Source organism: Enoplosus armatus, chromosome 2 (genome assembly GCF_043641665.1).
Source record: "Enoplosus armatus isolate fEnoArm2 chromosome 2, fEnoArm2.hap1, whole genome shotgun sequence".
In the NCBI taxonomy this organism is placed as follows: domain Eukaryota; kingdom Metazoa; phylum Chordata; class Actinopteri; order Centrarchiformes; family Enoplosidae; genus Enoplosus; species Enoplosus armatus.
In genome coordinates, this window is record NC_092181.1 from 1,592,848 (window position 1) to 1,713,420 (window position 120,573).

The window sequence follows — 120,573 nt, forward strand, 5'->3', positions numbered from 1 at the left end:
CGTTCAAGTCACATGTCAGCAACCGTCGTGACAGTGTCTTCTGTTAAAACCGTCACCACTGATGCTTTCTGTCTGAATTTCGCTGCTACTGTAAATGATCATCACACCCAAGAAGCACTAGTGAGTCAACCGATTATTAATAATTACTCTGACAACCACAGGCCAGATGTGGAGCTGTGCTGCCATGACAGTCACAGAAGCTCTGATAAACATGGTTTGTTTTTGAATTTGTTTAAAATATAATTCCGTGAAGCTGTGTCTAGTATACACTTGTGTACTCACTAGTAGAGGCAATACTCTTTCAAGTAACCTGCTGTCTAAAACTTGAAATAAACTCTATTTTTAAGGTAATAGTTCATACATGTCAGTCTTTCCTATTTGCTGTAATGCAGCATCACAATACACTGGAAGGGGCATGTTTATTAGCTAAACTTTGGTGTATTAACATTAACGAACCTGTACCAGACCTTTCAGCAGTACGGACCGGCTAGTTTGATATAACTGCCTCCAATAAATATAGGTTTGGCCTAAAGCAGTGAAGCAGGGCAATATGACATCACATGACCTGAATTACTCAAAAAAGTTCATTGTTAATGTATGCCATTTTCAAAATATATGAAAAGTAATCCTTTACTCCACTTGCTGTTTCACCTGTTGTGATTACACCTCCCAAAATTGGCAAATGATACTACAACGTAGCTCAGTTTGTCTGTCTGTGCCTAACTGAGGGAAGCAAATGTTGTTACCTACATCTGTCTTGCATTGAAGCATCAACAAAATATCAAGTATGCAGCTGAGGTGTGTTTTGTTTGGGTCTTAATTTGTTTTTCTGAGGTGATCTGGATGAGAGTGTTGAAGCTGTGCATGCGATCCATATCCATACCCTTGAGATGTAGACCAGTCTGATATGTAGGAAAAATATGGACTCTAATACAGTACTTTTTATTTGCATGTCTAATATTTCTGGAAGTGAGACTATTTTTAATTGTATTAGTTACCAGTGAAAGTGCTCTAAGTGTATTTGCCATGGGGTCAGGTTTGGTGGAAAATCTGTTGTAATTCTTTATCTCATACCAAAAGACAGATGGAAAAAACACTTGCAACCAGGGAACAAATGTCATATGAAAGGAACTTGTCAGTTTGGAAAAAGTTTAATCTCCAAGGCAAAGTATAGTGGAGAAGGAAATACCATGACAAAGAAAGGGGGAGGGTTTACTCTGCTGTGACCTGTTACACAACAAGAATTATCCAGCGCAAATCGTGCAGAGGAAACACGAAAGTATTGTTATTTACTTCTAAGGTATGTTGACTATCAAATATCTAAGGTGATATATGCCTAATGGACCAGTATAGCACCGGCGTTTCTATGGCCCACATCGTATTTTTAGCTGGAGACAGTGAAATGATTGTGATTGTGAACGACGGGTGAATAGCAAGAAGATAAAGAAGGTAACACAGAGTCATAGTGCTGAATCAGTATGTGTGTGTGTGTGTGTCGTCCTCCTTTAAAGAGGCAATAATGTTTAAACTTTGAATGCAATAAACCAAGAGAGTGTGTGTGTGTGTGTGTGTGTGCACATGGTATGTGGGTGGCGTGTGCATGTGTACGTGCTTATGTTCGAGAGCTTACAAGAGAGGCCTGTTTGTGTAGTTGATAAAGCTGCACTGATAACTGTGTTAACATTGTGCCTAAAACTGTCAGCTCAGCAAACACAGATTATACACAGAATATGAGCGTGCAGCATTTATTACATATGCACAGGTGCGTTCATGCCGTGCGGCGCCTGAGTGTTTGTGTCATCCTGGTGTGGTTGATGTGATATTTTACTGACCGCCGTGGTCGTACTTTTGAAAGCCCCTGTGCAATATTAGCATTTTTTTAGCTCTACGAATGGCAATATTTTTTTTTAAATGTATGTTTTTCAGAATATATTCATAATGTACATATGGATGTTTTTTTAAAGCAAAGTTTGAATTACTGTTCATTTTATTACTGATTTCAATATCTTATTGATCCCTTTCAAAGCAGTGAGAGGCTTGGCTACTACTTGCTCTATACATGCTTGTTAATCAGACTGAATTGCCATTTTTGTTTCACTGTATTGATCTCATTGAAATCTTAGAGGTCTGGAATCAGACTACCTGTATACCACTGAACCTTCATCCCCATGTGATCACACGTGGTTTTACATCAGCGGAAATATTTTAACTGTGTAAATCGGAAGGCTGGAATGAATTGAGCGCAGTTAAAGCAAAACATATATACAGATACATTTGTTTTAATATACATTGTAAAACCTAACAGTATGACATTGTAATCATATCAATACACAATCCAGTACATTTACTTCATTTGATACTTTAAAGTAGTGGGTCCTTGTCTCTGTTGAGTTGACACATTGGTGGGTATCTGATTTCTATGGGATCAGTCCAAAGAGTGTTTATGTTGTTCATGTGCAATGCCAAACTAACTTGAGACGGACCACCGCTGTCAAATACTGTTGGGTTTCACACACACACACACACATACACTCCTCTTGGCAAACAAAAGGAATTAATTGAATGAATTCACACCAAAATTACTGATACAGAGATTATAACAAGATTGAATCATGACATGAAGAATATTCTTATGCTATGTGAAGGGACTGTGGCCCTTTTTTGATAAAATACGAGTTTAAAAGTATGGATTGGTATAGATAGATAAAACTGTTTTCTCCTTTTGTCTGTATTAAAAGTGAAACTTTGGCAGCTGATATGAAGAAATAAAGTTTCTTTCTACCATGCACTCTGCCATTTAGTCAGTCTGATAAACACATTGAATGGAGGCGCCTCCTGGTGGCTGTTTTTAGTCACTGCAGGAGATAATTAACCACCAGCTATAAAACAAAAACAGCACTTTTATTTGATTGTTAATGGGGTTTTGGGCTGATGTGTGCTCACCCAGCTGTCACACATTTAATCACGTTTGGAGTCCATACAATGCTGTTATGTATGAAAAAGTTAGCCTGCTCTATTATACTCTGAAGGTGCGGTTTCTCCAAGCCAGAGCTGTGTGTCGTGAGGAAGAGAGCTGGTGCTTGTAGCTAGTGTTTGGCCCACATTTCCCTGCATTTTGCAGCTAAACAACCAAATGATATGAATTATGTATTGTTTCAGTGGAAGAGATTTCATCTGTAGTGTCTTTGTAGCCGTACAAAGGAAACCAAGCCTGCAGATTTTCTTTTTTTTTGTTTACTCAAAAGAAATCACTCAAAAGAATGACAATTACAAACAGACCTAAAAGAACAGATTACATTTGTAAAAGAAATGCCCATGTGGTATGCAGCCGTGTTGAGGTAAAACTAGCAACTGTTCAGAGGGCTGAAAAGGCCACGCTGGCATTAAATACAAGCTTATATGAACAGAAAGCTATAATTAAATGATGGAGTTTTGGGGAGAATACAACAGTTGCATTCAGTTAATTCAGTCTCAGTGCAGCACTGAGAAATGTTAAAATAAGAATTGTTGCTATAGTGAACGTATCGTTCAATACAGACAAAAAATGGCCGTACAGTATACAGTATACAGTATACAGTATGCAGTACAGTGACTAAACATGGTTGAATCACTGCTAAATAAAACACTACGAGAGCACCCTTGTTTCTATTTTATTGTCCCACCATTGAAAATATGCGCCCTGATAACGACCTACACTGCTTTAACCGTAAAAACACAGCACTGCAGTTTGACTGAATCTTTTCTCATTCCTCATTCACTGCATCACTGGAGGTGTACATTCACTGCCAGCATCTCTCTCTGAAGAAACAAAAAACTTGAATAAATAAAATGTACAAACTTGAAAACAGTGAGAAACAAGAAAACAGTCATTCTCAGATTTCATTAACATGAAAGGTTAGATAGGAAGTCTGTTTCTCCTGCGGACATTCATCACATTTTGCAGACGTAAATGGCTTCAGATGGAGTTGACTACAAGCCTCTTTTTCTATGTTTTTTACTCTTTAGTAAAAACCTTAGTCCAAAATGTTCACTTGTCATTGTTTGTTTCGACCTACCTACATACCAGAAGGGTGTCAGACAGGACAGTACCAGAGATTTGTTATACAGCCATAGAAAACTATTTGTAAATTACAACAATGTGAACTGTCCCAGTGTAGTAGAGGACACCCTTTTGGTACGCTATGCAGGTAAAAACAAGCACTAAGAAGTATTCTGACCCAGGTCAGTTTGGTACATCTTTTGCACATAGCCAGTCCTGAAGGTCACAGCAGTTGGGGATTATTTCAGGAAACCCATCTGCCTCCTCTGTTCCTCCTCCTGCACCCCTCTCCTCTGTCTCACTGCCTCCTCCAGCGATTCTTGGGTTTCTCCTCACACCCGGGACCCTCACAGGTGCCAGGGAGTGGAGGCGGAGGAGTTGGTGCAGCCTTCGCCGGGGCAGGCGTGTCCGCGGCCTTGCTGACGCTGCTGAGCAGAGCCGGGAGCTCGTGCGAGATGGCCCTCTCCATCTTCTCCAGCAGGCAGCCGCCTGTCCAGCTGCAGTGGTAGGAGAGCTGCTTGAAGCTGGAAACCGGGTTCACGCCGAAGAAATCCTGGTAGGCCTCCTTGTTGGGCAGGTCGAACTTGCTGACGTTGGTTTTGGCCAGAATAGATTTGAAGATGTAGTATTTGTCCGGGTCGTTGACGATGTCCTGGAACACCTCGTAGGGGTCGCTAAACCAGCCCAGCTTGTCATGGTAGGTCTGGAGGTAGCGGTCCACCAGCAGGGCGTGGATGCGCACACGGATGCCATGCTGGCGGATGAACGCGATCTTGTTCTCTATCTGATTCTCAATCACCTGCAGGGGAGAAGAGACAGAGAGAGAAAAGATGAACAGACAGACACATAGAGAGGACTGGTGTTTCCACGACACTGAAAAGGCCACAATTACGAGGGACTTGAGAACCATCTTCACATCAAGTGCTACTTACACAAAGATAAATCTCAGAGATGTGTACTGCATGAGTTTTAGCCACAATTAGGCCTCTGTTTAGTATCTAAAAAAACCCCATTATTGTCAATCTGAATGTAGCTGATCTTTAAACAAGACAAGAGGTCACACCTGGTTGAGGTCCTCCAGGAGAGAGGTCTCCTCCTTCATGAAGAGCCCTCGGCTGGTGTCTGCAGTATATTCCTGAGGCCAGAAGGAACTGACGTACACCCGGGGAGGCTCTGTGGCGTTGATCAGGGGCGCCATGCTCCAGAACAGGGCTCCGTAGACCCTCATCAGGTCCTGGGTGGAAAGACTGTCGGCCTTGTTGAGGATGAGGCGAATCTGGGACTCGCGGCCCTTCATCTGCTTGAAGAGCATCTCCAGCTCTCCACCCACGTCCAGCTTAGTGGGGTCGAACACCAGGAAGATAAGATCGGCTCGATCGATGAACCACTGGCACACCTCATTGTAGGGGTAACCTGACGGACAGGAGGCAGGAGACACAATACATGACAGGACTAACGCTTTAGCTCGGGGAGACGTCCCGAAGCAGCCGGATCGCCGCATTGTTATTTGAACATTTCACATTATTGTGGTTGTGGTGTGTGTTTGTGTGTGTTTACAAGTGACTACAGGCTTATTAGACTGCCTGCCTGCCTGTGTGTGTGTGTGTATACTGTGTGTTGTGGTAGTCTAATGATACTGATGTCTGTTTGATGCTGCTGATCTCAGTCATTGATTGATTGATTGATCTTCCAGCTGCATACTGTCTGCATAAGCCTGGATTTAATGGGAGTGAATCATCCTGCCAGAAAGAGCAGCTATTGCATTTTCATTTTGTGGGTTTAAATGGAGAATCTTAGTGTCACAGATAATGAATACAGCCAGTATTCATTATCTGTGACACTAAGATTCTCCATTTAAGCTTTGATGTAAAAACGGTCACCTCTCTCCTGCTGCTTGCGGTTTTCGATGATGCCGGGCGTGTCGACGAAGGTGACCCTCTCCAGCAGCTTGTGAGGCATCTCGATGCCCACCAGACGCTCCAGGAAGCCTTGGCCGAACTTCTCCAGGGGCGAGAAGGACCGTGAGCTGTCGGCTGCCATGACGATGCCCTCTATGGTCCGAGACTTCTCACCGTGCATTATGACTGTGTACTCTGAGGTGGTGGGCTCAGCACCTGATGGAGGGACATATTAATTCAGCTTATAATTAACTACCTAACACGTAGATGTAATAGATCATTATTTGTATTGATTCTAGATTAAAAAGCACGATGTTTCTTGCTCATTCAGTCCAATAAGCCTTTAAAGCGACACTGTGTGTTACTTTGGAAACATATTATGTCTCTTACAAATGCCAAAGTTGAATTAATTAACAATAAAACACACCTGTGTTCAATTACGCCTTGTCTGGTATGACCTGGAACTTATGGTGGCTAATACGAGCTAATGTTAGCGAACTAACTAGATAGATATTGCTGTGTAACTGACATTACTGCATCACTTTGTTGACTTCAAGACTCTCAGACCTGAAGACATGTTTATTATTTCCTATGTGTGGTCCATCGCTTTCAGTCAGCTCACCACATGACAATGTCTTTAAAGTCATGGAAATATTGGGAAAAAAGGGAAATTTAATAATTTTGCGAAAGTTACATTTAAGTGAAAGCACAGTACGTGGTGAGTCTCGTGGTGAATAAACATGAAATGGGAGATAGTGAGCAACCTTATACTATATTTGTAATATATGAATATAATCATGAATCTTCATCACTACTCTGGTGATCAAGCTGTGTCACAAACAAACAGGTTTTATGGGAGCGAACCTGTGTAGAGTCCCTGTGAGGTGCCGTGAAGACCCAGCAGGTAGTTGATCATGGAGGACTTGCCGACACTCCACGGTCCCAGGAACAAAACCATGGGCTTAGAGGTGACCTCACCGTCTGCACAGTTTGTGACAAAGACAGACAGAGAAGGAGATGGCTTGAGAGAGAAACAGAAAATTAGCTTGAGAGCCACGTTGAGCTGCAATATCACCTTGTATCATACTGTTGAATACAAGCCTCCTAATTCATTACACTTAAATATATACTTAGAACAGCTCACGCGTGCCATGTGAATACAGCACAGGTGATGTTTGTGAGCCTCTGTAGATCTCTAGATGGCCCAGAGCAACTTATCTCAACCAGGGCTGGCCACAATACTGTAATACTTTCCCCTGACACTCCATGCATCCTGATTGTGCACACGTCCTTCCATTCTGCACCACAAGGGGTCCCAGAGTCACATGGCACAGTTTGAAGAATCTTGATCCTGCTCCTTAGCACATAAATAATCCTCCCTGCCCTCAAGTGCGATGGAACAAAGTTGTAGGGAGTCTGGCCCACACAACGTTCCCTTTAATTTACAGCAGACAGAGTCCTCATTGTGCTTCTCTGTGTGCCTGGTTTGAATAATGTCAGGTCCTGGCTCTACTTCTTCTTAATTATGACTTTGTTTGTACTTCACTCTTTCTGTGCAGCTCCAGTTTATTAAACCATGTGCTGTGTAGTGTGGTGAACTGATAAAGGTGGTTAAGAGCTGTGAGGTGACGTGTTTTTGGTGGATAGTGATGTTGGCTACATTATGGTTTCTTACATGACATTTAAATGTTGGAAAATTAAAATGGTAAACAAATATCAGCTTACCTATATACTTACCATTACACAGAATAATAATAATAATCTTTATTGGACTTGGTGCTAGGTCATGGGAAAGGACTTGGAATACAAATTATCACAGTGTTTTTTTTGATTATCAATTTTATGTCACAGCATCTCACCTGAGCCACAGTGATAAACACACACACACAACTGTTGCTGATGTTGGCCTGCGAAGCCTGAGACACTGATATTTGCCTTTACAAACAAACCACTGAGAATTCTTCTGTGCATGCTGCTTTATCCAGGCGTGGTCCCCAACAGGAAGCTGATTTACCTGTGACTTCATGCTGCCTGAGCTCATTGTACTTGTAGGCTTCCTCCATTGGCTTGATGGCAGTGTGGTAGATGTTCAACAGCTTCTTCATGGCAGCTAGAGAGAGAGAGAGAGACAGAAAGTAGAGTGTGATAATTGGGATGTAATCGTGAGAAAATATTTTGGAAAAGAGTATTATTAATGTTCTTGCTACCATTACTGATTACAACAATTGCTTTGGCAGCACATGATGAATCGCCCTCATAAAGTTTATTGAATCGAGCTGAGGTGATTAGGAGACTGGCTCTGCGGTGCCACTTTGTCCTCTCTGAAATGAATCCGGTTTAAGAGAACAGAGAGGCTTTCATGCGTTACACTTTTGCACTGATTAATCACCTGCCTCAAGTCTGCACGCTCACACACACACACACACACACACACACACACAGTACACACACTCACGCAGAACAGCCCCAGGACCTGGACATCATGAAGCAATTTTCAGAATGGTTTCGGCAGAAAAAAAAGCCCCCAAAATTGTCTCAAACTTCCTTTCATTCACACGCAAACACATCTGTTTTTCTTTTCCATTGACAAAGTAGCTGTAAACATTCTGCTGCGTTTTCATTTCAATGCAGAACTTCAGGCATTTCCTCAGCAAAGGTCTGAGAGACATTTGAAACGGTGTGCAGCACAGCAATGTTATCATTGAACATCCAATTTTTGATTAGTAGGATGTGGGTTTCACGAGTTGAATGTTTTTGGGGTGTATATACAGTGTATACTGTATGTGCTGGTGGGGGCGAGGATAGTCTTTCACATGCATTATGCCCTGTCCTGAAAAATTCGGATCAACACCTTTTCTTTCATTCGTTCCTTACCTGTGAACTCTGCTGAGGGTTCAGCAGCAGCCAATCGCAGCGTGTCCTCGATGTGGGAGCGGTCCCTCAGTGCCGGGCCTGCTGACACTTTTTCCTCATGTTCTGATTGGAGGATCAGACAGTCAGTCAACTGTTGAGGTCAAAAGCTCTGACATGCAGTTGTGCAGTTTTTTATGGCATACACTGACAATTAATGGCAATGTTGCATCTGGAAAATGAAGCACATTCTTTTATCAACGGAAGCTGTCAAAGACAATTAGTAAAAAGTCAGCTGACATGGTTACAACATATCTGTGCTCCCTGAGGTAAATGGTTTCCTGAGCTGTGAGTGACCAGACCATCTGGGCTCAGTAGAGGCCCAACTGTTATATCATGCTGTTGTCCATCTATCTGTCTATTCCTTTCCTCTGCTATTTTGGTTTGTTTATTTCTGTACCAGAGGTTGTTGCTAATTCCCCTTTAGCTACACACAGTGTCATATTCTGGGGGTTCGGCATGTCCGAGAGAGAGAGAGAGACAGAGAGAGAGAGACAGAGAGAGAGAGAGAGAGAGACAGAGAGAGAGAGAGAGAGAGAGAGAGAGAGAGACCTTTGCTGTCATTTCATGACCCATCAAAGTTAAATTCCCAGTGAAACTAGAATTATGAATTTTTATCAGTTACAACTTAGAAACAACTGATGAAGTATGCCTTATTAGAGAGTAGTTAGCGATCCTTAAACAACACCTATGTTGATGTAAAGTTTCCAAATTCTTCCAGAATTCATGAATTTTGTATGTTTTCTTTTTAATCGTTTTTTTTTCCTTGTCTCGTTTTCTGTTGTTTTTGTGCTCCGCTGTTTCTCTCCTTCCTGTACTGCTTTTTTTAAAGGACAGTTTGCATTAGCATTGAAATGTGTCTTACTCGCCTCTTTAGGATTAAGATTGCTTTTGTTTTCATCTCTTTTTGTTGGAAAACCGTTGTGTCTCTGTGTACATGATTTCTTGATATGTATGTTCTTCTTTCAGAATATAATAAATAATTCATGACAGAACACTTTCTACGATGTTTCGTTTTGTCATCTCAAACTCTGTTGTTATGTGTAGTTGATAAAATAAATAAATAAAAAATGTTTTGACAACCGATATTGGAGCAGTTCAGAGATCACACAATAACAATGACATGTCTCGTGATCACAAAACAATATGACCTAAACAACAGAATAATTTCATGCCAAGGTAACAAAGAAGCTTCTACCAGAAATATAACAATAATCCTTCCATATGTTACAAAGTCAGAGGTATGAGAAATGAATGTTGGGGGTAAAGCAACAAAAACTACTGTGGATATCCAACGCACTTTCAACAACCCATTGAGAAACAGATGGGACACATTAGATAAAACAACCTCCAATGACACTCACACTAATGAATGAAGTAATGACGTGGGATCAGAGGAAGCCATGGGGAACTGTTTTAAGACTCAGCCATCATCTTTTATAGACACCAGATAATGGCATGCTTCCTTAATTACAGAGGCACCAACTGGATGGGGACAGACTGACTGTAACAGGATCCCTCCAGCTCTGCTTGTCGCTGCCTGGACTGTCGGACAGAATGAAGGCGAGACATTAACCTCTGGTGTTAAGTTACCTTCTGCTACAGCTTTACTGGTGAGGAGACAGGAGATAAACTACGGAAAAGTTAGACTTAAGAATAAACCCTAGATGACATCATCATTTTGTACCTTTGGTTTGAGACTGTGCGGGCTCCTCTGCAGTCACCACCTCCACTGTCGCTTCGACATCAACAGGTGCCTCCTCCACGGTGGTTTCCACTGGTTCCTCTTCCACAGCCACATCCTCTACAGATTCTGGTGTGGCCTCTTCTACAACAGGCTCTGGCTCCACTTGAGGAATGACTTCTGGTTCTGGTTCAGGCTCTGAAATGACCTCTGGCTCTGCAACCACTTCGATCTCAGGCTCTGCAGTCACCTCTGGTTCTGAAATGACTTCAGGCTCTGGTTCTGAAATGACTTCAGGCTCTGGTTCTGAAATGACTTCAGGCTCTGGTTCTGAAATAACTTCAGGCTCTGGTTCTGAAATTACTTCAGGTTCAGGCTCTGAAATGACCTCTGGCTCTGCAACCACTTCGATCTCAGGCTCTGCAGTCACTTCTGGTTCTGAAATGACTTCAGGTTCTGGCTCTGCAGTCGCTTCTGGTTCTGAAATGACTTCAGGTTCTGGCTCTGCTGTCCCCTCTGGCTCAGCCTCAGATTCCTCTCTCCCCTCTGGCTGTGTTTCCACTGGTTCAGAGTCTGTTTGTGGAAGTTCCGCTGGTTCTGCTTCTGGTCCAGATTCTGCCACCGCAGCCTCCTCCTCAGCTGCAGCCTCTGTATCCTCCTGGGTGTCTTCACCCTCTGGTTCCTCAGCTACTTCTTCAACTTCAGCAGCAGGTTCTTCCTCTTCTGCAACTTCTTCTTGAGGTTCATTCACTTCCTCTTCCTCATGAGACAACTCCTCCTCTGCTTCTTCCTCTCCTTCCTCTGTTTTCTCCTCCTCTTCCTCAACCTCAGCTACCGTCTCTTCCTCTTCAGAGGACGCAACCTCCTCCGCTACTTCCTCCTCCTCTTCAGCCTCTGCCTCAGCCTCCTCCTCAGATGTCACCTCCTCTTCTTCTCCCTCCTCCTGGGGAGCTGCCTCCTCCTGCTCTTCTTCTTCTCCATCACTGGTCCCCTCCTCAGTGGAAGCATCCTCCTCCACAGGAGCTGCTTCCTCCTCCTCCTCTTCATGCTCTGAGGTGGAAGCTGGCTCTTCTTCGGTGTCTAAAGCTGCTGGGGGTTTGCAGGGCTGACACATGGCCCTTTCCGGGGCCGGGGTGTCATTGGAAGAGCTCTGGCTGGCGTGCTCCTCTGTTGAGTCACATCCACAGGAGAAGAGGTCTCCCTCTGGCTGCTGGAGCTGCAGATGCACCAGGGGCTCCTCATCATGAATGGAGGACCCTGCCAGGAGATCTAAGACAAGAGGAGAGGAGGAAACGTGATTAGACAGAGATCACCTTCTGTGCTGGCGTCCAACATTTCAGGTTATAAAAACATTGTGAATGTAGTCTTTGATCAGCATTGTTTCACACCAAGACAAATAAGATCTTGGTGTAAAAATGCAGAATTCATCCCTGATCAGAACACTGATCATCACAGGCTTTTTAAAGGAAAAAGAAATCAGAAATAAACTTTAATTCACTAGAAGCCTGTTATATTCTAAGTGTAAACTAATGAAGTCTGGGGGGAAAGTTAAGAACTGTGTATTGAAGTAAGGATGTGGTTGAAATGTTCCTTCAACAATACAACAACAATAATACAACAATATACATCCATGAGGCTGAAAAACATGAGACAAAACAAATGCATTCCTGACCAATCAGACTGCACGGTGTAAACCAGCTGGACATCTGCAGGCCAGTCACCTTTGTTTGTTACGTCAGTGCTCAGTCGCAGATCAGATGTTCAGCACCTCCCAGATTTAAGACTCGGATTTCAGCTCCTTGAATGGTGACACTAGCACGGACTATTTGAGGCCGACGCGCAGTGGACAGTTGTGTTGAGAATCTAAAAGAAGACAGCTGAGTGGACAGAGTGGCTTGGAATAGAATAACGTATTTATATTGATTGTGTACATTTATATTATTGTTGTCATGATTTAATCTAATTAATCTAAAAGAAGCCATTTCTGGGTTCGTACCGCATAAACAGGTCACATTGCTGCTTTCTTACTTATACTTTTTGAATGTCTGTATATCTTTTTAACATGTTATTTTACAATTTATATTAAAATTTGATTGAGGACTTCCATTGACAATCATAGTCAGTGCAATGTTCAACAGGCACAGTGAATTTTCTCTTTGTGGGACATGCGCTTCTCTTATTTGTGTCTTGCAGAAAATATCAATAGTGCATTTATATTTTACGAAGTTGGTGGAAGGTGGATTATATGTGCAGTTAAGTACTTGGTATTATGTTCACAGCAAAGCCAAAGATGGTTTCATTCTTTCTCGCAAGCTGCTCGCACACACAGTCCAGATCACATCCAGGTAAACAGACATCACCATCACTCAGCATCGTGTAGTAGATTATAGTTACTATGGCTTCATAACAAACACAGCTAAAACCGGGGGACTCCCTCTTCATCACACCACATGCGTACATGTACATTAGATACTCTTCACAACCACAGTGTACAAAGAGCACAAGGCCATGACCTCTATTTAATTATAACTTTAACTAACTAATTATATGCCTGTGAGGTCTTAAGACTGAGGAACGCATGGTACACAGTGTGATATGAGGCAGCTAAGTGCATGTCTGCAGTTCACGTTACAAGATGGGGTCAGCGTGTGGGATGAAGACTCGGAGCTGTAGGCAGCTGTCACGGGTTTTTCACGCTCGTAAGGCTTCTGGATCAACGCCCATCATGAGCAAACAGGCTAAGGAAGAAGCTAACACGTGCTCATAGCTTTAGATATTATTACACTGTTAAATCTGCAATAACTGATTTTTGTTGGCCACCTGGGGGCAGCAGACACTATATTTGTTTTCTATTATTTGTAACGGGTATGGGCATCACCAACAGCAACAGATCTTTTGAGAAACATGTTGCCTTGTTTTAGCAGAAAAGCACGTCATCATTCATCAAGAGCCCTCGTTCCAGAGCGTCATTGGTTCCACCTGTGCCTTTCCTGCTACCACAAAATGTCAAATTAAAAATGTCTGCTGTGAAAAAGGCATACAGCAATGGCATAAAAACTGTGAGAATCGTGCCATCAGCTGAGCAACACATCCTTTGGGTGGCCTGCCATAGCCTGGTGCCAGACCTCTGAGTCACACAGCTCCGATTAGTTCAGCAGAGTGAAACCAAACGCTAATTCATTTCTAATTATCAGGTTCGTCTCATGACAGGTTTAGAAGGGGACCCGTCTTTGATTTTGAGGGATGTACACCAAAATGTGAAACTTTAAATGGCTCAAAAAATAGCTGCCAAATAGCCAATAAACTCCACTGTTTCTAATAATATGCTTACATAACATGACAAGGTGCATCACCAGATGGTTGTGTGTATGGAAGTTGCACAAACAATAGTATGGCTATCCGTTTTAAATGTGGATGTGAGACTACTAGTGTAAAGCTTTGAAGTTCCATCAAACCAAGATCAGCTGCTTCTGAGTCAAAATACATTTATATTTTGGGCTGCGTGGAAGGCTTAGTGCTCATCTAGCTATCCTAAATGATGCTAGCTGGACTCCGCGTACTCCCCTTTCACCGTACCATCCTCCATGACGACTTCTTTGCCCTATTTTAAGGCCCTGAATCAGACATCAAACAATTTTGCTCTCATGATATCGCTTGTCACCTCCTGTATCTGGAAGCTTTGTTAGCTTAACACCTCCTGAGGGGATTGTCAGCGTTAGTGACCAGAGAATATCACGTTTATATTCCCAAAGCATCGACACTCTGCAAACTGTGAAGATGAAGACGTTTTGTTTCATAATGTTTCCTGCATAGTGATGATAGTTTCGCTCTTGGCTTTTACCAAAAAGTGACATTTGTGTAGTCTTATTCCAAGTCTAAGCAAAGGCCAAGGTAAGACTCTGGTTATGGCAGGTCACTGTTTTCTGTAATATGAACCAATGGACATCCAATGCTTGGCCAGGCCTTCACTGATCACAGTGGTGATGCATTCAAATTGGCCAAAGAGTCCAAGCCTCAAATCAAAATCATCCAAGAGATAAAGAATAAAATCCAGCACACAAATCACCCCTACAGAAACGTGGAGGTTTAAAGGTCTACTGGTCTTTATCACGTCAGATCTGTTCTTTTAAGTGGCATTTTGACAGCTTCAGAGAGAGTTGATGTGACGTGATGATGTGAACTCCCTCGCTGTCACTGGCAGAAGCAGAGGCAGGAGGCTGTCCGGCCTCTGGCATTCATGAGGAAGGAGCTCGGTAATGCTGTTGTGATCGAGCCATGAGGGAGGTTTGGACGCTGTCCAAAGACATAGTGCTACAGCATCGTCTGCGTTGTAACATGAACAGCAGCAGCAGCCAAGATCCTGAAGCGAGTTGATGAGGATGGGTTGCCAAAGTTAAGTGTCATTACATAACAAGGTCAGACCTAGTGACTATTTCCTGGTTTGTTTATGTTATATTTAATAAGGTAAATGTGCTAAAGGTTGTGTGATTTTGTTCCACATGAAATGTGTGCACCTGGAGAGGGTGTTAAATATGCACATGACACGAAATGTATAACAACTGATAAATAACGGAACCACAAGGCTTCTGCAATCATACAGGCTGAATTTAGTCTTGTGGTTTTCTCCACACTGCATGTCTCGAGATAGTTATGAAGACAAAGTGGAGGGATCGTTTTCTGCTGTGGTAACGGCTAAATTAAATTAAAGTTAACATAGTTAGGAAGATGAGAAAGATGTGGCAGTGGGGGAGGAACATATGAAAGACAGAATATAGGATCTTTGAGACATATTCTGTTCAGATTAATATTATAAAGAGGGAAAGTTTTAGCAGCACAAAATTACACATTATTTGTGAAAAACAAATGAGCCTTTTCCCAAGTAGATTTTCTGTTTTTAATCACAATAGTAACATGGCTGTCGGGAGGCATTTTGGTTCTGTTGGTTGGCCGGTCCATCGCCTTGGTTCGGACTGAAATATCTAAAAAAAACTACTGACCAATGAACTTTGGTACAGACATTCAAATGAGAATGAATCCTGGCAATTTTGGTGATCCCCTGACTTTTCCTCTATCCACCATGAAGTTGACATTTATGGCGTGGGGTGAAATGTCTCAACATCCACTGGAAGGACTGGCACAAACATTTGGTTCAGACATATTTCATCCCTGGTCAATTTGTCCAATACTTTGGTTTATGACCAAAAACATGGTTGATGAGAGCCGTGAGACTGAGCCAAAACAATAAAGTTCCAAAACAATGAGCTAAAAGACACTAAAATGCTCTGTAGAGCAGAGGGAAACTGCAGTCATAATTTCTTAGTCATTTAATCCATTGTTAATATAAAAATATTGATTAGTGCAGCTTTAAAATGTGATATTTGATAGTGTTTTCTCACATTTCTTTGCAATACCACTGTTAAAATTGTCTCAAGCTTAAATAAAATACACGTCTATCTGACTTTTCTGGAAACTAAAAGTATGCTGTGTAATTATTTATGTGCAACTAACTTGAACATTGTGGGAATATCAAAGTATAGTCAGAGTGTGCACATCCAAAAACAGCATCGGGAGTTATTAGTGTAGTGCGCAGTCTTAAAGTTTGGTGTAATGTGCCTCTCTGGTGGTTCCTCACCCTGATGTTGCGGCAGTGAAGCCTGAGCAGAGCACCGTGATGTGGGGATAGAGTGAGACAGGTGCCTGGGTGCTGGATGGTACATCTCTGGGACAGAAATAGTCCCACAATGAGTCAGAGGGTGAAAAGAAGGAGGGATAATTCCATTCCTATTTTCAGGAAGTGTGGCGCTCTCCTCCTCCCTGCGATTGTCATGAGGCTGGCCTGCAATGCCGCTGCACTATTGCTCCCATTCCCTGCAACAGTGTGCAGCTGTGCGTGACTCAGTATCTCTTTAAAGACCAAGAACAATAAATGCATCAGCACAAATGCTGACGACAAGCGTACAATGGCCTCGATGAATGATGAGTTCTTCTTCTTTTTAGAAATCAGACAAAACAAAAGTGCACAGGAACACAAACGTGCAGCCAGCAGCGGGTTTGCATTCCTGGCTCATTTAAAAAGAACAAATCAGCATCCATACTAATTAATTAAGGCTATTTAGCCAAAGGTTAAGTGGTGCACTTTCTAATTTCTTAATCTACACAACCAGTTTGATCTCTGCTTAGCACTGTAGTTATCACTATAGCTGCAGCACCAGTTTGCAGGCACATACACAGACAGTCGTTCTCTGTTGCTAATAAACCTGTAACGCTCACCTTTTCATGTCATCATTGCGCATGCAGTTTTTGTCATATCTCGCACTTTTTGAGATATGCCCACGCTCACACAAATCTGAATGGGGGTGTGTGTCGTCACTTCAGTTCTATAACTACTTAATTTTAATCCCATTTACCTCAACTTTTATTTGTATTTGATTTGTCTATAATGTAACTTTAAACTGTGTTTGGCTGCTGGACTCTGGTCCTACATGCCCTCTGCTGAGCTCTCTCATGCCTGTTTTAGCTGGGACATCCCCCCTTCACATGGACCCTGCTGACTGGAATGACAGATTAGCAGCTCTGCAGACAGAGCAGAGCGGGAGTGATGAGGCTTTATCGAGACATTTAACGCAGCACCGAGTTTAGCTTGGGACATGGAGCGTATTTCTATGACTTTATGATCGTCATTTCAAGCATTTGCTCCTTAGTACGTCTTTGTATGCGCATATGTACATGATGTCGATGTGTATGTGTATGTATCATTCCTGAGAGTCTTAAAGAGATGTGTATCAGTGCATGGCATTGGTGACCACAATATCTGGTGACTTTGTCTGACTGATGCCTGACACGTGACTACGGCAACTTGTAGAGGCCAAAATGAACCAGTACAAGGACAGACAAGGGTATTCTCTGCCTCCACTTTAACCAGGCATGACAAGTCACTTAACAGTCTCTAAAACAAGCAGAGCAACAACTGTGATGTGTAAACCTCTATAGTTTAATCATGTATCACTCCTGGCAAAGCCGTCATTTCCGATTTGCTCACTTTAAACATGTATTCATTCATTTGACATGGAATGAAAGGTAAGCAAACATCGAGCGTCACAAAATCCCACTTGAGCACTGACTGAGTTACACACATGCACGCAACTGCTGTGAAGAGACAGTCAAACCGAAAATAGATCCAGTGGGAAAACTGATCATTTCAGCCAGCTTTTGCCTTGGCTGCAGCAGCGAGTGTGACTCTTTGTAGTGAGTCCAAGAACACTCTGTCAGTGCTGTCACTGTGTCTCTCTCCGGGGGCAGAGACAATAAGCAGCAGACAGGAAGAGTTTCCATCAGCTGGTGTCACACCTCTCAGCCCTGACTTTTTCCACAAAGATCCACACTGCATCACAATAACGTTCAGTCCACTTTGTCTGCGCAGTCGGCTGGGTTTACGCATGCTGTGGTGTGTGTAGATGTCGGTCAAAGTCTGAAGCGCATTTCAACCCAACTTTGGAATACAGGAAAGAGCCAATGGAGGCCGTATGAAACACTGCACATTTCAAAGACACAAACCTCCATCTGGCAGGAAGCAAAATAATCAATCAGGAAATAAATGGAACTCATTTAGCTGCACATTGATCGTCATTAAATCAAATGGCTCAACGACAAAAAAGATATTGATCTTTCAACCGTTCCTTGATTAATTACCTGTAAAATCATTGTCCACAGTCAACTCTCAGCAAGACATACAAAGCTCCATTTCCATTGCACACGCCACACCTGCTTAAATAAGTCCCCTAAAATGCATCCAACAGCGCTAAAACCCTACATATTTCACTCAAACCCCATCACCCTCCACCGTACCTGCAGCAGACAGGGCCAGCAGAGACAGCAAGCAGCACACAGACCACAGAGACTTCATTTTGGCTGCCAGGGGCCTTCCCCTCATCTCCCATGGCTATATATACTGTTCTGGCTGAAGGTCAGAGGGCATGCCGTTGGAGGTGGCGCCTAGCAGCTGCACCCGTATTAGCCATTGTGTGTCAGAGCAGCTGCCTGGCCCAATCGGGAATGTTGAAAACAGGGAAGAAGCAGAGTGGCCATGTTGTAGTCTTATTGTTGCAGTTTTATCACTAATTGTGTAAGAGCCATTGATTTTAAGAGATTCTAATAAGCATATCTGTGCAATTTTTAATGTCTGATTATCAATACCACCCAGTAGTGTATTCATTACTTTCTACACCGCTCAAATGATAAAAATGTATTTTTAAACTCACAGCTGGACATCTCTAGTAACTGTGCTCCTACTATAGGGATCAAAAGGAGGCCTGCGTGCCACCTGTTTACATGAAACGTGAACTCGAGGCTGCAGAGCATCTTCTCCTTGTGGCTGCCAAATGAGGAAGTTGCTCAATGTCACCACTTGGTGGACAAAATGGTTCAGATCATGCATTATTGAAGTAAACTAGGAAGCAGAGGGGTGTAATAAAAAAAGTACAAATTTTATTTTTTTTCATCTTTACAAAGGCCTGTTTACCCAAGTTTTTATAAACAAAATATAACAGCTTCTCATCGACCTGGACTGATGGGAAAAAAACAAAAATATAAATCACAAAAATATAAAAAATGCTTGTCACCAAAAATGGAAAACAGGAAGAGAAAGACAGATGAAAAGACAGAAAAGCAGAACACAATAAACAGCTGTTGAGTCGTGTCTCAGCAAAGAGTTTACAAAAAAAAGGCAAAATAATATCTTCCTCATCATTGATTCAGGCAGTACAGAACAGCAAGTGCTTCATATCAAACATCTCAAATTCCACCAAAAGACAGCAGTGCTGCAACACAATGTACAGAAACATTTGGGGGAAACTGTTTAGCTGACCAATAACAAACCTCAGGCCAGGCTGTGGATTACCATTTGCCAGTAAAACACCAAACCCTTAAACAACGTTTCACAAACTAAATATGAGAATCCCCCCCCCCCCATGTTTGGCATGAGAAATACTAGTCTAACCAGATATAAAATTGATGTCAGTGAGTGAATAATGTCGCACACAAGACAGTTTCACACTGAACGCATCAGTCATGTGTTAATGAAAAAATAATAAACAAAATGTCAAAACAAAAGCCCGCTTTAGACAAGAGAAAACAGCAATTAGTAACATGCATTCAATTGGCAACAGAACATATAAGAGATCAAAACACAGATACAAATCCAAATAAAAAGGAATGTTTACAGCATCATGTCAGCGTGTCAAATGGAGAACGACAGGAGGGAGGCTCCAAGCAGGGATTTCCAGTCAAATTCCCGAGAGAAATATAAGCAATGAAACATGAGGTGGACAGACTTGGTGCATTTTAGAGAGAGGTGGGGAAAATTGGGCAAAGATCTGCAATTCAGTTGAGTGCTTTTCATTAGAGTTTTGCACTTTTTGTGGCATTTGATGCACTGAAAAATGTACACTGATCTGTCAGCACACACTAAAGCTGCTGATCCTCTTCAGCTCCAAAATGATGCGTTTTGGGTTGGAGTTCAGTAAGATGGGACAAGCATATGTCTCGAAGGTTTACTATTCATGTGAGCAAATCGCACAGCGAGACGACACAACATATGCTGTCATTTGTACTCGGACACAACTCCTCCCTGCCCTTTAAGCAATCCCAGGATGTTGAAATGACACATTTCATTTCGCAAAGAATTCAGACACACGTAATAAACGTGATCAAGTGATGAAGTGACATGTAGGGTTCGGGCCTCAGCAGAGCACCAGGATGACAAAGAGCACCTTGCAAGTAGAGACTACATTCTTTGAAACAAGCATGTCAAGTTTCATACATATACTGTAGGTGTAATGTACACACCTATCAACGGTGCATAGACAACTTCACCTCATGTATAAATGACACCAACAAATGTACTGAAGATGGAATTGCATAAATACCAAAAAACTCTAGTGCATAGTCACTGAAATCAACAAGCCAAGACCAGAAGATGGACTGGAAGTCTTTGGAGGAAAACCGGAAGCCTTCATGCAAACTGAGCGCGTGAATCATGTTAATCTGTTTCAATGAATTCATATACAAGGACTGAGTTTGATTTAGTCAAACTGTCGGAGATTGAACGTAAACACCAGCCACTAAAAATGCTGTTTGTGTTCTGACAATTGTTTTTTTTTTAGGTAAGGGGTGCAACAACCAGTAGAAAGTCTACACTTCGGCTTGCTCACAATTAAAGTCAGACTTTTGCTAAATTCACCTCAAGGCCTCCGGTTCCCTGTGAAAACCTGACAAACCTCCAATTTTAAATTGTTAATCTCAATATAACAAAATGTTCACCTTCGACATTCAGTAACCCTGACAGAAAGAAAAAGTTAACATGAAAAAACATTGAAACCAAAAGACGATCGATGTAAATTGTTCAACAGCTTATCTTTTTAAGGGCTTATTTAGATATAAAAAAACACAACCTTTTCTTTTTCAAGTAAATCAGACATAATTTCATTCAACATCTATCCTCAAATTAGCTTTGTGATCGAGTTTGAATTTTTCCCAAACTTTTTAATTTTAGAAATGCCTTCTGTTGTAGTTTAAGTTGGGTTTTGTGGCCACTGGCACCAGAATATCACCTAGCCAACCAGGGCTCAAAGAAAAACAAACTAATTAAGACTGGGGAAGAAATATATGCAACTCCAAGTCCCTTTTCAGATTCAAGAGCTGCTTGTTTATTGTGTCATTACATTCATCTCTCCATTGTACTGACTCCATCAATTTGTAGCACAAATAATACTGTCAGCGTGCCAGTGACGACAGGTAACTGTGATACTGCGACTCTATGTAGCACACATAAACACACATGACGGACGGACTGATGCTGAGAGCTTTTTACACGAGGAGACCCTCAAGTTTTCAAGTAGCCACAGACCGCCTCTGACATTGAAAAAACAGCCGCTAGAAATCCCACTGGGCCTCCTCTGCACGCTGACCATCCTATGTTTTCAATCTTCAGAGATTTTACAGTACGAGACTGACACAGAGCTTAACCACTGGATTTAAGAGTTTGGATAATGCCAAAGAGAGTTTCTTTTTTTGTTTTTTAAAAGTAGTCAAGCTCCTGGAGGGAATCTTACAGTGAGTAGGTATTTTGTTTGTGTGTGTGTGTGTGTGTGTGTGTGTGTGTGTGTGCCAGTTCATGGGGTGGATCAGTTCATTGAGCAGTCCTCTCCCTCTGTGTCGGTGTCTGTGTCTGAGCAGGCGGTGTCCATGGCGACGTGGGCGGGGCTAACGATGACCGCTCGCCTCTGCTCCTCCTCTGCGCTCGCTCTCCTCTCCTGAGTGCGTTCGATGTGCTGGATGGCCTGAAAGCAGAGGATGAAAAACACTGAAGGCTGCAGCAAATATTCAGTCCGCCGAGAGGAAATTCTTAGGTGAAAACAAATATTTTCACTATGAAATCACAACTGAATTACTTCAAATATTAGAGGCTCAACAAGGACCCTCTATTCAAAGTAAAACAAACGCCTACCTGCACAATAGTGTCCAGGTTCTGTCTGGACGTGGACACAGTGCTGCTGTGGACAGACGGGCTCATGGTCACCACGGTGACGTGATGGTGGGGGTGCTGGGTTAGTGTTGGGGCCGGGACGATGACTGTGGGGTGGTGGGTTGGGGCAGGGGGAGTGGGGGGAGCCAGCACCTGAAAAACAAAATGTTTTATTACATCTGTGTGTATTTACATGTAACTGTTACTGTTGAACTCTGCGTCATTTACAGGCCAGTGCTTTAAAAAGGCCACAACACCTCACTGCAAACCGCAGTGTGTTCACGTTTGGAAATTGCAACCTGTCAACTACTTTTTAAGCGTGTGTGTGTTTCTGACCTGTGGACTGTGTGTTTGTCTGTCAGCGGCGGAGTGGATCTGCTGCAGCCGTAACAGCGTCTGGCTCTGGAGGAGCGCCTGCTCCTCCTCCACCTGCTGAGTGATCACCTTCAGACGCTCTGGGTGCAGCTGGGTGTCCAGAGATCGCACCTGCACACAAACATAGGGATGTGTTTATTACATGAATTCATTACAATTTAAGGGCAGCTCAAAACATATACACGGCCTCTAAATTATTGCGTAAATATTCAAACAAAATGAATGAACTAAGAGTTATTTCTACACCAATGGTAGCAATGAACGCTAATTTGTACAATTCACATTAATCAATAAAAACGATACACAGGTACAATTGAAGATTGGTTGATAAATAACAATGAATGGTAATAAAAGTTTTATGCAGTATTTGCTTTACTATTGTGACTTCAGACAAAGTGCATCATGTGTATGAATTACTGCTCAGCTCATCTGTGAGAAATATCTCAACCCTGCATCTCCTCTACTGTTTACTTTCCTCTTTCACTACCTGTTTAAAGTTTCTGTTTGTCTTCACCACCTGTTCAGTCCCCTTTGTCTTAACCTGCTGTTCAGGTATATCCAGGATGTCAGCTTATCAGCAACTGGCTGGTGTACTGGTGAATCTGTCAACACCACCAGGCAGCTACCACCTTGTTGAGGTGACTGATCATGTATCATGTAGCGGACACATATACTGATTAGAAGCTGAAATGGCTGGTCAGGAACGAGAAATGAAACAGTAAATAACAGGGAAAAGGACACGGACCATGAAGAACCGTGGTTCCTCCTTCTGTCTCACCTGCTCCTCCATCTGCATACGAGCCGAGCGCTCCTTGTCCAGTTGCTGTCGCAGCTCTAACATCTCCCTCCTCAGCTCCTCGACTTTCTCCTCCTCCAGCGTGTCTGGGGACCCGATCCCCTCATCCTTCTCCTCTGCTCGCCTCCTCTTAGGTGATGAGCCGCTAAACTCCTGGAGTGACATGGAGGATTAAATGTAAAAACAGACAACGAGCATATTCACATATTTAAAACTTGGCATGTTGATGGGGGGTGCTCCAAAACACAACCGTTTGTACACGATCTAAGGAGTTTCCACTCTATTTAAAAATGCCAAAGCTGCTTGTACTGAGTTGAACAAATGGCCAAGAAAAATGGGCAAGAAAATAAAACACCAGGTGAACCAACAGCGTGGTAAACTAATGAGACTGGCAAACAGACATGGCTTGGTACTGTACTGTCTTTGCCAACACTTGCAAGCTGTGCAAATATGAAATTAAAGTTTGGCTGCAACGATACTTGCATAGGTCAATAATCACTAAGATGATTAATAAATTGCCCTACCTGATATTTACGTGCTTCAATAAGAACGAAGCCTCACCATAGCCTCTAACACACTACCTGATGCTGCCACCTGCACCACATATCAACCTTACCCTGCATTACATGCCACACTCGAGCCAGACAGGGAAACGTTGTCCTCTGAAAGACCATATCTCTTTCAAGATTAAAAGTGCTTATGACAGACCCATCACAATACAGACGTCATTGTTGGGTAGTAATCCATTTGAAAGAATACATTTACCAGACAACAATTATTGAACTAAAGGCAGCATAATGTTAGGTGTGATGCAGCTTCAACTCTTTCTACTGTGCTTAAAAGGAGTGAACATGGTATAGTATGGTATACAAGAGTCACTGCTTGACACAATTATGACAAAAAACAATGGCACAGGCTGTTACCTGGATGAAACGTTTGAGCTGGTTGTTCTGTGCCAGGAGCTGTGTCTTTTCCTGCTCCAAGGCGAAGATGTAGTCGGACGTCTGCTGCAAGATGGCCGCCTAGCAGGGACGAACCAATAAGAAGTGAATAGGAGATCAGCGCATGGACATATAACTTGACAGTCTCACAAAACAATTCAACAATTGTGCCCAATCATTTAAAGCTTTGTCATGAGAGTGATCCTTTCTGTGCGTTGTCTGTGTTTTGCATGTTTTCTGCACCTTGCTGAGCTTCTCTCCGTCTGTGTGGGGCAGGAGCGTTTTGAGGGACTGGAAGCCTGCGTTGATGCTCTGCATGCGCCGGCGTTCGTTGCTGTTGGCAATCTCTCTGCGTATTCGTCTCTCCTGGTCCTGGGCCGTCTCTGGACTGAGAGGGATGTTGGCCAGGCTAAGGGAGGAAGGTCAAAGGAGAGAGGAGGTCATTACTCTGTCCATGAAGGCTATGTGTCCATTGAGACGATATAAGCTCCCCTAAATCAGCTAACAACACACACCTCTGAAGCGAATCTGCTATTCTTTGCGAAATAAATAATAACAATAAAATTTGCAATGAGCTGATCTCTGACATGGACTCCATAAACCTTTAACCTGGAACTTAACAGGCTGTAGTCCTGACCTCTATACATTCCTCAGTCAAGCTGCCAGGAGGTCTTTGAGTTTGGTTGAACTCAGTGGCCCCTCACACACCTCCTCCACATGAGTTTGGATGCTATGGAGGCAAAACCTCCTTTGTCTTATTTACTCAGGGGGAGAAATACGTGAACCATTAAGCCTTAAAATGACCATCGTGCCAGGAAGACAACAAACCTGGAGAACCAGATCTGGGATGTTTACGAAAATGAAAAAGGTCAGACGGAGGACACAGCTCACATGGCTCTAAATAGTTATTTCATACAAAAGATGAGTGTGTGGGTGTGCAGCCATGCTCTAATGTTCAGAGCTAAATTTAAACAGTCTGATTTGATTACAAACGGTGTGTTTACAAGCCAGTAAAGTCAGCTTAACTAAAAGCTAAAAAGCAGAAAAACACACCTTAAAAAAGGAACATAAAAAAGACCTTCATCATCATCATCCGTGTCTCAATTTCACCTAACTTTGAGAGCCTTTGGTGCAGTTCTCTGAAATACATTTTAATCTACTGGTTATACCCCATTATAATGAACATACAAACAGACTGAGGAGCATAAGCAGTACTTAGGCTTACTATGGTCATTTCATCCCTCAAAAGATATCTATTGTACACATGCTCACTTAATGTGAGATGATCAAGGGGTCTAATGAAACCATGTGTGACAAGTATGGCGAAACAATTAAATGTGTGCTTGTTACATCCAACTATGTGTGTATATAGACAATCATGTTACACATATTAAAATATGTCTTATACTATTGCATGCTGACACAAATCTGTCAGATCTTGGACCAGAAACCGCACAGAAAAACAAGCACATCTATCTCACACCGGTAAAAGGTGTCGGGGTTTTTAAAGTTTACAGATGAAATCAGCTGTTGTCAGCAGTAGCTGCCAGGAGCTGCGGACCTCCAACATGGCCGCCGGGGGGCGCGTCAGACAGTCTGGACGCTAGCAGCAGTGAAATGTGACTCCGCCAGCAGCAGCAGGCCCCCTGGCATCATGGAGAACAATGCTTCCTACCGTTAGCACTAAGCTAGCCAACACTCATTGACCTGCTACTAGCGGATGCAGCTTTGTGTTCACCGTTACACTCATAAGACGGCGTGTTTCGGTTGAACAAGCTCGTACATACGAGTGAAAACCAGTCAGTACATACACAACAGGGTTAGACAACGAGTGCGCTGTGGTGGCTAACTAGCTAGCCAAGCTAAGCTAATTGTAGCACACGACACAGCCATGGCTGCTGCGCGGACCATTATTTAACTACGCATATGGCATAGTCGAAACCCCATTTTGCGCACACGTATTTAACACACATAGAAATAAATCACACACACAAGTTAGTCGGTGAAAACACGAAGGAGTGTCGTTATAAACATGTGATTTGGTGTATAGCAGCCAGGCGGCGGGGAACACGTTAACTACCACGTGGTTGGTGTTCAACTGGACGCAAATGTATCGATTTCACCTCGCTGATTTACATATTTCTAAGCTGAATGGCTGCAAACATGCCTTGTGGGCTCCTACATGTAATTCGGCCAGCAAATGTGATAACACAAGTTAAAGTATCCTCTATTTCCCCGCCGCCAACAACAGCAGCTGGCCAACAAGCTGCTAATTTCTACAACCACGCTCCTGCTGCCAACATAACGCAGCGAAGCTAAGAGCTAGCATGCTAACTGAAGTCAGACTGCATCACACACACATACACACACTACAGCCACATGAGGCATTATTTGTGCGAGCAGTTTCGTATCAACAACGAAAAATAGCTAGCTACACACCTGCAGAGACCTCCAATAACATCCTTCTCCGTCTTCTTGAAGTGCTGTAAAGAGGGTATCTTGTCTGTCGGCATCATGAAATATTCCATGCTTTCAAAGCCACCTTCTGTAGTCCGTGTTTTCTGTTTTTTTCCTTCCTCCACTGCTGTCCTTGTTAAAATATAGTGATGTGTGTTTTTAGCGCAGAGCTCTCTCTCTGTACTCCTCAATGGCACATATCTCAAATACAGCCTCAAAATCTGGCAATCTGAAGAATAGAGTTAGAAAAATAAAAGTAAGTTCAAGCTGTGTTGCTTCCCACAGCTGATGGGGTTCCCTCCAATGTGTGTGTGTGGCTTCTTGCCTCCGCCTACTACGTGTCTGTCTGTGTGTGTGCGTGTGTGTGTGCGTGTGTGTGTGTGTGTGTGCGCGTCTGCTGCCTCCGCCTACTATGTGTGTGTGTGTGTGTGTGTGTGTGTGTGTGTGTGTGTGTGTGTGCAGCTGGTCTGTGTGAGGCGGGAAACAGCTGGTTGGAATCAGAGCCCGTTTTCCGGAGAGCAGAACAAACAGACCCGCAAGAGTCACTGCAGAGCTGGAAAGCAAATCCTCATAGAGAAAATGAAAGCTAGCAGTGAACAAAAACTGCGTATCAACAAGGAGGGAAAAACTAGAGCTAACAGACATTAGAGGATGGGATAACATTATGTTTGATGGATAATTATAAAATAAAAAAAACACTACTATAGTTTACTGTAGCCACAGTCAGTCATGTGCATAGTCCACTTAAATTATTCACATAATAGTTTTTTTCTTGTCAAGGCTGGATTACCAGCAGGTAAAAGTGGTGCTAACCAGCATGTCCCTATTAGTTTAATTAATTTAATTGCAAATGTGTTTGCTAATACTGTAGGCATCACTAAATCACATTGAAATGTATAATTATTACCTAATTTCAATAGAGGCCCACAGCTCCTTTTTCATTTCAAGTTCACGTTAAAGTTTATGTTTGTTTGTCATTTCAGCTGTAACATACAAAAAAGGGGGGAAAAAAACAAGTTTCTTTTTGACCATAATATAAAACTGAGAATATGTGTGACAGAAGCATCAAGACAAACACATAAAACATCCACCTGTAAGGATATAACACCATGATATAATATAATACTAAGCACCACCAACAGTTACGCTTCACAATTACATTCTGCACATGAGTGAAGAGTGAATTTGAATACACAGTAGTGCTGCAATATTTAGTTGATTAATAATGTAGGTAAATGGCCATAAACCATGTGAGAAGTAAACAGTCCATTAAAGCTACTTATCATGCAAAACTATCGATCATTTTCTGGATACACCACATGTCAAGTCACTGGTTTCCTGCTTTTCTCCATTTTATATCAGTATAAATATATCTGAGTGTTGGTCATTTTAAGGCATCACTTTGGAGTTTGGCAAATTGTGATTCATTTGTCATAAAAAAGACTAAACAAATAATCGATTAATTGAAAATAATTACAATACATTTTGTGCAGATGCAATTTTTTTTTTCCATTTTACACTTTCATCACAAATGTTGGAAACTGAAAAATACATAATTTACAAACAATATGAAAGATTTCAGCTGCCAGTTTGCATAACAGCTGCTATGCAGGGAGAATGTGTACATAAGGTATCCAACATAAACAGTCCAGTATGGTGCAGCAGGTGGCAGTAACGTGCCATGAAAGCAAAAGCGGAAAATATTAGTCAAAAAAAGAGCTGAAAACGTGTAGAACTGTAGGAGTAAAGTTGCATATGCAGAGATGCATAATAACCTGAGGGTGGAATAAAGGTTGGAGTACATTTTGTGTGTAAAGGAAGTGATGAAGATAATGGATCCAGAATTGACAATAAAATCATTATTGTCAGTTGTTTACCCTGACTTGACAAAACATAAATGGCGAATCCTTTTCAGACCTGTTTCAGAATGACGAGACTCAGTCAGTAATGCCAAGTTAATTTAAATCTAAATTTAGAAATTCTTCATACTTGAAAGTTTGTACCTCTTGCATGCAAACTCCAAGTGAGAGCAGACTAACAGACCTGGAAATTAATCATCACCACCACCTTTTAATTAACCACAAATTATCCCACACTGACTTTCAGATTCACTAAAGCTTTGATCTGTTTGGTGCTCACTTAGTAGTTTGGTCATTAATTCACTTCCGCAGAGGCTGTGGTTTACAACTTAGGTTAAGTTAAGACACGGCTGATTTCAAGAATGGCACGGAAAATGAATGTATGAATGAAAATTATCCTTAATATGATACCGTGGTTGTTCTCTGTTAACTCCAATGTGAAGTGTGTACAGTAACTGGTGCAAGGCATTCCTAAGAAACTTCATACATGCTCAATCAACTTCGTCTAAATAAATAGGTCAAGACATGTTTTTCTTTGTCCATATGCTCTCCCATTTGGACTACTTACTGCTCAGGTTACGCCACAATGAAAATACCTCTCAGACCACGAATACTGCACACTTGTCTTTTCCCACCGCTTGTTACTGTATTGTACACAAATTACATTCACAAGCTGGATTTCAAACAGACTTTCGGATTTTCTTGTTTGTTCTATAAGTATGTATGTAAAACCAACACACCTGAAGTAGTGTTTCTTAGGTTTTTATTTTTTCCATGCAATAAAAGTTTGCTATACAGACCATAAAAACAAAACTTCCTATATTATACAATGATAGGGAGTACAATATAAATATTTATATATAAAGATAAATATTTGGCCCTTATTCTACCTGACAGTTAGAACAAACTGATTCTCTCCCCCTTTTCCCACATATCTTGTTTAAGTATGACTAACACACAGAGAAAATATAAAACCTTCCTCCATACACCTTGAAATAGAAATAATACAAACCTGATAGTAATCTATTCTTCTTACCCTATAAACTACATTTAGATATTTTAGTGTATCTAGTGTGTACAGTTAAAAATCTGCAGCAGAGTTCAGCCACCAATATTACATTACTACAGCTGAGCTTTAGAATTTCTTAATGATTCGAATTAAAGATGCGTAGCATTCAAGGATATCAGCTGCAGAGACAGTAGCACACATCTTCAATGGCAATCTTCATGATATAATGAAGCTTTTTTTTTTTTTTAAGCAATTAGTATAAATGTTAGCAGTGGGCTTAATGCTGCAGATGAGTAGCCTCAAACATCAGATACTCTACAGATTAGATTCATTACATCTTTAATCCTGTAAAGCCTTAATGGCTGTATTCTTAAAAACAGTCCGGTTAAGACAATATAATTGCAAGCCAGGCCCTTCCTTTGGCAAATAGAAACTCGGAATGCTTGAAGATGGTAATGGAGTATAGACATAACATGATAAATAAAGGGGAATGCAAGGGATAAGTGTGGCATGACAACCAAACAGTCAAACCATCTGAACGGCAGTTAAGTATGATTGTCAGGAGGGTAGTGCCCATAGATGGCGATAAAACCTTTCTACTTGAAGCTTAATATCATAGGCCTACAGTGTAGGCATTGTCATCCTTCATCTGTACCATAATGTGAGATGCTAAACGCCTTTGGACAGAGTTAAACGCACAAGTCTGATATTTTTGCTTTGTCAAAGTTCAAAGGTCACTGAGCTGACGGGGGGCCTCCGGTTGGCACTGATGGTCTGGTCCTCTTGGCTGCAGATTCCTCCACTACAAAAGTGTAGTTATACTGAAAACAAACAAAACAAAGTGGGTATATTCTTTGTTAGAAAAAGTTTATGTTCCTAATCTAAGAATCACAGAGCTGAAATTGAGAGTCAGATGTGACCCTACCTCATTTTCAATGTCTTGGAGAGACTTTATGCGAATGTTGTTTAATTGAGAGTTCAGTTGAGCCTGAGAGTGAGAGAGAGAGAGCGAGATAAGACAAAGAGAAACAAATACATGCTTATATCAGAGGCTCAGTGTGATTGTATTGTTGAAAATGTCAAAACGTACCGTGCCGTTTGCATGGATATCAAACTTTGGGTGAAGGCTAAAGGGAACTCCATCCAGGGCTGCAGAGAGTGGAGGTAGGTAATATTTGAGAGGGCTGCTTGCAGTGAGAAATAGTAATATGTTTCCTGTGCATGAGGAAGAAACTCTTAGAGTACCTGTGTTTCCCTGGATACTGCTGTCAGCAGGTTTGTCCAAGTTGTCCTTGGTGTGGAGGCTGTAGCGTCTCTGGCTCAGTTTATGATGTGGCAGTGGAGGAGGAGGGTTGCTGCGGGGACAAACTGATAAATATTAACACCAAGAGCTAAACATCTCCAAGACACAAACTGTGCTATACTGTAGGGTTATATAACTGCATTCTTTCTTATTTTGACCTTTATTAAGGGAAACATAAAATGATGATGTTTTTGTCTTATTGGTCAAACTGTGATACTAATTTTGTGAATTATTAAAATGCACTATTAGACATTAAATACCGGTACTGTACCTGGGTCTGAGGGGCAGAGGAGCAGATGGCTGCTCCAGTGAGAGTCTGCGGATGTCCAGGCTGACACTGCGGGGCTTGGCTTGGGGCATGGGGCTAGAAAAATATCCCTTTCTGCACCACAACACGTAGCCATGGATGTCTCTGGGAAAAAGGCACATTTAATGATACATTCAGAACCGCATAACTACCAATTAAGTACTGAGTGCACAGTTGAAAGCAAGGGGTCTTTAAATAACTCATTTCTGAATACAGACCACTGTGTTTAGGTTGTGGGATTTAAGATATTCCTTGATAAACATTGCTACCAACCCCACATATGTGTAGTGCTGCAACATCATTTTGCTTTTGGCTGTAAGTTTGATATCCAACACAGCTGTGTCCACACTGCCCACTGGGACGACGCGCACACACACGCGCTTCTTCTTCGAAACAGAGGTCTCTGGACACACAAACACACACACACACACGGAAATACAGATAACGTCCATCAGACTGCACATTAAAATAGCAGTGAGTAAATAAGACATCAAATATCAGGAATGTGTAAACAATTGTACGTGTGTGGCTTGTGTTGCTATATTTGTGAGGACCAATTTTAGCTTTAAACTATCGTAGTGAGGACATTTCTGCACTGTGAGGATATTTTGTACTCACTTGGTTCAAGGTGTTCTGCTATATAGCAATAACCGTGAGGAATAGAGTCCTTATCTGAAATAAGCTGAATGTCTGACACTACCATACCGCCTGCCAAGTCCTATAGAGAGAGAGATACAGTTTGTTTATGGAAGACAGTGCAGAGAACAAAGGGCTGGTGGGAAACATACATGATGTATTGTGGTACTGCAAAGACACAAGTAATATGGTTATTAAAAGTACGGAAGTGTCTCTCTGATGCGACATCTGTCTGCTACCTTGCTGTAACAAAGGTAATATCCAGACTTCATGGCAAAGCTGCGTGTAAAGTTCGCTGTTGCGCCGTCTTCTGTGATGCTGATCTGCAGAAGGGCAGAGAGATTAAGAGGAAGAGGGGTACACTTAGATATACCACATGCGACATCACAAACATGTCTGAGAAATAGGCAAGTAATGTGGCAAACTGAGGCATAAAGAGAGTGCCTGATGTTAGAGGTGGCCTAAATGTTGGGCTTTTGACTTGAGGGCGACGCTTCACTTCACTTAACTATTTTCCTTCACATTCTCTTTAGCCACTTGATGGCAAAATGACTGGGTCAAACACTGAGTTTAAATTCAGAACCAGCGGGTACAATTATGATTATAATTATTATTAAATAGCTTGTCATGATCGTGTTCAAGTGAGTCACACACATTGATTCAGTGGCTACACAACATCTTTTTTTTTGTGTGCAAATCTTTAGAGACGGTTGACGTCACTTTTAAACAACCACTTTGTTTCTTAAGGTCAAATTTTCAGCTAATCAAAACACTAAACCTGACCTACTTAATATTTCCAACAAGATCTGATTGAACTTTGATTCTGGAGGTTGTTCCCATTTTCTTAGTATTTGACCCCGCTGACATACTGCATATTATAACTGTCTGTCTACATAAACTGAGAGAATATGGCTGGTCAAATTTTGGCCCCATCCATACATGATACTGTATTTCCACTGTGAGGTTGCATCAAGGATACAAGTTAAATTGTCAAGGCAAAAAATATCAATTCCCCTTCATTTTAATCTTAAAGTGCAAACGTCAGACCTTTTCTCTGTGTGCAATATATTGTACACATCTTTGTTACAAGCAGATAAGACTAACGCAACATTCTTAGCCAATATACCCTTTAGCCTTCAGAAAGAATTTAAGTTTTCTGTCATTTCAAGACTTTATGCACGCTGCTTGTGGTCACTGTGGAGTGTGTGGAAACACTTGGTGCCTGGTTGGTAGGTTTAACATTTAACATTGTTAGTCCGGTGTCGGCAATGTGTTATTGTACATTGACAGTTGTATAAACCTCTATATCTCTGTTCGTACCAGGTTAAAATCTTTGGGGCAGGTGCTGGTGTTGGAGGTCCATGCCACTGCTGTAATTGGCCGGACTCCCCCACGCTCCATCAAAGACATCTGAGGAAGAGAAAAATGTACAGTGAACAAGGTACAGGGTGTCTGGAAAGGACAACAATATAGCAGGATGTGTTTTAATGGTGGAGGCAAACATAAATGATGGATCCCAACATTTATAAAATCTTGTCAGTCTTCTCATTGCCAGGGGAGGTTTTTATACAGATAACTCTCTCATTGTCTGTCATTTCTTGTGTGTACGAACATGCTTTCTCTGGGACTTCTTGGCATTGTGAGAGCCAACTTGTTGACGGAAAGTGAGGACTCACAAAAGTAAATAGGCTCCCATTCAGCGCAAGAATTCATGTCATTCCTCAGCTATATATCGTCTAGGACAGAAAGATCCTATTCATTCTAAACAGTCATGTTATCTCTATATTTTCAAGGACAGAAATTATTCAGTGCGAGAGTGCATCCCAACTACAGCAGTGAAGTGGCAGTTCCTCCTGGGGAGTTCTGCATTTCCTTTTTTATGATATGTTTTTACATTTAACAGTTATTTTGCCAAGCACCCCTGTTCTGGTATAAAGTAGGGTTGGTTGTTATGGATAAAATCCTCTATCAAGGTATGTGTTGATTACATACCTGACAAATCAAAGCACTACATTAAATTAATGTGAAAATCATAAAAAAATGTCAGTATGGCAAAATCACTTATGGTAGACAAATGGTATATATTATTATATTACATATCCCTAGTAGAAACCATCACCACAGAAGTGGCCCTGAACCCTTTTTGGTTTGTGACTCCTATAAAAACAACGTATTTCTACTGGTGACCCCTGTTAAAGGTTTCAAAAATGAAAAATATTTCCCATTTAAATGTTTGAAATTTGATTAATTACCAAATTCCTGGACTGACAACTGCCTTCAGTTTTCACAAGACATAGTGGTTAAAAAACAGAGATGTAGATAGATTGATAGACAGTATGACAGAAACATTTTGAATGAACAAATGCCATAAGTGAGGGTTGATTTGTTTATTTACTTACATAACTATACTTACTTACATAATACCTATTGTTGTTGTGTGAACTCCATGTAGGCACCAGGGTGGAAAATCAATACCAGGCAGATGCAGGTAGCTTAAATCAATCCTGGCTGAGCTTTGACAGTTTAATTGCTTTACCAGCAACTTTGACATAATCATTACCACACTTCTGTCCTTCCTAAGTCGCAAGTATTGTAATAGTGATATTCATAAGTATAACTTGAGTAAGTCACTGATAAAGACTGGTTTGGGGTCCTTTTCCATGTACTTATACAACCCGAGCATACCTTACAATTGTAACATTAGCGACCTTTCTATTGCCAAAACTTCGCTGCTCAAAATGTACTTAATTCCTTGTTTCACAAGTCGACTAATAAAATCACAGCAACACATACTTACTCTGTCTCTGTATTCACTTCTGTCTCTTCGAGGTGAAACTGTTTGGCAGGCGAACAACTTTTTAGTTAACAGCCGAAATTTCTTGGTCTTCCTTGTCAAAGCAGGAAGTACCGAATCCATTCTGACTCCAACTCCCATCAAACCACGGGGCAAGACGTCAGGATTAAACAGTCGCGTCAACGCCGACTCAAGTCTGAACACAAGATGGCGGCAGAACAACAGTCAGCGAAGCACAGTCGTTGTTGTCCTGTTTCACAGCTTCCATTAAAAATGCGTCTGCGTTGCTAATTGTTTACACGAACTGTTATTTTTCATCATTTGTTCCCCCCCCCCCCTCCTTGTTTGCATTGTTAATGTACTCAAATAACGAAGGAAGAAATAAACATCTGCCTGTTTTAGCTCGTTCACATACATATAGGCTACTGCATAGGTGCGGACAGAGGGGTGCAGAGAGAAGGATCGATTCTCATTTACATAACAATGAGGGTGAGCAGGGCAGGCTGAGGTGGGGGAAAACGAGAGTGAGAGGACGATGATGAAAAAGGGTGACAAGAGGTGGGCAAGATGGGGAGCAAATGGAGACAACAGGGAATGAGAAAGAATGGATGAATTGTAGGGAACAGTGGGCTTTTAAAAGGGCAAGATGTGAGGAAAGACTGGCAGTGTAAACTGTGCCCACACACACTTCTGCTTAAAGAATAATGCTGGTCATATTATTTATTTTTCTTACTAATAACAAATCCAATGAAAGGACCAAAACCAACAATGAATTGATAACAAGTATGGTATTGCGTAGCCAGAGACCGATGTGGTTTATTCCTATGTGCTATCCTCCATTGTTGTTCAACTAAAAACACATCAGTGAGCCACAGCATTGCACTGGCATGGTATGTGGCATGCAGGCTCGCTCCATATAAATACTTAAGTTCAATATGTCATTAGGAATAAGGCCCTTTGATAGAGACAACGCACACTCGTAACAGACACCCCTCTTAATCAGCTTTAATGTTGTGTGTACATGTGTGAAATTGAGAAAAAGACACTTGATTGGAACATCCAGAGGTGCTCGGGTCCCTGTTGGCATGGCAACATGCAGAGCAGACCACAGGGGATGGATGTGTGTGGGGGGGGGGGGCTGGAGCGGGTGGACTGTTCCATCTCTGTGAAAATGGAAATCAGTGTTTATTCAGAGCATTTAACTTTATTGGCTGATTGGCCAATTAATGAGAATGAGCCAGCTGTAATCTGCTGAGACTGAAGCAAAAGGGAGAAGAGGCAAATTGCCAGTGAGTGCTTCTGTGCGTGTCTGGATGCCTGCACATCTGCGTGTCTGCTCGATGGGGGAGCATGCAACTGCCTGTGTGTGAATGGTGGTAGTAAATATGAGAGTGATAGACTGAGTGAGAGAGCAGGTTCAAATGCTCTGGTGCTTCCTACTATGCTGGGGGAATTCATTCATCTTTTCCATCAAGTCAGCCTCCTGTCTAGAGTGACAGCAGTAGACACACATGCATTGAGCTCATGTACACACACTTCTCAGAAGCATGAAGTCTCAGTCACATTGAATTGAGTAGAAAATGTAATCTATTTCCTGGCTATCACACACACACAGGGCTTCCCCACAACTTGTAGATATGTGTACTGAGGTACCTGAGAAGGAAGTGGTAAGCGTATGGCGTATAGTTTGGGAACTAATTGTATAAAAGTTATTCTGATTGAACACAGTATTATAAAGCTGACATAACATCATTATTGACGTCTGTATTAAAAGAAAAGACAGTTTGTATGATGACCTGCTGGCTTGATGCAGATAAAACCGAACTTGATGAAACGTAACTTCCTGTAGAAATATATATATATGTTTCCATATAGACAATACTATACAGTAGGGGTGGTCACCATAAACTCAATAGTGTGCATCAGATATGTAGTCTCTAGGAACAGGGCACCTTTAGGTATTCTAGGACGTCTTAACACACAATAACACACACAATTAGCATTAGTATTGGTAGCATCATCATCATCATCAACAACAACAACAACAACAACAACAACATTGTGTCCATGGTGAAATTTCAAATCAAACTGCAGCATTTCCCGGAGCCCGCCGACATACTGATGGAGAGCTGCGCCAAAGCAGCCAAAAACATCCAGAACAAGGCCGGAATATAATCAGGGTTGCTTTCAAAATAAAAGCACTAAACGCACAACTTCTCAACTGTGTCTGTGTAGGTTTATGCAAGGTAGCAAACATCATTGTAAATTCCGTGGAGCACTCCACAAACCGCCTGTCCTCTAGTGGCTCTGCTCTATCAGACACATAACCCATTTTTATAACGTATCATCTTCACAATAAAGATGAGTAGGCTAGTGAATTAGAGCAAATATGCAATTGAAATGTCCCTGCAACACATAGGTCATGGGTGTCTGGTCCAGGGTGTACCTGCTGCTTGCCCAGTCGTGTGTATGTGTGCCCACAGTGCAGGCGACCCTGCACAAGATAAGGAGTTTAAATGGATCGATTGATGATGTTCAGAATCAGAATCAGAATCAGAAATACTTTATTGATCCCCGGGGGGAAATTGTACAGTACCGGTGCTCCCATTCCAGAGTAGAAAAATAGCATAATTTAGAACTAAAGGTATGTACGAAATATAAAAATAAGAAATAGAAAATAAAAAATATACACATTTACAGTATTTAAGTGAAGTGAGGTAAAAATATATATATATATATATACAGTAACAATGTATATATATGTATGGATGTGTTGCACTGTAGTGTATGACTATATATGTATTGCACTATACATGTATTGCACTTAACATTCACAATAAATAGTGAGGTAGTGTATGACAGGTGAAGTAGATACAGATACAGATTTCCAATGTTAATGTAGTAGGCTAATTCTGCCATTGCCAGGTGCTGACATGTAGAAAAACGACCCCCTTCAGAAGGACAAACTGGACTATGGAACAATAAAAATGGCAGTATTAGTAATAATAGTAGTAGTAACAGTATTTTCACAACACAGCCACAAGCTTATTATATCTGTCTTCTGACACAGAATTACCATTACTTGGACTGATATGACCATTTGTGTGTTTTGGCATTGTATTGAGGCAGGCCTACATGCTGTCAAATCAACCTTTGGGTGAATATAAAACAGGCTTGTCCACTGATTTAGGCCAAGTCATCGCACATACGTTTGTGTAGGCTTTTATTTTGAAATGCTTGAGCGGAAGTAGCATTTTCTCATCCTGTGTAACTTGACAGTGGGCGGCATTGCTCTATGGTGTTTTTCTGGGAGGAGTGTGGCAGGGAGAGAAAACAGCAATAACTAACCTGGCAGTTTGAGACGTGGACGGAACCAGATAGATGAAGTTCCTCAGGAATACCTCTCCTAGACCGTGTTTTAGCTGACCCTGTCGGTTCACACTCTGAATAACCGAGGACTCGTGAATAAAAAGAGAGAGCAGGCGGAGACGGCGACATCAAAGGGAGCAGATATCGCTGTAGCAGCGTTCAGACCTTTATTGAACTCACACGAGCCGAACAGCCTCTCAAAGCACGAGCGAGTTAGCTTTGTACCAAGCCAGTTTTGGTAATTGTTGGCGTTTTGTTGCTCATATTAAGCCCTCTCCCCGTAAATGCCGTTTGCATGTCTGACCGCTGAGATAGTCTACGAGTGCGTCTGGTTTTCTTTTGAAGCTTTTCTCCCCCTCGGAGCCTCCTGGTTTTGTCTTTTCAGGGGAAGAAAAGACTTGCGCACGCGCGTCGCGTACCGCTACTCATAAAAACAACAGTATCTTACCATAGGCTAATATTTGGTGAACCGTGCCCCCCCATGCCAAAGAAGAACCACAGTTTGAAGAGTTCTGGCGGAGTAGCGTTTTGTCGTTTTCTTCAGATAAGTAGATAGTAAGGCTGCTGCACTTCGGTTTTTTCCCCTTTGTTAATCAGACCGAGACAGGCAGATCGCCCCAGCTGAGGAAACACGGCTCTCAGTTTTGAGACCTGTATGTTTTTTTGGAAAACTTTCCAACCTCTCGGTATTCTTTGCGCTGAAAGTTGGAGAAGGAGCCCCCTTTGTACTCACCCTCCTCCCATCTCTCCCTCCACAATAAGTGGCACATTGGAGGTATGGATGACCAGGCCCGCATGATGTTGGGTCATATTGGACTAAATGGACTGTCTCAGGAGGATGTGGGTGATCCTGACAACATAAGGAAACATCACAACCTCGGTCAGCCGCAGCAGGACATTGGTGACATCCTCCAGCAGATCATGGCCATCACAGATGAGAGTCTGGATGAGGCCCAGGCCAGGTAATAACATAGGACCAGTGAGGGCCTGATAGAAGACAGCACATGTTTAAGAGTTGGATTTGGGTCTGCACAGGGGTACATCATCATCACAGCACCCCCTCGAGCTTGCATGGTCTTACACACACATCACACACTGTAATACATTGTAATAACACCCCCCTCATCCTCAATTTTTGTGCCCCCTTTTTTTGTGATGGCCTTGGTGTAACCTCCATTACATCCCTGTCTCACTCACAAACACGCATACATTATCGTGCTGTCCTGTGTGCACGGTGTTTAGGCCTACTTTCATGACCACCAGAGATGGGAGGGGGGGGTGGGCTTTCCTCTTCTTTCCACATTTAAAATGTAGCTAGCCATTTGGGAGTTTGACCGCAGGGAGGGGGCTGAGTGAGGTGTTAGGAGTTGGTGTGAAGCTGCTTATCAGTTACATGATGAGAGGATCGATTATCACTCCATTTGAGCCAGTATCTGCTGAAAATAGCCCCTGTGACCCATCCCCTCCCTTCAACACACTACCACATTGGATTGTTCATAGATCTTTACTGTGGGGGCTCTTTTTTTTATAGCATAACATTTACCAAGCCATGCACATTACAGTAAAATCTGACTTGTGATCCCTGTGACACTGTGTCCTGGCCAGACCTGTGGGTCAGTGCTCTGTGGTGTTGAGCGCATTAGTTAGCATATGAGGGCTTGAAATCACAGGGTAACTCATGGGGCTGCGTAATGATTCACTATTAATTCAGTATTTTATCATGTTATCGTCCTACAAATTATATATGAAGACTTTGGTCTCAAGTTGCGGCTTGAACATCACTGATTTTGAAAACATTTGCAATATTGTGATGCACACTGATAAGAGAAAATCATTATATATATATATTATCACAATATTGTGATAATACAGTACAAAAAACTATAACAATAGTTCTTATAGCTCACCATAGTATCTCAACACAGGCAATATTGCAAGACGCCATGTATAAATATAGTCATCTACTGCATGATACATCACAGTATCTGTAAGTAAAAATGACAATATACTCCTAAAAAGGAAAAAAAAAAAAGGTTTTATTTTAGTTTATTTAATTGATTTAATATTACTTACTATCACTCTAATGCATAATCTGTCTTTCTCCATCTGCTGATGTTGTCCTCATTGTTTCACACTTTTTTAATGTAACATTTCAAATTCTTTCACCTGCCTTGATGATTTCAGTGAGTCTTTTTTACAAAGCAGGAGTCAAACCTGTTCTGTATTTACCCACTGCCTTAAGAATCTTGGCCTCAACTATTATGGAGTTTAATAGCAAGTTGAGATAAAACATCATCTACAAAGCTTAACAGAGTGTGAGCATTTATAAATAGCCATAAACTGGCAAAAAAAAACAGCTGGAAAACAGCAAACTTCAGATCAAGTTGTGTGCAGGAGAAGAATGAAACATCTGTGCCTCAAGTAATGTAACAGAAAGTGTCCCAATACTGGTACCTGAGTGTCAAACAGTATGACATTATATTGCAGTATTGATTATTTGGTCCCACCCCTACTGCATGTGGACACAGACTTGTTCCCTCTAAAAGTTTTCAAAGTGTTTCTTCATGATTGTGCATTCAGTCTCTCCCTTTCTCTTTCCTCGCTAAGGTGAGTAGGTCCAGGTGAATTCGGCAGCTATGTGCTCAGGCCTGTTTTCAGTCAAAGGCTAAAACGCGTCTGGTTACACACTCATCTGATCGCAGTCGGTTCAGCACTGACTTGTCTACATGATCTATTGTTGATGGATGTCAGTGCCTGTAACCAATAGAATATAAAGTCTACCAAAGAGTGGTGTGTAATTCCCAACATCTGTCTCTCTGTCTTTCATTTTCCATAAAAGGAAACACGCTTTAAACTGCCACAGAATGAAGCCCGCCCTCTTCAGTGTCCTGTGCGACATCAAAGAAAGGACAGGTAAGTTGTCCATTTTATTCCTGGTCTTGACATCAGCCAATGAAGAAAAAGGTTGCATGTTGATGAGGATAAGCCTTTTTACTCTTTCAGTGCATCCATGATTGTAGTTCCTACATGTAACAATATGCAACAATTTACATGTGTTAATCACTTTCTGTTGCCAATGTGTGGACGGAGTGTAACGTCACTTAAAAAATTAGACCCTCTCTTCAGCTCCATGTTCAGCTCCCCTACAGCACAATGTGCGACACGAGCTAACGCTAGCTTAGAAATGGAGGTTTTTAAGGGGAAAAAGATGTGTATTCATTTTTCATATATATTTTTAATAGTGAACCTTATGACGACACATCTGTGACAGAGAGACAGATAAGCATATTGTATATCAGTCCAGCTACATCTTTCCAGCCTTAATTCATCTACTTGTTATTAATGCATTGTCTCTCTTGCTTTTATACTCAGTGTGTCGCACTCTCACACTTTCAGTGAGACTTCAAGAATTTGTGCCAGCAGTGAAGATGATGTAATGTTGAAGTAGTCAATACATAATCCTGCTTCATACGCAGTAGCAGGATGGTTGTTACAAAGATTGTATACCTAAATATTAGATCCTGACTTAGTTGTCCTCATTCACTCCCACCCCAGTGATTTTGATTTGTGTTTTACCTGAAAGGAAATCATCTTTATTTCGCTTTTGAGCAGAGAACTCCCTCCACTCAAAGCAGAGAAAAGTGTGAGCTACATAGCAGCCCCTGTTATTACCTAATTTCATTCACTTAACTTGGAAATGGGAAGCACGAGGCTGGCCACAGGAGGGATACAGAGTTTCCAAGGCAACTAGTTGTCTCACCTAGTCACTGTCATTCAGCTTTTTCACACTCTTAACAGCCTGAATTTACAGAATCGGTCACAAGGGAAAAAGAGAAAGGTGACAAAGAGGGAAGATGTATTAGTTTGGAGGAATGAAAGTCAGAAAAGGGAAAATCTTGTCATGATGGAAGAGTGATCAGATGATTCTTTCACTAAAAAAGTTGCTTGTGCCTGCCTGTTCAGCTCCGTTGTATATTCTCACCCCACAGCATTGACACAGAGAGAGCCGATCTTTGCCTTTTGGTGTGAATGGTTCAACATGGGTTATCTGCTCTGATCTGGGTTTTATGCATTTCAGTCAGTGCTTAGCTTTGTTAGGAAAGTGGGAACATTGACTGCTACTCCTCTGAGCCATAAACTCCCTCTCTTAATTGTGAAGATGATCTAAGGATAAGGCTGGTGTTGTTCTACATCTTTTTATTGTCGACAAAAACCATGAAAACTTCAAAACCAGCAATGTGTTAGTCCATCTCTCAGTACTTTGTGATTCCCCCTCCCTGTCTGTGGCAATCAAACACAAGCACAATTGCTCCTACTGAAGATGTAAATCTTTTAAAGCAGCTGGAAGTGAATAGTGTATTTGTTGGGCACCATTTTCAGCAGTGGATTAATAAACATTTGGAGCTCAATGGCACAGAAGAATATACAGTATGTCAGGCTGTGGCTTCACAGACAATACCTTTTGGTAGGATCCATTCACTGTTGGATTTGGTCTTGGCAATATCTTGAACCATATCCTTTTAACATAATTGAGTGTTAAGTTATTGCATTAACTTCTAATAACTGAGCAATTAAACAAAGAAATCCTACGAAGTCAAGGATTGCCTGGCCACACCATCATCTTCCTTACTTAACCTGCAGGGTGAAACTCAACATCTAGGGACCACTTTTAACAATAAGCCATTATTACAAATATCAAAACTAAGTTTTTACATTGACACAGACAGTTACATATAACTATATATAGCTATAATTATATATAGAAACCATGATTGTGTGAATGGTGATGACCAATATTTACCCTTTAGCACTACTCTGGTATGAATGAAACCTTCGTCAGTATTTGGTTTTTCACACAGCATTTGGATGTGACAAAGGTGACAGACAGTTGTTGTTTCACTGTACTTTCCATTGATGTGTTGTTGTTCCTTCATACTGATTTGACTGGAAGTTTAGAACATATATTACTCCTTTCTCCCTTTGTCTCAGCCGAGCTTGTGCCACCTCCCTATTTCTACTGTCATTGTCTTGTTCTCTTCCTCTCTGTCCCAAGTTAGAACCATTAAAAATAACTCCTCACATGACAGCGACAGTCCAAAAACACTGCTGGATATATCTGCCCACTTCCCTGTCATCCTAGATCTGCCTCTCTTTTTCCCTCCTTCCTGACTCCTTCGTCATGCTATTCCCGATACAACTCTCTATTTTTAATCATCCATATGTTCTGGGAGTTTTGGAGAGCATTACAGCGCACAGAAAAGGACAGAGGCAAAGTAAGAAGTAAGAAAACAGAACAAATGACGAGAGAGGCCATGGGACACATAGCTGCAAACATGGGATGTGCAGACGGGAAAATAAATGAAAATAAAAAGGAAAGAGATAGAGGGAGAAAAACATAGCGAGGGAGGGACAGGTTGATGGATGAGTTTGAGGGAGAGGCAGTGTGTTTCATGGATTGGCAGACAGTTGATAATCTCCAGACCCCGGAGTCCTGTCAGCCTTCACTACAAACAGATTCTCAGCGGGGGGACAGTTTGCCACCCACGACCCCAAACTGGATTTCCTCAGTCAGAGCGCTCTGTTCCACTAGGCATCATGGACTGCCGTTCATCTCTTTATGATGTGCACTGTGTGTGAGCGTGTATGTGTGTTTGTACTCTCATCAGAGTCACTGGGCAATCTGGAAGGCTGGCACCAACTCTGCACTAATTATGAATTAATTAAGGGTAATGGGACCTGGCCCCCCTCGAATATAGTTTGTCTTTCCTTTTCTTTCATCCGCTCTGTCACTGTCCTCTCTTTCCCGCTTTTCTTATACACCCAGTTGCCAGTTTATCAGTTACACCTCGCCAAAAGTAATGCAGTTTAATACAACAGCCGTGCAATAACTCTTACCCTCATGAAGGTTTTGATATTCAGTTTTTGTTGAAACTATTTTTGGAGGTGTTGATTCAACTAAATGGTCATTTTGTCGGCTGTAGTTTGGTGCATTTTTATTGCATTATGCTAAGGGGTGTTTCCAATATTTAATCTACCCTATACCTTGATATAAATGGAGTGGACAAAAGAATCACCTCTCAGTATAACACAAGTATACCCAATAACCTGAATGTATATTTTACTTTACTTGTTTCTCATGTATCAAGCTGTTTCTTTCAAGCCGCCTTTTTTCCAACTTTAATGTTCCATACATTTTCTCTCTTTTCCACTTTACACAAATAGTTGAACTCAGAAAATGTTGACTTACCAGAAAAGTGATGGGAAAGAGAGAAACTGAAATGAAGGAATGATGAGATGGGGAAAAGAGAGAGGCTGGGATGTTGGAAAGTATGGACGTGTAAATGGAGGAAGAAGGGAAAAGGGGGATGTAGAGCTCTACAAAGTGGTTTCTGAGAGACAGGTGGATTTTCTTTACAGTCTGATCTGTAGCCAAGGAAGGCACTCCTGCCATACACATTAGCTTTGTGTGTGTGTGTGTGTGTGTGTGTGTGTGTGTGTGTGTCTGTGTGTGTGTGAGAGAGTGAGTGAGTCAGGTGAGTAGTTGGATTATACTGTAGTCGGGTTAATCTGGCACATCAGTGTGTGAGGTGCAGTATACTCACACCCAGATGGAATAGTGCATCCATATTATACATATTAACCATATTACTGTACAGCAAATGTACTGTACTGTAATATGTTTTGGGAAACCATTAGTGTGTGTGATAGGCTGCCGATGGCCGAGTGTTAGTGTCTATATGTGTGTGTGTCAGTGTGGATGCTACTAGCCAGATGCGGAGGCTGTCATTGCCCTCGTTGCGGGATTATGAATGTGAGACGATCTCTGGAACTACCTTGTAATTGGCACCTAATTTGCATAACTGTGCAAATTAACGACCTCTCAAATGAGCTTTCATTTTTCACTGGGTCTTTAGTCGCTCCTTAAGAGCTGGCGTTAATTAACAGCTGTGTGTGCGTGCGCAAGGATGCTTGTGTATGTGTGTCTGTTTTTTTGGGGGGGCTTGAGGATGCCAAAGGAAAGCTGGCATCACTACCATAGCAACAGCTACCGTTTCTTCTTGATGTGAACCTCCCTCTTGTCAGTGTTTTCCATCATCTCTGTGTCTCTCTCGGCCCCTGCCTCTTCTTTTTCTCTCTCACTCCAGTTGCCCCGGTGTACAGACACCACTTATCTCCTCACTGCCTCCAACAAACAGAGCTGTAACTGAGGTTTCTTATGTCATCCAGTATTTATAGTCTCTGAAGTTCAGCTGTTCTGTCTGTACAGAGTGTATATTTTATGTAGAGTTGTTCTAATAGTATTACTCGGGTGTGTGGGGGGAAAAGCTTAATTCCTTTTGTAGGTTATTCTAATGTTTCACTATGTTTTCTATCATTACCATCTTATGGCTGTTGTCTGGGAAGAGACTGGGCTTGTTTCACGAGTGCCTAGCAGATAACAATTTATGATACTTTTATGGAAAGTTTTCAACTTTGTGTTTGAGGAAATTCTATTGAGGGACATTTGGAAAAAAGTGGGAGGAAGAAACAAAATGGAAGAATCTGAATATAATGTGGAAGTACTGAATGTGTTGTGGGTCTTGCATTTTGAGATAGCGCTCTCTGCTGGCTGTTAAGGGAACCCTAGTTGTACTCAAAAACACACACAATTCCATCAGGTCCCTCAGTTTGTACACAATTTGGTGTTGCACAAAAAGTACGTTTGTTACTAATTGTGCTGTATACTGTTAGGAAAATGTTTTACATAATAGAAAAGAGGAAATATTTAATGATTCTGGTGATTCTTTCATTTCTTTATCACAGATTGGGTTGAACTCTGAATGGCCCAAGTAGTTTTCAATTCCTCCTTGCAGTACATCCAAAACTAGCAGTAGATGAGTAAGTCAGCAGGGTGTTGTGGTAAACAAACAAACATCTGGCTTTAACCATCTGCCCTGCTAACATGTCCTTAACATCTCCACAGCCCTGGGTATCCGAGGTGTCCAAGAAGAGGACGGTCCAGACCCTCAGATCATGCGACTGGACAACATGCTGTTAGCAGAGGGGGTCACGGGCCCGGAGAGGGGGGCCTCTGCAGCGGCGGCAGCAGCAGCAGCAGCTGCGGCAGCCGGAGGGTCACCTAATGATGGCTTACAACACTCTGAGTACAGAGAGAAGCTCGCTCAGATACGAAAGATGTACCACGCTGAGCTGGAGAAATATGAACAGGTGTGACATTTGAGCAAAAAGAATCACAAGAGGTTTTACTCTGATTTTACAACAGGAAAAGAGCAAAGCTACCGTGACACGTCATAATAACAAATATACAGTTGTTTATTGTAATAATTACATAACAATTCCTGATTGCAGTTAATATTACAATTAAAATGATACTTGATACTTCACTCCATGTCCATTATCCATAACTGCTTATCCTTAGAGGGTCGTGGGGGGCTGGAGCTGATCCCAGCTGACATTGGGCGAGGGGCAGGGAACATCCTGGACAGGTCGCCAGTCAATCACAGGGCTGACACACAGAGACAGACAACCAGTCACGCTCACAGTCGGACTGATCATTCGTTATTTTAGGACAGCTCACCATATGACTGACCACTCACAACTGAGAACCAGAAACATGTTTTTTTCTGAATGTAGTATTTTGGTTTTGGGATGCCAGGGAAGCAAAATGATGGATCCCACCAGGGTTTTGGGTGCAGTTTGTGGCTCTTAAAAGTGGAAGGTTGGGTTTAGGCTTAAGTTGATTTGATTAAAACAAAAAAACAAAAATCATCTAATGCTTGAGTTTGTTTGAATTCTTTCTTTGACCTACTCACCCCTCCTCCCACGCAGGCATGCAATGAATTCACCGACCACGTGATGAACCTGCTGAGGGAACAGTCCCGTACGCGGCCCGTCTCACCCAAAGAGATCGAGCGAATGGTGGGAATCATCCATCGCAAGTTCAGCACTATCCAGATGCAGTTAAAGCAGAGCACGTGTGAAGCTGTCATGATCCTACGCTCCAGGTTCCTGGATGCCAGGTTGGTTTATTTTCCTGCCTTCGGTCTTCCAGCGTGGGGCAGTGTACCTACAACATTGTGAAGAAAGAGTGTTTGCTGGTTTTCTGACATCTCATTGTTGAAATCTTCCTTTTGTGTCAGGCGAAAACGAAGAAACTTCAGCAAGCAGGCGGCAGAGGTTTTAAATGAATATTTTTACTCCCATCTGGCAAACCCCTACCCCAGCGAGGAGGCCAAGGAGGAGCTGGCCAGGAAGTGTTCCATCACTGTTTCTCAGGTCAGGACGTCAAAGGCACACTGGGGAAAAAGGGGACTTTGGAACATAAAGAAATTGCTAACACACATATAGTAATTTCCTGGCTTGCTTTTGACTTTCTTTTTACCTCTCTTAACTATCTGAAGGTTGCCAATTGGTTTGGAAACAAGAGGATTCGGTACAAGAAGAACGTTGCAAAGCTCCAGGACGAAGCTAACCTGTATACTAGGAAGTCAACTGCCAGTGTATCTTCACAGGCAAGCCAAGCCAACTCCCCAGCCACACCAAACTCAGGTATACACGAGGCACGTCAGCCTGGGTTTGACCTTAACCAATGGGAAGAGGTTATTTCTCAACCCATCAGTGCAGTCAGGTAGGACTGCAGACAGATGTGTTCCTTGCTTTGAGCCTCGTATCCCATATTCCCCGATCCCTCAGTCACTGTGATGGTCTTTAGTTGTACCACTTCCCCCCCGGGTCCTCCTCCCTGCACTCCTCCTTCCAGTTTAGTCAGTGCTGACTTCATATGACCCCATGAACCATATCTAACTGCTAGTCAGACATGATTTAGAAGGCAGTAAGATGTCCTCACAGATTGAACATGAACAACACTCAGTGGAACACTTTGGGAATGATGGGATGAAGTTATCGTGGTGGGGCACCCTTTGGAGGCAATTTGTTAACGTGTGGAGGTTCACTCAAACTACTGGCTGCGGCTTCTTCACTTCGAGCCGCTGACTTGCTCTCAGCGGTGCGTTCAGTGTTTTAACGGAGTGCAAGTGGGCGTTTTTTGACAGCTGTCATTCCAGAAGCAAACATCTGGCTTTGCAGCTGATACCAAGACTGTATTAATCAAAAACGCCTGGACTGGACCCATATGTCAGGAAATCCTCAGTTACACTTTAATTTCGGAGTATAGATCATAACAAATATTACCATTATATCTTTTGTTTCGCTTCTAAACTCCTTAATGACTCGCGCCCTAGTTGACCACCTGGCTTGTTTATGCCAGACAGCCCTGTCTGGAAGGGCAGTATGTTGGTTAAAGTTGGGGTATTTGAATGTGTCCTTGATGTGTCCTTGATGTGTCCTTGATGTGTCCCTGATGTGTCCCGTGTATGCCGACAGGAGGATACCCAGCCCCGTGTTACACTCCTGATGGGAGGTAATGAGGACCTGCCTGGAGGAACTCTCTTCCCTCCTCACGGTCTCCATGTGAGTAGCTATGGTTACACACTGTTGCTATAGTTACACACTCTCCAACTGAGTAGTCATGGTATCCGCCTTTCCCTGTGATAGCATGTGGTGTGGTTTGACACGTTTTGTAGACCCTGTTGATGTAGTTCCTTTACATACTGTATCCTGCACTACATCAACAGCTGAACCTGAACTCTAGATTGTTGTTGAGCATTAAAGGAAACAGTCACACTAGGGATGCTAATTTAGAATTTTTTTCTGACCAACAGCCGACGCTCGTTAACCGTCAAGATTAAAATGTATTATTTAGGATGAGCCATTAACAAAATTACCATTGGGCCTATTTGAAATGGGTTTTTTTTTTTCATAAGAAAGGGTTTATTTTTACACAACCTCGGTCCTGACTCACGGACAGCTTGTCTACTGACTTTAATTTAGAAATAGCAACATGTCGACATGCTGTGGGGTTAGTCTGGTGCGTGCCGGAGAATACCCGCTTAGATGGTACCGGCGTAATATTTATTTAAATATATTACTGATAGTTAACGGTTAAATGGTTAATTATTAACACTGAAAGTGAATTCTGCCAAAAGGTATCGACTTCGCATCTTCCTTTGTACTTGTAGTTTGGTGCGTTTTTAGTTATTGTTGTGGAGAAGTGGCCAGAATTAGAAGAACCATCTACAACTGTAGTCAAATACGGGGAGAAATTTAGACCAAACCACAGATACAAAGAATCAGTCGACTTCAACAACATGTTTTCTGTCTTCAGTGAATATATTAGTAGGTAATAGCTTGCTAATATGCATTATTATATTATAGTTTTATATATGGTGGATTTTTCTCATTTACATTACATTAACAATTCAGAAGTCCGGATACTGTGGAATTCTGGGAATAATGAGGTTATCTAAGCAAGCGTGAATTTGGTCAATAACAAAATAATTCTGCGCTGAACTTCACAAATTGATATATTAGCACGGTCAGTGAATGTGAGGGTGTTTTCCTTCACAGCTAACGTCGTGTCCCACTCTGAACGTCTGTCTGTGCAGGTTGATGATGGCTGGCAGGACAGCGGTGATCCCCCCTCCCGTCTCCACCAACCCAGAGCACCAGGCAGCACGCACGCCGTCACCTCCAGCTGATGCTCCACCTTCCCTCCCCACTCCCGATCCTGCTCCTCAGACTAATACAACTCTGACAACAGACTGTAGGCTGACCTCCAGCCGAGCCACAAACAGACTCTACAGCATTTCCAAACCTCTGCAACGTTTTTCTTTAGTTTTGCTTTGTGATGCTGATCCTTTCCCCACATCTCTCCCACAAGTTTTTTTTTTTTTAAACCCCTCCACTTTACAAATGTGTTGATACCTCTATTTTTTGGTTTCTTTTAACAATTACTCACCACATGTTTTTTCCATTTAAAAAAAAAAAAAGAAAAGAAAAAAAAAAAAAAAGATAGGTAAATGATGAAAATAATTTGTTTTTTTAAATGTACTGCTTCACCTGTGAAGGTTTAGGGCCTGAATGTGGCGTTGAACCCGATGTGGATTCATCATTTTATTTAAGAATATAGGAATTATAATTATTCTTAATTATAAGAATTAAAAGAAGAAATAGTTAGATTAGAAAAAAACAGGAAAAAAAGGACAAAAAGAAAGCATGTAGTTATTTTTAGATGTTAAACTACGATTTCATTATTCCTTTTTTCTTTTACGTTTTTTTAAGAAAAAGGTTGTCACTGAGAAAATGCATTGAAAGACTACAACAAACACATCTAAATGGCAGAAATGACCAAAAATGAATAAACACATCTTATTACTTATTACATTTTTGTATCCTGTGGTGTTGCTTCGGACAAGAACTGGGTTTAAGTTTATTTGTATTTCTATGATTGTAAATACAATATTGCTTTAACAGGTAATTACGTTTCTTAAAAGCAACCAAACCAAAGAGGCTTTAACCCAGGAGATCAGGCTCAGTATGTTGTGCCCATATGCACACTTCAGATCTGACAGTACAGATGGGACCATGTGTGTTTTTAGTCATCTGTGCCCTCTAGTGTTGAGCAGTGCCACTGCATCTAATTGGCTTCTGGATATTTTTGAAACAACTGTGTTTTTTGTGCCAAACCCAGTTTACCGAGGAATGTTTCCTCCATAAACTGTCGATGCCTTTCTTTGTTTTCACTCTTTTCTTTTTCTAGTTAATCTTAAATGGCGATTGTCAACAAATCCTGAGACCTGATTAACAGAGAACAGGCTTTATATCTAACTCTTATTAGTCATTTATCTGCTGGAGGAGCTGCTGAGGTGGACAACTGCCAGGAGTATCTGATAATGTAGTGAGTGCCACACAATGTAATAGCTTGTTAGTGTGATACAATTATAAAATGCCCCTCAATTGGTCAAAAATGTAAAAAAAAACAAAACAAAAAAAAACTGCAAATGTAATTATTGCAATAAATTGTGATTATGACTTGACAGGATACAATGTACCTATAGGATGATGATGTAATAATAATTACATAATATCCTGAGTCTTAGAAGGCTATTATTTAATTAGTTAAAACTACACTCCTGAGTCATAATAACTGCTCTATGTAAACCTGTAATGTTACATTATCCAGAAATGTGTTGTATTAACAGATTTCATTACTCGTTAAGATGGACTTTTTATTGCATTTTGTTATTCTGCAAACATTAAAGTCAACTGCTACGTATCCTTTTAAATGTCCTTGTCCTTCCCTGGAATGAGCATAATGATGATTCTGTGAGGACTGACGACTATTTCATAGTTCATATAATCGAGTTCTCCACATGTTTATTTGATATTTTAAAGCATTATTTCTGAATATTCTCCAGCTTTACTTCAGGTGACTCACTAACATCCCAAATTCAGTGACAGAAAAAACAGGACAAAAAGGGCTGAGTTAACGTCCACACATTAACAAAGGACGATTGTCCTTTGAGATTGTCCCGCCCTCTGAATTCTGTTTCTGTTTCTTATCACTGTCAGGGATGAAATCAATGTGTCCATGTACTGTACTTTGAGTCCAGCTTTTGTATCCTGTAATATCGGTGACATGAGTTATTTGTTACGTCATCCAGTCATCCATTAGCTCAAAAAAAAAGAAAAGAAAAAATCCAAATAAGAATACGGCAGTGAAACGCTTCATACGTAACCAGCACTTGTGGACAATGTTTGAATAGAAGGGGTAAATGGTCAGTTGGGGGTGAAAGGTTGAAAGTGATTGTATGAAAGAGAGACAGACGCAGTGAAAGAGAAGGGAGAACGTGAGGCTGTTCTCTGCTCATCATGGATTTCTCACCTGGGCTTCTGGTCCTTTGCTCTCTATTATGTTCAGGTAATGAATCTGATTTACTTTGAACAGAGTAGCGTCTGTCATTTTTGACAGCTTTTCTGTTTATTTGCTTGGATGTCTGTAGAGATGTAGCCTATATTATTTTTGTACTTGAAAGGGTCACACAGACTGCTGCTCACATGCAAACCCTTTTTACTCTGGATAATCCACAGAGTTCACTGTCAACTGTTTTCAGTGGAGCTCATTTCTACGTAAGAAATAGTCCCTATTAAAGCAGTTGAAAGCGTGTTCTCTGGGTTATGAAGAGTAATGAGGACATTTCTGGAAAAATTGCTGTTGATTTATTTTTCAAATGTAATTTTTCAACGCTGTGAACTCCATAAACAAGGTAGAAATCTCAAAATCTAGGCAAATCATACCAAGACAATCTGCATGGCTACCATTTTTTTTGTAATTTCTGTAAAGGAATATAGTAATATAAAGTTTTAGTAAAGTGAAAATATTTAAATATTCCCCCTGACTCGTCTTTGAGAGCATTTTATTAGATTTTTGTGCTTTCTTGCTTTGACATCAAAAGCACTTCAGTTCAATCTGTGTATTTGCTCAGGCTGTTTGTTTTGGGGCTGCTGTTCGTTTACACAAAGGTTCACAGAGTTGTGTTGTACATGCGTGGTGTCACCAGCTCTCTCTTCCTGTGCAGTGGCTGGTCAGGCTCCTGTCGTCTCAGTGGAGCCCCGGGCTGCTACTGTGCGCCAAGGGGAGTCTGTCAGCTTCAGGTGCCAAGTGGGGAGCGGTGCACAGCCAATCCAACTGGAGTGGAGGAAAACCAATAATCAAGCATTACCAGGTCAGGAGTCATAGCATGGAAGCATAAGAATTGTTCATGCAATATCACCATCTGTGAAGTTTCACTGAATTCTGCTTTTTCCTTCTAGACAATGCTAAGATCGGCCCTGATGGCTCCGTGCTGACCGTTGCTAACGCCCGCCCTGTTAACCAGGGCCAGTACCGCTGCATCGCAGGCAACTCTGCAGGCCGCAGCACTGCCACAGCTGTGCTGAACGTCAAATGTGAGCTTGTCAATTCAGTTCGAAACTGTGGGCCTCCTAAAGGAATATTTTATCTGGGCTCCCATTTATCAAAAACAAAATAATCATAGCAGAATGTTTTTGTATTGCTCCCTACAAACACCACCTGAGGTCACCACCCACTAGTTACCCACTGGTGATGGCACTGTGTGTGTTTAAGTGCATCAGGTGTTATTTTAGAGTTGGTTTGTGTTTAGTTTATCTGTGTGTGACCTAAATCAGCTATAATCGATGTTTTGAGTGTGACAATGTGAAAACAACATGACAAAGTGACACGCTTTGTAGTGATGAACCTACAGTGAATTGCCACCTGAATCTGACACTCCCCTCAGAGCTAGGTATTGGAAGAAGAAGTAGGTAGTGACCAAAAACAGAGCTAAAAGAGAGTGAATATTGGACTTGCATTTGCCAGGTGGACACAAACACGACACAAGTGAATGATAATGTTGCTCCTGGATGTGTAAATAAGCAACTGTTTTCTAACAAGTTCACCATATCATCTTAAAAGGTGATGACATGTCAGCGTTGTGTTCACAACTTGTTTCTGCTGCCCTCAAGTGGCCAATAAAATCAGTTATTGCAGGTTAAATGTGTCCTCTCTGTCAGTTGCTCCCAAAGTGCGGCTGACGCCAGCAGGGCCCCTGCGGGTCCGGATGGGTGACCCTGTGTCAGTGGAGTGTCATGCCACAGGCAGGCCACGCCCCAAGCTGACCTGGAAACGCCAAGGCTCCACCCTGCAGCTGGTTACCAGGGAGACAAATGATGTCAACACCATACAGGTGAAATATGAACACACGCACCAGTAATACCTTCAGTTGTTTTTTTAAAGATGACAGAACATAATAACTTGCCCTCTCTTTTCTTAGTGGCCTGCAGTGCACCCAGAGGACTCAGGAGTTTATATTTGCCAGGCTGAAAACAACGAAGGCGTGACAGAGGTCAAAGTTGATGTCATTGTTGAGGGGGGGCTGGGAGCACCAGTGGCTTCAGTGGGCGCTACAGAGATGATGGTGGTGGAGGGACATACAGTCACAGTGGAGTGTCAGGCCAGTGGTAAGATGTTTGTGTGCTTGTGTGGGTAAATATCACTCAGCTCTGCTCTCACTTCTCATTTTTCCTTCTTTCTCTTCTTCCTTCCAGGTTCCCCTCCTCCTGTCATCACCTGGTCCAAGCTACGAGCACCGTTGCCATGGAAACACACAATGGTTGGTGGAGTTTTGACGCTGACCAGCGTGGGGCGCCAAGACTCAGGACAATACATCTGTAATGCAACCAACATACATGGCTACAGTGAGGTGTACACGCAGATAGAGGTGGAAAGTGAGTCGACAACACAGATAATAAACACAGATACTGTACGTCCAGATCCTTTGTCACTGCTCATTGAGAGAGTCTTGTCTTCTCTTCCATGCAGGTCCTCCGCACGCCACCTGCCTGCCTGACCAGGTGAGGCTCCGGCCTGGAGATGCCCTGCGCGTGCAGTGCCTTGCCCACGGCTCTCATCCCATTCAGTTCGAGTGGAGCCGGGTGGGCAGGGCGAGCCTGCCTCCAGGAGCAGAGACCACAAAGGATGGAGCGCTGCTCATAGCCCACGTTAAACTGAGTGACAGCGGGACGTACAAGTGTGTGGCCACCAACCACATCGGCTCCAGTGAGACACTGGTCAAAGTCATCATAAAAGGTGAGCTGGTGTTTTGGTTGAGGCGATTCAAAGTCCATCACAATAACTGATCTGACTTTCTCCTTCTTTGCATATTTTTTACAGCTTAATCCGTTGTTGTCACACTGTGTCTGATTGACAAACCATCTCTGCAAGCCTGGTTTGTAGCCATCAAGACGGTCTAATGGTTAATACTGACAAAACAGAGAAAATGATATTCAATAGATTCATATGTTTTGACGTATTAAAGTGAAAGGTATCAATGCTGTTTAAACCTTTGGTTTTATTGTGCATATGAGGTTAATTTTGTACTTTTATAGAAAACTGATACTATTGCTATTGTTGCTCCTGTCTCATATGTGGCATTGGAAAGCTTTTCTCTGTGTGGACTGACATCTTACGCAATGTATGTGGGAGTTTCTTCTGCTGGAATGTCTCTCAGCCTGTCTTCCTCCCTTCATGTCATCTGCTAGTCAAGTCTACACTGTTTGCGCTTTCGAAATTGAAAGGAGGGCACAAAACAAACAAAACCCTGATCTAATATAAAAGCCTTTATTATGCCATTAAATATAAAAAGAATAAATGTTCAATGAAAAATTATGTTGTCATGATAATGGTTTACAAAATTGTATGTAGTGTATCCGAATAAGGGACTGTACACAAATTATTAGGGGTTGTTGTACTTTTTCTTTTGGATGAAGGAAAGATAGTTTTCCTTTTTTGGAGGAGCGAGGGGGGAGGGTCTTTTTTTAAAATTTACCCTGGATTTACAGTATATTCTATTTCTGCCTTCCCTTGCAATATAGTTAATAGTTACATAAATAGTTAAATTGAAATAATTCTACCAAAAATATAGCTTTCGCGCAGCAGTCTATCATAAATAGTTTGTAAAAAAGGATCAAAATCAATGCAACAGAACCAGAGATATTGTTTTTATTCAACAGCCCACACCCCCGGATTTTTTTCATTTTCAAACTTGTAGTCTTCAGCCCCAACCGACGCTGAGCTGGAATGAAAAATTCCCTTTTAACCCTTTTAGATCCCATCCCATTCATTAGTTAGCTAGCTAGCAACAGCATGGTAACAATAATACACTTGGTTCTTTTTAGCTATTAGTGATTGAATGTTTCCTTCCAAAAAGTGGTGGCTATTTTTCCATGAAGATATTTAGATTTAGTCCAGGGGAGGTTAAGCACGCCTCCACACTAGTAATTTCCGTACAGTCCCTTAATGTTTAAATTGTCGTTGTCATTTTTCCATGTGAATGCCTTTATATCTGAGAGATTATACAACTGGTATCAAATCTGAGCATTACCAAAATCCTTTCTTTAACCACATGGTGGCAACATGTAGCTTTAAGGCACACACACACACACACACACACACACACACACACACGTTGCCTCCAGGCCAAAGAAGAGCAATTTGAGCCCTCACACCCTTAACAACTGGCGGGACAGATGGAGTGCACAGTCAAGCTATTGTTTTCCAAATTAATACATGTCATCCCTAAGTTTAAAAAAAGCAAAAGCTCTTGGCTGATCGCTGCAGCTCTCTGTGTAAATATGGACTGTAAACTCCTCTTGAACAGGCAAAGTTCAGTTTGATCAGACAAACGTGTTGCAAAACGGAGCGCTGATGGTCGTGTTGTTGGAGAAAATTTAAAGCAGCTTTGACTAAATGAGGTGTTAGCTCGACATTTACGGTTTGTGGCTGCAGCAGAAGGTTTGGAAAGAGAGCTACCATTTCCAAAGCTGCTGCCAGAACGGAGCCTATATCTGCTGCCTGTGATTGTGGCCTCCCTCGTAAAAAACGCCCAGCCTCCACGGAGAAACAGGCTTTACCCTTTAACACTATTCCTCCCTCCATCTTTACAACCATCTTCAGAGCTGGGGAGGAAACATCTGCCCTCTGTCACCTCACTCCACCCCCTCACTTCAGAGACAGACTGAGGGAGGGACGATGAGGGAGACAAAATAAACGCACAACTGAGGATATTAGAGGAGGCAAATCTACACATATTTTTAAATTAGAACGATAAAGATCAATTGAGCTGGAACAGAGGGAAAAACAGTGAGGCAACTCTAATTCATTAAATCTGATCCCTCTCTCTCTGTGTATGCCTTTGTATACATGGACATATGGCCTCTAATGGAGTCTGATATAAACAGTGAGGTTCATGGAGTCCAGATGACATCCCAGAAAAGGGACGTGCGCACACACTCACACAGACAGTTTGTCACAATTTCAGAAGCATTACATTCGTTTATATTACAGTAGGAGTACACAACAGTGTCACATTTACTTTGGACCACACGTTGCTTATGTTAGCCTTAAGAGGTGAGGAAAGAAAAAAGAAACAGGCAATCAGTCTTATAGCTGTATCAGCACACAGGGAGAGGAAAATACTCCCAAATATACATTTTCCTCTGCGCCACATATTCCAGGGATAATTAAAAACTGTTGCTGTGTTTGGATGACGACCAGCATGATGCCCCTGCTGTAATAATGTGGGGAAACCACATCATACAGGAACCAACGAGGTGAGAGCTTCCTCAGGACGTGATAGGTGGAAGGAGGGCGCCTGACAAGTCTGTTGCTATGATTTCCACCTGGTGAACTTGGATAAACTGTGGCGGGGCAGCGGTTTGTAGAAACAACAGTTTCTTCAGGACATAGGAAGGCAAGCTGGTGGGGCGATAGGGAGCCGAGTTCCTGCGTTGTGTTGGCTGCAGAGCCAGGTTGATTACCAGAGTGCATAATGACACACGCTGCCTTCAATCTGAAATCATATGAAACTTCTAAATGGTGCGGCAGGAAACCACAACAATTTCCTCCAGATGCAGATCTCAGATGGTTTCATATAAATCTGCTGAAATGTTGTAATGCACAGAGTCAGTAATGAAAAAAGAAATATATAGCCAGCACAGTACTCCATGAATCCATTTCTTGCCTCCTTTCTGATCAGGATGAATAATATATGAAGGTACTTAAAAAACATATGACACAGCAATTTCTATCTTTTTTTTCATGTAAAATACTGGATACTTTCACTTCTTTATGCCTCTCAGTGTCTTCTCTGTTTCAGCAAAAACGCTCTAATAAACCGGCTGTACACTACTTGCTCACCAACAATCAGCAGACAGACAGTTAGCGACTAGCTGGTGAACATAGCGGAGCATTTAGCAGCTAAAGAACCAGATATTTCCCTCAGTAGTTGGTGGAGACCAAAAGCAGAGGAGAGAGAATCTTGGACATTCATCAGATGGACAATAACATGACTCCACATAATATAATAATAGTATGTGTAATATGTCACTTAAAATCAATTAATGCAGGTTTAAAATGAAAAACAAAAGTGACAAGGAAGACCACTCTTTAGTCAACATGATCAGTACTCAAAGAGACAATTTCAGTTTAAATATTGAATTCTGTATTTTTTGTTGTTTCATAAACCTGAAGGTTGACTAATATAGACACCCAGAGGAAGGTTTACATAAATTTGTGTTGTAAACTCTTGGTTTTGCATCAGAGTGCGAAGTAAGAGCATCTACACTTTGCTGCTTCTGCTTTTTCGGTTCTCGGCTGTGAAGGGGTACATTTTCACACCCTTTCACAGCACAAGCAAGAGCTTCCGGCCGAATGTCTGAGTCGTGTTTTAATAGTTTTAACAGTAAAGCAACTGGCAAAGAGGGCTGTTTAAGCACGGTTTGCACATTGGTTAGTGGAATCCCAGGACCATGATGTGGTTCCAGGATGTTCCCTGAAAAAACTGAAGAATCAATCAATTACTCTATAATTCAGTTGTCTATGGCGGTTTTAATGCTAAATGTTAATGTTAATTATTGTTACTTCATTAGTTATGGAATGAAATTCTCACTTTTACCATCCTGGGACGAACTCTGTGAAACCATTTTCAGAATCCTTTCAGGATAAAGTCTTCTGAGATTCAGACTGAGGAGTTCCTCTTCCTCGGCCCCCGCCACAACCACAGACTGACTTCAGAAGATACTGCACATTAACACAGAAAACACGCTAGTCTTAGTTTGATGTGTTTTGTAAATTCATTTGGATTCTCTATGTGTCTGACAGAGGTAGGTAAGGATAACAGATAATAACAGCCCTGTTGTCAGCAGCAGTGGCTGCCATGAAAACACAGCTGCAAAGACGCTGCTGCTGTTGCTTGTTGCTGAGCATCATAAACACAAGCCAGTGGCGGTGCGGCCTGAGATCGTGGCCGACTCCTCTTCACTTGAAACTCAAACCACGTAATAGGCCATCTAAATCCCACATAGTGCACACACGCTTTCACTACCCCGCTCTTCTTCCTGCATTGCTTTGAAGCAATGGCAGATTGAAGGCAAGCAGTCGCAGTCTCAAGATTTCAACCACAATTGTGGGTGCGTACGTATGTGTGTGTGTGTGTGTGTGTGTGTGTGTGTGTGTGTGTGTGTGTGTGTGTATACATGTATACCTTGCCTCTGAAAGTATGTCACTGGTGTTTGTGGCGTCAGAAGGAAACCACTTGAGGTTCGGAAAAAGTTTGAGCAGCGCTTCTGGTTAAAAATATGCAGTATAAAAGCAGAAGAAAAAGGGAGGCGCACACAGAGTAAGTTTGGTACAGCATGTACTGTACATCACATGTTTTACTGCTTCTACTTGTTAAACCCAACAACATATAGGTTTTTGAGTGGTTTACACTGAAAACCGAAATAATACTTTTATTGTTAAGTGCTTTAAAAATACATTTATTCTGTAATTTGCGTTGATAAAACAACAGTAGACCAGTACTATTATTATTTTCTTTGCAGTTATTATCATTGCTATTATTGGGATATAAATCATTAAACAAATAGTTTCGTAGTGAGCCACCATTAATAATACCGACATATGAAAACAGATTTACTATTTGCTTGTAACATGCCATTTACAGTAATTAAACTAGAAAAGATTAAAATGAATGTGATGCTGAGTCAAGTCTGTACATTTTCATTTCTATGAGCAATAAGTTACACAACCTGCTTCCCATAACCTACAGGCAATCTACTACTTTTGGTTACACTTGTCCCTACTCTAATTTCATGAAGTTGTATTACTGTAAGGTAGGAGTTGATAAGTACGGAAAAGACATGGTGAAATAGAGTCCAATACGAAGTGATGACATACATGAAAAAAGAGAGAAGAAAAGAAGTGATCACAAAGGATGTGAGAGGGGGGGAAGAGGATGAGTTACTCTTTCTGTTGCCTCAACCTTATATTAATAAGATTATATGATCCCAGAGTTGGTGAAAAACCAGTGAAAAGCTCTTTTCCAAAGCTTGGTGTTTGTCTCTGCTCCCAACTGAGTCTCAGGATGTAAACAGCAACTGCGACTGTGTGATTATGATCCTTTACTCTTCTGTTTCCATATGGACACATCCTGTTTGTGTGTGTGAGTGTGTGCCAGCAGCTCTGGCCACTGACATTTAGTCATCCGTATTATAAAGTCTGATTCCACATTTATAACATTACACAGAAACTTTCCACCACACTACTTTGATACAACACTACTCATATGAGGGACGGATAAAGAATCTTTCTTCCAAAGTAACCCTAAATTTGTGGGCAGCTGAGGTATAGCAAGAAGTATATTTTACTGAGAAAAGTTGTCTGTAGCTGACAACAACTGATTAATATTTCTGTATATATTTATTGCCAACCCCTTGGGGATCAATCCAAACTCTCCCACGACCCATGGCTGGGTTGAGATCCTAACTTTGAAACCAATGATTTTTTACTTTGATGTAAAAGCACTTTCAGACTCTTCTAGTCTGTCAGGCTTAGCTGAGGAAACAAAACAGGCTGGTCCAGAGCACAGCTTCTAGATTGAACTTTATCAGCAATAATGAATGAAATTATAACATATATTTTGCTAAAATGTAATGATTTACGTAATGGGGACTTGTGTTTTGTCGCCCAAAAGGAGGGCAAGTCCCCACAACGTGGCTGTGTAAACAGTTTTATGTCCCCACAACAACGCTCAGATGTTGCACCACCTTCAAAACCAGATAAAACAAGATACATGCTGCAATCAGGCTTTGTTTTTCTAGAAATGTTGATGTCCTGGAGATCTTCCTGTTGCTACATCCATGTATAGTTAGTGATAACCAGTAATCTAGAAGGAGATTCAGGGCTTGACAACTGAGCAGACTCCATCCCCAGATGAAGATACTGTTGAAAGCGTCTGTAGCCTCATTGCTCAATGTTGGTTGGATATTTAATAAAAGGATTAATGCGATGTAGTATTGCACTTCCAAAAAAAAGTATTGTATAGGGATCCCACAGCGCTACTCAATGGCGTCATTCATTAGACTCCCACCCGTCCTAAATGCCCACCTCTTTCAAATCCTGCACCACCAATTTGTAATGCAGATTTCTCAAGCACAAACCGAAAAGCTTGTTTTCACAGGCTGAGTAGGACTCCTGGTAGAAAGAACTTGTGTAAAATGTCATGTTAGTACAAAGTTCCTGATTTACAGCATTAGTGAGAAGTGGAGCCCAGTGTGTCAAACTGTGTCCCTGCCTGGAGCTGTCCGTGTCCACGTGATCTCACCCATATCTCATGATCTAACACTTGAAGGCATTACAGTATAACTTATTTTGATCTCAGTGATAGACACACAAGCACAAATGTAATAATGGATCTTACAATTATGTAGTTCTTAAAGCTTAATCCGAAACAAAAGCTTGCACATACAGATTGGACATCATGGACTTAGTTTAGGTCAGGACACAAACTTTGTTGGAGGAAAGTGGAGAAAAAGCCTCCAGTTACATCATGTTTCTCAAAGTCTAACCTGCACAACATGTGCAACATGTCTGTGGTGTCGCAGGTTAGTTGCCCACAGACGGACACTGCTCAGCCACTTTGTGTACTTGCATACATACGGTACTGTGTCTGTGTGGAAAGGCGGCCAGAGAAGTGATTCAGTTCAGCTCTTTTAATCAGGTGACAATAAGTCACACACTCATGCACACGTTAGGTTCACAACTAGAAATAAACCATAACCACACATTCAGCCTCCTCATAACTGTCTAATGGTCACTGCCACGTTAGTCTTAAATAACATTAAATAACACAGTATAAATCACATTATCCCTCTGACAGATTACATTTTTCCCACACAGTTTCTCCTTTTGGATGACTGATGGTCACAATGGGCAGACATCCATTAATGTTCACTAGCTGCCAACATGAGCACATACACACAGTCACACTGACAGATCCTCCCCATGTGGAAACAATGAAGTGTATGATCGTACAGTTACAGATACAGTTGTTGTTGCTTTTCCCAGCCTGACACCCGCTGACACACAGACATAGACAAACAAAGACAGATCGATATGTACACACACACACACACACACACACACACACTAATGCTTTGTTAGCAAGATGCATCTGCTTTTATTTAGCCTTTTGTTTACTAGACAAGTTGAGAGGACATGAACTTGAATTCTCTCTTCCTCTTCCTGCCGACATGTGCGGGTGGTTTGTCTGTCTCCATGTGTTTGCTGGTTCGTCTCCCTATGTCTGGCCCTCCGTCTGCGCCAATATGATGAAAAACGATGACGGAGAGTCAAGATGATGCTTAAGAAAACCAAGACCGAGAGAAACAACGAGAGACTGAAGGGAGGAAAAAGAGATCATGTCAGCTAGCTTTTGGCTCACTGTGAGCGAGCTGAGAAGGGCTGAGAAAACACAACCAGCTTGTTAATGTTTGTGTATGTTTTGCTCACTACAAACAGAAGAGATTTGCTGACCAGTTGCTTCCTATCTACACACCACTGCATGCAGCATGCACAGATAACCTCAAATTATCACCTACCATCTGTGTCCCATGCTTAAGACTTAAAAAATTAAAGATATGTGGTAGAGGTTGTTTTTATGTGCTGCATGGCAACCATGACAACTGAGATCATTTCAAACATCTGGAAAAAGTACGAATCTGAATCTCCTACACATACATTGAGTGTGTTCATATGTTCTTACTGCGCTCTCACTACTCTCCTCTCACTCTCCAGTTGTCTAACATGTTCACACACTTTGTGTTTCTGTCCTCTCCCTCACAGCTGCTGTGTTTTGCATGTTTGTTTTATGTGTCTTCTTGCATCAGAAGTAGAGCAAAATTCAACTGACCCCCCCTGCCCTACAGCAATAACAGTAACTACGCATGGTAGGCCTGTCAAGCTTTGGGATTTCTCCACATGAAGCTGCAGTAAAAGTGATTCTCCACATTTAAAGAGTTTGGATGGTGTATGAGTTTTAGCCTTTCCAGAACCAAAAACACAAGAGCGAAAGTGTAAGAATGGATTAAACAGAAGCTGCAATCGTTAGCATGTTCAACTAACAAGCTTACATGTGTAGACACGCTATTATGTTAGCATTATCAGTTAGCTAGTCCTCATCCTAAAAGCCTTCTTCTTCTTTATCGCTGTAAACTGCACGGGTGCCTGACAGATGGAGCTACAGTAACTGAGGGAGATGGGGCCTCGTGGCTTTTCGTTTCTATGTGGTTAATACTCACCCAGCACTCACCAAAGTGTCCTCAGTAACCCACTTTTTGAGCCGTCGTGAAACCTTAACTCGATGTGGTGACAGAATATTCTTCAGTGTGTGTGGAGCTCTGCGTCATTAGATGATAGAGTTAATTTTAATGGTATCATGTTATCACTCTGATTCCTCTGAACCACATCTTTGTGTCGTGGATTTCACCAGAGAAGAGAAGTCATCCTGCATCCGTCTCCACTTTGTTTGTTTTTGCTGTCTGGGGGGTTGAGAAAACTCAGAAGGTTTGTCACTGGAAGTGGGTGAAGGGCTGAACATTTGGGAGGGAGGGAGGGGGGGGGTAGGAGGAGCTGGAGAGTAGGAGTTGGAGAGAATGGGAACGGATATAAGATTACTTACTGGCAAAACTCAAGTACGGCAGCAGCTGTTTAGACTGAGCGTTAGTCATCGCCCTCTCTTCGGTCTCTGTTCCCCCCTCCTCTCTTCTTCTGTTGTGAATAGCTCCTGAAATAGAGCCCACTGGAGCGTAAAGGGAAATGTGAAAGACGGGGGGGCTAAGCAATGTGATACGGTGCCAGTGTGAGAAATGTGTACACATGGAAAGATATGGAGTGAAAGAAAAGAGCAAGAAAGAGTGACGCGAGAGAAACACGTCCACACAGACCAGTGAAAGGGAGAGAGAGAGGGGGGGGGGGGGGTCAGGGGGAGAGCGATGCATTCTGGAGCTGAGAGTCTGAATCTGAGAGAGGAAGAAAGCTGGTGAAGGGGTGAAGAGGTGGGGTGAATTGTCCTCGACAGAAAGGATTCATCTTTTTAATGTTCACTTTTTGTTTATACTTGGTGGATTTTATTGACTTTGGACTACAGAGAAGTCAGAGAAAATACTGACATCTTTCATGAACTTTACGAGAGGATCCAAAAAGTTTTTTATCACAGGACATCAACCAGATTTACAGCTAATTCATAGTGATCTGATAAAGTGATCAGCTGTGTGGGAATATTGGTTTGCCTTTGACATGGGGTCTGGGAAGGAGCTACTTATTCTTGGTAAGTCTATCAATGAGAGCACAATGTGTGTGTGTGTGTGTGTGTGTGTGTGTGTGTGTGTGTGTGTGAGAGACTGGGTGGGAGTGTGTGACTTAAAGTGAAACAAAACGTACAGGGAAATTTAGAAAGTCACTTCAGTTTCTGTACTTTTTGTTTGTTTCAGTCAGCTTTTGGCAGCTATTGAAATATACGTACATTTCATTTCTTTATTAGAGTATTAGCTTCTATTTCTGAATTTCCCTCTTTTGAATAAGCTCAACCTTGGCAGCTATTACCACCTATTATTGGTCACAACTTGTAAATGTGTTAGTAGAAGGGGTGACATTTGTATACATAAAGTTTAGTGTCCATCTTTGTACAGATGTCATACATTATACTCGCCCTAAGTACACATATGCAAACTATGCAGGACATGCATCTAAAACATAATAGATTGTACTGAACTACCATATAACACTATACTCCAGGTTATATTACATATCCTTTATAAACTGTAAGATTATAATGTTGCCTGGAGTCTGTTATGAAAATCTTAATGTGAAACTAAATACATGAAAAATGTATGTCAATATAAAAAGTAATCTGTTTATCTGTTCATTCCCTTTATGTAATGATATCACACTTTGTTTCGTTTCCTAACCACAGCCAAACGTGTTTCTTGTTGGTTCACGTTTGCAGCAAACACAGTGAAGTAGCCAGGAAGTACCCAATATAACAACACTAGTTTTTAAAGCTGCTCTGGTCAATATTTTCAAAAGCCTGCGTATAATGTAAAAGGGGTCACTCGTAGTGACAAACCCATCAAGAATTATCACCAAACACTGCGGTGTCCCACAGCTTGATGGAGCATTTTAGCTTCTTTCAGCTCATTGTTTTGGTGTTCTGGCCACAATGTTATGGTTTTGGTTCCACTCCAAGCTCTCATAACCCACTGTGTGCTTACCCAATGCCTCAAAGACAAAGTTAACGACTATCTTGTGAATATAGTGGAACATTTAGCTGCTAAGCAGTCATAGATTTCCCTCAGAAGTGGGTGGAGACCAAAAACAGAGCTAAAAAGTTGCATGAAAAAGGACTCCAAATGAATGCTAGTGTTGCTCTGTGTCTGCTGGATGTGTAAATAGACAACATGTTTGCTAACATGTTGGCCATAACAATTTTATAAGGTGATAATATGTCAGTGTTGTGTTTACAACTTGTTGCGCTGGCTTATAGTGTTGCATAATATACTTTTGGATTTAAACAGTTTGGGTTTGGCCTATAGGAAGCCCAGTTTGAGAATACAAGAGCTGCTACTGTGTTAATAATAATGTAATGGACGAGAGATGGTCAAAAAATGCAACATAGAGCTTACAAAGAAATGTGAGACAAAGAGACATACAGAGAGGACAGTTTATGTGCCAGACAACTATTCTCATTCACCACTGTGATTACTGGTGAATGAAAGTCAGCTGCGAGCTGAGCACAAAGTCAGTCTTTGTATATTTTCAGACTTTGTTTCTGTCCACAGTTACTTAGTGAAAAAGTTAGACTCAGTCACACTGTCTCACACACTCACTGTCAAACTGTGCCTGGTGTTACTGTGGGAGCTCCAGTATCATCAGAGAGCAACAGAGGGCTCATTGTGATCGAGGGAGGGAAACACAGAGGGAGCCAGATTTGGTGTATTTGTTTCAGTTACACCATGTGAAGGGGGCGCTGCTTTCTGCCTGACTAGTGACTCATGAGTCAAAAAATGTGACTGACATGTGTCTGATGTCGTGTGTTTAGCAGGAAGAAGAAAATAATCACACTGAAATGGATCATGCACATATGTAATTCAGCAAAACCGTGGAAACAAGGGTTAAAGTTACTCACTAGCTGTGTTAAGGGATGATTCAAGTGGACAAGAAGCTGCACTTTGTGTGAAATATGTCCTCGTTGTCAGAGGTTGCAGGTGATTACACAAGACAGAGAAAGACACCATGAGTCATGTACGCATGTTACCCAGATGGACACACCCACACACACACACACACACACACACACACACACACAAGCTCACCTGGCAGATGCAGTCAGCTTGAAGCAGCAGAACTTACAATGGATTCCAGCGGTGACCCATGTATCATCAAGACCAACAGTCTGCACCCATGCTAGCTTCTCTGTGTGCTAGACAGAGCAGTGCATGTTAGTCCACAAACTAACATGGTTACAATAACAATACTAACATTTGGATGTTTAGCAGCTGTAATATTTAGGCATATTTACCATCTTAGTTTAGCATTTTAGCATGCTAACATTTGCTAATCAGCAATAAACATGGTACAGCTGAGGCTGATGGGAATGTCATTAGTTTTGCAGGATTTTGGCCATTAAACAAACTGAAATTTAGACCTGATGATTGTACGAAATGAAAAGATAAGGGATCACCGGATATATTACATTTCATCCTGACTGTCTGTACAGAAATTGATGGCAATCCATCCAATAGTGTTGAGACATTTCACTCAAAGCCAGGCAATCACCAAAGCCATTAGGATCCATCATGTCTGTACAACATGTTGTGCCAGTCCACCTTGTAGGGGTTGAGATATTTCAAAGGATAAATGAAAAGTTTGCCCTGCTGCTGGTGTTAGATGAAAGTCATTAAGCGTCATCCTGTGGGGACCATGAACATCTGTTCAAAATGTCAATAATCCAATAGCTGCGGATAATGCTGCACCAGTGTTGCCTGACTGACCTTCCCACAGACTGTCATCTCTAGTGCCATGCTGCTAGCGTGGTTAATAAAAAATCCATATAAACTTAGAGTCAAACCACTCCATATGTTCCTGAAGCTCCAAATAATTGTCCCTTTACCATTCATTTATTAAATATCCTACTTCCAGTGGAGTTTTGGAGTTACGAGGAGACAATACTGCGACACTGAGGTGATGTACTTAGCTAGAGAAACTGTGAGGGTTTGTACCATACTGAGCACAGGGAGCTTCGATGGACAACTGGAATATAATGTAGGAATTGTTTGAGTTTCTGTTGATGTTTTGATGCTTTTATATTGCCATGACTCCGTATGGTCAACATATGAATCCAAGCTACTTCCTCTTCAGCAAGGGTCGTTTAGAAAAGAGGAACTCCTTTTGACATGTAAATGAACAACATCATTACTGGAAGTTGTGTAATAGCTCGGCAGAAACACTGCATGTAATTGTCAACTTTTAAGTCTGGGGAAGTTTTCTTACATGTTGCTGTAGGGGGCAGGCACAAAAATGAAAATGGGGTTCCACTACTGTGCCCAGGGTTACACTCTTGGAGCCAACTCAAGGGTGACTTGTGCTGTTCAAATGGCCTTTCTTGGCAAAAATGATGCTTGGAAGTTTCTCAGAGACTGGATGAATAAAGTTTAAAAAAGGGCAAAGCGCACAGGTGTGGTTGCTCTGCTTTATTGTGTCTTCCTTGTTATTGTAAGAGTTTGCCTTAACTGTGAATTGCAACTAAGTGACATCTCTCTCTGTCCTCACAGGCTTATTGTGTATGCTGTGGAAATGTTACTCTCAGTGTCTCCAGGGCTTCGTCAGTCGTGGCCGTGTCTGTGTTGGTAATAATCGGCGGTGACCTCTGATTTTAACCATCCCTCTCCACTGTCTAGCTTCTGTACACTGATGCTTTATTGTGGCTTCTACTCAAGACAAGAACACCCGTTATGCAATACCTCTAAAAAGTAGACTTTTTTTAAATGACATTCCACTTCGTTTTTCCATTTTAGGCTTTAAAGCACCGCTCATTTCCAGAGTGGATTGCAATGAAAACAACAGTAGAAGAGGTTTAAATTCTTAGATCGCCACCATTTCAAAAAAGAAAGATACAGTACAGTATGTTTTATTATGTATTGATCTGTGAGATTTATCACTGTATTTGTACTGTCTTTGCTTTATGTGTTTGTGTCCAAATCTACAGATGATAATGAGTGCTCTCATTCCGAAGCAGCATGTGGGAAGTACACAAACTGCTTCAACACGGTCGGCAGCTACTACTGTCAGTGCAAGACTGGGTACAAAAACATTCATCAAAAGTATAACTTCACAGTGGTAGATGGACAGTGCCAAGGTGAGTGTGTGTGTGTGTGTGTGTGTGTGTGTGTGTGAGAGTGTGTGTGTTTCTCTTCAGTATTTCTCTCTTGTCCAACCGGTCTTCACTTGTTCTGTCAGATGTCAACGAGTGCATCGAAGATTCCAATATCTGTGGTCACGCTGCGTATTGTTCTAACCTGATTGGGAACTACAGCTGCAGCTGCCGCTCTGGGTACACCGACGCCAACAGCGGCCCCGGAGGCTGCATAGGTGAGTCGTGTCTACTTTTCTCAGGTGGGAGTTGATTGGTTCTGTACTGTGAGTTTGCTGGGATCACAAAAACAATGTGCTCAACAGAATCACAATGGTGGAAGTTGCCCCCGCCTTCAACAGGTGGGACAAAAAGAACTGGAGAGCGAGGGAGATGTCAATCAATGTACGGTCCGTACATACTCACCCAGTCCTGAAAACTCTGGTGTGAGAAAACAGATATGAAAACTGTCCCTCTGGTCTCAGGGATATGAGCACACGTCTCACATTCAAATAAAACTCTCAATAACTACGAAAGAATCGGGGAGCTCGTAGCGTCCCTCCACCGAAGGAGCACTTTCCTGAGCTGATCTCGAAAAGGTCATACATGCTTTTGTTTCATCACGATTCAACTATTATAACTCCCTGTACTCTGACCTAAACCACAAAGCCATCTCCTGCCTCCCACTACATCAAATTGCAGCTTTTAACTAACTTGAAATGGCAAGACAACATCTCACGACACTGGTTGCCGGGAAAGTTCTGAAACTGTCTCTAAGATCTTTTTGCCAACAATGAAGGACTCACACGGCCGTGCCCCTGGTTACACTGCAGAGATGTCTGATCCGTTAGCAATACCTGCTGTATTCAGATTTGTTTCAGACTGGAGTCGTTGAAACCATTGCCCTTAAGGAATGCCAATGATTACTTATGTCTCTGCTTCCTCTCCATCCACAGATATAGATGAATGCAAGGAAGATGAAATGAAAGACCTCTGTGGAGTGGATGGGACTTGTGAAAACATTAATGGGAGTTACTGGTGCAAGTGTCCAAAAGGATACACTAATTATGGCACCAGAAGGACCCCATGCTCAGGTGAGTTACCTCTCCATCACCATCACTTACATCAGTTTCTGTTCAGTGCCGCTGCTTTGCTGTGTAGATTTGATCACACTCCTCTGCTTTCAATGCATACTGCGGTGAAGTATCAAACTCAACTGGTGCGACGATAGTCTGATGTTTCGCTCCCGTCCCCATCTAGAGCTCGACTGTGACAGCTTCAATGCCGACAGCGGGTCTGCACCGGTAAGCCGCATGTTTAGATACTAAAGTATTAGCATAATGATGCATTCTGCAACAATCAGAAAGAAATCAAATGTATTAACCTCTTATGGAGGGTTTATTTGCCCTTCATGTAGCTCAGAGTGCAGGGTCCAGGAGCCCAGGGCGCAGTGTCCTGTTAAAGAACATTTCAGCTCATTTCCTGTATTTACTAGACCACCCCGCAGCCCTGTAGGGTTTAGTATACATGAACTTTGGTATATCGCAGACTGAATAGTCTCATTATTCTCCGTTTCTGTCTCTGTCTCTGTCTCTCAGTCGCTCGAAGGACTGGCAGACATTTTGTTCATGATGAGAAACAACTGTTTGGCTCTGTCTAACCCCAGCACCGCTCATGAAAGGAAGGCTGATGGAGAAGCGCTACTGGAGGTCAGGGCAGCAGATACAAATCACAAACACACACACATTCTTACACATACAAACATATCCAGTGTTCTCACTTCCCCCTTGTGTGTCCTGCAACTTGGGCAGAAACTTTTCACAGCGACCGTGGCCATCCTGTCCCCTGGTCACGTGGACAGCAGTGACGGTGTGACCAGATTGCTTGGTGTCGTGGAGAACGCCATTATGCTCATTGGTCCACAGCTCAAAGACAACCGCACCAAGCTAGAGACCACTGAGACAGGTAACAGAGTCCTTAAGCTCATCCGTGATCTGCAAACTATAGTTGAAAATGTAGAAACTTACCGACCTTTAACATGGACGATGATATATTCAGAGTTTAATAAATAAAAGTAGGAAAGCTAATGTGAACTGTGTTCAAATAGACACAGAGATTGCAGTGCACAGGGGAACGACTCGACCCACCGGACCAATCCATCTGAGCAATGAGAATGCTAACCTCGATACTGACTGGGCAACAGCAGCTGGGACGGGATCATACCCTGGTAAACTCTTCTCTTCTCTTATGACAAATAAGTCACACTTTTAATGTATATCAAATACTATCATGTTTCTTATTATTGTCTTTTATAGGTTTTGCTCTGGCTGCATTGTTGAGCTACAAGAACCTTGAGGGCTCTGTTAACCGGTCCTTTGGGGAGCTCACAGGACATGAAAAAGATGGTGTGGATCCCTCCTTTCAGATCTTCTCTAAAGTTGTGTCTGTTGTGGTCTCCAACCCATCCACTCTGAGCCTGAGCCGCCCTGTCAACATCACCCTGAGACATCTACAGGTAGTCCCACTTGACCCACAGTCTTTCCAGTGTGGTCCTACTTCTACCAATGTGTTACTTTTTTGATCATTGTAGTCGAAAGAGTGCTGGAATACGAAGATATAAATGAAGCCTGGTTTTGTTTTGTGCATAGGACGTAGAGGAGTCCCCCGAGGTGAGCCACATCTGTGCGTACTGGAGTGAGAGAGGGACCTGGTCCACAGATGGCTGCTATCAACAGCACTCCAATGCCACACACACCGTGTGTACATCTGAACATCTGAGCAGCTTTGCTGTGTTAATGGCACTCTACCCTATGGAGGTAAGAAGCAGACACACACACACTATAAAGACTTAAATAAATAGTGGCATGAAATACAAATGTTACTGGGAAAAATACCGCAAAACATTAAATTGAAGTAAGTTTAAGTTTACAATTTTTGTACTGTAATAATGACTTTAAATATTGACTTTTATATTATTGTTTCAAATATATATTTTCCACAATTTATTCGTTATTGTTTGTTTCATGATTATTTATTAATTTATTCGTTTAATATTGAACATTTTGGAAGCACTCATACTCGCAGCAGGCAGCTGTTTTAGCGAAGAAGCTCTGATAAATGATCTACCTGCCCAGAAACACATGGCAGACAAAATTAGCGAGTAGCTGGTGAACCTAGTGGAGCATTTCGCTGCTGACCCCCCCCCTGAACACAAACACTAGTTATATGTTATATTAACGTACATCACCCCTGTCCCCCCTGCGTTACATTAACGCACTCACCCCCTGCTGGACACTTTACTTTTTTCTGGTCACTGCACTGTTTGTTATTTATCTTATCTTATCTTATTTTTATTCTTATTCTTATTTAACTTTTTATATTCTACTTATTTGTTATCAAAACAATAGCACCTTCAGACCACAGCAAATTCCTTGTAATGTATGTTACTTGGCAATAAACAGTTTCTGATTCTGATCTGATTCTGATTTAGCAGCTAAAGGAGTTAGTGGAGACCAAAGAGGAGACTAAATATTGGACTTATATTCACCAGGTGGCCAGAAACACAACATCAAAAAAAGGCTGATGTTGCTCCATATCTGCTTGATGTGTAGATAGGCGGCTGCGTGCCATATCCGCTTTAAAATGTAATGCATGTCAATGTTGTGTTTACAACTTGCTTGAGCCAAGTATTAGTTATAGCTGCTTTAAATACGATAATGATGAGTAAGTAAGACAACAAACCTGCCTCTCTCTTTCCCTCTCTTCCTCACTCACATATATGTCAGTGTAAACACACACACGCACACACACATTATGTTGTAAATGATGACCTTATAACTCCAGCTAAACACCTGACCTGTCTTCTCTGTTAGCACACCTTCGGGCTCCTGGTGGTGACCAAGATAGGGCTGATCATCTCCCTGCTGTGTCTCATACTGTGCATCCTGACGTTCAAGTTCTGCCGCTCCATACAAGGGACCCGCACCACCATCCACCTGCACCTCTGCGTGTGCCTCTTCAACGCTGACCTCATCTTTCTGGCTGGCATTTCACGAACTGAACCTGTGGTATGTTTGTGCCAGCAAATGCTGACTTCCGTTACGCAGACTCCAATATTGTGATGGTTTACCCTAAGAAAGTAATTTGATCCAAATATTTACAAATGTTGAAGTATTCCACTCATCTTCCTGTTTACAGGCTACAAAGTGGATCCCAGTTAACAACTCAATAGGCTTCACATTAATGTTCCTGCAATATTGAACCTCAAACCCATCTTCCGGCCACGTTACAGTTTGTGGTTCTCTTGAGGCAAAAAAAACCCCTGCTAAGTGAAACAATGGTGTAACACCAGTGTCTTAATCAGTGGTGGAGAGTAACTATATTTAAGTTTTGGGGAACTTGTACTTTACTTGAGTATTTCCATTTTATGCCACTTTATATGTGTACTCCACTACATTTCAGAGGCACACGTTGTATTTCAAGTACATCTATTTGACAGCTGCAGATACTTTTAACACCACGACCCCGACCTGCTGCAATATTAAATTGTTGGTCAAATGTTAATGGATTATTAATGATAATGCAATAATATTATATATCATTAATAATATTCATTTTGAAAGAGCCTAAATGGGTACTTTTACTTTTGATACTTAAGTAGATTTTACTGATAATACATTTTGAATGCAGGACTTTTACTTGTAATGATAAACCAGTAATTTACAGAATGAATGCTAACTCCTTCTTCCACCTCTGGTCTTAATTCAGTGAATCTGACTGTAATCTAATTGAGGTTATGATCATCGGAAATGGCTGTTTACATTTTCTTCTTCAAAGTATTCTCTTTGTCGGATTCCCGCTGTGAATGCGGTGGACATTTCATTCCCCTCTGATCTCATCTTTCTACATTACAGGGCGGCTGCAGGTTTGTTGCTGCGCTGCTCCATTTCTTCTTCTTGGCAGTGTTTATCTGGATGCTGTTAGAAGGGGTGCAGCTGTACCGTATGGTGGTCCTGGTGTTCAACGCCAACATTCGCCCCCTCTACTTATTCGTCACCGGTTACGGGGCACCCCTTGTCATCGTTGTTATATCTGGCATCATTAGACCAAAGGGATACGGCACTGACCAGCAGTAAGTGTTGCAGTATGTGTGTTTGCACACTTGATGTGTGATAGATTACATCAGTAACCTGCTGTTATCTGGCTCAGTGGCGTAAGAAAAACCCTGTCATGCACATGTGTTTCCTTCCTCCTAACTAGCTGCTGGCTGTCCCTGAAGGACGGCCTCATCTGGAGCTTCTTCGGCCCCGTGTGCTTCATCATCATCCTCAACGTCTTCTTTTTCATTGTCACCGTCTGGAAGCTCGCCCAGAAGTTCACCAGCCTCAACCCAGACCTCTCCAAATTACACAAAATTAGGTCAGTTTGTGTGTTTGTTTGCTGTTTGCGAGTCTTCTCATGCTGTTGTAATGTGTGAGGTAATGTGACCCTCACCTATTCCACCGCACAAGCAAGCACTGAGTATGTTGGTCAACTGAAAAATGCATGGATGGAAAGAATGTGAGAGTTTTGTGAGGGAAAAATGTAGAGAATGTTTTCACTCTGCTCTCTAACGGGGCTCTACTGAGGGACTTTTCCCCCCAACTCCATCTAAGCATACTCATTTTGTACTCCACACGACAGCACTATATAAATAACGTGCAGCTGCAAAAAACATCTTAGCTTTAATGCAAAAATCCTTGATAAATCTTTGGATCCATTCTTGGATTCACTGGTTCATCGATCAGTGACGTTTCTATTTAGTCCAGAGATTTGGGAATGTGAACTGATGTGACTGAAAAACGGTTTCTGTGGTTTTTGTCAGTGGAAAAATGTGTGTCCCATCCACATTTCAGATGGATTTTTCCTTGTCTGATTGATGAATTGTTGGTTAAGTCGGTGAGTCTAGAAAGAAACACTGAAATCAAAACCTGGTCTCCACTGGCATTTTAGATGGTTAATGTGCTATTAATCTCCTCTGTATCTCAATGTGAATTTTACTGCTAGTTATTCACAGGAATAAGAGGGATACATCACCTAATACTACAAAGGGCCCATGCAGAATACATTGCTGGAAACTTGTGTCTTTGTAAGGGTGCAGTTGCCTTTGGCTTTTCTTTCTATAGAATGTAAACTGATGAGTACCCATGCCCTTTTTCTCTTCCTTTCCACTCTTCTGGGGGTTTCCAGACACTGCAGTGGTAACTGAGTCACCCATGTGTTTAGGCTCATGTTAATCTTTCCTTTCTCTCTCCCTGTCTCCCTCTCTGATCCACCACCCCCTCATCCTCCCTTTTCCTGTGCAGAGCTTTCACTGTGACAGCGATTGCCCAGATGTGCATATTGGGTCTGATGTGGGTGTTTGGGGCCTTCATGTTTGAAAAGGGATCCCCAGCTGTAGCATATATCTTCACTATCCTCAACAGCCTGCAGGGAGCGCTGGTCTTCATCATGCACTGCCTACTGTCTAAACAGGTAGGATACAGTGGCTGTGTGTGTGTGTGTGTGTGTGTGTGTGGGGGGGGGGGGGGCTGCATGTGTGAGGCTAAGAGAGAGATTAACACAAGAGCAAGTCTAACAACAAAGACATTAGGTTGCATTGGAATAATTGTTTTTTTCCTGATGTTCTGCTGCCCTCTGCAGGTGAGAGATGAGTATGCCCATTTCCTCTCCTGTATCTGCACACCACAGAAGAAGAGATTATCAGACTTCAGCAGCACCAATCCCTCCAGCAGTCAGTCACAAGTAAGCATTGAAGTGGAGTTACTTTGCAGATTCAAATTCTACACACAAAACAAATGATGATCTTATAAAATATGATGCATTGTTAGAGATCAAGCTACCCAACAGTATATTGGTTGGTTAAAATTAGCTCCACCTTGACCAACTACAGCATGAAAAGGCTGTTTACACGTTAATGCATCGATAATTGTATTTCAGTAATATAATATATATATATATATATATATATATATATATATAATAACGTAGCACTACAACACCTATTTTGCATTATGCATGCTTTTACTTTGAGATACTTTAGGTACATTTTGTTGGTAATACTTAAGAACTTTTAGTGTAATTAAGTATACTTTTGAGTATTTTTACATTGTAGTATTGCTACTTTTACTTAAATAAAGTCATATTTCTTCCACCACTGCATACACATTGCATACAGTACATTGTCTTACATTGTTTCTGAACTTGTGCTGATTGTGTTAATTTAGGGTTCTCGGAGTGGGCAGATCACCGGAGAATCACAAATATGAAGAACACCTTTATCTTGACGAAGTTAGCCCTGATTTTAAAGGTTTGGATCACTTCAAATAAAAACTCAGTCATTGTTTACTCACCTCGAAGTCAACTGAAAGTCTATTTTAGCCTTTCAGACCCAAATTACGTTAATGGGACCAAAGGTTTACAACTCAAAAACCGTAAACCTAAATCCACTGATATGAGTAGCATCACCTGCCAATCAATTGCATTATGGGTCAGAAAGTCTATTTTCCTCACTGATGATGTGCCACAGTGCTGTACTGGTGGATCAAGCTGTATTGATAATGACTGGATGTTTATTTTAGTGGGAAGTAATCCTATACTGCCATTATTGTCACAGCAGACAGGAAGTAGCCAACTTCTAAAAGTGTATATTCAGGAGCTCTGTAAGTGAAAGTGAAGATGTTTCAGTAACAATCCTAATATAAGCTGTATTAGAGGGATTCAAAGTGATAGTGATATATACTATTTATTGTCAAATGCAGACTATAAATTCTACATTATGTAGGCTACAAGAAAATGTGAGTGATGCTCTTAATGTTTAAAGCATGAGCAAACAGTTTGCGGGGTATTTTACGTTAAAAAAGAAATAAGCTCAAAATAAGAATAAGAAAATATTTGTTTCCATGTACTGTATTTAACAGTATGTTACAATGTCAAGGGAACAACTGACTGATGATGCAAATGATCCATGAAGTGCTCCGATGTTCCCTTCATGTTCCTGCAAATCCCATGTGGGCTTCTGCAAGGACTTCATGTCTGTTGTTTCTTGGTTTTAACAAACAAAATAAGTGATTTCCTTTTTTTTTTTTTAAATCACTTGTGGCTATTTTTAAAGAATCCATCTTTTTGGTTTGAGCTATTGAGCAATTGAGCTGTGCCTTTCGTGTATGTGAAGATATATTTTTTTCCTTGAAATTATGAACCAAGGAAACAAATCCAGCCCAAAATGGTTGCTTGGGCAATTCACAAAAACAGACCCACCCTTCTGATAGGCCTGCAGCTTCCTGCGATTAAACGTGTGTTTATGGAATAAAATTCCATTTTGTTATCATGTTTTCTTATTCTAGCTGTTGCCTCCACACATTGTTAGTGACTGTAAGGTATCATACCCCTGAAACGAGAACTTCAGCTGTTTTGATGAGGTCTAATGGGAGTTGTACAGACCTGAGTTTGTTTATTTTATTGCACTATTCCTTGTAAAAAATGATAATCCAGCACATCTTCACTCACATGGTGCATGGGAGAATCAAGAAGACTTGAGAACCAGCCTCACTTTCAGAATCTGAACAGTTTACTTGTCGTAATAAAGCTGTCAATTATATATTTTTCTAGAAATCATGTCAAAGACATTGATCTTCAGAAAAAAAGAGAGGGACCTTGTGGATTTCAAATCAATCTATACTGTTTACCTATACTGTTTGTTTCTATTTAAATTGGCTGATTAAGGCCACGTACGTGTTGGAACAACTAAACTGTTCTTCGGTTCTAATGTCTGGCTGCTTTTTGTGACCATGATACCTTTTATTCATGCATTGCAACATGTATTTTTATGTGAAAAAGCTACATGCATTATGCAGCATTTCGTGAATGTAATTATCTTATTGTTAGAATATATTATAGGTGTTCTAGTTTGACGGTATATGAACTTATTTTTCTACTTTGTTTTGTTGTATGTTGTTCGGTACTGTTTTCTTTAAAGAATATGCAACACAAATTTTTATTAAAGCTTCTATTTCATCAGAAAAATCTGTTATGTGTGATTTATTAGCATTAGTTCCAAGCAGATACATACACAGACAGATACAATACATAAATACATGGATACATACACACAGAGATAGATAGATAGATAGATAGATTTCATCTAGCTGGTGACAACAGTCAACATGAGTCACACTGAGTCTACCTTCAGAATAAAAGCATGAAATGCGTCAATTTGTTGCGACATTTCTGAAAGGGACTTGCCCACTTACTGTTGCATCAAGCATATACATCAAGAACTGTCCATGAGGATTGTGATTCTCTTCAATGTTTCTGTGGTGGAAAGTAACTACGTGTAATTTACTCAGGTACACTTAAAATCAGACATGTGACCTTTGCTTTACAGCGTAAAGTAACATTTACTGTGTGATAAATGTAGTACACGTCATAAAGGTAGCAAACTGACGCAGTAATGTCCATTACACAGCAAAAGATCTATAAAGTTGAGCCAACATTAGCCAGCTACTGGTCATACCAGACCAAGTACAAATTTGAGGTACTTGTAATTTTTGTATTTACATTTTCTGATACTTTATACTTCCACAGTTGAAGGGAAAACATTTAACTGCTTTACTCCACTACATGTCATTATAACAGGAGCCATTCTGCAGATAATGCTGATAAATACTGCTTGTTTTGAACTTTGAAAGTTCATCTACTTGTATTGTTTCATTGTACTTTAGCTAATTCACCCCAGCTATGTGCGATAATGCGGCAATCCGGCTGTTGCTCAAGAAATGAACAATTCATTTTCCCCCATTAAATCAGCCATTTACAGTTTTATAAATCAGAGCCTGCGTGACATGTTGTCCTCGCGGCGCAGTGAATCACGCAGTGCTGCGGTGACGCAGGAGTCTATGAGCTGTAACCTGCTCGGCTCTCAGCTACAGGACGTGCTGCTGCTCCACTCAAGACTTCACTGGCAACCTCTTTGGACTAACTGAGCTGCTTCTTTTTTCCTCTTGGGGGAGCAGGATTAAAGCTCTTGGACAGGTAAATTTCCTCCCACCAACATATATGTCTTTGTATTGTGGTGTTTTTCTGCGCAATGAAGTCACTGTCTGCACCCGGCAGGTAGTACCATGGATCTGATGAGCGGCGTCATAGTGTGCCTCGGTGTGTTTGGGGCTGTAAGGCTGCTCTCCCTCCCCTGGCTCTGCAGCCTGTTGGCAGGGCTGGGGCTCTGCGTGGGCTGGAGGGGCTCCTGGAAGTATATACATGTAGCTTTACGCACCATCAAAAGAGACCTAATGTAAGTAGTCGGGGTCGATGTCATATTTGAAGCTTCCTACTCCATTCCTATTTTTAACTTTTTTCATCCCTCTCTTTTCCACTCCTCTATCTGAAAGGTGTCTGGTTGTTATCCTGCGAGTGAGGTTTTCCATGTACCGTAATCTGCGACACAGAAGCACCATCCCTGCCTTGTTTGCCCAGATGGTGACAAGGCACCCAGATAAACCTGCTTTGATCTGTGAGGCTACAGGAGAGGTGAGGACTCAACAACAGGTGGCGTAACCACAGAATCACAGGCCCTAAGTTGTCAAAACTTACTGCATTTTCATTTTATTCCAGGTTTGGAGTTTCAGGGAGCTGCAGGAGCGGTGCCATGCTGTGGCTCACTGGGCGCTGGCGCAGGGATGGGCTGAGGGAGATGTGGTGGCCTTGTACATGGAAAGCCAGCCTTTAGTGGCGGCTTTATGGCTGGGTCTGGCTATGGTCGGTGTAGAGGCCGCGCTCATCAACCACAACCTCCGACAGCACTCACTGCTGCACTGTGTCAGCGTGTCTGGGGCTCGGGCTATGGTGTTTGGGACAGAGATGAGAGAAGGTAGGAACATAATATGTGCTACTAATGCAAAAATGTGTATTCTTGTTCTGACTTTTGATTGTCTCCCAGCGGTGTCAGAGGTAAGCGGCTCTCTGCAGTCAGACATGGTTTTGTTCAGCAGCGGTGAGCGGGACGATGGAGAGAAGCTCCGCAGCCTCCAAGTTCAGAGCCTGGACTTCCTGCTGGACCGTTCGCCCAGACACCCGCCACACCACGCACTCAGCAAGGGCTTCAATGGTGAGGCATATCACGTCCTTACGTTACACATCACAAAGTTTTGATTGCAACACTGTCTTTTCCTCAGCAAGTCTTTGCCTGTCAGAGTAAACAGCTCGCTGCCAGATTTCACTCTCTCTGGTCTTCTCGTGGTATTTAATCCTCTCCATAGCGCACACCACTGTCAGACAAATCATCAGCTCGCTTCAGACATATTATATGTCATACAGCATTTCAGTGCATTGTGGAAGGTATTTCTGTTTTCATGTAATATACATTTAAAATTCACTGTAAACTCCACTTTCACGCGTTGTTAGGTGATTGATGATATTTGTGTTTTCACTTTTGTCTTATTGATTTGCTTATCTGTGTTGTTTTTACCTTTGTCATCACATGAGACATTCCTAAGTTAACACTTTTCAAGTCTTTGCTTGCACAGCCTGTCAGACATACAGAGGATATGGAAGGAGAGACTGAAACATGTTAAGGAATGATGTTGGGGGGGGGGGGGGTCCGGGTGCATACCACACACAGGAAACGCTGGCAAATAAACAAATAAAAGACAAAGCATGGAGGTGAAAGACAATATAACTCCTAACTCCTCTCTTTTCTCTCTCCATGCAGACAGACTTTTCTACATCTACACTTCTGGTACAACAGGAATGCCAAAGGCAGCTGTAGTGGTGCACAGTCGGTGAGTTTTGTCCGTCGTGGTGCGCAGTTCAGTTTGTGGAGGGAGCTTTGAGGAATTTGAGGAAAAGCATTTTTAAATGACACTCACAGTGGCAACTTTTCGGGAATCGCTGCAGGACAACTGTGTCCAATTGCATCAACCCGACACTGACAACTTTCCAAACCTGTGTCTCATTTGTCATTGTGTTAGTAAGTCTTACGCTCTGAGTTCAGGGAAATTTACCAACCTATGAAAAACCTAACCCCTCACCCTACCCCACATTGCAGTTACAAGTGCTTCAATTATTCTGGTGAGTGTCTCTTGATGAGCTGATGTCTTGTGATGATGGATGTCAGTCAGTTTATTCCACCTTTGTTGTCAGGTATTATCGCATCGCGGCCTTTGGTTTCCACTCCTTTGGCTTTTGTCATGATGACATCATCTACAACTGCCTTCCCCTGTATCATTCTGCAGGTAGGCCTCACTGCATTTGCTGTCTCTCAGCCATCAGTCTGTCTTTTTAAAACGCTTAACTATTCCTTTATGAATGAACCATACCAGTAGTTGGTTTTCAAGTTCTTGTACTGTATCCTTCTGTCCCTGGTATATAATATCTGATTGATTTGTCTTATTGTGATGTATTTTGCTTCCATTGACTTAGATCAATGGTAACGTCTGGGTCTCGTCATATCTCTGACAAGAATACTGAAAAACATCTCACCAGAGTCTGTTAAGCTTTAGGGGCAAAACAGAATAAGTTGGCAATTATCATTATGTCTTTCTTTGTGAGTGTAAAATATGAATGTTTACAGGTACCATCATGGGTGTCGGCCAGTGTTTGCTCTTTGGTTTGACTGTTGTAGTGAGGAGGAAGTTCTCGGCCAGTCGCTTCTGGGATGATTGTGTCAAACACAACTGCACTGTGAGTAAACACTGACACCAAAGTCAACTGACATTGAGGAGCGTCCAGCTGCAGGCCAGTTGTTGACTGACTGAAGTTGTATTGTTGTGTGCAGGTAATTCTATACATAGGTGAGATTTGCCGTTACCTGTTGGCCCAGCCGGCCCGTTCATCTGAGGCACATCACCGGGTGCGTGTTGCTGTTGGCAACGGCCTCCGTCCTTCTGTGTGGGAGGAGTTTGTCCAGAGATTCAGAATCAAACGAGTCGGGGAATTTTACGGCGCCACCGAGTGCAACTGCAGCCTGATCAACATAGACGGAAAGGTGTGTGTTATTGTAAATGACTTCAAGGTAGAGCGAAGGGTTTTCCAAACTGTATCCTGTCTCATGTACATGTCTTATATGTCCAGGTGGGGGCGTGTGGCTTCAACAGTCGCATCCTGCCCAGCTTTTACCCCATCAGACTGGTCAGGGTGCAGGGGGAGGACGGACAGCTGCTCAGGGATTCACAGGGACTCTGTATACCCTGTCTGCCTGGTGAGAGCACACACACACACACACACACACACACGTGTACAATGTTATAAACGTGTCAAAATGATCCATAGTCTCATCCTCCATCTCTTTCTGTCTCTGCAGGTGAGCCAGGCATGTTAGTGGGACGCATCAACCACACTGATCCGCTCAGGAGATTCGACGGCTACGCTGATCAGGATTCCACCAATCAGAAAATAGCTCACAATGTCTTCAAGATGGGAGACTCTGCTTATGTCTCAGGTATGTTTCATCCCGTCTCCTTAGAATACAGTCAGAATAATAACTGTCTGGGTTTTCTTCCACAATCTGAAGACATACAGTATAACACGGCTGGATTGGAGACTTTAAATAGCCCTTAAGTGAGAATGTTAGTGATTCACTGTCTGCGATGACAGAGATGATACACTTTATTTAACCCTTGAAGTGAACTTGCTGCCTCACAGACACAAAACAGAAACACAGAAGATAGCAATAGATACAAATACCCACAGACGCACTGAGGGCATTACACAGTTTGTATAAACCCATTATTGGGAAATTTACAAAAGGCATCTCATACTGTTTTGCCTAACAGACGGCACAGTGATTCACCATCATCATCGAAGTCAAAAGTGTACTGGTGAATCATCATCACTACAGTCTCTTATAATCCCCTCCAGGGATGATGATGATGATGATGATAACCCTGTCTCTGTCTGTCTTTCTATCTCTGTCTCTCAGGTGACGTGCTGGTGATGGATGAATATGGCTACATGTATTTCAGGGACCGCAGCGGCGACACGTTTCGTTGGCGAGGGGAGAATGTTTCCACCACAGAGGTGGAGGGGGTCCTCAGCCGCCTGCTGGGACACACGGATGTAGCCGTCTATGGAGTTTCTGTACCAGGTAGAGACGAGACAGTCTGGACGGGAGAAAAACATACGAAGCCACATGAATTAAAGAAAAAAGAGGGCTTAATGTGGGTGTTAAATCATATGGTCTTCTATTCATTACCTCACCTGTCTGTCTGCGTGCAGGTGTGGAGGGGAAGGCCGGTATGGCAGCAATAGCTCACACGGGAGGCCAGTTTGACCTCGATGCCTTCTTGATTGCTGTGCAGAAAGTCCTGCCTTCCTACGCACGCCCCGTCTTCCTCCGACTCGTGCCGTCCGTTGACACTACAGGTGAGATAGCGATGCAAGGACATGCGAACACACACACACATACATAAAAAAAGCGGCACACATTAACTTAATTTTCCACTTTTGTCCTCAGGTACCTTCAAAATCCAAAAGACACGACTGCAGAAAGAAGGATACAAGCCACAAGACTCGGGTGAACAGATGTATTTTCTGAACAGTCGTGCTGGCTGTTACGAGGTTGTTACTGATGAACTATATAGTGCCATCATGGAGGGGCGAGTGTGTCTATGAGAGGACTGAGAAGATACAGACTGTTGAAGAGAATAGTGTTTATATACCTTTTCCTGAAATTTATTAACAACTACATCCCTGTAAATACTGACGTGAATTGTGTCACTGTTTTTTGCAATTAAATAAACTTTTTTTACCTAATTTGATGCACAGTTTCTTACATTGCACAGTATCTTACATGGTGTCAGTATTAAATCATATCCAGTACAGTACTTTTAGTAAAAAAAGATAAGCCTGGCATTTGAACAGAAGACAACAGGGAGATCCTCTGAAATAAGAAAAAGAAAAAAACAAGACAAATGGAGCTGAAACTAAGCTTTTAATTTAAAGTGAAACTCAAGTTATAAGCCTCTGTTGTTCGGTTAAAGTACAATTTCAGGATGTACTAGTGCCTTTTAAATACTGATGAGCACACAGCAAACATATATTTACATCACACTCATTACAACCAAAATCCAATCTGATCAATTCATAAATGTATTTTAGACAAGACATGCTAACATCAGCATGCTAACATGCTTTCAATGACAATGCTAACATGTTGATGCCTTATTATGGCTCATTGCTCTAGTACACACAGTGTGTAAATACCTCAATTTCCCAACAGTGCACTCCTGAGTCAAAGCCCTCTCTTGCCAGGATGCAGGAATAAGGGTGGAAACGTTCAGGGTTAGCTGGGAAAGGGACAGCAGCATCCAGACTCTGTTCCAGCCCCTGTGAAGGTCCAGGGGTGATATGGACACTATTTAACCCACGAGACACCCTAAGAGACTGGCCAGCTGTCCTGGGGTCCAGGGTCACTGGAGCTGGAAGATACAAAAGGGATCAGAGGGACTAAAGGAGGGCGGAAACAGGAAGTGCATGTATGCAGTAGAAAGATACTGACTGTACGGGGCAATGTGTTTCATCTTCTCCCACACAGCATACTGAAGGTTACCCACATGTTTGGCCACATCTATTAGTGGTCTGCAAACCCTCTGTGGCTCCCTGCTGTCTGTCCATGAACTGCAGTAAGTAAATATGAACATGCAGACAGTTATACAGTTGCATGTATATGTGCTTGTGTGGGAAAAATACCCAGAAATGTCACATACCTATTCATCGTGTCTTGGTAGTGCTATAAAAAAAGAAAGAGTTTGTATGGTTTCTGTTTTAAATACAAACAACCATTTCCATTCATTGACTGATTATGTAACATTTGGTTGCTGTTACCTCTAAAAATTCAACTCCATCTCCTCCTGCATCGAGCTCCTCTTCAATCAGCTGGATCTTCTCCTCCAGAGATTTTATCACCTGATTCATTCTGTCTCTCCGTCCTTCCGCCTCTCTCTTCTTCTCCTCCTCTTTCTCCCTGAGAGCAAGTAGCCTGGCTGCTTCTTCCTCTCTCAAAGACCGGTGAAGACTCTCAAATTCCTTTTTCACGTGCTCCTCTGTGAGTTTGGCTTCTGCCTGGGGAGAATGGAAAAAGCAAGGAATGTGAGGAAAGAAGAGGAGCTGATTGATTTTTAGTGATTTTTAGAGTTTTGTAGTCGCAGTTCTACCTGGTTGTGTCTGGATGCAAGTTCACAGCTCTGTGTGACTTTCTCAAACTGAATCATCTTCCTCTTCAGTCCATTTAGTGATGCTCTGAGCTCCTCCTAGTGGCCAAATGGAGAATGACATTGAAACGACGCTCCATTAGTATCTGTCGGAGCTATCACAGAGTAGCCAAAGTCCTGCACTTTACTGTAATATACTTTACTTTGTTTAAAGTACTCTTATTTGACAGCTACAGTTAATAATCACCTTGCAGGTTAAGGTTTTACACACAAAACCTATGTTGAGTTTGTAAGAAGGTACAATGACCCAACAGTGTGTACAGTAGTTAGAAGACGTAAACTATAATGTGATAAAAGGAAAACACTGACAGGGGCCATTCTGCACAACAAGTGCTTCTACTTTTTGATACTTTACATAAGTACATATTGTTGGTACTATAGTACAATTTACAAGGTAGCAGTGGTGGAGTGTAACTAAATATATTTACTCAAGTACTGTACTTGTACTTAGTACAACTTGTAGGGAAATACAATACTTTTTTATTGTATTTAACAGCTATAGTTAGTTAGATAGTTAGCTAAGTAAGTAAGGGTTAGGGTTAGGGTCTGAATACTTCTTTCACCACTGACTAAATCAAACATCAACCCACCAGCTCTTCAGATTATTCTCAGCATGTTTATGAGTATGTGTGTGTGTGTGTGTGGGTGTAAGTCAAATGTCATGTCTTTGGAGATCTAAGCATGCACTTGTGACATGATGATAGCAATAATTACTAGCTGGTGCCTCTCTAAATTCTGCCTATACAAACTAATCTTGGATTAACACAAGGCAGCATCTGTTTGAATATTTACAGATGAAAAAATGCCTGTTTAAATATCTGCTTGCTGTGGTTGCACGAAGCATGTTAATGAAAAAGTATGAAACAGTCAAGAGATGGCCCACTTTAGCAGAAAATAGGGTTCAAATCTCGGTGGAGCCTGTGTTGTTGAGAGCTCTGCTCGGTATTTGACGTCTTTGTGTTTCTGTTTGGTTTTGACTTTGTGGCAGCGGCGCGGCTCTAACTGGAAAACCAGCATTCAAGCACTCTTGTTGGCAATCATCTGCCTTGCTGAAGTGGCCTTGAGGAAAATAGTGAATTCCTGCCAGGCGCTCTGTATCCAATCCTTCAGCATGATGCAGTATTGCTTTCAGTGGAGGAATAAGTAGGCCTATTTTGGGTCTTTTACTTCAGTGGTTCCCGAGCGATCGGGAGATAAATCTCAGAAGATGATGAATGTGATAGGAAAGAAACAAAAACATAGGCCTCATTATTCCTATACACCAAAATAACAAGCACCTTTAACACTTCATTTGTCATGTAAAATACTGGATAGTTTTAGTTGTTGAGGCCTCTATACATATTCTAATGAAAAATGAAAAATCATTTTGGTTGGACTGCTCATGACTCATGCGCAAATAAACATACGATAGGGGGTCTCATGAAGAAGTTCTTCATTTTAAGGGGACATAAGCCAGATTTTTAGTAAAGATAGCAACACAGTAATGTAAAATGTAAAGCACAAGCATTGTAAGGTGTATTAGTGTATAACACAATTGAAGATTTAAGGAGCAGCAGTAATTTGAAGATGGAAAATCCATTTATTCTGATTCAGTATCATTTAAACTACGCATTTGTTTGCCTCCACGTCCAATTTCACCATCAAGAGCGAATAAAGTGAGAAACACTTCTTTTCTTCCACAGCTTTATAATAATACTTTTCTCATGGGCTCAAATAACTATTGTCAATTGGAGAATTGATGCATTCAGGGGAATTAAAATGTTCTGGAGACGTAGATATCCCAGGTTCCTACCTTGCAGTCAGTTGCAGCCTCAGTCAGGAGGTAAACCCTGTGTCCTGCATGGCTCACAGCTGCACATTGTTTACACAAAGGCTCAAGGTCATCCAAACAGAACATAGACAGGCTCTCTTCATGTTCCTCACACCGCTCTGGAGAGTCAGCTGACCAGGGAGGCGAGGCGAGGCCTTCTGCCTCTGCTTGGCAGCTCATGGAGGGGCTGCTGACGGTCGGAGCCTCCAGATTAAAAGCCAGTTTGGTGTGTGTTGAAATGAAGCGGCCAAATTTGCACGAAACAGATGAAAAGTGTGACAGAAAAGGGGGAGGAGCAGTGCGTTCGTGTGTGTTGACAACAGTGTTGCATGTACACTTGCATGGCGTTCATGCTGTATCTGTGTGCAGTATGAGAGGCACTGAAGTTACATCCAGTAGATCTGCTTACACACTCCCTCTCAGACTTGAAGCTTAGCCAATGTGTGCACACCACATGCAGCCATACATCACCCTGTAGTGTCAGTTTGACTTTCATGACCCTTTGATTTATGCTATATTCTCACATCCCAAGGCCAAATACCTGTGCTTTTTTTTTTACTGCTTCACCTTCTTCCCTTCATAAAGGCATTGCAGCTCTACCATTGAATGGCATATTTTGCAAGCGAAAATAAGGTGTAATTGGGTTCTGAAGGCATTTTGTCATTTACTTGTGTGACGTGCAACGTGTAATGTGCACAGATTCTTATTTTTAAAACTCGTTTCACTTGTAGTGTCAAGTTTTAAATGATTGCATGTTCATTCTGCTAGGTTCAAGCCCGTCTGATTCAGGGTTTAATGAAACAGCAAAAGTGAGAATGCCTGCAAGCTGGTCAATTTGGAGGCAAACAGTAGTACTTCATGTACTGTTCACCAGGCCTGAGTTACGTAGAATGGATCCAGTTTCATCGGCCTTAAACATTTTGAGCCAGAGGACATGTAGAGCAGATCAGCTTTGACAGGCGAATCATATTTCACTGAATCACATGCTCTAAAGTGAAACGAAAGACATAATCTAACTTGCAACCGGTCAGGTGGTACAGGGTTAACATGTAGCTTTGTGGACTGACTCACATGGTCTTGTTACTATTAACAGTGTTACCGTCTCAACCTTCGATGTGTACAGTGATGTTACTGTGATGCCATGTCATTAATAATGTCTACAAATATTCCTGCATACGTTTCACATCTACGACGATACTTGTCCACGCACCATTAATCAAAGACATGACCCACATGTACACTGATACCCGTGAACATGGCTTCAAAGCGCTCAACTGTTACATGCATGATTGTGTGCATGTATTGTCTGATAGTTTGGCTGATGTGACCAAACACCTGAGCAGCAGGCTCTCACACACTCACTGAGACAAGATGTAACACATCACGCTACAGCAGCTGTCTCTGCATGTGTGTTTGCATGTATTTCCTATCATGTTTTTTTGTGGAGCTCTCTGCTCCATCTCCCTCTGTGCCTGCTGTCTCCTCTCCTTCTCCACTCCAATACTCCTGAGTCCTGAGTGTTGCCTCCCTCTCCTCTTATGTGGTGACGTTTGGTCAAGTTAAAGGCTTCACGTCGTTGCTCTTAAAAAATGATTCACTAGTTGCAGCACACAGTTTTCCCTCTCGACTGTGCAGCTCTGTCATCAGTTTACTCAATTACTCAAAAACAGCTGATTCTGGGTTGCGCCACTTAACATTAGTCACATCAGGCCCAGAAAATGGATACGGAGTCTAAAGTGATGAGAGGGTGATGTACAATAATTCTCTCCATTTTTCTTAAGTCAGTGTCAGTTCATGTCATGTGACTGTGATCGTCATATAGATGAAATTCTGGGAAAAACCCTCGCTCTCTCTGGAATACCATTCCTCTCCCTGACTCAATTGTTTAAAGGTCCCATATCATGCAAAGCTACTCTAGTGGAGTCCCAGAATAAAAATACTGAGCTGAAATGAGAACAATATGGACCTTTAACATTGCTGCAAATAAACTACAACATGAGGGCATCAGGGGGTTAGTTGTTGTTTTGCCACGTTTGTCTCAAGTGTTGACTGTCAACATAAATCAGTTTTATTGAGTCTAACATAGTGAAATGACGTGCGCATAAAGGAAGAGGTGGAGAGAGAGTGATCAAAAGGGTGAGGATATACAACTGCAGGGATAAAGGGATCACACACACACACACACACACACACACACATTTTGGTACAAATTAAAGGACAAAAACAACACATTCCCACAGTCTGTGTTTTGATGATAGAGGTGGGGAGGGCAGTCTATCACGTTAAGTTTGGTGGAGATCTGGTGACTGTGAAGGACACAGCGTATGATTCACGTCAGATTCATCACTCATCAAGTCATTCAATGACCTTGTGCACTGTGTGGATAATCTCTCCGCTCACTTCTCACAGGATTTTACGTTGCGTACGGTGCTAAATTGCTGAAATCCAGTCTTTCCCTCTGTGGACGAACAGAGCACATTGACATCACGGAGACGTTGGCTCCTCTCTATCGATATCACCTCAGCTCAATTCTACTGACCCACATGAGGAACAAACACGTGGAGCCCGGCGGACCCCGCCCCCTGATTCAGCATCCTGTGAGAGAATCTCAAATATTTCAGAGACGGCAAGCTAAAACATGACAAACAAGCTTTCTTAACAAACTTGGACCCTGTGCTCCAGGATGTTGTTGTGCATGTTGGGACTGTGTTGGAGGGTACTTTGCCTCAATACCTGGATGGGATCTCGACACATCACCACCTACAGGTCACCCACAATTTGGCAGTCGAGAGTCATGATTCAGGTACAAATCCAAGAGCCATCTGGACCCCGACCTACATCTGGTTCTTCTCCTGTAGCCTGATCAAGCATCTGTGTGTGTGTGTGGTTGGATGTGACTTTGAATGCTCCAGGTATTTGAAGGTGGTTGGGGGTGTAAGACAGAGTTGGTGCTTTCTGGCTGTCATATCTGCACCTCCACACAAGAGCATCGTGAGTTAGTGGAGGACATGTGGCGACACATCAAAGGTATGCTTTTAGTCTGCAGCTGCTATCTATTGTCTATAGGCAGTCCGAATGTGGACATTGTTGCTATGGTTCTATTTTATTCAGACAAACACACTTTAATGTGTTAATGTCTGTGCTTTTGTGTGCATGCACGCCTCGGGTAGATCAGGTGGTAAACTGGCGTGTTGGGATTGCGACACAGCATTTCCTGTCTTCATACAGCGGCCTTACAGTGCCCCACTGTGTCTGGCTGCTGGATCACACCAGGAGCAGACCCTGTGGGCCAACACACTACGAGCTGCAACGCAACATCAGAGCTCTGGTATAGTTCTCTTATCAGTGTTCCCAATCATGAGCCAGACAAAATATCCACACGCTTCAAAGCCTCTTTTAAAGTTGGTTTTACCCCGTCCACTCCCATTGTCATTGTTGTCTGTTAGCACAGACCATAAATCCGCCTCCACTCTTTTCTCTGTACATTTTAAACCATGCAGACAAAAGGTTTGGTACTTTCACCTGTTTGTGTTGTGTGCAGTCGTGTTGTCATTTGCTGCCTTCTTTTCCTGTTATCTGAGCTTTGTTGCCAGTCTTATATCTCCCATCTTTCTTCTTCTTCTGTCTCTCGTTGCCCTTCAGGTGCTGGTAAGCATGGTGATGGAGGAAGTGATGTCTTACCTCAAGGAGCAAGTATTTCCCAGGATTACTGTACAACACAGCAGGAGGAGGAAAGCCTGGATAGGAGTTAGTGAAAAGGACAAATAATACATTTAAAATATATTTAGGCTTAAGGCATCGCTCACACGCTCTCAGGTGTGTGTGTGTTTGTGTCTGTGAAGTGCGAAGATGTGAAATGAGACTGTGTTGTTCATCTTGGTCCATTTCTTCTCGCCTTAGAGGACATGTGTGAGCCGATGTTACATTTTCCCCTACACGCGATCCTCCCGAAGCTCGACCGTACTCTGCAGGAAGTGGCCACACCCACCTGCGATTGATTTGCTTCTGCCTGGCAGTACTTCCTGGAGACGTGATGGCATTGTAGACCTGGGATCAAAAAACACATCATTGAAAGATATCAAAAAAGAGGTGCAGGGACGCAAGTCAAAACCGTCCTTGTGATTTTTTTGACCCGCTTTCCTTTATGGCTTTCAAGATGCTAATTTTGATGTCCACATTTTACATCTAATTTTTGCTATTTTCTTTCTTCTTTCTTCATTGCTATAAGTACCTGATACTTCCAGCTCTTCAAGCCTCTTTAATCCTTCAAATAAATAATGTGAAAAGGAGCATTGGCAAAAGTGTGTGAACGACTGTTAGACTTATAGATGGTAGCTGAGGTTTTTCTTCACGTCTTGCACAAAGTAACAGCAGAAGGGGGATCTTTGATTAAAATGTCCCTCAGGCGACAGGAGAGGTGTTTTTATAGTTTCTTTAGACCACTTCGTGACTTGACTGGCAGCTATGCAACTGTATAATTATGTGATGGAATGTGAAGTGTGTACAAAGCCTGAGGCATGAAATATTTTAATCGAGGCTCATGTCATGTTTCTTTTAAAATACTAATAATTATTATTGTGACTAATGTAGGAAAATACATGTGGATACCGAATTAACCATCTTCTACTAAACCAGTGTGGAATATATCATCTGTTCAGCATATTTACACAAAATCGACACTCTGATCAAACTGGCAGCTCATTCACAACACACAGCACTGAACATGAGATGTCTCTATCTTAGGTGCTGACACCTCTGAGTGGCCTGATGATGCCAGGATGTGGCAGTGCCTAGACAGGCTGGAGTTGAGCTCAGAGGGGCGTACGTGGCTCCAGGAGACATGGGGGGTCCACAGTGGAACCTGTGTCGGGTCAAAGAGAGAGTGGTCAAGGTGTGTAACAGGGCAGGCTTGGGAAAAAACACACTTCTCTTGAACTGCAAACCAAATACGCACGTCTCTGTCAGTCTCACACACATACAATGCAAACATACGCAGCACCTGGATTCAGAACGGTTGGCTCTTCGATCTCAATTGATTCTGGAGGTGATCCTGCAGATCACACTGCCGGTATTTACACATGCTGTGGGTGAGCAGGTATGTGTCTTTACATCTTTATGTTTTTATCTGCCTTATTTTGTTCTTCACTTGAAGGCCAACCGCCCTTGATTTTAGGATCAGTCTCAATATGATGCCACGGTGAACTCAGAACAAGCCCTCTTCATCCACCCTGACGCCATCTTCCACTCCATCCACTCCATCCGAGACAACCTGACCTCTTATGTCCAGTCAGGTGCAGCGTGTGAAGTCTCATTAGTATTTCAACTATTGTACCATTTGTTTGGTGGTGTCAAGGTTATATAAATCCGCTAACAGCTGTGTATGTTTTTTTCCCTGCAGTGATGAGGTACTCCCTGCCACAGCAGTTCATGTGCAGCAACCCCCGCAGCTCCAGCTCTAGTATATATATATATATATATATATATATAGCGAAATTGGTTTAGCCTAATCGACAGGCATTTGAACTCTAAATTGTACCATTAATTCAAAACTTAATTTTTGACTTTGTACTGTTACTTTTTACTTAGATAAAGTTGGTTGTAAGAAATCACGTTTGAAAAGCTTTTAAGTGTATGTATTTCACATGAGTGAGTCGTCCATTTAACTTCGAGGATGCAGCAAAGCAGTGGTTCCCAACCTGGGGGAAAATCTCACAAGATGATTAAAGGGATGGGAAAAAAAACATTTGACACACAACATTTTGTTTATTTGCTTTATGTATATTTGACCTCTTATTGTCTCTAAAATCCTGCATATGAAACAGTGATTTGGTTGGACTGCTCGCACCTCTTGTCACAAGGGATCACAAGTAGTAAGTAAGTAACCAGAGCTGTGGAGTAGACTTTCACCAGTATCTGAGGAAGACAGGCCTGCAGTATATTGAACACATGGACACGCCCATATCGCTTCCTATCGGCTTCCTACAGCTGGATCTGTTCTTAAAGGGGAGGGCAACATATTGCAGAAGGGGGCCTGAAAGTCTGCTTAGCCTCGTCGGATACAATAATTATTTGTATGAAATGTGATTAATCCTAAACCCAAACCTGACAGAATATGACATGATTCATTTTCACCATGTAAATGAGGCACAGAAAGGAGGACCTACGACGGTCTTGTGAGAACAGCGAGTTCCCCTTAAACCAGTCCAGACCTGCCCTTTAACGCAGCCAGCTCCTCCGCCATGTATCCACTGTCGGCACAACACAACAGCGGGACCCTCAGCCTCTTCATCCTCCGCGTCACCAGCTGGTTTTCTCTCCCCTGCCATGCCCCGGGTCACCTCGCTGCTGCCTGCCCTGCTGTTCGTTCTCCTGCCGGGCCCGAGCCGGGGATATTTCCCCGAGGAGCGCTGGAGCCCCGAGTCTCCGCTCCTCGCTCCCCGGGTCGTCATCGAGCTGGCCTGCCGCAACTCGGCGCACTCTCTGCCGCTGTTCCTCGGCACCATCGAGCGCCTCAACTACCCGAAGGACCGCATTGCGCTGTGGTGAGTGTCATCGCTGGAAACCATAATAGTTAAAAGAACAACACAGGGTGTCAGACTGTATTGTGTCAAAACTTTTAGAAGTATTTTAGGGACATTAAATTGGCAATAAAGTACCACAAAGTGTGATTCGCCGTCAGTGGGAGCTCATCAGGGGGGGCACCGGGGACACGTCAAGCCCGTTCATAGGGGAAAACTCCGGTGAGTTTTGGCCAGATGTGGCCGCTGTGTTAATAAGAAGATATAAGGAAACGCACGACGGCGTTATTTCCACTGTTAACAAATGAAACAGGCGGTGAAATTAGTGACAGTTAAAGCAGCGTGGCTCTGAAGTACATGCGCCGGGGTGCTGTATGGACGTGGCCCCGGCAGCGGAGCACGGAGGGCGGGCTGCGCCAGGAGACTCGTGCCCATGAAAAGTTCCATTCAGTCACAGATCTTCTCTCTCATCGACCCTATACCCCCCCCGCGCCCCCCCCTGTCCGCCCTCTACCCCTCCCTCTCGTTTTCTTCCCCCACCCTTTTCCCCTTCCACACATTCGTCTTGCAGACTCGACTGGAAACAAAACCAGTATTGTTGTATGAAAAAAAAGTTTTAAAATTGACACCTGAGCTGTCAAAATGTTGAACAATCCACTACAACAAACTGTGTCCTCGAAGCTGTCTCTTAAACGTCTCTGCAGGACTTGTCTTCCTTTACCTCAGCCTGTTGTTCTGTCACCCAGCCCCCAGCCTTCCAGATTATTCTTGTCTCCAGCTCTGCTCACTTCCTCCTCTCATTTTGATCTGGGGCCTTTTCATCAGCATTCAGACCTGACAGGTTAGATTATAATTCTTGGAAACCCAGTGGCTCAGGAAAGCCAATAGCCTCAAGCAGAGTTGTGTTTAATGTGACTTTGGATTAAAATGAAACATCATTCACTCCTTTGAGTTGATTGTTTGACCCAAGAGGGTGCCGTGCCTGCATGAGAGTGGATGTTGAGTTAAACTTTTTCAGTGGGAGCTAGAGTGAGGGATTCAAGTGTCCGTGTGTCTCTTTAAACAAACCAGCCTGGATGTCGAGCCGTTCTCCTTGTATCCGAGCCAGAGTCTAACTATGCCCATGTGGCAGCCGGAGCTCAGTTTTCTGCATGGTTGCTTTGATCTACAACATATCTCTTCCCTCAGTAGAAGAACAGATATGAAAAGTTTTGAAATGCAGCGTGAAAGACATAAACTGAGCTGGTAGCCGACCACCTGTCGATACCTGCAGCCTGACAGGTTTAAGATGGAGTACTTGGCAAGCGGCACCATAGACACACATGCATATGTACTGCTTAATGGTGTGTATGTGTGTGTGTGTGCTTTGCAGGGACATGCAGGATGGATAATATCAATCCATAAATAATCTGCTTTCATCAGTCTGCCTCTTTCTCAGCTCTCTCTTATCCTTTAGGCATGGCTCTATCGCTGGCATGCAAGCAATCCCAAATATTTACTCTCCATAAACCCTTTTTTATTCTCTATCTCTGCTCGTTCAGAACCTCTCAGCAGTCAGAGAGGGAAAAGTAGACAGATGCTGAGAGAGAGGAGGAGGAGGAAAAGAAGAAGATGGATCTGTGAGTCGGTCACATGTAGGTGCTGGGGCAGCACTGCTGTGTTAAAACACCACAGACAGACGGGAAACTAAAACCTGCAGCACGCCGACTGTCACTCACTGCACGACAGGGCCGGGAGCAAATCCATTTCTCTCATATTTACACATTCTTTCCCTCTCCCTCGCTTTGTCTGCGTCTCTGCCCCTCACTTACACTCACTGAGATTTGTTATGATAACACAGACGGCAGACGAATGCCGCTCCTCCCCTTCTCAGGCCCGACTGTCTGGCTTTGTTCGTCTTTGTCCACGCTTGACATTAGTGATGTGCAACTAATAGTGCTCTAATGACAACACAGCCCTCAGAGAGTGAAAGCCAGAGCACAGATGCTTAATAAATGAATATTACATAAATTTTAGATATAGAAATCAACGTTGTGTAGGATTTGATTATATAGAGAATATCTGAAATTTTAAAGCTGCAGTAATCAGCATTTTCATATATGTAAAAATTACAATGTGTAAACACTGTAAAAAAACATATTAACACTGTCCCACAGTCATTTGTCAGTGTTGTGATTTCAAGCCCCAAACAGCCAAAAAAAAAAACAATGAATTGCAGATTTAAGAGACAGTCAAGAGACATTTGAGTGTTTTAGCTCAAATAAATAAACAGTGAATCATTCTACATGCTCATCATGTTCATGTTGCAAATTATTTCTTGGTGTTTTCTAAGGCACCAACAGTGATCCCCATAGTATATCTTCATGTGTTGATATCAGTTTATTGTTTTGAAACCGGGTTATTTTCATTATTAATTAATCTCTCAAATAATCTCTCGGATTAAAGCGGTTAATTGTTTAGTCTACAGTTTTCCGCGGCCCAAGGGAGCATCTACAAATTGCTTGTTTTGTCCGACCAGTGGTCCAATATTTAAAGCTACTGAGTTTATACATTTTAAAAGCAGCCAGTTCTCACATTTGAGAAGCTGTAAGATTCAAATGTTTTGCATATTTGCTTGATAAATGACTTAAACTGTTAATTCCTTATTGAGACTGTTGTCGCTTTATTCTTTTAATTTTTTATTCTTTAAAATGTTTATTTATTCTTTAAGTCAATCCACTGACAAATTAGATGACTAATCGTTTTAGCATTATTGTGACATAACACAGTATTTGAGTTTGTAAATATCACCCTGCTAACGATTTATTATTTAATGTATGAACCAAAATGTATGATATCAGGATACATATCTTTGGATCAGACCTATTCCAGCACCGAGTACCAAACTGATACCTGTGTTTTTTTCCCTGATTTAAAATCTCTTTATGCATGAAGCTGATTCATTCTTAACGTGTAAGGTAGCATGAGCATTTAACTACACATCACTTCTTACTATAAGTGGAAGCATTATTAATGTGTGACTGCAATAAGTGAATGGAGTGGACCAGAAAACAATGCAGCTCCTGCTGTGAGAATGCAGAGTGACAGAATAATAACTCCTGGCAAATATTGATATGCACAGGGATTTCTGTGGTGCTCAAAAGTCTGCTTTATTAAGATGTTGTTGTGTTGGGCCTTGACATCTTAATAAGGTCTGCATCAGGTCCTATTTTATCCATGTATCTTCCTCTAAGCCTGTGGATCACTGAGACGAATATCTTCCAACGTTGGTGATACCGCTGATTAAGGTGCACTCCTCACTCACTCACTTTCTGTCTCTCTCTCTTTCTGTCTGTCCGTCTCTGCTGTCTGTCATCATTCCACAGGGTGGCGACAGATCACAACATCGACAACACTACAGCCATCCTCAGAGACTGGCTCATCAAGGTGCAGAATTACTATCACTATGTGGAGTGGAGACCCGACGATGAACCCAGGTACTGAGTGTGTGTGTGTGTGTGTGAGTTTAGTATGTGTGTGTAATAAGTACATTACTTAATGGGTCTGTCTGTGCATGTCTCAGTGCCTTTGAAGACGAGGTGGGACCTAAGCACTGGAATAATCTCCGTTATGAACATGTAATGAAGCTCCGCCAGGCAGCGCTGGAGACCGCCCGCGAGATCTGGGCCGACTACCTCCTGGTATGTTATCATCCACTCAGCAGCTTCATGAGCCTCTTCTTATTATGCGCTCTCAGTGATGTCTCTGACTCTGGGTCAGATGCTTGAGGGGAAGTAAGTAAGCTGATTCATGGCACTCAACTCCTTAAATACCCCCACATCCATCGTCGACACCAGCTTTTAGCTGCTCAGGGTAACAGGGTAAAAACTAAAAATGTGGATGAGAAAGCATAGCGCAACTTTTTTACATAGAAAAGAAAAGGCCTTAAAGTGACAAAATCAATGACTAATAAATAAAGCCACGTTTTGCACTAATAGACATTTTCAATGACTACTTAATAATGCAGGTTTATTTAATGTTTTAATTTCTATTTAGTCTTAAAATCAAATGCTGAGAAGGAAAGTGTTTTTGTATTTGTTAAAAGCTGACAACTGTCACACTCTCCCAGAGATCATCTCAAAATAATGCAAATGCTAAAGAGTACAGAGCAGCCTGCTGCAAATACAAGTGCAGTCTGTTGGTACGGCATGTTTAAATGATGGGCTGTGCGATAAAATGGAGGCAGCTGGCGCTGCTCTGTGACCGAACCATGTTGCTGTGGCTCAATCAATCATTCAGTGGCAGCAGGTGACGTTCTTTTGTGTGATTGTTGTCGATGTTGTGCCCTTCTCTTCCGTCTGCAGGTGGCTGACTGTGACAACCTGCTCACCAATCCGGATGCGTTGTGGAAACTGATGAGGGAGAACAAGACTATTGTAGCGCCAATGCTGGAGTCCAGAGCTGCGTACTCCAACTTCTGGTGCGGCATGACTTCACAGGTACTGCAGATGTTTAGTTTCTATGCTGTTAACCAACTTTAGGTACACCTCACAGTTCCTTCAGTTCCTTTAAGGATATTTTGAAATATAGTGACATTAGAAATCAGATTAAACATTTGAAATAGTTGAGGTCACTCACTAAAGTTACCACATCCAGCCAGATACTTTGTTAGTCCCTATAAGACAAATATTGTGCATGGGCTTGAAATAATGAACTGCGTGTTAGTACAGCTCTAGAAAAAACATTGTTACATGAAAACACATAATAAAGTTTCCACCAGCATCCTGTTTCACTCTAACACACAAACTGAACCAACAGACTGTAAAAATGATTTATCAAGTGTAGCCTCTTCATAATATCTCTATAGAAACCTCTTGAGCAAATAATGCAATCTAGATAAAGTCTAGTGAATGTGAAATGCCACTTTTCATGCAGTCCTGCTGAATAATAAAGTGCATCTCCTGCCACTTTCATAACACAGAAATATGATCTGATGTAACATAATATTTAGCTCTGGTTACTGCTGACATTATAACACACCACTGCTGTTTGTGTTGCTGATAATACTTACTCAAAACTATGGACAACAGTGTCTTTTCATTGATGTATGTCTCATATTAAATTTAAATATTAGACAGTGTGGAAGTGAAATATTTGTTTTTGTAAAATGCAGACACTCTGTGGTCTTTGCAGTTATGCCAACGTTATTTTGACTAATAAAACGTGCACATCTGATGTGTCAGGCATTACATATTTATATATCTTGGATACAGCTTTTACTTCTTTTTAAATCAAAGTAGTCATAGGGGCATTTTCTGTCCTCCAGTACAAAATAAACCAGCTCCAACCAAGAGCCTGCTTCTCTGATTCCTGCACATTTTCCTCAAAGGCAGTTAATGGGCCTGTAGCCAAAAGGCAATAAGTAATGTCTGTCGGTGTCCTTTCTTAGAAACCAGTATTACACAGTCTCAGTCACTTAATTGTTTTTATTTCTACAATAACAATAACAAATGTTTATTGTTTTTTTTTTTACAGTACAGTAGTAAACTAAAAAGTTGCAGATTTGTCTTTTTGTAAAGAGTATTTTTGTTTTTGACTCGTAGACTTTCGGCAGCCAATTTTCTCAATCAAGTGACATTTTGAATTTTTTATTTCATGAGGAATCAAGTTGAACACAAGAAAATTGCGTGGAAGCGTACAGTGTTTGTGTGCAATCCCTACAGGGTTACTATAAACGCACACCAGCCTACATGCCTATCCGGAAGCAGGAGCGTCGCGGCTGTTTCGCTGTGCCGATGGTCCACTCCACCTACCTTGTGGACCTACAGAAAGAGGCCTCCCGTCAGCTGGCTTTTTATCCACCACACCCGGAGTACAGCTGGGCGCTGGATGATGTCATCGTCTTTGCCTACTCAGCCCGCATGGCAGGTGAGACAAATGCGACAGACGTAGACTTGTTACCTGGAGGGCTTGCTAAATGTCATTCTAGGCATCTTTTGTATGTATTTATAAGCATGTTTGTTCCTCTCATTTTATCTTCTCAGATGTGCAGATGTACGTGTGCAACAAAGAAACTTACGGGTATTTCCCAGTTCCAATGCGTTCCCACGCTACCTTGGAGGATGAGGTGGAGAGCTTCTTGCATACTCAGCTTGAGGTCATGGGTGAGTCAAGAGGTCAAAGTGCTTTCAGAGAGACCAGAAGGATTTCTTTGTGTTCAGTTTTAGCAAAGGGTTGTGAGTTTGCTTGTGATGCACTTAAACAGACACAAGGCTGTGATTACACCACCATGTCTTTGTACAATGGAAGTTTGTTGGTTTCAACTGAGTTGTTGTTACTCCACCTTTATTCACTTCACTTTGCCACAACATTATATTCTACTGTATATATACTGTACTCTTTGTACAGCATGACTGTATACATTATAGGTGAGGTAACACCAATAGGATGGGCTGTGAAACCAACATAATGAATACTAATAATAATGAAATGGTCATCTTTATACATATACTCCTCTTGCTAAAGTCTAGCGTGTAAAATCAAAGCTAAAATTAAACTATTATTTTTGGGAGCTCCCTGGAAATCTCCTGAGGACCTCTGAGCATCCCTGGACCACATTTTGGGAACCCCTGTTCCAACATATTCCCATTTTATTTTTTTTTAAAGTGAAAAATCCTCCATTGGAGCCCTCCAGCTTCCTGGCTCTTCCTCCCAAGCAGCTTGACAAGATGGGCTTTGACGAGGTACACACACTCAACCCGCGTACACACATAAAAACATGCACAATAACAAGCACGTGTGTGAGGTTTTGCATTTGTGTGCATCCAGGTGTTTATGATCAATCTGGTGCGGAGATCTGACCGTCGCGAGCGAATGCTAAGAAGTCTGTACGAGCAGGAGCTCAGCTGTAAGGTTGTTGCTGCTGTGGATGGCAAGTACGTTTCTCATCTTCTTCCTCCCCCCACTGCCTGTGTTCTTCCTGACTCGTGCCGCTGCGACATGCGGTGCAGATTGATGTAGAGAGGCTGGGCTGACACAAACAACCAGGGGAAGAGTAGTGGCTGCATGCTGTCATTGAAAGATTCCCTGAACCACATGATCTTAACTCGTCTGTGAGGAAAATGTAACTCTAATCTTTATGTCATTAGGTTGTGTCATGTTTTACTTATTTGTTATGTTTCTACTATTACCTGATTTTAAAAGACTGTCTTAACACCTGCATGGCTTATGTTATATTTGTGTCGTACATTTTTATTCAAGCCTTTGCTTCTCATTTTCACACATCACATCACATCCATCTACCTCATTTCTTGTTTCCATCACTAATCTCTTTGTTTATAACTTCTCTTTCCCTCAGAGCTCTGAACAAGACTGATATAGAGTCTATGGGGATTAAGATGCTGCCGGGATACAAAGACCCTTATCATGGTCGACCTCTCACCAAGGGTGAATTGGGTTGTTTCCTCTCTCATTACAACGTCTGGAAGGAGGTGAGACGCTCGGCCAGGCCTCAGGCCTCTGGGTCTGCCTGTACATGGTAGATAATGTTTATTACTGAAGAACACAGTGACTCAGTTTGTGTGAGGAAAGGCAGCTCGGTGAGCTTATTTGATTTATGTTTCAATAAATGTACTGCCTTTTGTGAAATAAAGTTTTTGAGCAACTTGCTGAAACCTGTCGATGGTTATATGTTTTCATGCCCACAGTTTAGTTCAGCATCATATCACAAAAGAAAATGCACTTATAGATAGTGAGACAGATAGATACTGTGTATAAGAGCAGTTTTAAAAATGTGGTACTTTTACAGTTTAACTGCACTATTGCTTTTTAAAAAGTGTAATAAATTTGAACAAAGGACTCCAGATACCAGTGAAGGATTTAAGAAACTTTTCCATCACATTAATGCTTATGCCAGCTGACTATCATCTCAGCAGCACTGCAGTGCGCTAAATTGATGTGTATGTGTTTCTGTGCGTGTATTTGTGTGTAGATAGTAGATCGTGGTCTGCAGACCTCCCTGGTCATCGAGGACGACCTCCGCTTCGAGGTGTTCTTCAAACGACGCCTGCAGACGCTGCTGCAGGAGGTGACGACACACAAGCTGGACTGGGATCTCATGTGAGTGATGCTTCAACAAACAGAAGGAAAACATGATGTAGGAAACAGAGGGGATTATTATCCCCCTACAGTGAAATCCGTCCAGCTGTCACACATGGTATCTCAGACACCACTGATCAGATGCTGAAAACATATAATGCATCTTAGCATCACACTGCTGAGCTGCTGCAGCATTTTCACATTCAGAGATCGATCACAGTCATAGAATATCACGCTGGGAGGGGTTATAACAGGAAGTTCATTTTCTGCATAGACAATGTCATGTGACTGACAGCACTTCCAAAGCTTGTATGGGCACGAAAGTCTCCCAGCTGAATCATTTGTACAGAAATGAGCAACTGCGGTAGAAAATATGTTTTGTTTTGTTTTTGTTCATAAAAGGTCAAAGGTACATAAAAATGTGAGGAAAGAACTACAACTCCAGAGGAGCGTTTCGATAAAAAACATCCAATCTCTGAGCTTAAAATTCTGCACCACTGAGGCTAAAGATGATATTATATATGTTTTAATATGTTTAAATGTTCCCAGCTGCAGTGAAGTGTTGAATTTGCTACAACTCTGATTTTCCTCTTTGATTGGCATCTTTCCATAGCAACAGTGACAGAGACTCGTGGATCTTGTACTACTGAGAGCCATCCACCATAGAAAACTGACTGAAAACACATGATGTCTCTGAGTCAAAGTTGAAATCATTCAAACTGATGGCTGTAACCTTAAAGTTATAGTATTGTAACATTATCCAGTGTTTCTATGTTGAATCATACTGAGGATATCATAAAAACAAAACTCTCCCAAATGGGAATTTACACTGAGAAAATACTTCCAGAACCAGCTCCTTCTCTCACTTTGCAACTGAATTTCTGGTCAAAACAAAATGATTTGTTACTGAATGACTGGAGGAAAGGGTGACTCCATCATATATGGGGAATTACGTTTTTATTGTTAACTGGACAGGAGGTTAATTTATGGAAGTGTTTCATCTTCTCTTGTCACTCGACTGACAGAAGACCATGCTGCATCTCACTTGTGGAACAGGCTTATTTAAAATTAGATGGTACAACACAGCTAATATGGTAGCTTCCTGCAATTTGCACTCTCCAGGTTCACCAAGGTTGAAGTCTACGTGAAAGCACTGCACAAATTCACTTTGCATTCATGAGTGTATCCACTGACCGCATCGGTTCTGTTGAAATGAATTGATTTCGGTCTGTTATAAATGCTGGTGTAAGTGGGCTCCATGTTTAGTGCTTGTGATATTTACAGTCTCGCCTATCTTAAATACACATACAGTTACATCGGGCGGAAGCGAATGCAAGTGGACCACCCAGAGACGTCTGTACCGAATGTCCACAATCTGGTGGAGGCAGACTACTCCTACTGGACACTAGGCTACATGTTGTCATTACAAGGAGCCCAGAAGCTCCTCATGGCCGAACCTCTGAGGAAGATGCTACCTGTCGACGAGTTCCTCCCTGCCATGTACAACAAACATCCAGTGTGAGTACAACCTATCGTCTTCTTTCTGTCTCTTCTTTTTGATTCTGTCCTGTAGCGCTCTTGTTAATCTAATCACGTCTCCGCTCCTCTCACTCATCAGTTCAGAGTACATGGACCACTTTGAGAGTCGGGACCTGCGTGCGTTTTCTGCCGAGCCGCTTCTGGTGTATCCAACCCATTACACAGGAGACGCGGGCTACATCAGCGACACGGAAACATCGGTGGTCTGGGACAACGAGACCGTCAAAACCGACTGGGACAGGGCCAAGTCGAGGAAAACCCAGGAGCAGGGGGAGCTGAGCTTTGAGGCCCAGAACTCTGACGTACTGCAGTCTGAGCTGGAGAACTGGAGCGCACGGGACGAGCTGTGATGTAGAGGAGAGGACACGAGGAGGAGCCACAGGGAGAACATCCAGAGATAAGGATGCGGGAGGATAGAACAAAGCTGTGATAGTGGGGGGAAATGGATAAGATGGAGGGAATATAACAGAATGCAGGAGAAGAGGGAAGAAAAGCAGAGTAGATGGACACAGGGCTGGTGAGGGACAAATGCTTTTGCTTGTACATTTCTCTTTCCACTATTTGATCTTTCTCTAATGAGAGGAGGTTAGATGTAGAGTTAACTCTTGAAGAGTCAGCTAGCAGCTTTTGTTTTATTTATTATCCAACGCACATCCCTATATCCCAATAGTTTTAAAGAACATTTAGCCCACTAAATTGGATAAATTTAGACTTATCCCAAACCTCAATTATACATACTGCCCCCCCATTAAGGTTGTTAATTAATAACCTTGTGTATTTTTTCACTCATGAATGTATCAGTGTTTTCTTTTATTTACTGTCAAACCTTTTTACAGTTTGACTGCAACAGTGTATTGGCTTTGTGTTTTAGTGCGTTCCCCCTCACTACATATTGCAGTTTTAACCCAAACTTGCAGATTTTGTTGCATTTTGTTTGTTGAAGATCAGAAAAAACAAATGAATATAGATTTTTAGTAACTTTTTATGTTTTGTCTCTTTGTCTTTTTTTCAACCAAAGAATGAATAAAAACTTTTATAAAGAAAGGCTTGTTTGGTTGCGTTGCTCTCTGCTGAATTTTGCTTAGTACTGACATTGCAAAAGTTATGGGATCATTTCTAGCCAGAGCTACAGTGGCTGAAACATCAAAATACACTCTGCACTCTTTTGGCACACAGCAGTGTTACTTCAGCACAAACATGAACATCCCACAACCCAGTTGAGACATTTATTTTAATTAGTGCCTGCTGGTGTTTGCCTGCCCTGCCAGTACATAATGGTCAGTTTGGGTTGCAGCAGACCGCCATTACTCCTCCTCCTCCTAACTGTGGTCACACAGACGGGCCCTTACTGTTAACCTGTGAAGCATGACCCTGCTATACTGACCATTTCACGACATTTGCATCCAATACAATACAATAGAGTTTGTTATTGAATTAGAATTGGTTAAAGAAATTATACTTAAGCTTATTTTATTAAAAACATGTCTGTGTGTGTGTTCATTCTCTGTACAGGATGGACTGTGTGTACAATAGTTTTTATATATATATATATATATATATATATATATATATATATATATATATTAATACCACTTTTTTCTGCATGTCTGTCTAAAGCCACACCTACTGCCACTCACTGCCAATGTTTAGCTGGTCATATTTACCAAGCCCACCATTAGCTTAGCATGTTAGTATGTTAACATTTACTAGTTAGCACTAAAGTACAGCTGAAGATGATGGGAATGTCATTGTATTTTGGACAAATTGAAATTTCGACCTAATTACACTGCTGGATGAAAAGTTAACAGATCACCAAAGTTATAACATTTCATCCAGAAATTGAAATTGAATTTAATGGCCATTCATTTAATAGTAGTTGTTCAAACATTTCAGTCTTGTCAGAAGTGGTGGACTGACTGACCGTGTTGTGTGCGGTTGTGTGTGTTTGCTCACATGTCCACAATATGTTCGGGTTTATTATGCTACAGGAGGCCCTGTGTGTTTGTGTGTGTGTGTGTGTGTGTGTGTGTGTGTGTGTGTGTGTCCACGTGCAGTGGCACACGTCTGTGTGACTCAGACTAATCCTATTAGATCTCTCTCTCCCCCCACCTCTATATTTACCTCACCCCTCTCTGAGATTAAGCCAGGTATTTTCTGAAAGTGCCTCTGAAGATCAATAGCCACTTTTCTACAGTAGGACCTGCTGGGGTTTACTACAACTAGGCTGGACTCGAACTATTGACTTTCTCAGTTCATTTCCTCGATGCTCCGCATCCTGGCTGTCAAATCATCTTGATAACAGGATGCAAAAGAATCATTATAATGCTCTGAGAGGTAAATGAGTGACACCAGTAATTAATAAGATTACAGCTAGCACCGTTTGGCTGTGAAGGAAAGGTTGAAGCAGGTTAGGAGGCTTCACTTGATGCTAACATTAAAACATGTCTGCCTTTTGTTCTGTTTCCTGTCTGTCTTTCTTTCCACCGTTTAACCTACATGTCAGTCCTCTCTTTGCAATCCAATTAGTCCTGTTTCTTCATCCTTCCTTTCCTCCCTCCCTTCTTCTCTTTAAGTAATAAGATTGCTACTGTTGAGCTGGAGTTTTAGTGCCCACAGTGCGCACACACACACACACACACACACACACACACACACACACACACACACACACCACACACACACACACACACACACACACACACACACACACACACACACACACACACACAGGAGCAACCTCTGCCTCTGAATCACAGCACTGCCACACCTCCAGCTATCTGTAATCTCCCTCAGTAGACCACAGAGTGCAGGGTAAAGAAATTACAGAGAGAAGGGTGAAGAGGCAGTGAAAGGTGTCACTAAAATAACAAACTTCACAGGATTTAAAGACAGAAAGAAAGCAAATCAGAGAACGAATACAATGGCTTGAAAAAGAGGAGAAACTGGATATATTTTTTTTCCTTGTAGGAGTCCAGCAGTTTCAAGGTGAGGTAAATTACTTGTGGTATATGCAGCTGCCACAGTATGTACAAATATTGATGGTCTATTAAATGTGCTACTAACAAAACAAGGCAGGGTAGTAGTATATATCAGGTGCGATCGATCAGCTTCAAAAAGTGAGCCGGATGATTTTGAAATACATTTTCCAAATGTAGGATTTAAGCTCTGACCTTTCTGAGTCTTCCAGTAAATCCTCTTTTTTTTTCAAGTAAGGTGCAATGCTGCTCAATTTCAAACATATTTCTTCTACATCAGCCTTGGAAGTTTCAGTCCAGAGTTGTGGTCTCAAATGGATCTGGCACAGCTCAGAGCCAGAGAGCCAAATCTAATTTGTGAGGTTATCGCTGTCAATTCACATCCTGCAGCGACTGCTGCGACAGTGAAATACAGGCTGGCCGAGACAGATAAAGCACATTTCTGAGCTGTTAGGCCTGAACTTTATTTCTATGTCTGAAATTTATTTCTTATGTGTTTTTTTGTTTTGAGCCATAAGTCTGCTCTCTTGGGAAACACCTCCCCATAAATGGCTGATTCATCCTGACCAGCTGATCGTGGCGGTTGTATTTACATTAGGATTACATTTGTCTACTATTGTCGCTCACAGGCTGGACGTCTGCAACACAAACATGCACATCAGCTAGTCAATGAGCAACACCACTTAAAGGGAACATCCACCCAAAATGTTGTTAGCTTTTTAAAATATCGAGGTGGTGAGTGCTTCTCTTATTGCTACAGAGAGCTCAACCAATCAGGGTAATCCACTCAGTATCAGTAGTTCGGGTTCGGGAGTCCTGAGCATAAAAACTGCTTATGTTTATGATAAATATGGAAGAAATACAAGCTATATATACAGTAAGTGTCACAGTATGTTGGGCCAGAACATACTGGTACAAACGCCAAAGCAGTGGCCAATCAGATCTTTACTTGGAGTGATGGACTCCTACATGAGAATCTGGCATCGCCAGACCAATTCGCAAATGCAAGTTAGTCTGGAACCTCTCGGTTCATTTTTGATTTCCAAGGGGCGTTATCAATGAGTGCAGACCAAAAGGCCTCTGGACGCTACAACCAATCACAGCAACAGAATGTGTGATGTAGTGGTAGGCTGCTAGGCTAGGTAGCTAGTTCCAACATCCAATTGGCCCGACCTGAATCAGGCCGGATGGAAATCTGTCTGAACGCATCTGCCAGAGCAAATAAAACATGAGCTCACAGATTTGTCTGGTCTCCAGGTTATGCCAAAGTTATTGTTGTTGCATCTCTTCCAACCACACCCACACAGTGTTGATGAAGCAATCATAATTAATAACTAAATATGTGTTCTTGCTTATTTAGTCATGAATATTTAATTCCAGAAAGAAACACCTAAGACTTGAATCAACGTGTTAAGGAACTGATAGACCACAATGTAATGTAGCCACAATGTGAATTTTCACAATTTGTAAATAATCCATTTTCCTTCTGCTGCAGTGCTTTTGCTACTTCTCTGCCCAAATACATATATAGATCACAGCTGCATGCAACAACTTCACACTCATTCTCTTTGGAATACTGAAAGTCATTCTGGGAAAGAAATAGGAAATCACCATGTGAAGTTTGGATGCAAATGGCATGGATGCAGGCAATGAACTGCTCTAGCCATGATGAAGATGTATATTGTTGCACATATGTTTACAAATCTGTATTTCACAATCCTTTCTCCACAGACGGCTTTTATCTTTCCCCATTCCTTTCTTTCATCATGGTGGACCTGTTCCTGAACCGAGTTCTGGTAGAGAACAACTGGGATCAGGATGAACTCAACACGGAGCGCGAGATTGTCGGGATCCTCGAAAACCGCATCCTGATGCTGTTCTTCGCATCGGCTGAGTGTTACAAGTGCCAGGAGTTCGCGCCTGTTCTGACTGACTTTTTTAAGAGACTGAAAGATCCAGCGTACATCGAATATCCCAAACTGCTCGCGCTCATCTACATCAGGTCTCTATCTATGCTTCTCTTTATCTCTTTGATGCACACATGTGATTGCATGAACTCACATTCACTTTTGTTTTATCATTCATATGATTTCCATTTCCATCTCCTCTCTCCAGCTTGGACCAATCAGAGCAGCAGCAGGGAAGATTCCTCAAAGAGCTGCACAAAAAGGTTCTGTTTCTGGCCTTTGAGGACCCGTACAGGAAGTAGGTGGATGGAGAGAAAAAGAGAGTCTGTGTTTTTGTAAATGTATTTGTATGTTTAACCTGTGTGTGTGTGTGTGTTTCAGAGAACTGCAGGCCATGTTCAAGGTGAGGGACGTACCAACAGTGGTGGTCCTTCGTCCCGACGGATCCGTCCTCTCTCAAAATGCTGTGCAGGACATCCGTCGCTTCGGTTCGGACTGTTTCCGAGACTGGCAGGAATCAGCTGAGCTCGTTGAGAGGAGTTTCATGCTCAATGAGGAGTTCGACAACCTAAATCTGCGCAGCGCCTCTGACCCCGTGAGGAGACTCAAGTACAAGACAGAGGACGATAAGAGAAAAAAGAGATGGTGGAAGTTATGGGGGGAGGGCAAGGATGGAAATGAAGAGGAAACAGAGAAAGATGGAACGTGGGATACAAAGAGGAAGGAGGGAGATAAAGGAACATGGAGGAGAAGATGAAGAGAAACAATCAAGACAAAAAAAACAAATACATAAATATATATATATATAATTGGCAAAGCCTTTTGTGTTGATTGTCTTGCAGCACCTCTACAAGTCCAGCCTCATAAATACTTAAATCCTTGTTACTGATACTGCAGCATTTTACAGGCTCTTTAAGACACACTCAGAAATATTTTCTCTGCCTGTAATAGCATGTACAGCAGAATAAAAAAAAATACACACTGAGAAGAGCTCCTTTGTTGTATTGCCAGAGGTAAAGTATATTGGCATGTAGAAGCGTAACATAACTGTGCTTCCCTGCACAGATCAAACAAAGAGATAAGATTGAGTTTCTCTGTGATATGCTATTATTACTGTTACCACTGCTACATATTGAATATTTTAATGGAGCCTGTATTCTTCTTCTTCTTCTTCTTCTTCTTCTTCTTCTTCTTCTTCTTCTTCTTCTTATTATTATTATTATTATTATTATTATTTCCAAATTATGATCCAGAGTTGAGTCTTATTACTTTGTCAACGAAAGACTGAAGTTGACTAAAGTTATTTTCAAACACAGAAACATTTACGTGTAGAGTAAATGTCTCAAATCATTTCTATAGAAGCATTTAGCCCCCAAATCCCAATTCCACTAATCAATATTTGTGCATTAACAGTGGATCAAATAGCGAGAAAGGGGTTACTCTTGGTGACAAACACAACTGTGCAGCTCTTTAAGCTTATTGTATTGCAACAAAAGTCAAACATACAAGTTTGGCGAATAACTGGTGAAGAAAGTCAAACATCTTGCAGCTAAAGACCTACATAAGTTGAGTTGGTGGAGACCAAAGCAGAGCTAAAAGGAGAGTGAATATTGGACTTTCATCCAGAAACACAACTTTAAATGAATGATAATGTTGCTCTGTGTCTGCTTGATGTGTAAAAAACCAAATGTTTAACCAAACGCTACCTAACACAAGGTGACGATATGTTATGGCTTTGTGTTTTTCAGCCTTTTGTGGAGTTTTTATGCCCCCAAGTGGCCAAAAAAAAAATGCAGCTTAAAACAAAACCTTTGGCGCTGGCGCCTGCTGGTGTTTTAAAATTGAAATGAATATTTTGTCAAGCACAGTGTACATGTTATGTCTTTTAAGCATTATTTTGTAGTTAAACATACAATTGTCTGTATGTCACTGCTGTGGCTTCATGGCTATATTGTGCTTTTCCCAGTGGAGTGAATCAGACTATCACTAACCACATATTCCCTGCGGTTCTGCTCCTCCGTTAGTTACTGAATAATAAAGGTCTCACTGTGGCCCACTTCATTGAGGTCTTTTTGTTTTTGAAGCACGTCTCTCATTCTGTAATCTCTATGCTCTCTCGCTCAGTCACTGCCTTCACACACACACAATCACTGTGAGCACTTCATGTCCCTTGTCCCTCTGTCACCTTGTCTTTCAATCCCTCCCTCCCAGACGGAGGAGGGGAGGTGGAGCACAGAGACACAAAGGAAGAGGGAGTGAGCAGTTACTGCCATCAAGGTGAAGGAGACGCAGTCAATGAGTGAACATGATATGAACTGACAGGCTGGGAACTGATTCAAGTACGAGCCAGGAAGAGTTGAAAAGGAAAGAAAAAACACAATACTTGGAAGGCTGTTTTCTTTTTGGATTTGTGGCCTCAAGGGGAGATAATATTTGTAAGAGGTAAGCAACTGTGAGGATTATCCGGTTTAACGGCAAGCAAGATGGGCTCATATGATTAATGGGAGGTTTGTATGTCTGACTGAGTGGAGTACATACAGTCTAATTTATAGACTTTAGAGTTTATAAACCATACAGTACGCAAGATAAACCTTTTTCAAAGATTCTCATGAGTCTTATGGTTGTTAGGCTGTGCTTTCTTCATGCTGGGCATTGATATGCATGTGAAAAGTACCTGTTTTTGTTTATTTCCTTTCACTATACACTATGTTGTGCATTTTTGATGTTAAACCAATGTATATAAACAGTTTTTTTCATTCCTCCCTGTACCTTCCTAAGCCCCAGTCCTCCTTCCTGCGACACTTCATCATGGTGGACCTGTTCATTGACCGGGTCCTGGTGAAGAACAACAAGGACCAGGATGAGCTGGACACAGAACGTGAGATTGTCATGCGCCTGCAGAACCGCATCCTGTTGCTCTTCTTTGCATCTGCTGCATGTGAGAGCTGCCAGCAGTTTGCTCCCACGCTCACGGACTTCTTCAAACGGTTGACAGATGAATTCTACGTGGATCGCTCCGCTCAGCTGGTTCTCCTGTACATTAGGTACAACACACACACACACACACACACACACACACACACACACACAAACACACACAGAGACACACAATAAGGTGTTGTTATTCCCAAACCCCCAAACCTAAACTCTATGTAGTCAACTGCCCAACCACAGCCCTGCATACAGTAATGTGTAAATGTAGCCTTGTACACACAGTATATTAATCCCATTGTGTCTCCTGGAAATAATAAGGACCAGTAAAATATCCTCAGATGGAATGATTTTAACAGTCCTTCTCTTTCTCAGGCATTGCCTTGTCATGTATTTCTGTTTTTATGAGAACCAAATGTCCTCCGAAGGATAGGAATACACAATCAAACCAATATTTGGATAGATTTTGTGAATTTGGAGTTTATCTGTCCATCCCATATCTCCCAGCAACCTGGTCTTCCTTTTTTTCTTTCATCTGTCAGTTTGGACCAGTCAGAGGAACAGCAAGAAAGCTTCCTCCAAGAGCTTCCCAAGAAGTGCCTGTTCCTGGCCTTCGAGGACCCCTACAGGAGGTGTGTGGGATTGGCCAGTTAGTTGTGTGCACAACCTGCTGGTGGATGACGGCAATGTAAATATACCTAGCTGTACAAAGCCATTAGCTCTATGCCAATGTGTGTGTGTGTGTGTGTGTGTGTGTGTGTGTCCACAGGGAGCTGGAGGCCATGTTTAATGTGGAGGAGCTTCCCACAGTGGTGGTGCTGCGTCCCGACTGCTCCATCCTCATCCCCAACGCCGTGGAGGAGATACTCTGCCTCGGCACAGACTGCTACCGCAACTGGCAGGAAGCAGCAGAGCTCATCGACAGGAACTTCATGATCAACGAGGACTTTGAACAGAAGTCCATGCGCAGCTTGAGCGACCCTGTGAGAAGGCTCAAGTACAAGGTGGAGGATGAGAAGAAGAAAAAGAGGAAGAAAAGGCGCAGAGGATGGGGTGGAGGAGGAGATGAAGATGAGGAGGTGGAAAAATAGGGAGAAGGGTCACCTACATGATGGAGACCAAGAACAAGAGCACAAGACTCCCTAAAAGTTTTTCTACTGATGCTGCCAATGTAACACAGCTTTGTTCAGCCAAACAAAACCCCTTTTCACAGATGAATGTCAGAAAATGCAGACATTTATCATTCTATTCAAGAAGTAGAAATGCCAAACCGACCTTATACTTTGACTCGCTTTGCTTTTCTATATCAGCACTAGGCAACGGCTGTGGCCTTACTGCAAACATAGCTCCGGCATAAGTGGGTGCAGATATGCCAACAACCAATAAAAAGTAATGTAAAACACTATCTAAAGGGACACTGAATGCTGCTAACCAATGCTGACCTCAGCTTAGAATTGGCTGTCTTTAATGTCTTTGAATGCTGCCAAGAGCACAGTCAAGCCAAGGTTAGCTCTGAGCCAAGTATTGCCATTATGGCTTGTTTTATGACACCCAGGAGATTATTCTAACCATCTCCCCATTTTCAACAACACAGCTCTGTAGTGCAATGCACGTTTTTTTCTTTTTCTTTTTCACCTGATAATTTGTAGCATCCAATCAAAACACACTGTGCATAATCTGAAATCAATGAATTATTCAGCACCATTAAAATAATTTTGTTAGTGACTGTTGTGCTTTGAGTGTTTATGAAGTCTGGCTCCTCTTTGTCGACTACACAAGATGCAATCAGAGCTATTCAAAGGGAGACGAGTGAAATTATGGAGAAACTGGCTTTTCTATATAATCAGTGATTTCCTTTGACTCGTCTTCTTTCATACCGAGGACTGTGTTTAGCCTTTGCACACTTCCTTGTACATGTAAACTGCATGGATGATGCTTTTATCTGATCAGTCAGTTCTCAGCAGACTAGGTTTTCTTCCTTCTTCTATCTTCTGAGTGGCCTGAGCCTTAATTATATGCTGCCATTACTCCCAAAATGCAAAGAGGAAGAGCAGTGGAGTGCTTTTTTTTTGACAGTGATGGCAGGAGCAGATGGGGTATAAATGCATCTGCAGAGACAGATGATGAAACCAGAATGTCATCAGGTGTCGTCAAGGTGTGACTGGTTGATTGGTTTGATGTGTTGGATAAATGGCAGTGATAGTGTTATCGACAGCTTGACAAACAGGCAACATGCTCTGTCAGAGCTGCTGGAAGCAAAGCTCTTCCTATAAGGTTAATGGGAATATTGCAAATGCCCGAGTGCTTGCTGGATGCCTGCTGCACAGGCTGCACGGCATCCACAATGGCTTCGCGCTCTTGTCACTGGAGAAACGTCAATGCTAAACCTGAATCTCAGCCGGTCAGACCTGTGAAAAAAGACACGGAGGCCTAAATAAACATGAGCCGCTGTTTATTCCATATTCCTCTTCTTTTGCCTACACAGCAGCTTATTGTTGCTCACTCAGACCTTGATAATATAGTCGACCCCCCCTCCCCGCCTCTCTCTGCACACGTACACACGCGCGCACATAAACACATATACACGCACACACACACACACACACACACACACACACGCGTTGCGCGCTCTCGAGTGCAGAACGCGCAACAAGCGGACCAGCGGATGGAGAGAGAGAGAGAGAGAGAGAGAGAGGGAGAGAGAGGGAGAGAGAGAGAGAGAGAGAGAGAGAGAGAGAGAGAGAGAGAGAGAGAGAGACAGCCAGAAGAAGAAGAGAGAAGGACGGATGCAAGGCGAGGCCAGGAGCGGAAAAACCTCGTCTCTCCTGGTCGTCCAGCTGCTGTCTTTTTGGGTTTTTTTATTTTATTTTTTATCACAGCATCATTTTATAAGACGATCCCTGCTTTTGTTTTTTAAAAGCCTGACATTCCCCCATGTCCATGTCCTGATATGCTGCTGCGCCTCATCACGATTCTTCAAGGATATGCAAAGCGGCTGCTATCACGTCGACGTTATTTGCCATTAAATGCAAGAATGTAATATCGGAAGCATATGGTCGACGATGACAACCGACGACTGGGCTTGACGGGCTGTAGAAATCGACGGAGGGAGACGGAGCAGCGCGGGTCTGTGCGTTCGTTTGCGCCTAATTATTTGTTTTCGCGTGTGATCGAGTATTTTCTTCCATTCATCCATCGGAGCTATAAGGCCCGTTCCCGCACCATCTCTGGGCATGAAACCCGTGGGAATTATGATACCAACGTGACGCACAGTCACACAGCACAGTGGGGAAGACATCGAGCCTCGACAGGACGGAGGGAGGGTGTGAGGTCCGGCGGAGCAGAGCCCGACACAGCGCACTGATCACAGGAGGAGGAGGACGCCCAGTTGTTGTTGGACACATCGCGCTAATGACTGCCGTATAGCCCAGCAGGTATCGCCCACCACCATTTCCCCATTGAATATCGGATTTTTTTTTTTCATGCATCGGGCAGAGCGGAGCGGGAGAAAGGGAGGAGAGTACAGTGGGTGCGTGAGGGCGCGGAGAGACGGGATGCGGGAGACGCAGTGAGCGAGGAGGACGAGGAGGAGAGAAACCGGAGGATTGACGGTAAGATATGGATGTAGGCTAGGAGGAGGCACCCCGCCCCTCCTCTCTCTGTCTCTCTGTCTCTCTGTCTCTCTCTCAAAGGTGCCCTGCTCCTTTGCTGCTGCTGCTGTCATGGGCCATCTGATCACTGAGGGACAGGGATCTGATGTGCCGGGCCTCATGCTTCAGGCTGCCATTAAAGAAGCTGGGTCAGTAGTATAGAGGAGTGAGAGGCATGAGTGCTGTGAAATATTCATGGGCACGTGATTAGCCTCCTGTGGGCCTCAGTGGAGTGCAGGGAGAAAGTGGCGTGATGACTCAGGGTGTCCCACGCTGGCCCACCAGAGGGGTCTGTGGGAATTATGTTCATTGTCACACACCTTCATTGCAGTGTCTGGTTGTGCTGCAGTGAAAAGTGGTGTAAACACGCACGCGCGCACACGCACGGAATGTGTGAATGTTTGCTGGTTTGGTTTCCTGATTCACCACAGATGGGAACACCTGAGGAGACATCGGGGAAGGGAGTGAGAGTCCGTTATCAATATTTCAGAAAGAGGGGATGAGAGGACTGGGTCAGTGGAGGAGGCCAGAGAGATGCAGAGGAGAAGGGAGGTGAATGAAAGAGGAGGAAGGCGGAGGGGAGGATGGAGGCGGAAACAGCTCAGTGGCTGACAGGACTCCTGCTCTTCTGTCAGGCTGAATGTCTGATACATTTGTAACCTTGAGTGTGTGTGTGTGTGAAAGTATTGTTCGTGTAGTATTGTGTGTGTGTGTCATATTAATAGCAGACAGAAGGTTTTGTGTGGGAGAGATGAAAAGGATGACTGATTTGAACGGATTTATATGTAGAAATGTTGGTGAACACACATTTTAATAAGGTGACTCACCTAGTTGTGTGTGTGTGTGTGTGTGTGTGTGTGTGTGTGTGTGTGTGGTTGTGCTGTGCATGTTAGATGGGAAAGAGAAAACAAAGATTACGAGGTTTGTTTCCATGTAGGGATAATTTACATCAACCACTGAGGAGAAAAAAAGCAAATTGATTTGCTTAAACCACTCAGACAAACACACACACACACACACACACACACACACACACGCAGTCACAGAGGCTGGATGGATCTGCTGTCATTTGACTTGTAAAACGCTCCATATTTGTCTCTTTTCTGTTTGGACCACCTCACGCAGGTTCCTATCATGTCTCCTTGCATCAGTCAGACACACTGAGTCAGCCTTGCTTGTTCATGCAGGCCTGCTCAGAGCTGGGGGCGGAAAGATCAGTGTAATATCAATATCGAGATACGAGATTTGACATCACCTTATCACAATACTGTAAGGCTGTAGCTAATGATTATTTTCATTATCGATTAATCCCCCCCAAAAGCTGGCTGATTAATTGACAATGAAGGTTTCATATATGAAAGGAAAAATGAAAATAGTGAAAAAATGTTTCCCCAAGCTCAAGGTGACATCAAGTCGCTTGCTTTGTTTGACGAACAATCAAACACCTTGATCATGTATGACCAAAAAAATCACATGATAAAGAAAAGCAGCAAATCCTCTCATTTGAGACGCTGACGCCAGTGATTTTTTTGGGGCATTTTTGCTTTAAAGATGATTGAAATAAGTAATCAGGTGATCAAAATGGCTGCAAATTAATTTTCTGTCAATCAGCGATTTGCTGTAATATTGCTGTGTAGCTTAAAGTTGTGTTTTCCTGGGCTTGACGGCAGCATTACAGTTCAGTGATATAAGTATCTGAGCTTATCGGACTGTTGTGGCGGAGGGAAATGAACAGTGGCAGCCTATTTGGTCATCCATGTTGTGGGCGCGTAGTGGTTGCAATTTTCTATCACGGTATATTGCTTTTAAAACCATGACATTGATACATATCGTGGTACAGTAAAGTTTCTGAAAACCCATCTGAGAAACTGTTTGGATGAATTAACCAAGACATCAGTGGGTCTTGGTGTCTTGGTGCTGAGTCCAAAAACACTGTAGAATCTCCCTTTAAATTGCTTCTCTTCATTACATTTAGAAAAAGTACAGTGTTAGCCCAAACTCATCGGGTACAGAGGTTCACCACATACATGATAAAATAATCAGACAGAAATTTTTACCTTTGGTTCATCCAGACCAATCAAGGCAGATCATCACATTGATGAATAAAATCTTAAAATCCCATGTTTGTGGTTTAAATCTACAGAGATATTCAAGGGATAGCCTCCATCTTATCCACGTTGTTGCAGAATCTCACGGCACATGTCGTCACATTTCCCAAACCTCTTATCCAGCCTGCTCGGCCTTCCTGCAAACAAAAGCTACTGGATGCACTCGGCTCTGCTCTGTCACACGTTCGCCAGTGATTTCAGAGGAAGCAGAGGTAGTTGTTGTAGCCATGACATTTTGTCTTAGCAGTTTGGTCTTGGTGATGTGTTGAAGCTCCTGTTAAAGTAACAGGTTGTGCTGACACACAAATCACATTTAGTACCATGAGGCAGGACAGGACAGACCGAGCAGAGGTTTGTTCAAATATGTTTTGCACATAACTGTTCAGGTCTTGCTGAGCTTTATCTGATGGAAAAGCACTATGAAATAAGTAAAAGCTGGAGATTACGTCTGATGCACGAGGTTGCTCTAAAGCCACGTTTGTACTTTTCTGAATGTTAACGTCATAAACGTAAAAACATGAAGGTTTCTCATGTTATACTTCCACTAAGACAATGCAGTAAGAGCAGGAACAGCTCACATACGCACCCCTTTGGAGCTAAATGCTAAATTCATATATAACTGTAGATGTGTCATGTGTTCAACATTAGCAATCTGTTATGACTAATTAACCAACCGGAGACATTTGGTTCCCGGTCGCTTCACATATCAGAGTTTACATTTTCCAGGAACTAGAAATATCTTTTTGACCTGGAACATTTCCCTGCTGTTTTATTGTGAAAACGTCGAGCAGTGAGTGAGGCTTAATCGCAGCAACACAGTGTGATATTGGAGAGGATGAATCAACTTTTTTCCAATCTGTCTTAGAGTATCACAATACTTACAGGCCCAGATGTGCCTTAGAAGAGTTATTAGCTGCTGTAATTGTTCCTCCTGTGTAGGAGAGGGCCAGGTGAACAATAGCAATTTTATATCACGGTACCGTTTATGGATAAAATAATCAGACAGGGGTATATGTTTTCAGTTGATCCAGTGAATGAAATACTCAACAAATAAGGTTCATCATCACAGTTATGCAAAAATAATACAAAAATCCAATATTTCTATAAAGCAGTTCTGCTCTTTGATTTGCAGAGTTGCCCACAACAACCTACTACACTTAGAGCCTGTTCCGTTACATACCTGGTATCAACATGCGTCCTGGGTGATCCGATCACAAGTGGACAGCTCCAGGTGCGTCTGTACACACCTGGCAGTAACATGCGTCTCCACATGCATCTTGAATGACCACTTGTGATCGGATCTCACTTCCCCGCTCGATATGCAAAAAAACAGATACAGAGAGAGATACACTCCAATGTAAGAGATGGGAAGCAATATCTACAGTCCTCGTTCTGTGCCAAAATGCATTGTAAAGTTCAGCTGAAGCCAATATGAGGCTTGAACGGTCAACACAAGACAAGTCATTTCATACTAAAAACACAAACTTTTAGTCACTTGATTGCAACTCTAGGAAGGTTTCTAGTGTCTGGTTCTAGTTAACGAGCCTCTCCATGTGAACGAGGAGCAGAGACTCAACTCATTTATAATTTGCACTTCTCTTTATACCTGATGACTGTCACAGATGACAGAAAATAATACTTGATTGTTAAATGTTGAAGTAAGTACAAATACCACATCACTCCATGGCAGTTCAATGAGAAATAACGACAATGATGATGACAAACAATGTTAACTAAGTTAGTTTACAGTCGACAGGAAAGGGAGCAACAACAACAAGGGGACGTCTACTATCAAACCAGGGTATCTGCAGGTATTGAAAAGGGTTGAATTTGGCTTCCTCAAAAAGAAAAAGCCTTAGAAAGCATAAATATTTTCTCTTACCGTAGACAGTAATGTTTGTTATAAAATTCAAATTGCAGGCTGTCAGGAAACATTGCACCTTTAAACAAAAGGTGGGATTGTGCTGGAGGAGGCAGTTCATTCAGCACCATCAGACCTTCACTACTGCCAGCTACAGTAGGAATGTAGTACTGACAAAACGGATAATGATGAATACTTATTGGTCCTAACGTCTCTACTGGTTTTCCCATCATACTTTCATATTTTGATCCTGAAACAGGTAATGATTAAATTGCTATGTGGTGTTAAAAAGGTCCTAAAAAGTCTTACATTTAACACGGTGGACCCCTGCAGACCTGCACCTTGCTCCAGCAAACGAAGGGCTAATGCCACGTTCAGGTCCAAAAGCTTTATCGTAATTATGAGTTTCTGACCTGTTAACAAATCCTCCAAATCAAATGAAGTCCAAGCCCTCGACAACAACAGGCTGCCACTAACGATTAATTAATAATTAATTCTGTCTATGAAATGTCAGAAAATAGTGAAAGGTGCCTGTCATACTTCCCTGCAGCCCAAGGTGATGTCTTCAGATGTCTTGTTTTGTTTTCAACATTATAAAAGAAAAGCAACATTTGAGAAGCTGAAACCAGCAGGCGTGGGCAATTCTTGCTTTAAAAAATGACTAATTATTATCAAAATAGTTGCAGATTCTCGATTGCCTAATCATTACAGTTACAGTCAACATCCAAGTGGTATTTAGGACAAAATGTGATTCACCTGAAAGCTTCGATATGTCTGGCACACAATACAGAAGAAGCGCCTGCAAACCGAACAAACATGGACGCCTTTACGATGGATGGATGGATGGATGTGGTGCTATAATCCACAGGATTTGAATCCTCACGTGACCTCTCGCAAGTCGTTCACGTGGGATTCTCTCTCATCTCTCACATCAGTCCAGATGTGCCTTGTAAGGTCCCGCCCACCTCTGACTGGGCGGGACCTTACCGTAACCTAACAAGGCACATCTGGACTGTTTTCTTCACACACTGATGTTGCTCCATATTCGCTTCGGATCAACATTACTTTTTTTTTTTGCTGTGGATTTTGTCCCCCGTCACTCACACTGGAGTCCCGCTGAGAAGGGAGCCCCCGCGGTCTTGAGGGGAGCAGGGGACGCTGGAAGTCAGACCCAGTTGGGGGTGCTGAGAGAAAGCCAGTCTGTATATATACTACTGTTTTGCATTCATTTGAGTGGCCAGGATCATTTATATCTAATAGTTATTAACAATTCACAATTATGCGTTTTACACACTGTCTGTCAGAGCAGCCTCTCCTGCAACCACGCAGTCAACAACACGGACCTCTCACGCACCAGAGGGAGAGGCAGCCGCGGCCCACATGATCAGGTCGTCATAGTTTCGTTTGTTATAAAATAAACTGCACAGCTGAAACGATTAGTGGACTTTCAAAATAGTTGCCAAGTCATTTTCTGTCATTTCAGATTCGCTGCTTTTCCTTTTAATTATTTTAAGAATTTGAATTTGTTTTGAGGTTTGGACTGTTGGTTGGAAAAAAAAACAAGCATCGTGATGGTGTCACTTTGGGCTCTGGGTAATTGTGACGGTATTTCTCACTATTTTCTGAATTTTTACAAACCAAACAATCAATCAATTAATGGAGAAAATAAGTGGCAGATTAATACATAATGAAATCATTAGTTGCAGCTCCACCTCAACTAACTCGAACAGTAGAATCCTGCTTTTACATGAAGGCATGAGTAATAATAATCTACTGATATAATATATAATAGTAGAATAGTCACAGGGGACATCTTTCTGCATACTTTTACTTTTAAAACTACATTTTCCTGATAATACTTACATAATTTTACTAAAGTAACATCTTCAAAGCAGGACTTTTACTTGTAACAGAGTGTTTTTACAGTGTGGTATTAGTACTTTTACCTAAGTAAAGGATCTATATACTTCCCCCACCACTGTCATATACAGAGAAAGTGCATACAGGTAACCAAGACTCTGTGTGCTTTTAACACGGAGAGCGTGTGCTGAGGGCAGGATTACGGTTTTGATGAATATGTTAGGAAACTTATCAATGTTTAATCAACCTTCCCACAGTCTTTAGAAGAGGCTCAATTCTTTAGGTGAAAGAAAATCAAATGACGTCTCACGCAAAACCCTCTCACAAACCATCTCTGTCTGCCAAATGCAATGTATGTATATATCTCTATATATATGTATATATGTCATTATCTATCTTTATATGTGCTAGTATCACAGATATTTATTCAGTTTGGTATTTTAGTAGAGGGCTGTGTGTGAAAACTGATGGCTAACATCATAAAAAACAGTGGATGACTTTGAAAATGACTTTCAAAACACGTTCTGTTTATATCTGCAAGCAATTTACTCCCATTTCCTTCATACAGTATAAACCCTAACGCTCTCAGGAGTGTTCAACATGCAGTGCAGGTCCTCATGCTTTGAACTTGGCCCTGAGCGTCGCCTGTGTTTCCTGCCTGCAACAAGCAAATGATTGACAGAGGGCGACACCTCCATTCCCCAGAGTCTCGCATCGACCAGACAAACATACAGGCTCTAAACCCCTGTAAGTGGCTTTGACTGCGGCATGCAGGCCTCAGCCCTCTGGGAGCTGTAGAGGTCAATGGTCTGAAACGGGCTCGCAGTCACAGAGGGCACTGTTGTGTGTTTCTAAAATCCTTTCTTAAGCCTTAAATATTATCGACAGCAACGAGAAAACTTTTGACACCGTGGTTATTAAAAAAGTGTTTCAGCCAATAAAGCTTTTGCTCTCGCTGTCCTGTCAGAAGTCTGATCTCTCCACCTCTCCCTCATC

The 120,573-nt window shown here is 42.1% G+C and overlaps 11 protein-coding genes across 11 annotated transcripts; 7 read left to right on the forward strand and 4 right to left on the reverse strand.

Annotated features, from left to right (window-relative positions):
• Window positions 1-3,250: 3,250 nt before the first annotated feature.
• Window positions 3,251-14,117, reverse strand: LOC139302602 (sarcalumenin-like). Its single transcript, XM_070926308.1, has 8 exons — window positions 14,108-14,117; window positions 10,535-11,800; window positions 8,812-8,892; window positions 7,952-8,047; window positions 6,802-6,918; window positions 5,920-6,153; window positions 5,103-5,452; window positions 3,251-4,838 (listed from the first exon to the last, which is right to left on the reverse strand). Exons 1-8 carry the CDS (start codon window positions 14,115-14,117, stop codon window positions 4,338-4,340), a joined length of 2,655 nt encoding a protein of 884 aa, XP_070782409.1. The 3' UTR covers window positions 3,251-4,337.
• A 7,474-nt stretch (window positions 14,118-21,591) lies between these two features.
• On the reverse strand, window positions 21,592-26,806 carry LOC139300501 (transcription factor AP-4-like). The gene is made up of 7 exons (XM_070923622.1): window positions 26,604-26,806; window positions 24,408-24,573; window positions 24,147-24,245; window positions 23,206-23,376; window positions 22,416-22,538; window positions 22,035-22,205; window positions 21,592-21,867 (listed from the first exon to the last, which is right to left on the reverse strand). Exons 1-7 carry the CDS (start codon window positions 26,690-26,692, stop codon window positions 21,712-21,714), a joined length of 975 nt encoding a protein of 324 aa, XP_070779723.1. The 5' UTR covers window positions 26,693-26,806; the 3' UTR covers window positions 21,592-21,711.
• Window positions 26,807-29,226: 2,420 nt separating this feature from the next.
• LOC139298111 (multivesicular body subunit 12A-like) lies at window positions 29,227-34,670 on the reverse strand. The gene is made up of 10 exons (XM_070920986.1): window positions 34,533-34,670; window positions 33,056-33,145; window positions 31,975-32,058; window positions 31,718-31,817; window positions 31,373-31,502; window positions 31,064-31,204; window positions 30,735-30,844; window positions 30,580-30,638; window positions 30,415-30,477; window positions 29,227-30,310 (listed from the first exon to the last, which is right to left on the reverse strand). The coding sequence occupies exons 1-10, from the start codon at window positions 34,668-34,670 to the stop codon at window positions 30,224-30,226; spliced, it is 1,002 nt and encodes a 333-aa protein (XP_070777087.1). The 3' UTR covers window positions 29,227-30,223.
• A 4,005-nt stretch (window positions 34,671-38,675) lies between these two features.
• Window positions 38,676-49,654, forward strand: LOC139294451 (pre-B-cell leukemia transcription factor 1-like). The gene is made up of 8 exons (XM_070916353.1): window positions 38,676-38,860; window positions 40,738-40,811; window positions 45,862-46,106; window positions 46,728-46,918; window positions 47,039-47,174; window positions 47,300-47,447; window positions 48,282-48,368; window positions 49,403-49,654. Exons 1-7 carry the CDS (start codon window positions 38,676-38,678, stop codon window positions 48,320-48,322), a joined length of 1,020 nt encoding a protein of 339 aa, XP_070772454.1. The 3' UTR covers window positions 48,323-48,368; window positions 49,403-49,654.
• LOC139302639 (basement membrane-specific heparan sulfate proteoglycan core protein-like) lies at window positions 49,410-54,608 on the forward strand. Its single transcript, XM_070926345.1, has 8 exons — window positions 49,410-49,560; window positions 52,376-52,522; window positions 52,611-52,745; window positions 53,370-53,542; window positions 53,630-53,816; window positions 53,904-54,083; window positions 54,178-54,444; window positions 54,580-54,608. Exons 1-8 carry the CDS (start codon window positions 49,410-49,412, stop codon window positions 54,606-54,608), a joined length of 1,269 nt encoding a protein of 422 aa, XP_070782446.1.
• Window positions 54,609-63,987: 9,379 nt separating this feature from the next.
• On the forward strand, window positions 63,988-77,076 carry LOC139297656 (adhesion G protein-coupled receptor E5-like). Its single transcript, XM_070920421.1, has 17 exons — window positions 63,988-64,018; window positions 67,521-67,595; window positions 67,955-68,104; window positions 68,206-68,337; window positions 69,055-69,192; window positions 69,359-69,402; window positions 69,697-69,807; window positions 69,910-70,063; window positions 70,206-70,325; window positions 70,414-70,613; window positions 70,747-70,914; window positions 71,971-72,165; window positions 73,012-73,229; window positions 73,358-73,516; window positions 74,443-74,611; window positions 74,780-74,881; window positions 75,364-77,076. Exons 1-17 carry the CDS (start codon window positions 63,988-63,990, stop codon window positions 75,403-75,405), a joined length of 2,208 nt encoding a protein of 735 aa, XP_070776522.1. The 3' UTR covers window positions 75,406-77,076.
• Window positions 77,077-78,077: 1,001 nt separating this feature from the next.
• Window positions 78,078-82,885, forward strand: LOC139291974 (long-chain fatty acid transport protein 1-like). The gene is made up of 14 exons (XM_070914073.1): window positions 78,078-78,169; window positions 78,251-78,428; window positions 78,526-78,664; window positions 78,749-79,004; window positions 79,074-79,241; window positions 79,845-79,914; window positions 80,276-80,367; window positions 80,706-80,815; window positions 80,910-81,119; window positions 81,206-81,332; window positions 81,435-81,572; window positions 82,053-82,217; window positions 82,349-82,495; window positions 82,587-82,885. Exons 2-14 carry the CDS (start codon window positions 78,259-78,261, stop codon window positions 82,742-82,744), a joined length of 1,950 nt encoding a protein of 649 aa, XP_070770174.1. The 5' UTR covers window positions 78,078-78,169; window positions 78,251-78,258; the 3' UTR covers window positions 82,745-82,885.
• Window positions 82,886-83,311: 426 nt separating this feature from the next.
• LOC139302670 (E3 ubiquitin-protein ligase TRIM35-like) lies at window positions 83,312-86,332 on the reverse strand. The gene is made up of 6 exons (XM_070926378.1): window positions 86,135-86,332; window positions 84,286-84,381; window positions 83,957-84,193; window positions 83,839-83,861; window positions 83,631-83,749; window positions 83,312-83,550 (listed from the first exon to the last, which is right to left on the reverse strand). The coding sequence occupies exons 1-6, from the start codon at window positions 86,330-86,332 to the stop codon at window positions 83,312-83,314; spliced, it is 912 nt and encodes a 303-aa protein (XP_070782479.1).
• A 6,144-nt stretch (window positions 86,333-92,476) lies between these two features.
• On the forward strand, window positions 92,477-103,218 carry LOC139293868 (procollagen galactosyltransferase 1-like). The gene is made up of 12 exons (XM_070915510.1): window positions 92,477-92,694; window positions 96,036-96,146; window positions 96,233-96,350; window positions 97,014-97,148; window positions 98,373-98,577; window positions 98,694-98,813; window positions 99,316-99,392; window positions 99,478-99,584; window positions 100,007-100,139; window positions 100,640-100,767; window positions 102,058-102,264; window positions 102,365-103,218. The coding sequence occupies exons 1-12, from the start codon at window positions 92,477-92,479 to the stop codon at window positions 102,633-102,635; spliced, it is 1,830 nt and encodes a 609-aa protein (XP_070771611.1). The 3' UTR covers window positions 102,636-103,218.
• A 3,808-nt stretch (window positions 103,219-107,026) lies between these two features.
• On the forward strand, window positions 107,027-107,924 carry LOC139302692 (nucleoredoxin-like protein 1). Its single transcript, XM_070926400.1, has 3 exons — window positions 107,027-107,262; window positions 107,376-107,465; window positions 107,549-107,924. Exons 1-3 carry the CDS (start codon window positions 107,027-107,029, stop codon window positions 107,922-107,924), a joined length of 702 nt encoding a protein of 233 aa, XP_070782501.1.
• Window positions 107,925-109,975: 2,051 nt separating this feature from the next.
• Window positions 109,976-111,189, forward strand: LOC139302001 (nucleoredoxin-like protein 1). The gene is made up of 3 exons (XM_070925551.1): window positions 109,976-110,211; window positions 110,641-110,730; window positions 110,868-111,189. Exons 1-3 carry the CDS (start codon window positions 109,976-109,978, stop codon window positions 111,187-111,189), a joined length of 648 nt encoding a protein of 215 aa, XP_070781652.1.
• Window positions 111,190-120,573: the final 9,384 nt, after the last annotated feature.

Coding starts and splice junctions, on each gene's coding strand:
- LOC139302602 (XM_070926308.1), bottom strand. Junction 8,893..10,534: donor CGCACAGTCTCAAACCAAAG/GTACAAAATGAT, acceptor AAAAAGTGTCAG/CAGGCCCGGCACTGAGGGAC. Junction 4,839..5,102: donor TCCTGGAGGACCTCAACCAG/GTGTGACCTCTT, acceptor TCTCCCCTGCAG/GTGATTGAGAATCAGATAGA.
- LOC139300501 (XM_070923622.1), bottom strand. CDS start 26,692: ATGGAATATTTCATGATGCCGACAGACAAGATACCCTCTTTACAGCAC. Junction 23,377..24,146: donor AGCTCAAACGTTTCATCCAG/GTAACAGCCTGT, acceptor ATGTCACTCCAG/GAGTTTAGCGGCTCATCACC. Junction 21,868..22,034: donor ACCTGGACACTATTGTGCAG/GTAGGCGTTTGT, acceptor CTCTGCTTTCAG/GCCATCCAGCACATCGAACG.
- LOC139298111 (XM_070920986.1), bottom strand. CDS start 34,670: ATGGGAGTTGGAGTCAGAATGGATTCGGTACTTCCTGCTTTGACAAGG. Junction 30,845..31,063: donor CCTCTGCCCCTCAGACCCAG/GTACAGTACCGG, acceptor TTGTCCCCGCAG/CAACCCTCCTCCTCCACTGC. Junction 30,639..30,734: donor CAGTATCCAGGGAAACACAG/GTACTCTAAGAG, acceptor CACTCTCTGCAG/CCCTGGATGGAGTTCCCTTT.
- LOC139294451 (XM_070916353.1), top strand. CDS start 38,676: ATGGATGACCAGGCCCGCATGATGTTGGGTCATATTGGACTAAATGGA. Junction 38,861..40,737: donor CTGGATGAGGCCCAGGCCAG/GTAATAACATAG, acceptor TTTCCATAAAAG/GAAACACGCTTTAAACTGCC. Junction 40,812..45,861: donor CGACATCAAAGAAAGGACAG/GTAAGTTGTCCA, acceptor ACATCTCCACAG/CCCTGGGTATCCGAGGTGTC.
- LOC139302639 (XM_070926345.1), top strand. CDS start 49,410: ATGGCTGGCAGGACAGCGGTGATCCCCCCTCCCGTCTCCACCAACCCA. Junction 53,543..53,629: donor ATGATGTCAACACCATACAG/GTGAAATATGAA, acceptor CTCTTTTCTTAG/TGGCCTGCAGTGCACCCAGA. Junction 53,817..53,903: donor AGTGGAGTGTCAGGCCAGTG/GTAAGATGTTTG, acceptor TCTTCCTTCCAG/GTTCCCCTCCTCCTGTCATC.
- LOC139297656 (XM_070920421.1), top strand. CDS start 63,988: ATGGGGTCTGGGAAGGAGCTACTTATTCTTG. Junction 70,326..70,413: donor TGGGACGGGATCATACCCTG/GTAAACTCTTCT, acceptor TGTCTTTTATAG/GTTTTGCTCTGGCTGCATTG. Junction 70,614..70,746: donor TCACCCTGAGACATCTACAG/GTAGTCCCACTT, acceptor TTTTGTGCATAG/GACGTAGAGGAGTCCCCCGA.
- LOC139291974 (XM_070914073.1), top strand. CDS start 78,259: ATGGATCTGATGAGCGGCGTCATAGTGTGCCTCGGTGTGTTTGGGGCT. Junction 80,816..80,909: donor GTGTCAAACACAACTGCACT/GTGAGTAAACAC, acceptor TGTTGTGTGCAG/GTAATTCTATACATAGGTGA. Junction 81,333..81,434: donor CTGTATACCCTGTCTGCCTG/GTGAGAGCACAC, acceptor CTGTCTCTGCAG/GTGAGCCAGGCATGTTAGTG.
- LOC139302670 (XM_070926378.1), bottom strand. CDS start 86,332: ATGAGCTGCCAAGCAGAGGCAGAAGGCCTCGCCTCGCCTCCCTGGTCA. Junction 84,382..86,134: donor AGGCTGCAACTGACTGCAAG/GTAGGAACCTGG, acceptor TTTGGCCACTAG/GAGGAGCTCAGAGCATCACT. Junction 83,862..83,956: donor ATGGAGTTGAATTTTTAGAG/GTAACAGCAACC, acceptor CTTTTTTTATAG/CACTACCAAGACACGATGAA.
- LOC139293868 (XM_070915510.1), top strand. CDS start 92,477: ATGCCCCGGGTCACCTCGCTGCTGCCTGCCCTGCTGTTCGTTCTCCTG. Junction 92,695..96,035: donor AAGGACCGCATTGCGCTGTG/GTGAGTGTCATC, acceptor ATCATTCCACAG/GGTGGCGACAGATCACAACA. Junction 96,351..97,013: donor TCTGGGCCGACTACCTCCTG/GTATGTTATCAT, acceptor TTCCGTCTGCAG/GTGGCTGACTGTGACAACCT.
- LOC139302692 (XM_070926400.1), top strand. CDS start 107,027: ATGGTGGACCTGTTCCTGAACCGAGTTCTGGTAGAGAACAACTGGGAT. Junction 107,263..107,375: donor CTCGCGCTCATCTACATCAG/GTCTCTATCTAT, acceptor TCCTCTCTCCAG/CTTGGACCAATCAGAGCAGC. Junction 107,466..107,548: donor TTTGAGGACCCGTACAGGAA/GTAGGTGGATGG, acceptor TGTGTGTTTCAG/AGAACTGCAGGCCATGTTCA.
- LOC139302001 (XM_070925551.1), top strand. CDS start 109,976: ATGGTGGACCTGTTCATTGACCGGGTCCTGGTGAAGAACAACAAGGAC. Junction 110,212..110,640: donor CTGGTTCTCCTGTACATTAG/GTACAACACACA, acceptor TTCATCTGTCAG/TTTGGACCAGTCAGAGGAAC. Junction 110,731..110,867: donor TTCGAGGACCCCTACAGGAG/GTGTGTGGGATT, acceptor GTGTGTCCACAG/GGAGCTGGAGGCCATGTTTA.